General features: G+C 38.1%; 10 protein-coding genes across 14 annotated transcripts; 7 read left to right on the plus strand and 3 right to left on the minus strand.

Moving 5' to 3' along the window:
- Nucleotides 1–2129: 2129 nt before the first annotated feature.
- On the plus strand, nucleotides 2130–6097 carry ndr2 (nodal-related 2). The gene is made up of 3 exons (XM_015003523.2): nucleotides 2130–2414; nucleotides 4200–4918; nucleotides 5610–6097. The coding sequence occupies exons 1-3, from the start codon at nucleotides 2156–2158 to the stop codon at nucleotides 5760–5762; spliced, it is 1131 nt and encodes a 376-aa protein (XP_014859009.2). The 5' UTR covers nucleotides 2130–2155; the 3' UTR covers nucleotides 5763–6097.
- Nucleotides 6098–7251: 1154 nt separating this feature from the next.
- lrrc20 (leucine rich repeat containing 20) lies at nucleotides 7252–10258 on the plus strand. The gene is made up of 5 exons (XM_015003540.2): nucleotides 7252–7525; nucleotides 8157–8238; nucleotides 8481–8630; nucleotides 8798–8965; nucleotides 9070–10258. Exons 2-5 carry the CDS (start codon nucleotides 8169–8171, stop codon nucleotides 9201–9203), a joined length of 522 nt encoding a protein of 173 aa, XP_014859026.1. The 5' UTR covers nucleotides 7252–7525; nucleotides 8157–8168; the 3' UTR covers nucleotides 9204–10258.
- Nucleotides 10259–10393: 135 nt separating this feature from the next.
- On the plus strand, nucleotides 10394–14954 carry ppa1a (inorganic pyrophosphatase 1a). Its single transcript, XM_088016593.1, has 10 exons — nucleotides 10394–11682; nucleotides 11840–11919; nucleotides 12008–12025; nucleotides 12252–12305; nucleotides 13049–13168; nucleotides 13244–13330; nucleotides 13409–13535; nucleotides 13631–13758; nucleotides 13902–13987; nucleotides 14663–14954. The coding sequence occupies exons 1-10, from the start codon at nucleotides 11622–11624 to the stop codon at nucleotides 14790–14792; spliced, it is 891 nt and encodes a 296-aa protein (XP_087872719.1). The 5' UTR covers nucleotides 10394–11621; the 3' UTR covers nucleotides 14793–14954.
- A 2023-nt stretch (nucleotides 14955–16977) lies between these two features.
- On the plus strand, nucleotides 16978–22712 carry sar1aa (secretion associated, Ras related GTPase 1Aa). 3 transcript variants are annotated; one of them, XM_015003527.2, is made up of 7 exons: nucleotides 16978–17049; nucleotides 17477–17545; nucleotides 18010–18129; nucleotides 18616–18681; nucleotides 19612–19715; nucleotides 19803–19934; nucleotides 20008–22712. In XM_015003527.2, the coding sequence occupies exons 2-7, from the start codon at nucleotides 17488–17490 to the stop codon at nucleotides 20122–20124; spliced, it is 597 nt and encodes a 198-aa protein (XP_014859013.1). In that variant the 5' UTR covers nucleotides 16978–17049; nucleotides 17477–17487; the 3' UTR covers nucleotides 20125–22712. The 3 variants fall into 3 exon arrangements, with proteins under 3 accessions (XP_014859013.1, XP_087872619.1, XP_087872620.1); XM_088016493.1 differs by having other exon boundaries at nucleotides 19803–20120; XM_088016494.1 differs by lacking the exon at nucleotides 16978–17049 and having other exon boundaries at nucleotides 17300–17545; nucleotides 19803–20120.
- A 158-nt stretch (nucleotides 22713–22870) lies between these two features.
- LOC106927756 (SPARC (osteonectin), cwcv and kazal like domains proteoglycan 2) lies at nucleotides 22871–64581 on the minus strand. Its single transcript, XM_015003525.2, has 10 exons — nucleotides 64290–64581; nucleotides 40757–40802; nucleotides 34175–34289; nucleotides 31093–31201; nucleotides 30201–30309; nucleotides 29007–29126; nucleotides 28698–28916; nucleotides 27167–27229; nucleotides 26146–26280; nucleotides 22871–25412 (listed from the first exon to the last, which is right to left on the minus strand). The coding sequence occupies exons 1-10, from the start codon at nucleotides 64467–64469 to the stop codon at nucleotides 25267–25269; spliced, it is 1242 nt and encodes a 413-aa protein (XP_014859011.2). The 5' UTR covers nucleotides 64470–64581; the 3' UTR covers nucleotides 22871–25266.
- Nucleotides 64582–68963: 4382 nt separating this feature from the next.
- On the minus strand, nucleotides 68964–80784 carry ascc1 (activating signal cointegrator 1 complex subunit 1). 2 transcript variants are annotated; one of them, XM_015003528.2, is made up of 11 exons: nucleotides 80413–80784; nucleotides 80219–80345; nucleotides 79736–79838; nucleotides 79518–79615; nucleotides 79255–79433; nucleotides 79020–79153; nucleotides 78172–78291; nucleotides 77956–78080; nucleotides 76105–76178; nucleotides 75137–75284; nucleotides 68964–69475 (listed from the first exon to the last, which is right to left on the minus strand). In XM_015003528.2, exons 2-10 carry the CDS (start codon nucleotides 80328–80330, stop codon nucleotides 75168–75170), a joined length of 1062 nt encoding a protein of 353 aa, XP_014859014.2. In that variant the 5' UTR covers nucleotides 80331–80345; nucleotides 80413–80784; the 3' UTR covers nucleotides 68964–69475; nucleotides 75137–75167. The 2 variants fall into 2 exon arrangements, with proteins under 2 accessions (XP_014859014.2, XP_014859017.2); XM_015003531.2 differs by lacking the exons at nucleotides 68964–69475; nucleotides 76105–76178 and having other exon boundaries at nucleotides 75141–75284; nucleotides 80219–80784.
- A 4953-nt stretch (nucleotides 80785–85737) lies between these two features.
- On the plus strand, nucleotides 85738–88490 carry anapc16 (anaphase promoting complex subunit 16). The gene is made up of 4 exons (XM_015003533.2): nucleotides 85738–85899; nucleotides 86235–86388; nucleotides 87623–87697; nucleotides 88044–88490. Exons 2-4 carry the CDS (start codon nucleotides 86247–86249, stop codon nucleotides 88151–88153), a joined length of 327 nt encoding a protein of 108 aa, XP_014859019.1. The 5' UTR covers nucleotides 85738–85899; nucleotides 86235–86246; the 3' UTR covers nucleotides 88154–88490.
- A 2251-nt stretch (nucleotides 88491–90741) lies between these two features.
- ddit4 (DNA-damage-inducible transcript 4) lies at nucleotides 90742–92455 on the plus strand. The gene is made up of 3 exons (XM_014976878.2): nucleotides 90742–90888; nucleotides 91114–91336; nucleotides 91427–92455. The coding sequence occupies exons 2-3, from the start codon at nucleotides 91159–91161 to the stop codon at nucleotides 91924–91926; spliced, it is 678 nt and encodes a 225-aa protein (XP_014832364.1). The 5' UTR covers nucleotides 90742–90888; nucleotides 91114–91158; the 3' UTR covers nucleotides 91927–92455.
- A 3517-nt stretch (nucleotides 92456–95972) lies between these two features.
- On the minus strand, nucleotides 95973–101235 carry dnajb12b (DnaJ heat shock protein family (Hsp40) member B12b). Of its 2 annotated transcripts, XM_014976880.2 has the most exons (8): nucleotides 101074–101235; nucleotides 98962–99139; nucleotides 98728–98873; nucleotides 98476–98649; nucleotides 98319–98389; nucleotides 97480–97589; nucleotides 96611–96783; nucleotides 95973–96496 (listed from the first exon to the last, which is right to left on the minus strand). In XM_014976880.2, the coding sequence occupies exons 1-8, from the start codon at nucleotides 101204–101206 to the stop codon at nucleotides 96378–96380; spliced, it is 1104 nt and encodes a 367-aa protein (XP_014832366.2). In that variant the 5' UTR covers nucleotides 101207–101235; the 3' UTR covers nucleotides 95973–96377. The 2 variants fall into 2 exon arrangements, with proteins under 2 accessions (XP_014832366.2, XP_087857112.1); XM_088000986.1 differs by having other exon boundaries at nucleotides 98476–98873.
- A 5253-nt stretch (nucleotides 101236–106488) lies between these two features.
- Nucleotides 106489–113129, plus strand: scd (stearoyl-CoA desaturase (delta-9-desaturase)). The gene is made up of 6 exons (XM_014976877.2): nucleotides 106489–106621; nucleotides 106877–107134; nucleotides 108565–108695; nucleotides 108784–108989; nucleotides 109603–109835; nucleotides 110770–113129. The coding sequence occupies exons 2-6, from the start codon at nucleotides 106900–106902 to the stop codon at nucleotides 110967–110969; spliced, it is 1005 nt and encodes a 334-aa protein (XP_014832363.2). The 5' UTR covers nucleotides 106489–106621; nucleotides 106877–106899; the 3' UTR covers nucleotides 110970–113129.
- Nucleotides 113130–116793: the final 3664 nt, after the last annotated feature.

Consider the following 116793-nt stretch of genomic DNA (forward strand, 5'->3'; position numbering starts at 1 on the left):
TCATTGGATTGAGATTTGGTTACTTTGGAGGCTCTAGGCAACAGTTAACTCATTGTCATGTTCATTTTGAGATGTTTTGAGCTCTGTGACAACACTCATTATCCTGCTTGAAGTGGTAATGAGAACACATCCTGTGATGGGTATGGTCACCAACTATACTCAGGCAGCCTGTGGTGTTAAACAAACTCAGCTGGTACTAAGAGGAACCTTTTCAGTGACTCCTCAATGTAAACACCAGAACATGACTCCCATAATTTCAGGGTGAGCCAAGGAAATAAGCAAATTGTGCACAGCCAATCAGGGCTCTTCATTGGTCAGGAGTCTCCAAAACAACCTAGACTTAACACAACACATCGGCAAATATGGGGTCACGGGTATAAACCTGAAAACATCTAATGTTACTTTAAAAGATTCCTAACTTGAAAGATAATGTATTACTTTCTGCTGTTGAGACCAGAAAATATCTTCAACTCATAATTTATGTAAAGAACAAGTTGGAAATAAACGGCAACTCTCCCTGGTCGTTCCCACCCTGCATTGGCTTCTGAGCTCAAGAAAGTTTTGTTGAAATCTAAATTAAATAAAAATGTTTGAAATTAGCATTTTTATAAATCTAATGAATTTAATAAATAGTGTGAAGTGACTGATATTGTAGTCAGGCCAAACATACAATTGTAACATGCAGTTTATTGCAGTATTGTACTAGTGAACTATAAAATAAGTTGTGCTTTGCAAGATTCAAAGCTGATAAAGATAAGGTAGGTCAGTGGTACAAGTGGCTGCTAGGCTAAACAGGAAGTGTGTCCCCAGACCAGCTTCTGTGTAATGTGTATTCCAGTTAGTCAGGGGAGCTAGAAAAATAATTCAAACGTCCCTATCAAATAAATGTTTTTAAATTAATATGCTACAGCTCCAAGGAAGACACTCTCTTTTTTTACATAGGCTTTTTACTGCAAAATGACATAAATATAAACTGATTAGATTAGTCTTTTGACAGTTCTGACCAGATTTCCCCATAGCATGATTCAACCACTGCTATGTCACACTGTGGGGAGGTTGTTTGCAGTAATGTCCATGCAAGCCAAATGTTCTGGTTTGGTCTCATGTGACCTAATCACCTACAACCAGGTGTGTAGCTGTGTGATATTCTTAGGGTTTCTAGATGTTGGATTGAAAATTCTAATAGATTATCAGTTATATTGTATTACTGTATTGTAATATTCTACCTAACTTTATTTTTAGTAGGACTGATTTCACATCTTATAAATGTATATACCCCTGCATAATAAAACTGAGACCGTAATGAATCGTTTTAAAACTTTTTCCACCTTGAATGTGACATATCTTCAGTGTTATTTGTTCAAAAATAGAACTAGAAAGTCTCAAAACTATGGTTGCATTATTGTGGGCAACTTTGTGAAGGCAATGTTCTGAAATGATCTAGCATAGCAGTTTCAAAAGGGTTCTTGAACCTTGAATCCTCTGTAAGTATTAATAAAAAATAAATAAATAAATAAATAAATAAATAAATAAATGTTAGCTATTAAGTGAGTCATTTTAATATACACGGTGACCTGATTGTTCAAAGATGCTATTTAATAGACTGTAGCATCATGGGGAAAGCTAAGCTTAGCTGAACACAAATAATTGAAACAAACAATTCATGAATGGGGAGTTGGGTAATGTAAATCTACACCCTAGTTTCAAATATTTTCGCAGCCTTTAAGTGTTTTTTCTTTTTTTCACGATTACCACCTACATTTAAAAAATAAAAAATAAAAATCTCATATTTTCTTATCCTTGAACCTGCTGAAGAAAGACATCTCTCCACCATGATCCATCTATCACCATTACCATTCAGGGAGATGTGCAAAGTCAGCTTTCCACAACAAACAGCCAAAAGAATTAGTCCTAGGATGGGGAGTCAGGCCGCTGACAAAACCGATGCGCATCGCGTCAACTGCGCAACCCAAGCCGCCTCATTACCAACTGAATGGCTGATGAGCTGTCAGGGAACAAGTCTTGAGGACGCATGTCAAGTTCCTTTAATGTTCTCGGCAACTTGTTAAACATGAAAGTGGGTGGGAGACCGTATATAAGACACCCCTAATCTGCTCGGTGGAGGAATCTCTCTTGTCTCAGACTGACCGACATCATGCGCTCATTGGAAGCTCTGGGCGTCGCGCTGCACGCATCGCTTCTAGTGTTGCTGGCGCACGGTAAATCCAGAGACGGACTCATTATGAGGTCTCTACAGAGGTACTCTCTGACCGAAAGATCCACGGGACACCACCTGCCAACCTATATGATGCATCTGTACAGGAATTTCAGGTCGAACTTCTCTGGGCCTTTGGATAACTTGGAGCAGGACGCGGCGAAGCGAGCGGACACAGTGAAGAGCCTGATATCGAAAAGTAAGATCTGGTTTATCTGGTTTAGATTAAATTAGACCAGTTTGAGCTGGGGGATTTATACTATGATAAACAAATGGGTGAAAATGTCTGCATGCATTTAATTTGTCTACCCCGTGGCACTTAAAGACCCTCTGAGATGTTAGGGTTTTTTTTTTCTTTCTTCTTCTTCTTCTTCTTGCCAGACGACTTCAGAGGCTTCAATACACATTCCCGCTCAGGGGGTGAATAAGCAAGCAAGGATAAGCGTGTGAAAAGACCGGTTTTCTTCTTAATTCTCAAAGCAAACCTATTTTTTTCTTCTTCTTTAAATAGGTGATGTTGATTTGTGGTACCTCGCCAGACATCCCCCTATACAAATCTCTTGTTAAGGTCAAATCAACAACTTCCCTTAGTTCTTTTTTCACACTTGGCCTGATTAGATTAGAACTCAGGATTTAATGGTGTGGCACCAGAAGCCCAGCTGCTGAATCCAATTTCACAGCTCTACTATATTTGCTTGACTGAGGATATGCAAGGAGCCACAGGACGAGCACAGACGTGCTAAATGATTGGTGGCTGCTCGTTTGGTTTGAGTGGATTAATAACAAGCATGGATTGGATTTTTGATCAATGGAGAACAGTGCAAATAACAATGCAAAGGTTAAGGATTTTTTTTTTTGAAGGCCTTAATCTTACAATCAGAGGTGTTCATTGAATCATAATGACTCTCATTAGCAGGGTACACTTTAATGAAAAGTATATATTATGTAACATAACATTATATGACAAATATTTCAGAATGAAATTCAATTTATTCAAATCGGTTTATTACAATTTAATTATAAGTCAACTAGCTGACAACTGTAAAATACTGTGATAAACAGAAACAAACTCTAGGAAGGGATCAAAGTTTTTGATTTAGAATACAAAATATTATACTTTTAAAATGCCATTTTGTTTTTGTTGAAAAATTAGGCAATGGTAAATCATTTTAAAACTTATTCCACTTGAATTGCCACTTAGTACAATTCAAGTCAAAAGGGGAAGAATATAGGAAGAAGGCAGGAAAGCAATAAATAGCAGAACAAGGTGCATCGGTGCAGTGTGCATAGTCTTAAACTGATTGGTATTGTGGCACTGTGTTAATATATGTTTTTTCTTACTTGAATTGCATAATATATGTTGTATTATATGTTAAATTCGCTTCAAATTGATTTATTATGGTCAGTCCAGTCTTCTTTTTGAAGCCAAAAAAATGAATTAAATTAAATTTAAATTATGTTTGCTTTCCTTGACATATTTTCAAAAAATAAAACTTTAGGAAACTACACAGAAAGGCAGTTTTGTCTTGTACACCTCAACATGTGTTTTTCAAACATCAACAATTCCTACTGGGAAATTTAAAGGTTTTCTCACCAATCGTAACCTCAAAATAAAAAAGGGCTGCTGAATTTTTTCAATGTGGCAAGAAAAAAAATTATTTGCATTTTTAATGGAATGTGTCTCATTAAATCAGCCATACAAGTAGCAATGCACAAAACAAACCATGTTGATGAATGTGTTTGAATTAATAAAATGTGATCAAATAGACTGGTTTTTAAAGCTAGTAGTAGCCAGCTATAAAATGGCATAGTTGTTCTGTTTGTTTGTTTTTTTCTTATTTGTTGAATTTTGTACATTTTCAAAAATACAGCGTTTTATCTCCTGGTGATGCTAACTGACACATCTCATATTACATAAATGATTTTTTATTCTGATTCTGCCCTATGTTATCAATTGGAAAACTTATGCTTTGTTGTTTTTCAGGTCTGACTTACAGACATGGACGTTGGGTGGCAACCTTTGACCTTCAAGTGTTACGGGCCGACAAGCACATCCAGGCTGCAGAACTGAGAATCCGACTTCCTCCACCACAAAATTCTCCCAACGTCTCTGTGGAAGTGTATCACCTGCATCATAAGCCAGTGGGACAGCTCAATGAATCATCACTGGTCACTTCGTCACACAGCTGGAAGGTGTACAACATGACAACCCCACTGTTGGGCTGGCTCAGGCAGAAAGCGGCTGCAAAAAGCCGAAGCAAAAGAATATCAAGGCGTATGAAACCCTTAGAGAAGAAGAGAGGTCTCCCTCTTCAGCCTGTTTTCGAGATGAGTGGTCAGGCCTTGCTGGTCGTCTTCTCCCACACGGGGTTTGATGAAAGCTCGAGGGCTAAAGCCAGTCTGTTGCATACAGCTGAGCAATCCAAGTTCTTGTCCCCTGCTGAAATCAAAAGGGTCCTCTGGCCGAAGAGGCGTAGGAGCAAACGGGGCCAGAGAGAACAAACAGCGAGAAGCCCGCAGGTGTTCATAAGAGGGGGCGAAAAATCCCTCTGCCACAGAGTGGACCTGCACATTGACTTCAATCAAATCGGCTGGGGTTCCTGGATCGTCTTTCCCAAAAGATACAATGCCTACCGATGTGAAGGTTCCTGTCCTAGTCCTTTGGGAGAGAGCCTGAATCCAACAAATCATGCTTACATGCAGGTAAGTGGCGCCACAAGTTTTTTTTGTGTGTAATCTACCACTGTTTGTTTTCTGCATTAAGACATTTTAAAAAGGTTGGATTTGCTTGCTGAGCTACACAAATCAATACAAACTTAATCAGTTTACCCAAAGCTAATCAATCTATTAGTCGAAGTACATTCACAGTAAATTTCTTCTTTTGTTGACCTGGTTTCATGAAAAGGAGATTACAATTAATCACTGACACATTGTAGCTATTGATAGGCACAGGCCCCTGTAACCTTACTTGGATAAGGGGACAGTGGATGGATTGAAGGAGAGTAGTTCCAATTCTCTTAAATGTTGCATTAAATGTAAACCTGAGAAAATGTGAACATAGAATAACTTCTTTGTAACTTTTTTTTCTTTTTTTTTTACAATTTGCCATGTTAAAGCCAAAAAAATATTTATTGAAATTTATTGGGACTTTATGATATAGAGTAGTACAGAAAAGCTCAAAAATGCAAATGTGACAAACTAGTAAACAGTTCAAAGGTTGAATATTGTTTGCATATTGTGTTTTGGACTTCTGATCAAGTGCCAGAGAGAAAATCTATCTTGAATAGGTTGTTTTCAAAAATGTGTAAAAAAAAAAAAAAAAAAAAAAACATGAAGAAATTGTGGTTATGGAAAATCGAAAATCATCTCCAAAATTTTAACTTGAACTCCCTAGAGTCTCCTGGAACATTACCATCCAGAACGAGTGGTGCTACCGTGTTGCGCACCAACCAAAATGAGCCCGCTGAGCATGCTGTACTACGAGAACAGAGAGATGCTCCTTAGACACCATGAAGATATGATTGTGGATGAGTGCGGCTGCCAGTGAACACCACAACCAAGGACTCAATTGGTTTGCAGAGTGGCAGGAAGGCAGACATGTTGTAAAAACACAAAGTGATTTCTGGAAAACAGAAAAGAAAACACTTAGCCTTTGGGGTGGAAAAAGCTCTTCAATATTTGTGACTGTGCACTGTTAAGACTGCATCCTATCCATCTTTGTAATTGTGACCTAAATTTATGATGTGGGTGCCAGTTTTTAAGGAGGACACTGTTTTTTTAAGAAGTACCGAATGCATACTCTAAATGTTGTTTGTTATTACCTCGCAACCTATCAGTAATGTAAATATGAAATTGAATTATTAAATATTCCTGCACTGCTTGTACTGTTCTTTGCTGTTACTGTAAATTAATGTATATTTATTGTAAATATTAAAAATGTATTTATGTTGATTTTGTATTTTGAATAGGTTTTGTATCGCTTATTAATATTGGGCATATCTTTACAATCTCATGATATAACATGTTTCTGTGTAATTGAGTTTGATGCTTCTTTCTTTTTTTTCTGAAAGTCAGCTTTTCTTTTTACTTACAAATACTTTTATTGTAGAAAGCCTTTAAAACATGATGATATTCAGTGTTTTAGATGCACCTGTACATCATGCTCATATCAGTATTTTATTTGGAGTGAATGTGCAAGCCACAGAAAGAGCTGACTCTCCAAACTGGAGGCCTCTAGTTTTAGAGAGCTTCAGCCATCCACTGACTCACACTGAGTACATTCCAGCACTATGCAAAATGAACCATTGTGTATTTGTGTGCATGAAACGAGTATCCAGCAATCCTGTAAAGTAGCTGCAAATGATGCCAAACTAGAAATCTATTCTTTTACAGCCAGGGAACTCATTGTTTTCAAATCCTTTGAAAAGTAAACAAAGTGACAGGAAACTTGCTGGAATGATGATCATGGTAAACTGGCAGTAGTTGGCCTGGACTCAGAGGTAAGTCAACATTTCGCTTTTTGATATCACACAAAATGTGAAGAAAACAATCCAGAGTTTTGCATTTGTGATTTTCAGTAGTAAGCGTTAATTTTTTTTTAAGTTAAATTGGTAACTTTTAAACTTTAAAGAATAAAAATGAACATAAGTTTTCATATACTATACGGATTAAGGTTATCAGATTAAGGATAGCATAGTACCCTAAAATATTGACATGTGGTGAGGGGATGTAAGAAACAAGACTACTACTGCTTTAAAATAAACTTAAAAAAAAAACATCTGTTTTGTAAATCCCAAATATCTTTTTTTTGATATTCTCATCTGTGACTGAGGAAGCTTATATCCCAGTAAGCTTCCCCATATCGCCTGCATATCAATATTATTATTGTTTAAATTAAATTAATGATATTTAATAAAATTTGGCGAATACAAAATTACAGGTTACAAAATACAGGCGAATAATATTCATAATATTTTAAAACAATTTTAAAAATTAAGTTTCACTGACTTGACTTTGTGCAGTTGCGTAAAAGTGCAGCGCAATATCGACTCTCGTGAACATCCTGGTTAATTAGCTGTTAGCTCCTGGCTTTAGCTCACAACTAAAACAGCTTCCGTTTATCTGCTTATATCACCTACTGAGAAAATTACTAACGCTCTAAGATCTTTGTAATAGTTTTTTATAATAAACAGTCCTTCATTCATGCCAACTAGCTTCTTCCATTGAGCTAAAAATATAACCGGCCGTAGCTAATGTTAGCCACCAGTGACAGCTGACAGTTTCTGTTACACATACTGCCTGGTTGATTGAGTGAGTAGCTTCCTATTTGTATTTTAGTCCTGAAATAATCTCTTTCAGTATATTGAATGCAGGTCTATCTAAAACAGCAGAATTGTGGTTGACATAAAGTGTTTGGATTATTAAACAAAGAAGAGAATTTAGTCTCTAGTGTGGCGAATGTGCTGTATTTTGTGTGTCATAGAGATTATGCAGTCACTGGTTGAAATTTTATGACCAGAAGTGCGAAGCAAACACTATGACAACACTGCTCAGGTGACTTTACGGTGTTTGTTGAGTTAGTTTTTTATTTGAAAGGAACAAGCAGTGCAGAATAACAGGAATTGTTGCCTAAAAACCTAAAAGCAAAATAACACACAAATCATTTTCAGAATTATTACAAATACAAATACTTGGTTGCACTGAAATTATCTGCTGTATATGAGGTAACTGAGGTTTACTGTGTGTGATCTCACTTCTTGTGGTCAGATAAATCTGTGACATAAGAAATTTGATATAGGTTTCTTCTGTTTGAGTACAATATAATATACTGTACGATATATTGTAGAGAGTACTTTAAGAAGCCTCAGAATATTTCTTTAGGTCTGATCATTGTGTGCATTTTCATGATCATCAATAATAATGATATTGCTTTTGTCTTAAGTTTGAATTGAAAATGGCAGAGGCAGTCGCAAATGTGGCCCGGAGGATTAATGCAACAGTAGAGGAAGGCAAAGACAGTCTGGGTAAGGTAAACCTTATGAATTCTCTGTCTCTTCTTTATTCTTCTCAACTTTTCGATTTGAAAACATGTTAGTGAATAAAGATTTGTTCTTGAAGCTATTTTTAGTCTTACCAGTAGATGGAGGCAGAAGCTTGAGCTTAGTGTTCCTTAGATTGCATAGTGTCTTTACTGTTAGATATACAGTGTGTTTTTTTTATCTCTTAGTCCTTAATAATCTTATGCTTATGTTCTTCTTCACTGCAGACCTATCAAACTGCCAGCTCATTTCCTTCCCAGATGGTGTGTTCAAGGTCCTCAGGACTGTCTCAGAAAACATCCGCATTGTCACGTTGGCTGATAATAAAATGAAGGCCATTTCAAGCAAATTCTTTTCAACTTTTACCCAGCTCAGAGGTAGAGACAAACAAACATCACTCTGCTCTTTCAGTCATTTATACAATATCAAAAATGAGGCTGTTTTTACGTTGTTTGCTCCACAAATGTCCACTGAAGGTTTTTACACTTTGACAGAAATACAGACAACATCTCTCCATTTATTCGTATTTTGAAATGCCTTGTAGAACTTGACCTGCAGGGCAACATTTTCACCAAGCTGCCAGATGAGGTTGGAGAAGTGGAACATTTGACCAGCATCAATTTAGCTAATAACAGCTTTTCCATCTTCCCTGAGAAGCTCACTGAAATAGCCACACTGGAGAGGATTGACCTTGAGGGAAACAGCATCACTGGTAATAACATGCTTAAGCATGTTGTGAGGAAAAATTGACTGTTCTTTTGCGGTATTGTTCATTTTAAACCTATTCTTTTTTCTCTCTAAAACTTTCCTCAACAGAATTACCTTTGGAAAAGTTGTCTGCCATGCCAGCTCTCAAGTGGCTGAACATAAAGTCCAATCCTTTGAGCTCCAGCACTCAGTCTGCTCTCCGATCTCCTTACAATTTTGAGATTTTATTAACAACAGAATAATGGAATATGTCAGATATATTCTTACAGACTGTTTTGTGTGTGCCTTTAACTAATAAGGTTGAATGCATTTGAGAACCTTAAAGGGGCAGTATTATGTAAAATCAACGCTTTTGAGTTGTACATTATTTTATTCCCTCGTCAAAAACATAACTGGAATGTTACTTTAATTCTTTCATGCATGTTGAAGAAATTGTTTCATCTCCCATGGCAGCCATTATGGATGCAGAAACATTTGGTCTCACCAAGCTTCCTTTTCCATGGATCTCCTTCTCAGAGCAGTGGTTTCCAAGTCTGGCTTCCACCTCACAGAGCGCCACCACTCAGCTCCTTCAAACTAGTGGCAGCAGAAATTAGCAAATCCTTGTTGGAACTGCGCATCTGCTGAGCTTATCATACAAGCTACTTCTCAGTGAAATGCTGGTAAAAGCCTTCTTAAAGACTTAACGGAGGAATGTTGTGATGGCAGAAAGAGCAGGAGCTTCTTAAAGAGACAGAGACCAATTTCAAGGTGTTAAATTACAAAGTCAAATTTCTAAGTCGTGTTTGATTATAACAACTGAAGATAACACAATTATTTGATTGTACTATAAATTAGCACTCTGTCTCTGGAAAATAGGTAATACTGCCCCTTTAAAAAGGTTTCAAGATAGAATTGTGTTTCACAAGAAAAAGAGACACATCTATAAAGACGAGTTTTCAACCCTGCAACCTCTGCTTTTGGAGAGTGTAGTGTCTGATCATACAGGAGGACTTTTTGGGAACTGTTCAAGAGGAACAATCGGGACAAAAGACATTGAGTTTGCAAAACAAGTATAATCTATGAACTCCAGATGCATTAGCAGACACACTGCCGCCAAGACCTAAGCATGCCTATATCTGGAACATAGATATGTGATAATGTTTACTTTGGGGAGTATGTATTGGCCCAGGCCCTATAAAAGGGGTGCTGTCCAGCAATCGGGGGGACTTCACCATGATTGGGCCAAGAATTCATCGTGATTCAATGGTGCTGACTTGGGCTGCAGTTTGTAATAAAACTTTGCTGTTCAACCAAAGTCCAGCCTGCAGAGTCTTATTCCGGAAGCATCACCACACCATCATCTTGTATGCCACAAGCTCTTGGTATACAGGTGAACTCTTAAATTTGTAAAAACGTGGTTTTTGCTTATTTGCTACATTTTTAATCTAAAATAAAACTTTTTGAAATAGTTATTTTTTCTCATATGTGTGAATGTCACCTTTCCGCTCTGATTGCACAAATGATTTTCGTGGCACCAGCCAATGAGGAGACATGACAATCCCAGGAGAAAACCTGCTAAATGTGGCAAACTACTTGGGACTGGGATAGAGGTTTAGTTGTCCATCAGGAAAGCCTTGGAGACTTTAAAGTTACTGGAGTTTACTTATTAAAATTTAGAGATTTGGCATGTAATTTTCTTTAATTTCTCTAATTGTCCAGTGAGTAGCTGCTTGGTAATTTGTTGCAAATTATTCAGAGGCTTTTTACAATTATCAATGTAAAAAGCTAGATTCAGGCTTGATGTCAATGCTATTAAATAATGCAACTGCATGGATGTCTGTTAAACATGCTAAGTCTAAATGCGCTTCATCGTTGTTTGGTATTTACTTTTGTAATTTATAAAAGGAATATCCCATAATAAAGCATTGACAGCAGCAATTTCATAAACTGTATTGCAAAATGAATGCCGAAGAACAAGTACATCTCTGCATTGCAGAGAAGTAGAATAGTGTCTATATTACTGTATGCATGTAATGTTTACATATGTAATAAATTAGATGCATTTTAAGCAGAAAAACCTTTTGCGTAAGTGACTTACCTGGTAAAAAAAAAAAAAAACTACTAGTAATTATACAGTGCTTATTTTAAGAAAGATTTGCTTTGTCCCCCATGAAGGTGTTTCACTAAAACTAAAAAGCTAAGAAGTCGCCGTGGTAACAGCACCTATTCCTGTCTTGCTAATCGGTTTATAGCTTACGCCAGTCGGCTCCGTCTGTGTCTTTCTGTAAATAGTTATTAAGAGTCACAGCTTGAAAGAATGAAATGCACGGCAAGCAGATTTCTGGCAAAGAAAGTTTGAATCTTTGCTGCAATGTCTCAGAATGCACACGTCAGCCGTAGAGGCGGATTAACTCCTCATTATTATTCACAACTCTGACTCTCACAGTTAGATGGGTGCTGCACAATGAGAGGTTTAAAAGCAGGACCATACAAAAAAAATTCAGCTTATTGTAGCTTTGATATTTGGCTTTTGAACCTTTGATACAGGAACCCTCTTGCAGGTAGCTGTGGGTGTTACTAATCATTGCGCATGTCCACTCTCCTGTCCCTGTGAATCTGAAGCTGCTTAATCTTGCTGAACAAGTGAACAGAGCACAGAGGGAGAGATTTAAACCAACATGAGCTTTACCATCGAAGAGAGGGGGAGGCCGAACACCCAGGACTACAGAGTCTTTTTCAGTAAGCTTAGCGTTTTTGGTTTAATCTATTTCAACCTATAGATCAAACCAAACCCGTTTTTTAACTTGAGCTTTATCTTTTAAGAGCTGTGGAAAGATCCCTTTGTGTTTTGTTTCTCACAAATATAAGAGATACATTTTTATTGCTCATTTTATAGAAAACGCAGACGGCAAATACATCTCTCCCTTTCATGACGTGCCCATCTATGCAAATGAAGCAGACGTGAGTATCGTGTTGGTTTAAAACCACCAAGTATTTTACTAACTTAAAGGGTCAACTAAAATCGTAACAATAACTCAAGTTTTTTAGGGAGAAGAGGTACAAGACAAAACAGCTCAAGAGGGTTTAATAACATGTAAAACATTTCTTTAAACTGAAAATTGCTTATATATGCAGTTTATTTCACTTTCCAAGTGATACTTTTGCTCAAATAAACCCCAGTAGAACTTCATATATTTTAGATGCACATTTTTTTAAGGAAATGTTGTGTAGATTTACAATTATAAATGTCCCAATTAAAATGAGAGATTTCATCTAGTTAACAAAATTGTTCTCATATTCTTTTACAGAACATTTTTCATGCCATTGTGGAAGTTCCAAGATGGACAAATGCAAAGATGGAGGTATATACTGCTTCATTTTTGTATAGTTTTTCCACTTTAGTTAACTTATTTATGTTTCTCCAGTTAACTGCTATCCCAAGTCTGTCCAATTCAGTTAAAATTAATCTAATTTAAATGAGCAATTGAGCTAAACAATTGCATATAGTTCAGCTCAATCCAAATTATAAATACTATATGCAATATAAAATAAATTCTTAGCATGCCTGTAATGCCAGCGACTGGGAGAGAGGACATGAAGGAAACAGAAAATAAAATAGCACTGGTCCACAATGGCTAATGACTTCGTCTAGACAATACTAAATATAAACGCTCTAATCCAGGAGAGCCCTCTGTGAGAAAGGTAAATAATAAAAGCATGCACGTTATTAGCATCAACCAAGAAAGACACACAATTGAACAAAGAATCACTAGGCAAGAAATGCCTTCCATGGGAAAGAAAAATAAGATTACACAGAATTAATGGCAGGAATAGATCTGTAAGTACCTGAATTCAGGTGAGAGATATAGCTAAATACAGAAGCTCTGAACCAAGGGGAAAGAAAAAAACTGCATGCACAAAGTCAATGGCAACATAATCTCCATTCATGACTCTGTCAAGGAAAGAGGTACAGCAAAACACCAGGCCAGACAGAAAGAAGGAACAAAAACAAAAGTAATTAAATTTTTTTTAATTAATGCAGTCATTTACTCTAAGTTTTTTTTTTTTTTTTTTTTTTTTTGCGCTTTGTGCTTATATTTTTCAGATAGCCACAAAGGATCCTCTTAATCCACTAAAGCAGGATGTGAAGAAGGGGAACCTTCGTTATGTAGCCAATGTGTTTCCCCACAAAGGTTATATCTGGAATTACGGGGCTATTCCACAGGCAAGTCTTTATCTACCTTCACGTATTTAAACAACAGAAAATCTGTTTCAATTTCTCGCGTCTTTCTTTTATCAGACATGGGAGGATCCTGGCCACAAGGACAGCGACACAGGATGCTGTGGGGACAACGATCCGATTGACATCTGTGACATTGGAAACAAGGTAGTGAAAGCTGCTGGAGAGGTTCGTATAGATCCAATAGTTAGCAGCCTGTTTTAGAAATGTGACTGGCACTTTCAGGTGTGCTCTCGGGGAGAAGTAATCAAAGTGAAGGTGCTGGGAACCCTGGCTTTGATCGATGAGGGTGAAACCGACTGGAAGGTCATTGTGATCAATACTGAGGACCCAGAAGCCGGCGACTTTAACAGTAGGAGTAACCTGCTTTAGATGTTTACTGGAATATGCTACATACTGCATGTTTATGCTTTTTTTTTTTTTTTTTTTTTTTTTGATGGGTTGCAGATATTGATGACGTGAAGCGGCTTAAGCCAGGTTACCTGGAAGCTACCGTTGATTGGTTCAGACGATACAAGGTTCCCGATGGCAAACCTGAAAATCAGTTTGCTTTCAATGGCGACTTCAAAGACAGGGTACGCAGCTTAGCTTTTTGTGGCTCACTCTGTTTGAAGGTCGCAGACAAGTAATATGGAATTCTATGTTATGCTATGTTTGTATTTTTGACTATTTGGCTGTCAATTTCTTGTAAGGCTTATAGAAGTGTCTTGTTTTTTAGGACTTTGCGATACAAACTGTGAAGAGCACACATGAGTTTTGGAAAGCACTGATATCTAAGAAGAGCAACGCTGGCGAGTTAAACTGGTAAATGCTTGTACTGTCATTTCATTTGTGTTCCTTAATGCAAACAGTAAATAATGTATTTTCTGTTATTACATATACTGATAGTGATTTGATTTAGTGCTTTTAAAGGGGAACATGACCTCACGGGCACAACTGATATTCAATTAATATGCCTGTAAGGACTTGTTGAGGAATTCAGTCTCAGAGATGTGAGCCTATGGGAAGATTTCAGCAACAGAATGACAAAAAAAAATTAAACATTATAAAGATTTTTTTGTTGTTTTTTTGTTTGTTTTTAAATACTTCCCTCCTTACATTCAAATCTGTAAGAGATTTGCATGAAAGAACAAAAGATTTACAAAGATAAAAGAGTCTGAGCTTTTGTCTGATATGATTTAGTAATTTACATAGACATAGCAATTTATTCTATACTTATTTTCTTTTTACGTTGTGAGAAGTACAGAATATGATTTGTTAAAAAAAGTTTGCACATCATTTATCTCCCTAGATTTTGAGGCTCTGCATAGTTTTTTGTGTTTTTATTTATCACTATCATTATTTATTCCTGTCTGAAATGAATAGATTAAAGAGATCAGCCTTCATAATGCATTATTAAGGCTAAGGCAGAGAGATATATGTGTAAAATGCTGTAATCATAAATCAGTGTGAAAAATTCTTTCCTCTGTGTTTACGCAGCATGAACACCAGTGTTTCTGACAGTCCCTTCTGCTGCTCTGCTGCAGATGCTGAAGCTGTTGTTAAGTCTGTAAGTTCATCTAACTTTCCAATGTCCCAGCTTAAAGAGTTATTATCATTCCTTCCTTAAGCCTAGCAAAGACGACAAAAAGGCAGCACATAGGTCAGAGTGCAAAATCAGAGGCTTATTATAAATCGCCAAAGAAAAAGAAATATGACTGAAGAAGCTTACCTTTTACTGCTTTGGGAGTAGAAGAGTGCCTCTTTTTTTTTCAGATGTAGCATTTATAATCCTTTCCAAACTTTTATGAAATAAAAAAAAATCAATTCCCCGTCTTTGTATAATAGACATGAAACATTTGAAGTTCCTTTAAAGGTATCCAGGGAACATAGATGTTTTCAGCTTCTTGAAAATGTCCTAGTAGTTGTCAGTGCCCTGGTCAGATAAAACTAGATCAACACTAAGCATTAAGGTCTATATATGAAGTGTTATGTCGTGTAAAAAACTAATGACGCACAGTACCACACACACCCCAGTGCCAGGAGTAAAACATGGTGGTGGCAGCATCATGCTGTGGGAATGTTTTTGTCATTCACTATGGACTGAGAAGCTTGTGAGAGTTGATGTGAAGATGGATGGAGCTAAATCTAATTTGAATTGATTGAGGCGTGTGGTAGAGGTTTTAACTGGAGAGTAGCATGGAAAAGTTTGAGATTTTTCGAGTATGTATACTTTTTAAGAAAACTGTATGCTAAAAAAATCTCAGTTGAAAATTCTAATTTTTTTAAAATAACTTTCACAGGGATGTGCTTTTGGAACTGAAGAACCCATTCCAAACTCAGGTAGATGTTTTTCTTTTTTTGGGGGGGGGGTTGCAACAAGACTGTGTTATCGCCAATTTAAAATTCTCAGAGATTGTACTAATGGTGATTATGTTTTTTGCTTTTTCAGTTGATAAATGGTTCTACTATGAAAAGTGAGAACTTGAACCCACACCAGGAACTTGAAGAGAATCCTTCTTCCTCCATAAATTCATGATCAAGTTTGGAAGATTAAATCTAAACCAACTTTGAACCTCTTTGTTCCACTGTGTTTTGTGAATGTTATTGCCAGCTGAGTAAAATTATATTCTTGTAAAAACACCCTCATACTTCTTTCATTCTTTTGTGAACAACAGCCCTTGAAACAGACATGACAAATTCCCTAATAAACAACAGTATCTCTTTGTATATGTATTTATTTATATACCATGCTTATTTTGTAAGGTTATTGCATTCTTGATGTGTTCTAATTCACTGAACATGGATCTAATGCCATAATTTTATAATGAAATTATAAAATTATGGGAAATATTTGGAAAAGATACGCGTCTATTCATTCAAAGGCTTTATCCAATTTATTTATTTTTTTGCCAGATTATAATAACGCTGTTGCATCTTTGAAGTTCTTATAAATTATTTTATTGTTGTCGTTCCATTTCTATTAAATATGAAGGTTATATGGTGTGGCTGTAAAGGAGAAGACCCTGTGGAATGTGTTGTGGACTAGTTTAAAGCACGGTTAGCTTGTAAAACAATTTCCCCGATATTAAGGGGAAACTGTTCAATCCATTACTATTCAGCAATTGCAAATCTATCAAGACTCTACTGATGGGATAAGCCAGTAGAAATTTTATGAGCCAAAAGTGAACTGTCTGATCTACATACAAAACTTTCGGCAGATAACTAACTCTGCCCTTCACAATGAACACCTAATTTCGTCAATGAAACATGGTGGTGAAATAATCATGGTGTGGGGATTCTTTTCTTCAGTAGAGAGTATAAGAAACATCATGAGAGTTAATGGGAAGATGGTTGTAAATGCTGGGTAATTCTGGAAGAAAGCGTTTCAGGAGTAATGTATCCCTTTCCTTTCACTTCACAGTCATTCCCTGATTTCTGTTTTCTGCCAACTAAACTTCCAAAAAATGTTCTTATGGTTTATGATTGTAACATAAATCATATGTTACAATCCACATTGTAACATATACACCACAAACCATATATCTATGGTTTATGTATTTTATTATATATTGTATATTATTACACAAAACAACTTAAATAATTTACTTGTACAATTTTCCCAATAACCCAATAAACATTTCTACTTCATCCTAAGTAAAATATTTATTTACTTTCCATATTATGTAGGACTACGTATTCTAAAAATGAACTCTTTGAGTTTGTTTTTTCCCATTGAACAAAAGGGGGCGCTGTGACAAATGTAGCGGGAAACCCTGTTACCGTTCTTAAAACACGAATAAGAAAAGGAGCCTCTCTGATTGACTGTTTCCAAGGAGACCGCTGACACCGCCGAGAACTGGGATAAGGCTCGGTACTCTAGGACGGTACGTTTATTATATTTATGTCGTTTAGTGTGTTGAATTGTGCTAATGCTGACAAGTAGTTCGCTCATTTGTCAGTGTGTCGTTACCAGGCTACCATGTTAACGCTAACCTGCATAAATTCAGCTTTTCAAGTACAAACAGAATATGTAAAGACCTATTCTTTGTAGTTAATTAATTTCGTTTGATATTTTAACAAGTTAGAGATTAGCCGCTGTTAACCTCCCACTACACGTACATGTGGACAGTGGTTTTTTGTCAAAGCCATACCTTGAGATAAACACATCTATGTTATTTTACTGTTTGCATCAATTTGATAGAGCTCTTAATATCAATACAGGCCTCAAGACATATTCTGTGATCAACGTCATGCATTTTGAACCAAAAACGTATTACTTGCGGTGCAAATAAGGTGTTCTCATTTAAACAGACACCATCAGAATGTCGTTTTTGTTTGACTGGATCTACAGAGGGATTAGCAGTGTTTTACAGTTTTTAGGTGAGTACCTTTCCTTTTTATCCAACTTCTGAGAACACAGCAACTGAATTACAGAGAAACAAACCATTCATCGCCCAGTCATTAATGATTGGATGATTTTATGATGATGGTTTTTGCAGTTTATTTTATTTAAGGGTATAAGAGTAAACAGGACTGAACACAAATCTACACCAGACTGAGTTCTTCAAATTTAAAACCATAATGTTTCTTCCATTTTTATGCCTGTCACATCAAATCCTGATAAATCCAATGTGTGGGTTTAACAGGATAAATTGTGGTACTGGATGCTCATACTTGTTCAAAGCTTTTTGCTCAAATTGTAACATAGATGGTATTAGGCCCGAATATATTTACAGTTCTTATGCATCATCGATTTGTGAGCACAATGCAAACTGCAGTAACATAAGTTCCTTTTATGAAGCATAAAGTTAATAACAAACCTTTCTTTTGTGGCCCCATTACAGGTTTGTACAGAAAGACAGGGAAGCTGGTATTCTTGGGTCTAGATAATGCTGGTAAAACAACACTCCTGCACATGTTGAAAGATGACAGACTTGGACAGCACGTACCAACACTTCATCCAAGTAAGCACATGGTGTGAAGGCAGTGTGCCATGTAAAGCTGGCCTGATCCTTCTTTTTTTCCTATTTTGCTTGTTTGGTCTTTTGTGTCTATAATCTATTAATATGGTAAAATTATTAAACACGGTCATACATAAGTGTTCCTTTTTGAAATACAAATTGTGGTCACTGTCAAGGAGGAGGAACATCATACCACTGAATAAATTGGTATTTTTATTAATAGGTTATCAAAATAGAAGCAATTTGAATAGTTAGTTGACATATTTCATTGCTGTTTTAAAATCCAATAATGGCCATTTCTCTACTTTGCATATTTTGCCAAAAAGGAAAAACTTAATCTTTGCTTAGAACAAACACCTTATTATTTTGTAACTTATAATTTTACTGTGGCTGTAGGATTTTTTTTTTTCTCATGTTCTCTATCGTTATGTGAGTCATGGTCTTTTATTTCCTTTTTAATTTGATATGTGTTGCATTGTCTTCAAACAGCCTCGGAGGAGCTGACAATCGGTGGGATGACATTTACGACATTTGATTTGGGAGGACACGTACAAGGTGAGCTCTAAGCCAAAACTCTCATTTTTCCGTTCTGCAGTTCAGGACATTATAGATCAGTATTGTAATTTCTATTTCCCAAAGACATGTATGGCTGTTCGTCGTCATTATGTTAGACAGCGTCAAAGTGCATTACTGAAGGAAAAGCAAGTTTACCGGATCGTCAGTGGAAATGTAGCTGTCAGTTTCTCATCAGGTATAGAAAGCTACTCACTTAGTGTTTTCACTACACAAATCAAAGCAATATTTTTTTCATGTTCAAAAAGGTTTCTCAAAAGGCTTGACAGTTTTTGCAGTACTTATTGCCACCACTTGGTGTCACTGCATGCCCCAAAGTCCTCTATTTTTATTAAGTAGCATCTCCAGTACAGTCGGCTAATGTTTGTGCTTTGATTAGACCTTTACGATAAACAACAAACATTTTTTTTTGTATTTTTCTTTTGAGAAAAAAAAAACTACTAGTCATTTTAAATCCCAGCAAGTGTCCAATCAGTTTAGTCAAGTTTATTAGTATAGCACATTTCAGCAACAAGGCAGTTTAAAGTGCTTTACATCATAAAACATCAGACAGTGAGGCATAATTAGCCAGATCAACTGGCTAATTATGCTTAACTGCTATGTGTGGAGGTAAGACTATGGCGGTTCCTGCATCATGTCCACCTCCCAGTAGGAAAGCAACTTTAAATATACAGCCGGAACTACAAAGGCTTAAATAAAAATATATTTTTCATAAAGAGCTATTTATTTTGATGAATACTTTTCAGATCGCCCACTTTAGAGTGGCAATCATGAGAGCGCCACTCTAAAGACTGAGGATTATTTTTTCAGAAGTGTTCAAAGATAAAATCTCTTTGTGACAGATAATTTCACTCTTGAGTTGAACTGCTGCAGCCATGGTCAAATTAAAAGGAATTTCTTCTTCATTTGCAGCTCGCAGAGTTTGGAAGAACTACCTGCCAGCTGTGAATGGCATTGTCTTTCTTGTCGACGCTGCTGATCATGAAAGACTTGCAGAATCAAAGACTGAGCTTGATGTAAGTTCAAACACGGCGGCTCTAGGATGTTTCTGTCATTTTGGATTAAAACTAATAGCCACGCTGCTGATGGTTGTGGTCCTCTAGGCTCTGCTTTCAGATGAAACCATAGCCAGCGTCCCGGTGTTGGTGCTGGGAAATAAAATCGACCGTCCCGAGGCCATCAGCGAAGGAGCGCTGAGAGGAGCTTTTTGTGTCGATGGTCAGGTCACAGGAAAGGTAGGCGTGTGCCCAGAGTCTCGTCTTCCACCCTTTGAATCATCACATCCGTTTATCCTAATTCTGACCACAGGGAAACATTTCTGTGAAAGAGCAGGACGTTCGCCCGCTGGAGATTTTCATGTGCAGCGTTTTGAAGAAACAAGGCTACGGGGAAGGCTTTAGATGGTTGTCGCAGTACATCGACTGACACAAAGGAAAAATCAGGCACGTTCACATGAAACTCGACTGAGACTATCAAGAAGCGACAGTTGTAATCATATTTTAATCATATTTTCACATTTTAAATCACTATCTTTCATCATTTAAATTTCTCTATGCAAACAAAGAACTGGTTTATTAATGTGAGAAAGCATGTTTAGTACCTAATTATAATATATGAAGAACCGGATGATCTGCAGGAGTGTAGATTTGTGTTCCGCAGTCCTGAATTATTTATTGTTTAAACCATCAGGTACTTGATTTTATATTTATTAGTAGGTGTATGATGAAGCATAAAGCCTCGCTTATATTGCACTGAGTGGCTTAAAGCCTGTCTGACTTCTAACAGAGATGGCAGGGATTTAGATTAGATTAGATTAGATGTTTGGAACAGTTCCATGAACAAATACAGAAATAAAGAGGATTAATTTTGATCTGAATTAATCTGATGATACGCAACCTCTACCTCCAAAGCACAAAGCCAAATATGTATGGCAATTTCCTGGGGATTAACAAGGAGATAGATTGGGGTTCAACAAAAATATCATCTTTGCTGAGCACTAAACCAGAATGACACCAAATCCCCTTAACAAACCAAAAAGGAAGGGTACGTCTGATAGATTCAAGTTAAATGTCTCATTAGTGGCAGTCGTTTGAATTTCTTCTGCCATTTATTGAGGCTTTATTTGTCCGATATGTTGCTCAGAGACAACAGCATAGGTACAAGATCTGTTCTAAGAGTATCAGTTGCACTTTTTGGTTGCAGAAGTCTTTAAATGGGTTTTAAACGTTCCCACAGAGATTAGCCAGAATAGCTTCCTTTATGTAAAAACACATCAGTGATATTTTCTCCTTAGCCTTAATAAGGACGAACACAGCAGGTTATGAAGTGTTGCAAAATGACGCATTCTGATCAGTGAATGTGATATAAATGTAAATCGCAGCGACGCGCAAAATCGAAAGAGCAAAGTTCAAAGGAAGCATCTCTGCTTTTATTAAATGTTGCCTGACCAAATTTTCATTTTCAATTTTCATGGCAGTAATAATATAATGGCTTTCTTTTAACATGTGCAAAAGCAATAAAGCACAATAATAAAAAAAAGACAGATGCATTAAAACATGTTTACTGCTGAATGCTGAATATGTGCCCTATCATCCAGACAAATATTTGTAGGAAGATCGTCTTTTAACACGGTCCCCCACTTGGGTAGAAGTACCAACATTATTTTAAATTTGTCAATGAGTTTCAGAAAAAACAAACAAAACAACATAAAGTTTTCTTTACACAAAGAACTAGCTTTAAGCCAAATAGTGACACCTGTAGCAGCAAAAGACAATTTGAAGCTCACCATCTGTTTGTCTCGGAGTAGATCCAAATAAAAATCCAACATAAAGGTGAACTTTAGCTGTAGACATCGTCTTCCCAATGTTATTAACTAATATGGAAAATGAAATGGGGCCTAAACCTGAACCCTGGAGTTCCCCTTTCAGAAAACTGGGCTTAAGTTCATCTCTTATACCTGAAAGGTAACTTCTAATCCCCATCATTCAAACCAGTATTAGTGTCATGGGTAATGAGCACAGTACCATTGATGAGTAGCTTGCAATTAATGTCTCGAAGAAATTATTTATTTATTTACATACTGAGAATGAATGAATGATGGCAGTAATAATGACTTCCTCTAAAAATGTAAGAAAGCAACAAAGAAAGAAGAACAGCCAGCGGCAACGTAGCATGCAGACGAGTGTTCTCCTCTGGATGTGAAAATCAAAGACTGTAATTAGTTCTCCGCCTGTTCGTCTTTTCAATTTGTTAGTATTAAGTGCGGCATTAAATGCAGCCTCCCCATTCTGCCACTTCCTGTTAGTTATGGTCTTTCTTTAATTAAGCTCTGCTTTAAGTCCAATTTAAAAGTGGCGAAAATTTAAACAAGAGCTGGAAATGAATGGCTAGTAATATTTTGATGTCTAATTAGCATTTAGCTTTAAGTGCTTCTAATGTACTTTTTGATTATCTGAAAAGATATGAGAGTGCACTTTGGGAGACGAATAAAAACGGTCCGTTTCGAAAAGGATCATTTTGTCTGTGTTCTCCATGGATAAGAAGGTTTCAGTTTTTGTCTTTAAAAACCAAAAGGACGAATATTATGCGGCATTTGAACATTACAGATTTCTGCATCTTTTATTAACGAGGTAAACTTTTTTTTTTTTTGTTTAAATTGGTGTAATAATGATGCAAATAAGAAATGAGTCATTTATTCATATTTTCTACAGGTTACAAGTGTTAAAAATGTGTTTGCTTCCATCTCTTTTGTTTTATTATTTCAAAAACTTACACTACCAGTTGCTGAACTTCCATAAATTATGTATAACACAGATATAAATTCTTGTACAGTTGCCACCTTTGAGCAGGCACTACAAAGGAAGAATGTTGTTTGTATTATAACGAATATTTTTGGGAGAAACAAGAAAAAGTTCAGTGAATTTAAACAAGAAGTTGCATCCAGCAGAATAAGATAGAAATCTAGTTCATGTAAGTAAATGAAATTATAATAAAATCAGATTTTTATATCAAAAGAGTTTGTTGCTTGTGATTTTATGTTCTGTCTTGTTGAAAGTTACTCCTTGTTGCGTGAGGTTATGATACATTTTGTTGTTTTCGTTACAAAGTTCTTACTCCAGTGTTTGTTTCTTGGTCTTAAACAGCGATAAAGGACTTGACACCACGACGCAGCTTGGCCCCAGTGCCTTTATTTGTAAAGTGCTCAGCATAGAAGTACATTCTTACTAACATGCAATACTAAAAACAAACATCTGCCCTGTTGATAGCATGAACAAAGACATGGCAACAATATCCTCATAGAAAACAAAACCAGTGTGAATTCAAGTAGACACACAGAACTTCAAGTAATGCACTTTTTTTCTTCTTTTTTTTTTTTTTTTTTTTTTTTTTTACAAACACAAAATCCAGTATTTCAAGTCGCAAACCCGGAAAAATAGCAGTTGTGGCACATTCTCTTCGACGTGGTTTCAGCAGCTTCTTCTATTGTGTTTGCAGTTTGATTCCCCAAACTGGACATGTACAGTAGGCCATGTAAAGCTGTGTGCATCCATTTTAATTCAGAAAACATAGACTTAGAACTGCGTTGGTTTGTGGTGCATCTCAGTCATTGAAGGTGGCTTAAAGTCAAAGCAACCTGAAATACTCTAAAGTTGTACACTGGTTGTATATACATGTTGATTTTTAAAGTACATAACAACTGAATATCTTTAAAGAAACAGTTTGACAATTTAGTAAATATGATTATTTGCTCAATAATCAGGGAGTGATAAACCACTGATTGCTTCTTTTGAACATCAATTTGGTGGTGAAAACAAGGTTCACAAGCACCAATTGAAGGACGTATAGTGACATTGCTTCATTTTCTGTTTTTGTCCTTGTAGATTTAAACATTTTTATTTGTCATATTGTTTTTTTTCTTTTTAGATATTTTGAAGTATAAATCCAATGTTTTGGGGATTATATAAAAGCTGCTGGGTTCTGAGACTGTATTTTTGCTTCCTTGTGTATTATCAGGTGTAGACTGTGTGCCGTTTTTTAAGATCCATACACAAAATGACAACTTTTCCGAAGGGAAATAACTTCGGGCATCCAATGCTTCAGTAGCGGAGAGGCACAGTCATAGCTTTTTGCAGCCGAGTCATCCGGCAAACACTGGGGGGGACGGTGGGGGGGGGGGGGGGGGATTTCAGGGACTGCCGGATGAATCTGTGTGCTGGTTGCTAATCTTGAATGACAAAAGTCACTGAGCACACTTGAAAAATATCTTTAAAAAAATTGTGTTAAAATGCTGATTTTTTATCTTCCAGTTTCAACTTTGCTGTGCTGCACCACTAAAATTCAGCTCTGTCTGTTAGTAGCTACCTTTGCACACTCAAACAGCGCTGAAGCTCACAAGATTTTAGTTTGCGTCTCTGCTTGTTAAAAAAAAAAAAAAAAAAAAAAAATTCGTTGCTGGTATCATGAAGTTTCTGTCCGGAACATGGGGGTCTTAAACCCAGAAATGTTTCAAATGTCCTAAAAAAAAAAGTTTCTACAACACCACAGTGATTTTTTCCCCCCTAGAGATCAGCTATGAAGCTATATAGTTAGATGATATATGAATATACTCACTGTATTTGTTGATGTAACTGGCTCTGTATGTACTTTATCAATAATAACTGTTAATATTTGTCCAACACAAATATGAAAATTGGGGTGTGCATTTATGTTTAACCCTGTTTACTCTGGTACCACTAAATCAAATCCAGTGCAATCAATTACTAGAGAATAGGGGATAATCAGTGTTATTCACATGCTGCAGTTGTTGTGCTGAATTGGTTTGACCTATTATTTAAGGAAAATTCATTTTACTTACTTTCTGCTCTTTAAAAGCCTAGTAAATGCTGTGTAAAGAAAAACCCTCAGATTTTGATAAGTTATGTTTGCTAGAACATTTTCAATTTTGGTGTTGTAACTTTCTGCAAAGTCTGGCATATAGTGCTTTAAAATGTAATTTTGCACTAAAACTACAGATGTTTATGTGTACTTTTTTTTTTTTTTTAGACAAATCTATAGTCTTTAAACTCTCATCTCTCATTTGTCCAAGAGTGGTACCCGATCATCTCATCTAACTATTTTAAACAAAACAAATAAGCTTATCTCCTGAAGTGTCAAACTGTTTGTTTCATGCCCGGTCTCTAATAGTTCCAGTGAGATGGCAACTTTAATACTTAAGCAACTGTTTACACAATACAAAATGACTTGTAATCTCTCTATGCATAGATGGTGATGGTACAAGATACAACTTTACTTACCAATGGCGCGACAGTCAGTGGCTACCCCTTTTTCAGGACAGAAAAACACAAAGCTCTGTTGCTCAAAAACAGAGTAAAGGTTGAAGCAATTACACGTATCTAAGAAAGAAAAATAACTGGTCATCGTCTTGTTATTGAACCTGTCTGGCACCTCAAGATCAATAATAACTCCATTCCTCTCCAGTTCTTTTCCAAAATCCACTCTTTAAGGTGAGAGCCATGCCTGTTGACTTTTAGGTCAGCTGCTGCGCTCTCTGTTCAGGGTCAGACACTTCTACCAGATGTACCCTCCATCATCTGCCTCGCCCTCCTCCTCTTCCTCCTCCTCTGCTTCCTCCCCGTTATCCTCTGCCTCCTTCTCCTCTTCATCTTCCCATCCGACTCCACTACCAAAGTCTCCAGAATATCCAGTTACTTCATCTGGAAGAGGTTAAATAAATATATTTGCGTTACATTTTCCTAAAAGCAAGTTTTTTTGTATTTCAAATGTTGCTTAAAGGAAAGGACTGCTGGTTATCCAAGTGACACTTCAACTATATGAAGCTGATGCCCAACCACCAAAACATACAGAACAGGCGACAAACTGTTTCTGCACCCTGATTCTGTAAAACGGAGAACTGAAATAGAGTTCATATCTGAATCCAGACAAGTTACAGAGGGAAGGCAGAATAATGGATGAGGGAGAAACTGGAATGGAAAACTTAAATACAAACCAGCAGAAAGAACTGAGGCAGGGAAACCAATTTACAGAAAAGAAGGTGAACTAAGGCTTAAAAAGGAACTACAAACCGAACAGAAAAGACTAACACAGATCTAAGAGAAATGAATTTCATTGCACAAACTTGAAAACTCAATACAAATGACTGAATAAATATGGATAGACGCTAGTATTACGAAAATGAAATGTCAAGAAACACAAGAGAAAACCAGAAGACACAAAGATCATGACATCTTAGAAATACTGAAAGAAAAAAATGGACACATTTCATTACAGACATGAACTGTAAGGTTTGCAATTCACTGAACTGAAGACATGAAGAGCACAAATGATCTGGCAATAAATTATAACATTGATTAAAAAAATAATAATTTAGGGTTTGGAGTAACACATAAAAATAAAAGAAGTAAACCTTCCAAGTCGTCATAGCCTTACCACAGTCTGGGTTTCCATGAACTCTGGAGCCCATCATCTCTCCATGCAGGTCGACACACCAGCATTCCCCTCGGCTCTGATCACACTGCACTTTCCTGTAGTAGCCGTCCTCATCACAACTGGGAATATAGGTGCCTAAAAACATTATTACATTATGATAATAATAATTATTATTATTACCAGGTTCAAGATAAATCATGAAAAGCATGCTGTTGATCTCCACCGTAGCTGATTAAAGGTTCAGACATTTCCAGTGTACTTCGGTGACGCAGGCTAAAAAACTTTTTTTTTTTTGCATAAAGTAACACAGTGGGAGCGAAAGCTTTCTGTTTATTTTGCCCGTGCATGGACGTGCTGTCGGACGTCATCTCACACTGTACGTCTGTATGGTTTGTGTTTCCTTATGCTGTGAGAGTGGCACGTTAAAACATAGTGACAGCCTCTGTGACAGAGCTCCGCTTCTTCAGCCTCCCCCAGGACAACCTTGTCAAACACAGAGCAAAGTTTTCTGAGCAGCACCGATCCTCCTTGACCCACACCAGCAAAAAATAAAAATAAAAAAACAAGCGAAAACAGACACAGGATAAGTTGCCTGAGTTTTGAGTTGAAAACAAAAGCTCCTGCAGTGTTATTTGCCGCAAATGCTGCAGTGTGGGGTTTCTGCCGGAGTCAAGTGTCTACATTAACCTTGGTCTTTCCCAAAGCCAGCACTGCCCTCTAATCCCCTCCAGCCTGATTAGGACCTAATCCTTGTTGTGTGCTTGTGATCTCTTTAATTAGCCCCCTGCAGCTTGTTGTCTGTGTCTTTAGCCTCTTTATTTCACATTTTTACCTGGAAACCTGCAGAGAGTGTGATGGCAAACGCAGCTGAATGGTGTGACTTCAACACGTTTGCATAGCGGTGGCATGCCCTAGAAGGGATTTCATATGACTACCCCAATGAGCTTATGTCCAAAATGTAAGCTTAGGATTTAACACACATCTCAAACTTCACGGCGTCATGCAGAAATAATGCATTTACCGGGTTTCTTCTTGGCCGCCTGCTGCACTTGGATCCTCTCCAGCTCGGCAAGGCACGGCGGCTCTGCGAGAATCGAGACGAAAAGTGATGACGGACAGAAACCCGAAAGTGCTCTCCTCAAACTTTATCTCAATCAATGCTCTTCATAATTACACGTTTTGCCCGTATCGATTTGCTTAAGAAGTCTTGTATTTCAATCCCCGAGTGTGATTGATCGAGGAGGGTTCAGCTGAAAGAACATATGGATGCGGGCAGAGACGTGGGACAAGGAAGCAAGGCGCACTTTTAGATAAAAGTAGAAGCAAAGAGGACACTTTGTGTGGAAAAACCACCAAGGCAGCAAATCCTTGCAAGCATTTATGGAAGTTTACAGGAAGAGAAAGAGTTTAATCCTGCTTAACTGCAGAGCTAATGTAAAGCTTGTCACACACACGGTGATAAGACTGTAAACCAGAGATTTTGTCTTGCTGTTTTCTTGAAAATTACTGTCCACGAAAGATTTCACAATACTGTCACAAAGGGCACTTCAGCATTTTGAGATTTTCAAGTAGAAGCAAATACTGAGGCACAGTCAGGCATTAATAAATAAGGTATGCTATACTTCTTTTCAAATTGGTTTTAAATTATAGAGAGCTCTGCTTCACTGTCTGCAGGATTTTACTGTAGTAGTAAATTGAATTTAGGTGTGCAGAGAAAGGCAACCTTTCTGCTTCTAAAATATAATTGTTATATCATAACACACAGTTACATTTTCTGTTTCTTCAGAAATTAGAAATACTTTTGCTGTTTGTTCCTTTTAAAGATTCATCTCAATCAATAGAAATGGAATCTCAAGGTCAAAGAGTTGCAAAATTTGATGATCAGAAATCAGGCAAAATAAAAATCCTTAATTGGAGCATCTCTAAACAGAACTTTCTATACGTTTTCATCCAAGTTAATAATGCTCTTAAGCTTGCAACCTCGTGCTACATTCCAATCCAAAAGGGTTTGATTTGTTCAGTCCAAGGTTCTGATGCAAGGGAAAGTTGAAGGAAGAAGGTGAAGAAGAAAGCCCTCGGGGACTTGTTAGTGGAGAAAATCAATGAGGAGAGCTGTTGTTTGGATTTCAACCTCTAATCACGCAGAGTTCGTTTGTCAGACTTGGAGGAGAATGAATTAATAGAGAGATGACGCAAATCAGCAAACTCCTAGAATGACTGTGGGTTAGGCTAACAGACAGGGGAATTCACCCGCTTAGTTCCACTCACAAATTGAAAACCTATTCATACTAAAATATGTTTGTGACAAAATAGGAAAAACTCAAACGACGTGAACACTTTTTCAAAGATCTGTAACTCAAACTTTCTTTAAAGCATGTTTTCTTAACCCTGTCCAGTCCGTGGTCATATTTTAATGCTTACAGTGGATTTACAATCAGTTTTCGTTCATTTGTTTCACCCACTTTACAGCCACGCTGCCTTTCTTGCTCTGCAACTCGGAGGGAGATGAAGACGCCTACTCTCAGCTCCCTTCTTGCAAAGTTTTGACTCACTTTCTCTCCAGAAGCAGAGGCACCACTCTGCCGTGGAGACCTTCCCATCCTTGTAGCTGTCACAGGAGTTGAAGAAGGGCCGGATGCAGATCTCATACTTGTCCAGGTTAATGGCGGCCAGCTCAGTCTGGTCCAGATACAGGTCGGCGTTGGTGTCCAGCTTGGAGAACATCCAGCCGATGGAGTCCTTGCAGCTGGCTACCAGGCTTTTTTCCAGCACTGTTTAGAAGGAAAAAGTGCACAGCGACGGTTTGTTTCGGGTTTTCGTGGCAGAGTTAAGCAAAGTTGCAAGCTTGGAGCTTCTCTAACCCGAGGTGGCACCAGCTCCTGGCTTGCCAGAGTTGTTCTGCTTCGCATTTCCATGAAGGAGCTGGAACCAGTCCCTGAGGCGGTCGCCCAAGTCAGCCAGATCCTGGCCGGTGCAGCTCTCTGGGGGGAGAACAAATACGGAAATCCCAAGAATCAAAAGTCTGGCACGTTCTCCACAGCAAAATGATTTAGCTACGTCCCTTAAAGGCAGACAGGAACTCTGTGTGAAAGACACCGATTTTATTACACAGAAAAGCTTTCTATCTGCACTGTTAGGTCTTTGATTGATTCAAACCCCTGATTCTGCCAATCAGACAAGACGTTATTTTTACAACTAACTCTGAGATAGGAAATCACTTTTACCCAATCGAAATGCACTTTCACTTTCAAGACACGCTTCTTCCAGGCTGCAGATCAAGTAACATTTCATATGTTTGGCCAATTGGCATTTTTACATGCCCCTGAGCCTCGGCAAATCAATGGTGTTTGGGTCCTTTGATAGATTGTGTACACTCTAAATAATTAATTACTACCTGATTGAAAGAGCAGGAATCCACCAGAGGAATTTTTGTCTAACGATAATCCCTAAGTATTGGTGAGTATTGATCCCACATTGGGACCGAGAGTTGAGTGGATTTGTCTAGTGAGAAAAGGAGATGAAATATATTTCTCTTTTTTTCCCCTTCACTGCCTAAAAAAGTAGAGAATTTGATCAGGCTTCTGAAGTAGATCTATGTATCAAAAATATTTTCATTCTCGTTAAATAAATAGATTTTTGTTAATTGTTGATGAAACTGAAGATTTTCTTCTTAACTATGGAGTTCTGGGGGTTCAGTGGTAAAGCTGGCACATCATACATAGAATGGATGTAATAATCGCAGCAGCAGAATGAGATCATTTCACTTCAACAAAGATTTTTTTTGTTTAAATCCATCTAAATGAGCAGTTTCTAATGACAGATTGAGAGTCATAAGTATTATCTTAATATCTCAGGGAAGATTTTCTGCAGAATAAAAAATTATTTCAGCTCAATCTAATGTCACAGCATTTTGGTGTCCTGCAAAAACCTTGGTCAGAGTGTAAAATGCGTGCAGATGTGTGCAAAGAGACACATTTTCAAGGGTAGATATTGCTTCAAAAGTCTCCCCAAACCGAGATGCATGAAAATGCAGCAGGTGAAAGAAAGGTACTTGCCACGTCTCGTGTCAGCGTTCGCAGCAGGAGCGGTGGCGCAGGGGCAAAATCCAGAACACATGATTCTCAGGTCTTTACCTGTGAGGCAAGCCTGCTGCTCCAACTTGCACTGCGAGAGAGGGAGGGCGAGAAAGGCACGAACGGAGATAAAATATTTATGAGGCTGACCGCAGGAAAGCGAGATTGTTCATTCAGACGAGCCACTGCACTTAAAGGGAAGGCAGCGGGAGTGAGCTGTCATTTTCTGCTGTCTTTCTCATGCAAGGTCAAAATTAAAAAGTGCACAGTAAATCGATAGAGTCCTGCTGGCGGACGGTCCACGGCGACGCCGTTCTAAAACAACGCCTGGCCATTAATCACAAGGCCTCGCTCAGCCCGCTTCACACGTCTTCCCGTGAGCAGTGATGAACTGCCGCCTTGGTGCGCGCCCACGTACGTGTCAGCGTGGCAGGAAACTGCACTTGACTGGTCCTCATGTCATTATTTAAGGAGTTGACACAGCCGCCATCCCTTTTATCTTATATATATATATATATATATATATATATATATATATATATATATATACTTATGACTCTATATATATATATATATATATATATATATATATATATATATATATATATACATATATATATATATATATACACATATATACGCATATATATATATATATATATATATATATATATATATATATATATATATATATATATATATATATATATATATATATATACATATATATATATATATATACACATATATACGCATATATATATATATATATATATATATATATATATATATATATATATATATATATATATATATATATATATATATATATATATATATATATGCGTATATATGTGTGTGTGTGTTTTCTTACCTCTGAAGCATAGTTGTGTCCGTCGGTGCCACATACTGGTGAAGATGCGGCAACAGGGCAAGGCTTGCAGCTGCTTTCACGTAGCTCTTGCTGTCCTGACTGTTTAACTCTGAGGATGAGAGAGAAAAAAGAAAAGATACTCTTTCTAGCATTCACATCTGCAAAATACAGTCCAGGTCAAAAGGTTGTAAACACTCAAAGCTGACTAGAATATCCACTGTTTGGGCTTTAAAGTATTTATTTTTGGCCTTTCTTCTTCTGGTGTGGAGACTGTTTCTAATAGTTACATTTGTAAATTTTCTCCTATCGACGCAGGATGACGAGTGTGCAATATATTCAATAAATAAATTTAACAATACTTGGTTAAACATCCCTAAGACAGTTGTGGAGAAACTGCACACATTGTGGTCATCAACAAGCTTTAGGTAAAAAAAACTTTTAATACATTTCACACCAGTTTTCTCAACAGAAACCGCAAAGCTCATTTAAATTTGCTCCTTATTGTTCTCCACTATTCATTCATTTTGTGCAGTGCACCATTACTGCTGTCAGTGAAATGAACCTCAGCACGATGCTGCCAAACACCATGTTTGGTGGTGTAACGTTCTCAGTTTTCATAGGAAGCGCGTCGGTTTTGGTTTATGCCTTCACACACTCTGCTAATCTTAAACTCTCTTCACAGTTGCTCCAGAATGTCCCAGTTTATGGTAAGCCTGAGGCTTAGTGGTTTTCGGGTTGTACTCTACCAATTCTAGGAAGAATTGTCAAATATTTAATCAGAATTCATTTTAAAAATCCTACTCTAATCAGATTTTTTATAATTGGAAGTAGCTGGATTTTATACATTCAAAAAAAAAAAGTAATTTTAACACAGGTGTGCAGACTTTTTACATCACTAACATTCAAAGCAAAAATCATCAATGGTGCTTTTTTTAATGATATGTAGTGGGATGACAGGTGTGAGCGTCCTGATGTACAAACTGGTTCCATAAAACCAACCGGCTTCATGCAAAGTCAAAACACGACAGCCTGATTACACAACACTGCTTCATGATGCTATCCTATCAAGTCATTGACAACAGAACTATTTAGACTGCAGTTGTTGGTTTGATTGTTCCCCTGACTGCGACCGAATCCAGCCACTCTTTTTGTGTTTATTTTGTTTCCTCAACTGTTTTTGTCAGCGAGATAAAATTCCATTCCACAAACCTCCAAGGCAGATATATTTCCTAGGAGTGTGAAATTTAAATCAGACATAAGCGAGAAAATATTTTTGTAATTTCTTTGAACAGATCCAATATTTAACAGCTTGTCCTTTTTCTGGTTTTTATAGCAGCCAACAAACCGAGAGTCCTCGTGTTCAGCAGGTAACAGCATCAGGCTCGGCTGCTAGCGTCGTTATTTACTGGTGCTGGGATGATTTGGTGCAGATACATTCTCACTCATTACCCACCGTTCGACACACATAACACACACACACACACACACACACCCACGCACACACACCCCCACACACACACACACACACACACACACACACACACACACACACACACACACACACACCCCTAACCTCTGCTCAGCAGCGAGTCTGTACATGATGCACTTTATTGAAAAAGATAAACGCCTGTCGCTGCAGATAGACTTCTCAGGTAGTAATAATTCACTCCATTAATTCGTTTCAGGCGGCAACACTGCTCATTTGCTTTTCAATCAAAGTGGAACAAATGAACTCAGGGGAAGATAAATGCTTTTAAAAAGATGTCTACAACTGAACAGGAAAGATTCTTTGTGAAGAGAGGAACCTACATGCAGGCGCCGCAGTGCCGCACAAAGGTTTACATACAATCATCTTTAGCTTAAACTTCCCATTGTCAATTTTGATGGGATTAATTGTGGGCTTTTATGATTTTTTTCAAGGGGTGCATGGTAGAGCAGTTGGTTAAAAATCTAAATCACCCTTAGGTGTGAGTGTGTGTGTGCATGGTTGCTTTTCCTGTGGCAGGACTAATGACCTGTCCAATGGCTGCTGGAGAAAGGCACCAGCTCCCCAGCAACACTAGAGTATAGATAATAGATGGATGTTATATTTTCAAGGTGGAACCACTGATTTTTATAAATAAAAATGTATTTTGTATTTTAGTACGCGAGTCTGGAATGTGTTGTGGATTTTTCTCTAAATCAAACTGTTTCAAATTTATATATAAAGCCTGATATATCTGGATAAAATGTCCCTTAACTAGCTGCAGAAAATCCAAACGCTTCTTTTAAAAACATTAAGAAGCTGCTGGAATAATTCTGACTTAAATATTTGGCTGCTCTTCTTGCAGGGCTCATTTAAATATGTTCATGCCTCGGCGTGACTCAGCTTTCAAGCAACGTTTATGAATTTTTAATGGGGTTGAGGTCATTACCATTTATGAAACTTAATATTAGCGTGCATATGGATTGTAAAAGACCATTTTTCTGGGAGTTTGGGATCAGTGTTCTTTTGAGTTGTGGCATTTGGTAAGTTTTGATTGTTCAAGCTCAATTTGTAGTTAACGTGACTACAAGTTGTAACATTACCTCATGTGATGTCATGCATATCTTCAAATATTCTTTAATCTAAGAATATAAAGCTTCACAAACACAAGAACCAAAACAAAACTCAGTGCTTTGTTCTTTTTTTTTTTCCCCAGCACTGCATCTGCTTTGGCAATAGTTCTAAGAATAAATGATTCAGTGTGGGGTTGGTGTATCGTGATTTTAAAATATCACAGTTTCAGAAGCTTTACTTTTTCCCCCTCACAGTGTTTCTGCAGTTTCAGCCTCTTTTAAACAGACACCAGAGGCATTCTGCAGTTTTCTTAAGCTGTCCACCAAAAAAACAGCAGTATATGTACATTGTACAACAGAATGGTTTATATACATTGTTTTGGTCTGTCACATAAAATCCCAAGAAAACACACTGACATTTATAGCTGTTACAAAAGGGCATTAATACTTTGGCAATGCACTGCTTGTCCACTCAGATTGCACATCATCTTTTGCAGACATAAACCGAGGCCCATTCTTATTCAAGGATTGAAACCTTTCCTACCTCTGCTCCAGTTTCTTGCGATTGATGCATGTGGCCCTCTGGTAGCCCTGAGCAACGCACACCTTATGCCGACTGCACTTCACATTCTGGCAGGGGTCCTTAGTGGTGTCGACAGCTGTGAATGCATAACGAAAATCAACATTGTAGATGCAGAGTTGTCAGTCACAGCTAAAAAGTTTGAAATCTCCGTGTTTTTTCATCTTCTGAAAAAGAGAGGCATGTCGTTGCTGTTTGTTCCTTTTGACAAGCAGCAAGTGTTCGGGGGAATGATCGAGAATGCCCAAAACAGGGAGAGCTGCCATTTCTTTGTGCGGCATTATCGATTTCTGTTGATTCAATACGCCGCCTGAAATTCTCGCAAAACTATGTTTCGTACGAGCAAGCGAGCGCAATGGAAATCAGGAAGTGCGCGGTGGAAAAATAATTCCAGCAGTGCTTCACAAATGAGCCAATTGTCTGCACTGCCAAAAACATAGACGCCCGGTTGTCATTAGTGAGGCGGCACATCATCTGTAGCATCGCCTGCCGTCTCAGGCAGTTGTCTCTGACTGCAAGGGAACCTGACAGCACTGATTGAGCATCTTCTCCTCTCGGCTTGCCACATCTCACTTCCCCCACGTCAACTCGTCACTGTCTTTCCCCATCTTGCCTCCTCTCTCTCACACACACACAGAAACAAACACTCCCAAGTCTCATGCGTTCCCTTTTTTCTTCCCTACAGACCCCCACCCTCTCTTCTCCACATCTTTCTTTCCCCCCCTAACCCCCCCCCTCCATCTTTTCAGAGAGTCAAGCGGTTCAATGCCAGCCTCTTTTCCACTGATAGACCGAGACGGAAATAGCACAGCATCCTCCACCTGCCTCAGCCAACGGTCAATGCCACTGGAAAGTGGATGTCGCACCTTCGCAGTCCATTTGTCGCCTCAGAAAACTCAGAGGCTCTACATCGAATTAAAAGTGACTGGCAGGAGGGGGAAGGAGGGGGGGGCAGTCGCTCAGAGAAATTTAAGCAGTGAAATCCTGAGTCAGCTTCAAGCAGCTGTTTCAGTCAACTTGGACATTAAACAAGCGGCGGAAAGCCAGACTTCTGCAGATCCGGTGTCTAGGTGCCACCTTAAGGAGCTGGGTGGAATGAAACTGAAGACTTTCTAAAGAACCCATGCATAATTTGAGACAATAAGAAAACATAAATTGTTCATAGTGTTTTTGCATGACTACCCTTTCATCGTGCCGTTGCTTAACAATGAGCGTTTGTTCGTCTTGCGCTTCACTACCTGGTGCATTTTAACAGTGATAATTATTGCATCAGTTCAAAGCAAACTTCAAGACAAAATTATGTAGATGCATTCAGAGAAAATGCTTTTGATTCATCCTCTGTTAAACAAATGTGCAAAAATGTTCAGCCTAATTAGGAACTGTGGTCGTTTTTGAAAAACCCTTCGAGGAATACTTTTCATTCCAGTTATCAATTTTTTTCACTAATACTTCCAGACCACCTTTAATAGATGAATATAAGCTACATTTAGGTCATTAGTAGCCTTTTTAAATGCTTTAATTAGAGATTTTTTTTTGTTCATCATGCAAGTCTTAACCCAGAGTCGGATTGCAAGTGTAGTAAAAATAATAATTGTAATGCTTTGGGGGATGGCAGCTGATGAAATCCTTGTGTAATATACAGAGAAATAAGGTCTCAACTCGAGCTGAGCTCCAGAAAACTTGCTGTTGCTGAGTTCTTCCAACATTAAACGTATGTTAGGAGAGGAAAAAAAAAAACATACTGTGAGCATGTTAGTATGACAGTACTGTGGGGGAGCATGCCATCCTCAGTTGTTTTTATATAAGCCCATTCTGCAACATGGCAACAGTCTTCTGTGTGGAAGTTGTTACTGTGGGAACTGTTTATTTTGCCTGGAAGACGGGATTTAAGCAAAAACAGCAGGTTGAAGGCATTCATTCGTTAGTTCTATTTCTCATGTAAAACATTAGATTATAAATTGTTGGCAATCTTTTGGAAATTTGAAAGATAAGTAACGACATTCTCCATGGCATACACACTTGATCTCCTATCTAATCTTATCGCTACTTCACAGTTCCACTAAATTTATAAACTATCTTACGTAAAACTTTTTTTTTTTTTTTACCTTGCAATGTTGGACAAAAGTGAGTAATTTATCTTTGAACTGATATTATGATATGGTGCAAATCCACATATTCAGTTCTCCCAAGAGAAGACCGTAGTTTGTTTGGTTCTGTAACTTTGGGATTTTTCAAGAAAAAACATTGTTTCATTTTGCTGTCTTGTTCATTTTTCTTAAACAGAAATAAAAATAAAACAAATAAATGAATAAAAACAGACGCAGGTTAGAACATCAGCAACTGAAGCAACACTAGAAACGGGTATTTGCTCTAGATTCGTCTAGTTGCCAGATAATATTATGCAAGAGGCTACAAAGACTCACTAGTTTTCTTATTAGTCGTGTAGAGCTCATAGCTCATAAAATTTGAAAAAAAAAAAAACAAAAAAAAAAAACATTTCATATAAAAGACTTTGTGACCACTACACTTTGATTTGTCCCAGCAGAGGAACAATAAACAAACTTCATTGCACATATGAGCAAATTTGGCCTATGCACCATCTGAATTAAGGTGCTGGCAGTCTTAAATGAAAACTCCATCTAACCTTACTCAAACCCCTGCAACATAAAATACTCCCAAATAAAACAGACCTATAAAAACATTAAAAGGGGCTTTTTGTTAATCATTCGTTATATGAGTGGGTCTATCCGGTCTTGTCATATGCTTATTACAGGCAGACATCTAAACATAGCTGACTGCTGAGTCATATCTTTAAGATGGATTGCTACACATTGTTCATGTAAAAATTCATGACTTTTTGAGGCTTCGCAGTCCATTATTTTCTCTTTAAATTAAAAAAACACAAAAGCTCATTATGAATTCATGATATTATCCATAGAGCACAAGCTTTAAAAAATGGAATCTTCAAAATGAACAGGAAGGACAAAAAACAAAAACTGGATGCAGGTATTTCTGAGCTTTACGAGAAAAACAACCATAAATCCTAATATTTTCAGTTTTAACTGAAGTGGACCGGGCTCGTGTGGTAGCACAGTCATATATGTAGACTTGTGTATCATCAGAACATGTGTTGTAAAAGACTTTGTAGTATTTCATAATCTGAGAATAAAATTGACCAAATAATAAAACCGTGAGGAACATCATGTGATATCTCGTTATTCCGGTTTATAACTACCCAATGACACAAAATATTTCCAGAAAGATTTGAACCAGCCGTTAATTATGCTGTCTATTTTTCTTTTCCGTCTTTTAGTGTCAATTGATATGATTTCATGTGTGTCGAATGCAGCACTAAGATGCTATAATGAAGAGTCAGATATTTTAGATGCATCGTGCTGTTTAAAATTTTACCTCCTGCTATTATGTGGTGGAAAACATGAGTCAGAAGCTTTAAAGAGGTAAATTTTTTAATTTGCAGTTACACTGCAGGTTATTTATGTTTTTAACTGTGCAGAAAATTGCATTTAAATGACAATAAATAAGTATGAAATACACTTTTTGCCCATGATAATCCTAAATCCATTATTATTTTTGTTCACTTGATTGCAACTTAATGCTTTCTCCTAACAGGCATATATGATGAACTTTGACTTCACTTTTTTTTTGTTGTTGTCATAATTCCTCACAATATTGCAGATTGTTCTTGTGAAAAAAGTTGAATGGTTTTTATTATTATTATTATTATTATTATTATAGACTCCAACAACAATGTGTAGCTTCACATTATAAACATAATTTATGTATTCTGAAACTCAAAGACAAACATATTTGATCTAATCTCACAAACTGCTTCATTAAGAAATCCTTACGAAGCTGCTCCACTGTTTGGCTTGCAAACTTGTAAAATCAAGAATTCACTGAAACAAACAGGCACCAGCCTGGCAAATGACTGATTTCAAAGTGTGTTTGATGATCTGAAACACTTAAGTGACAAAAAAAGATATTAAATCTACAAGGGAGTCAATACTTTTTCATAGTACTGGAACACTGCGCCCATTTTCTCTCGTTATAATCACGCCTCTGCAGAAATCCATCTGCTTTTGCATTCCATATTTCTGACATGTTTTCCCATCAGAATCCCCACATATCAACATGGCACCTGAGATCATCAGCGGACCCATTCGACATCCATTTGTTTTCCATTTACTGAAGCACAGTGGGCTAAAATAAAGCCTACATTGGAAAGACTTTTGGTCACTCACTGTGCTTCTAAAATATTAAAGTCTAAGGAAGTCAGGCCCATTAGACTGTCAGCTCATGAGATATGTTCTGCGATTTGTGAAAGTTATAGAAGCTGGAACGGAATATTTTTATTAAAATATTCAAAAAGAAAAAAAAAAGTTAAATTGGTTCACACAAAAGATGTCAGGGTCAAGAACGGCAGCTCCTCTGTTAAGTCAGAGCATCAGGCTTTTAGAGCATTCCTTAAATGCAATCTGTTGAGCTGATGTCTCAATCAGCTCACTTGAAAGGCAGTCAGAGGCTGAATTTTTCTGATGTGTCTTTTGTTGCAGGTCTGCTGCTGCACCTTCCAGGAGTCTTTCCTGTCTTGGGAAATTTGCAAAGAAGACGTCTTTGATCAATTAGATCTGCAGAATTAGTCCCAGAGGGAGCTGTGATGGGGTATGAAATCAATTGTATTCAAATGAACGCCACCCACACTCCAGCAAGCAAAGCATTTTTTTTTTCTTTTACAGGATTACACAAGTTATTCCTCTTGTTGTTTTCAGAGATGAGTGGGGAAAAATTCCAGCTTAAGGCAGCACGGCTGGGGTGTTAAGTCCGACACCCCCCTCTTCAGTACTCCCCATTCACCAGGGTCTTAATGAAAAGGGTCTGCTAATTAGCTGCAATGTGCACATATAGGTGTGTGCGCGTGCGTGCGTGCGTGCGTGCGTGTGCGTGTGTGTGTGTGTGTGTGTGTGTGTGCGTGTGTGTGTGTGTGTGAAATGATTGATGACACAGTTTATTATTCTGACCTTTCAAAGAGTGAGCCCAAAGCTGGATGGAGAGTAAAACTGAACAGTTGCATAAGCAAAGTCACCACCCAACATCTCAGCTGAAGCTAAACTGGAAACACAGCAGCTGAAACGTAGATGCATGTGTGAAAGTGTCTTTTTTTTTTTCAGACTGCATAACATGGAATTTGAACATGATCATCTCTTTGTGATGTCTTCTTTTAGGAATCACTGATTCATCATGGCACCTGATGAAGTCTCCAGTGTGACCTACTGAACTACAGCATAAATTACAAACTGTTAATGGCAGGCATTTTGGCAAAAACACGGCAATCTTCTGCTTGGGAAAGTCTGAACCATTAGACCCGGCAGAGCATGAATATTCCTGGGTGGCAGTGGATCAGAAATCTGTTTAAAACAGCTTATATAACACACTATAGCTGCTGATTTGACATCAAAGGTCCACAGATTTATCTAACCCCTATGCACCCATCGGGCATTTTTAAATTTTTTCAAACTCTTCCTTTTTTATTATTATTATTTGGTGATTATTTTGGCTGTGTAACAACTTTTTACATTACATGTTGTCTGAAATCTTCCTTTTAGCAACGTCATTGAAATCCATCAGTCTTGCATAATATTTATATTATGTATTTTGTGATTAAATTCTTGCACCTCAATACTGATGTTTTTTACAGAAATGTCGTAAGTAACTTCAGATTTGCTGAAAACTTCCAAAAATGTAACCATTTGTTGTATTGCTCCCTTTTACAATAACAATTTAATTATTTGAAATCTCTATTATGTATCAGGAAAAAAAAAAAGGAAAGTTAACGAGGTTTGGAGGTGATTGAAATGCCATTCACCTGGAGAATAAATACTTTTTTCTGCATATGGAGATCCTTCAGTGATTTTAAAGAACTGTTTGCGAAAGTAGGAAATCTGTGAAAGCACTTTCTCCTTGAGTAAATTTTCTAAATGCCCAAGGTAAATAATATTTCTCTGGTAGCTAAAGTTCGCATTCACATGTTCTCTGTTCCTCCTCCGCAGCTGAATTTCGAAAGGTGAGATTTTCTTTTTCTCAGCAAGGAACCGACCCCTGTGGATGAAAATGAAGCCTGGTGGGAGTTCTGACTTGAGCTCTCGGCAACAAAAGCAATTATAGCTGGCTTTTTTCTAACTAATGGATCCAACTGAAGGCACAACCTCTACTTTTCTGAATCACAGCTGTGTTCTCACCCTCAGCAAAGCTCAGGTACCATAGCCAAGTGCTCCAATCCAGCTGTCTGACCTCAGCAAGTACTAAAAGAAGTCAATGCTTTCACAATAGGTGCCAGGCCATTTTATTGCCTAGAAATGATGCATAATGGCAAGCGATATTTTCCTTTTGTTTTGTTTTTTTTATAACATGATTGTCTTGATAATAGTGTATATTATTGTAAAATAACACTTTAAATCAAAGCTTAGACTTATTTGCTCTTTCTGGACAAAAAAAAAAAAAAAAAAAACTTTCATTTTTGCCACTCACTTTCGTCAGAGCCGGTGGTCTCCTCAGCATTTCTGATGTAGTCGTCCTGTAGAACAAAAATATTTGCATTATTCGATTTAATTATCTATGCCAGAAAGAAACAACAGGGAAGCTCAAGTCATGAGATAATGGAAATCCAGATAAGCATACATAATTAAAGAATATATAAGAAGTGAGCCATATGCTATAAATGACATTCAGAACTGATTTCATTTGCTGAGGTTATTATGCAGAAGGGAGTTTGCATGTTTCCTACTGAATGTGTAGGTTTTTTCCAAGGTACTAGCGTGGATGGATGTTTAAAACACTGTATGTGGCTGAAAACCAACACCTTACATATGCAATCCTCACCGTGAAGGATGATGGTATCATACTGCAAAGGTTTACCTTACAACAGCATGGTAGACCCTAAATGACTGTGGTGAAGTTACAAGGGATCATGTCATATTCAGGCATTAGAATGGCCTATTCAAAGTCCAGATCTAAATTAAACAGAATTTGTAGAGAAACGTGAGATTTCCAGCTCTTCTAAAATGGGTTTGTGCTATTTTTTTATCTTACAAAGTAATGACTTTGGGGTGGAGTTGAACATAAACGCCAGCTCTCCTTGTGAGATTTCTTTTTGAAGAAGTCTTGAAAACCATATGTCTTCGAGGAAGGCGGGGGTATGGACGCAAGGAAAGAAAACTAATGAAACCTTGCCTGTTATTGTCCATAACAATATAAAAACAGGAGCTGCAGCTGGAGCAACAAACCTAAGCAAACGTCCTAAGCTGAATTCCCTCCAGGTGTTTTAGTATCGACATGACATGAAGCTACAACTAATCGTACCCCAGTGTGCAGTGGAGTAGGTATAGCTGGTCTTATATGCAAACAAGCAGCGATTAACAGACACAGCATGTTGTTTTCTTCCAAACTACATCCAGCTATCGCACAACTGCCTTGAATTTCAATGGGAAAGAAGATTATCTATAATATAATATTAACTCAGGAGGACAAATGTCATACTTTACAGATTGAACTTGCAAAAAAATGGACAATCATTTGTCATTTCCTACTATTTTTCTGCTACGTCTACAGAGTAAGACTCAAATAAAACAAAAGGCTCAGTTGTTACACACCTTTGCAAGCATGTATTGTGTTGACTAACAGTCCCTCCTTGACTCGTTGACTTGGCGACACGTCAGAGAACAAGCTCACATCAAAAATAATTTTACACTTCTGCAGTTCTGGGAAAACTGAGCAAGCACCAGGGATCCTGAGGATCTTTAGCAAGAGGTCTGTTTACATTCCCCGGTAAAGAGTGAAGATCTACACACATTCTGAATCATGCAGACATAGTTTCTAAAATAAAGCAATCTTCACAAAGCCAGGCTCTGAACTTTAAATACATCACCGCTCCTGCGCTGTGAACGGGGAATATTTACAAACGAACACTTCTTTTTGTAAGTTGTCCCTGAAGCCGTTGTGCTGGAATGATAAATTCTGTTTCGCCCGTTTTCATCCACTCTGACCCATTTCTCCTTCTGCCAGGACAGCGAGGATCAACTGCTTGCTATTTGGCACAAGTCCTAGCAAGGACCCCGAGGATCAGGTCTGATCATTTTAGCTCAGACTTATTCTGGTGAGGGGATACGGAGACTGAGCTCTCAAGTCAAGCTGAACAAGAACACCCAAAAGGCAGCTCCAAATACTGTGAACAGAGTGAGAGATAAAAAGAATACGCTTTGAGTTTTTACCTTTTTTTTCTTCTTTTATTTCCATCCCTGATATTACAGTTTCCATCTCAGACAGAATACATTCTTATTCATGAGTTGCGTTTCGTATTATTTCATCATTAGTGAAGCATCTGTGAGTTTGACTTTGGCTGTAAGTTTTTTAGCTGTTTGTGTTTTGCATGTTAATGCGCCTAACTCTGAATGTGTTTGTGTTGCGGCTGAATTGGAGTCAAAGGCTGCACTCCACTGCGGCAGAAATATGTGCTGTATTATATTGATTTGGGTGTGTGTTTGTGCTTTAAAAAGAATTATCTCTCACCCATCAGGCAGCCTGCGAGACGCGACTGAACAAACACATACTACCGTGCCCTGCAATCGTATTTATCTTTGAACTTTTTTTTTTTTTTATTGCATTTGTTGTGGTATAATCACAAACGTCAGCGGTTTTTATTGGATTTTGTGTGATAGACCAACACAAAGCAATGAATAATTGTGGAGATGAAGGAAAGCGATGCAGGATTTTTATGAATTATGAAAATCTGAAAACTGCTTGACTACTTCATGTGCAATTCCAGCAGCTGGGATATGTTTCTACCAGCTTTGCTTTTCATCATTCATCTTTACGAAACAGCTCAACCTCAGTCAGATGGGATGTAGAGCATCTGTGAACATGAATTTTAAAACACAGATTCTCAGCTACGTTTTTGGTCTGGACTTTACCAATGCCACTCTACGGACTCTTATCTTTTACCTAAATCAGTTTATTGCAGCTTTGGTTGAGTAGGGTCTCGAATGTCCTGGATATTATTTAGTGGCATTAAAGTAAAGACGGCTATTTGCACACATTTGTAAAAGTGTAAAATCCATGTCAGCACTTTCTTTCCACTTCGCAGTTATTCCCTTTGGTGGTAGTTTGTCACTTTAAACTGGAAAAGAAAAAAACACGTTGACGTTTACGGTTTTAAGGTGAGGAGGAGAAAAAGTTCTAGGCATATTGATACTTTTGCAAGGCACAGAACAGCACAACACAAAACAAAGGACAAGGAGAGACTAACCTCAACTTCCTGTGGCAGAAACCAGCAGCGTGGAGGGAATGGAGAAAGAAAAGAATATATATATCGTGTTAAAATTTATAACAGATTTCTTGTTACCAGTGTTTAGCATGTAGAGAGCCATTTGGCCATAGCAGGAGTTAGGCTGTCAGACCATAACACACTGAATGCAAATACATGCAGTCTCCAGGGATCGCATAAGACGATCACAGGGGATTATTTGAACCTATTAACTGAAAATGATCAGCTGCCACTTCTATTCGCTGGCAGAGGTCCTGAGCGTAAGGGGTGGGCTCCATTCGCTGTCTGTGATTGCATCCCAGAAAGCAACAGTCTCTCTCTTCCAGCTCAGAAGTTGTGTTTTTAGCTGTAAGTACTGTAAGCTTTGTGAGGACACGTCTTTAAATTCAACGGGAAGCTGGGACGTTTTTCTATCGTAGCGGCAAGAACAAACTAAACAAAGAGCTGACGACAGAGAGATGTAGCTTCTTTAAAGGATAACCTTGAGTCAACATATCAGTGACGGTTTCCCTTTTATCCCATTTCACCTCCCTGGTTTCAGTCCAAGGGCATTGCACATCAATACCCACCTCAGCCTCCCCCTGTGTGTTTTATCCTCCAGAAAAGCAGTGTGTTTAAGAGAAACACAACATTGTACGGTTTGCTTCATTAAACTACCGTATAAAACAGCACATTCTTTTAACATATATGCACCAGTACATGGTGAAAGTGTAAGTCATAAGAGACTAAATCTCTGGTTTTTCAATAAGTGACTTGTATTCTAACAATTACCCTTTGCAAAAGAAACTGATCACTTTTGAAAGAGTTAGCTCAGCGTCACTCAAACACAGAATAACATTGTCCACATAGAGGGTAACTTCATGCTCCACTCTGTTAAAATCTGGAGATTTAGAATTGTGTGGCTCTGTAAATGGCATGAATATGAGTAGAGAACAAATGCAACTTTGCCTCAAGCCACAAAATAAAGAGCTTGGGTATGTCATTGATTCTGATTCCACATAAGGAGTTATTGTAAACTTTGAGGTCTGCTGCTCTCCAGAGACCAAACCTACAACTAGCTGTGAAAAATTATTTCTGATTTAACAAGTCAGAAGAGTTTTTTTTGTTTGTTTGTTTTGAATCAATACTTGACATTTTGTTTCCAAAGTTTCTTTATTTGGTAGTAATTTTGCAGTCTGCTCTGTTTTTTTGTTGTTTTTTTTAGCTGTTTTTCACTGCTTTATCTGTTTTACTTTATCTGGATTCACAAACACAATGGAAACACATTCATCAAGTCAAGCATGTGGGAGCAATTTATTCTGTTTTTTTTTTACATCAGCTTGTAAAAAATACAGCAGTTGCAGTGAAGTGACCAAAAATGTAGAAAAAATATACACATATTATGTATTTGTATATTATAGATATATACATACAGTTAGCTGTCATTTTTATAGCCTTGTGCTTTCTACATTGAATCTGACATAATGTTTCCTGGAAAAGAATCTATTTATAATTGGTAAAAGCCAAAATATCATACAGAAAAGCTGTTGTAACAGTAACACCTACAACATCATAGAAAGCAACCTTTCATTGTCAGATTTGCATCTTGACACTGAAATTAATAGTAAAAGGTCAAAAGCTGAAATTTCCCATAAACATATCATTACAGATCACTAGCCACAAGGCAGAGAATCAGACTACATCAAAGATGCTCAACCCTTACATCACATGTACTTAGTTAATTAGCTGCAAGGATTTTGCAGTTGCCTGGACTGACATAAGACCAAGAAAGGGTTTAAACGCAGAGGTCCTTTTCTTTTGTCAGCAGCAGTGTGACAACAAGGACAGCAACTGTGTTTAGTCCTTCACCAAGGTTGAGAGCTAATGCTGTCCCCATGAATCCTAGGGAGGCAGCTGCAAGAGTTCCTCGACAACAGCTAAGGAGGGAGGGGAAAGATCAGGGAGCAACGGCGGGGGAATGATATTCATGCTGGAGGTCCCCCGAGCTGATTCATATCACACACACCACCTCTCCTGCCATTTGTCAACAAGGCTGTAACGCAAGCCGGTGTAAAACAGAGCCAGGAGCCTAATGGAGCTTGACTATCCAGATGCTGCGACTGCTCCTCCTGGACTGCTTGCCGGCATTAGGCTGACAACGTTTGGCCGCAAGCCTGACTGCACTCCTCTGAGTTAACGTCTAGCTCACCTTGCCAGGGCCTTGTCTGCTGGAGACATAAATACCACTAAAAACCCCTCAACCTGCCAGCCGCAAACCTCAGCCAGTGCTGCAGCACAGAAAAAAAAACAAAAAAAAACATTTGAATCACGAGCACTGACATCAAAAATGTTTATGCACATTGGATTCCAGCTCAGCATGACTGCAGCAGGGCTGCTCCTAAACCGTTTAACTGCATGTCTGTCTCATTGAAAGATATGAAGTTCAATGCCGTTTGTAATGGGATTTGGCTCGCACTGCTCCAGTTACTCACTGTGACACACTGGATTTGGTGCCATATAATAATGTCTAAAATAATGACATCTATTTTACAAGTTCTTTAAGCCGACAGGACGTTTCTGCAAGCCCGGAGATTAGCTCTGGACCATTTGACAGTATAATAAACAACTGAACAAATAGAATCTGTCATAAATTGCCAAAAAGCATCAGAGAATAGCATCAGGCCATATAGACCAATATTTTTAAAGGCAAAATAAAGAAAGACATAAACTTCAAAGCTCAAAATAAACAAAAAAGTAATAGCATAGTGGAAAATAGACAACGTTGTGTTTTGGAGTGATATAATTCTTCCAGAACTCAATGAAATGCAGAAAAGAAAAGCTAAACAGCTTTGATAGACATTTCACGTTTCTTTATAAACATATAATTATTTTATACAAAAGTGGATATGACTTGTTTTTGCGAGGCTCAATAACATTTTTAAATAAAGCGTCAGATTCAGCAAAAAAAGATTAAAACCAAAAATTACCCAGAATTCCACGTGGCTGCATCTTCTGGTCATTTTCTTTTCATTTAAACTTCAAATCTAACATAACTACTGGCACCAGGAACTACGGGAGCCTGGATGGGAATGTAGGCTGTAAGTGTCTGAAATCACGATGCTGATTCTTTGGTATATTTCCTGCAACTGTCTCATGAACCAATTCAATCAGCTACACAAAGGTAGGGAAACTTTTCAGAAGAAATCCCCCACTCTCTGTGCAATAACAGCTTGCCTCATCCTCTGCAGTATTCCTTATTGATTTTCTGAGGCCAATATTTGCCGAGAGAACATCTCTTAAGCTGCCGGATATGAGATGGAGGTTAAATGATGATCTGGACGTTTTGCATCCCCCACTAGTTGTCATTTATCCAGCTTCTTGAAGTCATTTAGTCTGCCGGTGACTGGATAAACACAGGCTGATGGATGGACCAGTGTTCTGGGTCATGTCTGTAATGAAAGAACAGAACCAGCAGAGGCTTTTTCTCCGCTGATTGCTCCACTCTGTGCTCGGGTTGTGTCATACGAGTGGATCACTGATGTGCATCAGACTGTTTGACTGGCAGAACAATGTCAGCTCATCATTTCGCTCCGCCGTGATTTGCACGGTAATGTGTTTTGCCTGATTAATGCAGCTGAATTAGTTGCGTACCCCCAGCCTGTACTTTAAATTGCTGCAAAGGGCACACTGTTCGGATGCTGTCTTAAATCCATCCTTTCCGGAGCAGCGGGAGTGCATCTTCGCTTCGCCGTGTCATTATGTCTCTGCGATTCAGCATGCTGGGGTCTGAGTGGTGGAGGTAATATCTGGTTCTGTTTGTGGCCTGCAGTCTCAGAAAATCGCAGAGAACTTGGCAAACAGAGGAAGGCACAGACCAACCACAGATTCAAACAATCGTAAATGAACTGTAGAGTTTTTGAAATGACGCTGCTCACTGTTTTAATCTGAACCATTACATTTTCACATTCCGCAGCCCAAAAGCATTTATTCGGTGTTGTACAAAATTGCGAAGTGGGAAAAATAGCGTGTGGTTTGTGAATGTTTCTGCAAATAAAAATTTAAATAACCTCCCACTACAATTAAAGCGGTGGGTTTGAGTTAGGTTTGATGAATGAGACTGTGTTTGTTGCCACTTTTGTTTGCAAAAATGGTCAATCCAAGTCTGACTCAATGGAGTCAAGTCATGCCATAAACGATTTAGATGAGAAATTCTACTATGTGAAAATGCTTTGATCCAAATCACTCAAATGCACCTCTGGCTGTATGTTTATAGTCGTTCTGCTGGTGGATCCTGAACCTACGCCCCGGTTTCAAGTCATTAACAGCTTTTCTTCAAGGGCTGCTGTCTTCACATCAACTCTGACCTGCTTCCCTGTCCCTGCTGAGCGAAAGTATATCCACAGCATAATGCTGCAGCCACAATGCATCATCATGGACACACAAAGTGTTTTGCATTTTGGAGATACAGTTCAGGTTTGTTCTCATCTGACCAGAGCCAAAAAGTGGACACTTATTATAATTTTTTATTATTATTTCACAGAACAGCTTTATTTATACTGATATAACTTCTAAAGGCAACTTGTTGCAGTCGATGGTTATCAAATGGATCCAAATGAACACTTCAAAATATCATGCGTTAAAAAAATAACATTTTCCTGTCACTTTGCAGATATATGATACTATGTATTTGTCAGTCACATAGTTTGAGTAAAATATGGAAGTTTGTGGTTGCAATGATTATGATATTTTTGCAAGAGACTGGTATAAAAAAAAAAGCAATTGTGTTTTCACTTATAAAAGAAACAGAAACCACAGCAACAACTTTAGATGTGCTTGCAAATCATAGCTTTTGCACTACAGATAATGTGACAGATGTAAACAATTCTGCTGCAGCAGAGGCAGACTGTGGTTGCATTGTGTTGTTCTTAAGATAACTGTGTACCACAGGATATGAAGTCAGAGATTTTCCCATCACATTTCAAAGACAACAGAAGAAACCTACAGAGAAATATGGCATAGTCTCAGTTGCAACAAATACCCGAGTATTATAGGATTAAGTTGCTGCTGAGCAACACAGAGCTGGATAAAATTGATCATCTGTGCTGGACCGCTCGGGGGGTTTTGCAGGCAAAGGACACATGTTGTTTCACAAGGTAAGACGCCTGCCTGCAATGCAGTGCAGTGCAAGCACAATCAGCAGCCATATCTGCACAGTGAAGGGCATGTCTCTTTAGTTGAGCAACAAAGTGGCCAGCTGCGAAAGCGTGCGTCCATCCAAAACATTTGCACACTGCTAAAATGCAGAAAACACTAAGGCTGGCTGAGTTTCTGCAAACAAATGCAGCTAGGTAAACTAAATTCATGGTGAAAGCACAAGATGCTTCATGCCCAGGCTACATAAAAAAAAAAACTGGAAACAACAATGCTTTCTTCATAAAAGGAGATTCCATCAGCTAATACCAGCAGATTTCAAGATGTTGCGTCACAACAAAAATATATCATAACGTGCTCTTCTCAGGAATCCTTCAGCTGCAGTCTCACATCACAGATGAAGTGATCAAACGGCGGCCCAGTTCACTTTGCTGCTGCAGGCTTCACAGTCAAATTGAAGCGCTGGATACTCAGCGAGATGCAGTAATTGGAGAATATAGCGGCGCAGAAAAAATAAATAAATAAATGGATTCGGTCGGATCACACTGCTGAGCAAAGCAGAACCCTGGAACAACAGAGTCTCTGCAGCATCTTATCGCTTCCACCCCCCACAATCCGTTTGCAAAACAAGGAGGCAGAAAGAGAGGAGGCGAGACTCCAGGTTGAGCTCCACACAGATGCCCCAGGGACCTCGGAGCTTATGCTCAATTGTCTTCAATGTGTCGAACCTCGGTGCTTCTGCATACAATGTTAGAAGCAGAGCTTCCAAGAAGACTAACGCAAAATCTGGCAAGTGGGCTATTTTCGCTTTGTAGAAACTCGACTCATCAGTATTGATTTGCAAACACACACACACACACAAAAAAAGTTCTCAGCATACACAAACAGTTGAATGAACTTAAATCATGTTTGGTCTTGGCACACTGACCTCACTCAGAGGACTTTCAATCAATATTGAATGTGGCAACAAGAGGCTGGGAAAATAAAATCTGCTTCAATAAATTTGAACAAACAGACTTTTTAGCCTGGCGGAAGAAAAACAAACTTCGTATGTTTCACATTTTAAACTGAACACTGTATTCAGAAACTTATCTGTCAACCTTTGAAAGCCAGCACAGCCGTCTTTCTGTGCACTGAATGCAACAGGATTTATTGAATACGGTGAGCACTATTCAAAAAATGACAGAACAGAAGCTACTGCACAATGTGAATATTTTAAGAATATCTTTGAGTTTTAATGAAACTTATTTTATTGTTAAAATTACTGATCATTTAAGTAGAAATATGGCCATTTTTTATATACAACCCCTGGCAAAAAGTATGGAATCACCAGTCTTGGATGAGCAGTCATTCAGACATTTCATGCTGTAAAACAAACTCGGATCAAAAACATGACACAATATTAAGGTCATTCCAAAGTGCAACTTGTTGGCTTTCAGGAACACTCAAAGAAATGAAGAGAAAACATTGTGGAAGTGAGTGAATGATACTTTTATTGACCAAACACAGGGAAATAAATATGGAATCACTCAATTCTGAGGAAAAAAGTATGGAATCATGAAAAACACAAACAAAAGACCATTCAAAATACATCACTAGTATTTAGTTGCACCATCTTTGGCTTTTATAACAGCTTTTAGTCTCTGAGGCATGGACTTGATGAGGGACAAACAGTATTTGGTGCCTACTCTCTTTGATAGCAGTTGCCAGATCAGCTTTGCAGGTTGGAGCCTTCTTGTGGAACATTTTTTTCAATCTCCACCACAGGTTTTCTATTGGGTTGAGATCTGGACTATTTGCAGGCCATGACATCGACTGAATGTGTCTTTCTTCAAGGAATGCCTTCACTGTTTTTGCCCTATGGCACGATGCATTGTCATCTTGGAAAATCATTTCATCATCTCCAAACATCTGTTCAATTGAAGGGATGAGAAAACTGTCCAAAATGTCAATGTAAACTTGTGCATTGATAGAAGAATTAACCACAGTCATCTCCCCAGTGCCTTTGCCTGACATGCAGCCCCATATCATCAAGGACTGTGGAAATTTGGTTGTTTTCTTCAGGCAGGCCTCTTCATAAATCTCACTGGAACGGCACCAAACAAAAGTTCCAGCATCATCACCTTGTCCATTGCAGATTCTTGACTCATCACTGAAGACAACTTTCATCCAGTCATCCACAGTCCATGATTGCCTCTCCTTAGCCCATCGGAATCTTGTTCTTTTATGGTTAGGTGTCAATGCTGGTTTTCATTTAGCTTTCCTGTATTGAAATCCCACCTCCTTTAGGCGATTTCTTACGGTTCGGTCACATACATTGACTCCAACTTCCTCCCATTTATGCTTCATCTGTTTAGTTGTACTTTTTTGGTTTTCAAGACAAATGACCTTTAGTTGTTTGTCTTGACGCTTTAATGTCTTTCTTGGTCTACCAGTGTCCAAATGGTTGGACCATTAAAATGGTTTAATGGTTGTTAAAGCTTGGCTTTAACAACCATTCCATGCTGTTTGTGTTTGGACCATATCTTGGATACAGCTGACTGTGAACAGCCCACATCTTTAGCAACCATGCGTGAAGGGTTACCTTCTTCAAGAAGTTTCACAATCCTCTCTTTTGTTTCAAGGGACATTTCTCTTGTTGGAGTCATGGTTCTCGCCACTCCACTTCGTCCAGCAGCCCTCCAAGGTGTCATGACTGCAGGTGTTTTGAACTGCACACTAACGGGCACATCTAATCTGGGGCAGGTGTCCATTTAGGGAAAGGAAATAGACTGGGTGTGTCCTTTTTTCTACCTCCAATTTGAGTGATTCCATACTTTTTTCCTCAGAATTGAGTGATTCCATATTTATTTCCCTGTGTTTGGTCAATAAAAGTATCATTCACTCACTTCCACAATGTTTTCTCTTCATTTCTTTGAGTGTTCCTGAAAGCCAACAAGTTGCACTTTGGAATGACCTTAATATTGTGTCATGTTTTTGATCCGAGTTTGTTTTACAGCATGAAATGTCTGAATGACTGCTCATCCAACACTGGTGATTCCATACTTTTTGCCAGGGGTTGTATATATATCTATATTTAACCTCTTTGGATCGAACATCTACGGAAATAAACCAATCACAGTCAGCCATCCAGGATAAGTTCAGTGTGAACCACTTAAGTATTATCAGATCAATACCATGCATATTTTCACTAACTGAATATTGTCTTGTTCTTTTGTAAAAAAAAAAAAAGTCCTTTATATATTCAAATTTACAAGAAAAAGATGTATTTGTTTTATTTTGTTTTTCCTTTTTACATATATTTATATATTAAATCTGTACTTACATTTACATTTATTGAGCGCAAAGAATAACCGGAGCACAAACTTGGCCAATAAAGCTAATTCTAAATGTCTGATTCTGACATATAAGAACATCTGCCTATAAAGTCATTGTGAACTTTTGCATTAACCTTTTAAACTTGGTTGAAAAATACTAACAATAATCCAACTGTGCAGTCATAATCACTGCACTCATTAGTATTGTCAACACGCATGTTATGAAACACTACAGCCATTTATCAATCCTTGTAATCACGGGTTTAGCTGTTCGGAGGCCTATTTGAACAAATGTGCAAGCTGTTTAAACATGTCCGCTGACTGACAGGTCCACTGAAGCCCCTTTCAAACTGTCAGACAGAAGTTTAAACACCAGCAGCTCAGTTAAAAAGAACATTTTCATGAGAAGCGGACCATTCGACTCGGCACCGGGTTCTGAATAAGGGTCCTCACAGGGCCATCTAAGTTAAATATGCTAGCCGGCTGATTACATTTAATTCTGCGCGCCTGCCATAGCAATGAGGACAAATTGGGTTGTTGTGGCTGCTGATAATGCTAATCTCCTGCAGCGGCGGGGGGAAATTACAGTAAAACACGGATGCACACTGAGATGCCACATTATGGCTCCAGGAAAGGCTCCATCATGGAGAAATGAGATTCTTTCAACTGAGGGGAAAAAACCCCCAAACTATTAACACTTTAGCTCTGCTCACCATAAAATTGTCATGATTAAGGTCATTCTGATCTCCCTTTGTAGTCTGTATCCACTACCCTATCAGCTCAGCAAACTACAAGTTTCTCTGACACAAACAAATACATCCTCCAAACGCCTAACATACTTGTACGCTGACAGGATCAGAGTCCTTTCTATGTGTGTCCTTGACACCTCCTTGCATTGCACAGTTAATACAAAGACGAGGCTCAGTTCTCTCACACGCAGCTCTGGGGCAGACAAGCCCCTCTTGTCCGGAGTGAGCACACAGAAGATGGCGAGCGCGCCCGTTTCTCCCCAGGCAAGAGCATGTCCTCGGCTTTTGTAGCTGCCTGGCCTAATTGTAAGGTACCTGTCATCCTGTTTCAACAGTGAGTGATTTGTGGCCTAGAGCAAAGAATGTATCAATGCCAGGTTGAACCCAAGCACCTTATATTATTGTGTCTATTTTTACCCAAGAACAAGTCATAAAGGCTGCGCCGCTTAGATTAGCCGTTCACTTAGTGCAGCTCCACCCCTGACAGTTGGTGGCAATAATGGCGACAGCAAAAAGACATACATCAGAAATACTACACCACCCAAGGCAAACATGATTATATTTAGGACAACCTTGCTCTGCAGACTCAATACGAATCCACCTGGCTAATGTATAAACAGCTATGTTTGCAGGCTGTTTTCCAGGTTTAATCATCTCCACTGAGATAATCGCTCCCATTCACTAACTCTCTCCGTGCAGAGCATTCGTAGCATGCAAAGCTGCCGCTGTAGTGTTTGCCTACTGATGTGAAAACTGCATCTTTGCTTTCTGTTTGTGACTGATGACAAAAAAGGTCACTGCAGTCATCTGATCATAATTTCATTGTCCTTCGGAGACACATATATGTCGGGGGGGAACAAAAATATGGCTTCTTATCTTTATGTTTCTTTTGTCTGAACAGATCGGTGCTTTATTTTATGTTAACTAGCTCATAAAACATAATGCTGTAGGAGCACAAATTGTGACTGTATTTACTGGAACAGCTTTAAAGCAATTTCTGGACAAAGCAATTTTGAGTGGAAGGAAAATGGCTGGTGGTTTTCAAAACAAGATTTGAAAATGTCCAACAATTTTCTTCAGCGTCCATAGATTAATAAATAAAATCTCATGCAACCAGTTGCCTTCAGAAGTTTAATTAGTTAATAACTCCATCTCTGCATAATAAGGTCTCAGTATAAATTCACATGTTCTGTATAGGTTAGAAAACAATATCCAAAGCTTTGAACATCTCACAGAGCGCTCATCTAATCCCATCATTTGAAAATAAAATGGTTTGGCCCCTTCACTATGGCTCTTTCAAAAGCAAAGTAGAAATGTTTTTAAACATAAATGCATTAAGAAAGAGCAGTTTCAAAAGTTCTTATCAATGTTTTAAGAAGAAATGTCAAATTGTGCAAAATGTGACTGTGTCTGTGCATTTAAAACCCAGCAGACTATTTACCAGAAGTGAAAATGAAACTGTGCAAACAACAGAGATGTGCAAATAACGGCAGAAATGTTATTTGAAATTAGGAAAACTGTGCAAATAACAAGAGAAATCGAAAAACCTACTGAGATGGTTGGAAGCAGCGATGGCTATAAACTGTTGCTGGGAGGAATTATTACTGAAACAGAAGGGCTCCAATGGCACAAGGCCTTTAGGAGCAGTTTAATGGGGTTTTTTTCTCTCTTTTTGCTCAAATTATGTCCTTTTTATTTCTAAGTGGGCTATCTCTCTTTCTTTATTTTCCATATTTATGGAAAAGGCTCACCAACCTGGCCTTCCTATAAACTTTGTAAAAATTAGACAATGTATGTTGTTCTAAATTCTGAAAACTAAACTATTTTTTTTATTTAATTACATTTTAATTAAATTACAGTTTTAATTTTAACTAAACAAATGAAAATTACACTTTTTCAAGTAGAATTTCAGCTTTGCAAAAATATTTACATTTTTTGCAAAGCTGGTAAGGGACACATGGCCAAAGGATTGGAAGCAGCTTTAATCTAAAAATAAATAGATATAGTTTAAAAAGTTATTCATTTTCCTTCAGTTTTACAGCTATACTGCTTAGGTTTGGTCTGTCAGATACAATCCTAAAATGTCGAATCGAAGTTTGTGGTTGTGGTATGACAAAATCTGGATAAGTTGAACGGCGTTTGAATACTTTCACAAAGCACCGAGTGGGTCAGACGACACTTTATGAGACGTGCACAAATTCCACAAAGTTACCAGAGTTTACTGCTCAAAAGCTTCAAAAAGTTGCGAGCCATCTCTACCTGCCTTTATATTTCACTTTCCATTAGAGCAGTGTTGAGCAACATTTCTTTTGGCTCTCTGAAGGACCTTCTCTTCATTAATCTACACTTTAACTGCTTCTTCACAGATTTTTGACTCAGTTCCCGAACCTTTTCTAAATTAAATTGAATCTTGGCTGCATCCCTACATCTGCAACAGAACAAAGGATCAATTTTAAATCGCATCTTTAGACAAACTGTTGCTTTCAGCCTGTGGTAAAGACCCAATTTGTTCCTATTTTCTTTCAATGAAATCTATGAGAAACACTAAAGATAACGCAGCCTGACAGACAGAAAATTGTATTTAGCAGCAACAAGATGAATTCTAAACAGCTGTAAGCTAAAAACTTGGCATACGCTACAGAAAACGCTCAGCCCTCTAGTCCCGTGTCTGTTATCTTAATTGGATCTCTGTCTGCTTTTTGAAATACTTCACTTATAGATGCTGCTCATCTAATGGTTTGACATTGTTGCACTGCACTGAAGCTGCAATTAAACACTTCTAACAACCTAAAATACAAAGCTGAATATTTTACAGTTTGATTTCAAATCTTCACTGTATTACACAGCAATCTTGGTACGGTCGACAATTAACAGCATTTTGCTATGAGTGTTGCCTTTACTCTGCCTTGATTGCTTGATTCAGCAGCTGAATATTTCTGCTTTCTCCTGCTGGTAATGCTTGTTCCAGGGTCCAACTGTGACACAACTTTTTGCCGTCCTAAACGCGCTTCATTTCACACCTAGAGCCTTTCTGCAGCTGCATATTGTCAGCCAGACAAACACTGCAAGCCAAATTAAGCTGACCAGACCACATATTTCTGTCACAATCGCTCAGATTATGAGGAAATTGCTTTTGTTGTTTAATTGTTTGTACATGGTTTAAATGTTTTGACACCAGATTTCTGATTCTGCAATTTTATGACTGAGACACTTATTAAGTTATTAGTGTTAGTACGTATATATATATATATATATATATTTATATATATATATATATATATATATATATATATATATATATATATATATATATATATATATATATATATATATATATATATATTCATTTATTCTGTTTTACATCATCATACCAACAGTTTTCAAATCATTAAACATATTTGACAAACAGAAAAAGATAATCTGATTAAGTAAGAGAATCTGTTTCAAATGATGATTTAGTTTATTAACAGAAACAAGCAGTCTAAGTCAATCTGTCCTTATGTAAAGAAGTTAAATCCTCCAAAAGCTAATTACAGGCTGTACCTCCCCTGGCAGCAACAACTGCTATCAAGCATTTGCATAGATTGGCAATGATTTATGGGTAGCTGCGGATGAATTATGGCCCAGTCTTCTTTGAAGATTTGTTTTAAATCAGGCACAGAGGAGGCCTGCTTAAGGTCGCACCAGAGAATCTGCATCAGAATGGAGTAGAGATATAATAATTTGTGCATGCTCAGGCAAATAAAATCTAAATGTGATGTTCCTCTGTGTCGTTACATTAAAGCCACACGCATGTGGACTGCACCCAGACGTAACAGTTACACAGACCACAATTCCCACAAATCTCCTCCTTCCAATGAGGTACAACTGTGCTGCTCTAAATTACAGTCACCCAAGGGGAATTCATCAGAACATAGATATGTGCAGGGCACCTTCAAATCAGAAAGCTAATAATAAAAACACCTGAAATCCAGGGAACTGCATACCGGAGGACTGCACTGACCTTTAATAACAATCATCCACGTTCACCTGAGGATAAACTGTGAGGCCTTTTATGCAAATCTGTGTTCTTCATTTTATCTCATTCTTATGAGGCATTGGGGTCATATTAAAGGCTCTAAAATTATGTATCATGTCAAAGAATATTATTTCAGATTACATTTACATCCCATGCAGCCAATATTGCTTTATTAACAAGATTTTTTTATTTTATTTTTTGCTTCCTAATGTATGATGGATGATTCTTATGTGTATGAAAAATAATAAACATCTTTATCAAGAAGAAACTTGCTCAACTGGTCAAGCTGACTGAAAGTGGATGAATGAAATATTTTGCTCTCATTCGCTGTATTTGAGAGACTCTTATTATTTTTCTATTACATTTAGTTAGAGACAAGTAAGAACAATACATGAAAAGAGTAAATGTCGTTTTAAGCTCACTTTATTTTCAGCTCTGCACTGATTTCCAATGCTAAGCATTTAACTGACTGGTCCTCAGAAAGCCCTGCAAAGTTCCTGAAAAAGGCTGGAAAACAATCGATTGTTTCATCACCAGCTTGTGAGAAAGCAATAAAACAGTTCTGTTTGTTTGTCAAAATTCTGGATCATCTATCGGATCTTGGGTGTGCCATCATGCCAGCTATAAGTGAAGACAGATTCACAGAGAGGCAGTATTTATCACTCTGCCTGCAGCAAGGCGTAGAGGGGAGCTTCACGAGTACAGAGACAACTCAGGCAGATGCCACTATAAATAATGCATGAACAATGGAGCCAGAAGAAGAGCCTTGGAACAGCTAATTATTCAGCCCGACATTTTCAGAAACTCACATCGAAGTTAGCAGCTGAAAAAGATGGAACTCAGGCCGTCACTGCTGCCGCTGATAATTCTGCTGCTGATTTGTGTGCCTCCACACTAATGTCAGCACGGGTAGGCTCAATTAGGAAATGTATTAATCTACAAAGATGTTTTCCTATTACAACAAACAATTTTCTCACAATTGGCTGAATACATAAATTGAAATTTGTTATGTGACAAAAATCGAAAAAGTTTAAGGAGTATGGATACTTTTACAAGTTTTTTTTGTTTTTTTTGAGCAACATAAATTGCTATCAGGAGGCGGGGGGGACTTCTCTACAGGAGCAACACAAAGCATTGTTTACACTCAATTAAGAGCCACCCACACTTGTGGTGGAAAGACAGCAGTATCTCCTTCTCTCTCCCTCTCCTTTGCTTGTGAAAACTGAACATCTGACGGGTCGATCTTCAGATAGCTATCCGCTTATTTAAGTGTCACGGTTTTCTCCTCAAACATAATTTCCACCCGGCGATGCGGCACTCTATCAAAACTGGAAAGAGGCCTCATAATATTCACATAATCGCATACATCCTCCGTGCTCTAACTTTTCATATCTGTAATTACAGTGGCCATTAGCACTGAAGCATAAATCCTGCGGGAAGCTAATAAATGGTGGAGGATGATTACGGGAGCTGAAACCCCTCTACTGACAGCGGCTCTTTGAGCTGAACGAGCTCACTGTCAAGATGCAGCAACATTTTATTTGCTGGAAAATAGAGCCGTCCCTGGTCCTCCATTTATCAAGACTTCAATCAGGAGCGACCTGTTGAAGGGTCAGTGAACGAGCCGCTGATGATGTCTCGTTTATAGGAGCGTGCCATAAATAATGCGTATGAAGCAGGTTGGTTATGGGAGTTTAATTGGGAGTTAATTAGTGACTTTCACAGGACATGAGAGAATTCAGTGGAATAATGTTTGGCACAACACTTTGGCCTTGAAGCGGCTTTTCACTGGAATGCATTAATGAATATAATAACGAGTAATTTCTGTTTCCTAAGAAGTTTAAATATCAGAGTTAGTGAATCAAGCCTTTTTTTAATTAAAAAAACAATATTAACGCGTCATTTATATTTCAGAGTATATTTATTTTCTAAACAATATAATAAAATTGGACAACCTTATGATTTTATTAATCTGGAGATGGAGGCACCAATGAAAACCCAAAGCCAAATTGTTCTCGACCTTAAAATGACAACAAGGGCAAAAGTAAATAAAATTATCCCGTTGGACTCGGCCAGGCAATCTATATAATTGAGGTTATTAATGCTGTCTAACTGTTGCAAAAGTTCAAAATCCCTACAGTTTTTATATCATTATGAAATAATTGAGTGACTAAGCAGTAAACCATGTGCAAACATATGCAAATTAAGATTGAACACACATAACGAAATGAGACAAAATAACGTGACTAAACTTCAGATACTGGCTTTCCATAATTTGAGTGGAATAGAAGTGAGATAATTTATGGTAATAATTTAATTAGATGTTGGTAGGAAATGTGTTTCAGAAGAAATAACACTTCTTCAGGAGCTTGAGAAAGGCTCAGCCACAGCCTTGGAAAAGAACTGGAACTGTTTTGTTGAAAAAAATAACCATCTGTTTCGTCTAGTAAATCATTGACTTTAGAACCCAGAAACCATGCCAAGTCTTTGCTGATCCAGAAGAAATAACAGTTGGCATGGAGAAAGGCTCGAAAAACAACTCAATGTTACAAAATGAGTCAGTTTATCAGCTCTGGTCTAGCGCCTAAACTGCTGTAGACAGTTAGACAGGACAAGAGAAACTGAACTGGTTGATGCATCTTCCAAACATCTCAACATGTAGCTGAGATATATGAAAACCTTTATACTTTGAATTGTTTTAATCCAAAATCAATGCACTATTATTATTCTCCATATACGGCTGGAACAAGTGACAATACAGAGATAATATGTCATGCCACAGTATTTGCTTTGCCAAGAGGCAGACGAAACCACCAGAGTAAAGTTAATAAAACTACAAATCAAGTTATTTCCGTGCACCAATAACAGAAAAATAACATCAGTAATTAATTTTAATACCTAAAAGAAAACGGTAGCCAGCTGAAAAAAAAACATCTTCTACATTTCCACCAGTAAAACCACGGCTGGCACAGACCAGGACTCAGCTCTGGCAGGTGGAAATCTTAAACAGTGCTCTTTAGTGGGCTAAGAGTCTGCAGAGCTTCTTAATGAGGTCCCTATCTGCAATGCTCAGAGAGATGGGCGAATCTGGCTGAAAAAAAAAAAGTACACAGCAATTCATTTGAGCAATGGTGTGAGAGCTTCTTAGCAGATTCACTCAGATATACTATACAAAGCAGACAAATGTCAAATAGTTACATATATACATACAGCATTTAAAATGAATGAGACTGCATTCATTTTTAAGACCCTATAAATGCCACTGAGTGAAGAGTTGTTGTAGATAGAGGCAAAGCAGCTCTACTTTTGGACAGACGGACGGATGGATGTGCTGTGTTTATCATGTCATGTCAACAAGGACTTTTTTTTAATCCTGTCTTTATTTCATGTAGGTACAAATCCATCTGTTTTTCACACCTCATATTTATCGAGAAGGTAAACAAATGCAACCTTCACATTTCAGACGGAGTATTTCAATGCCCTGGACAGCAGATTACAGTCCTGTCTGAGCGCAAGCTAGCACACCCATCTGTTCACAGCATCACATCTCCACATATGCTGCAGCCAACCCTTCTCTTTTTTCTTCCTTTCCGTTTTGTTTGATAACGAAGACGGATTTTTTTTTTTTTACTTTTCTTGACTGAAATGCCACCATTTCCTGAACAAGAGGTCATGATGCTACAGTGCAGCATTTTACCAAACTCGCTGACATTCAAAAACCTACCGCATCCATGACTTTTCAAAGGAAATTCACAGTAGATTAATAAAACTTCAATTAAACTAATCAATAGAGGGGTTTTGTTTAATTATTATTTGACATTTAGGAGAGTGTGTTGGATTCCAGATGTACTAAAGTCAATTTAATCTGACAACCTCTTAAAAAATCATTAAGATTTTCTGTAATTGCCATAGAGCACATAAAATTATCCAGCAAGATACTCGAAAATCATGAGGTTAAAGCAGAATTTTCATGGTCTTAAGTGTTATATTCATTTATTTAACATTTTAGTTGGATGAATTTCACACCTATTTAAAATCTTTCTCATTTTTTTAAAACACTGCAAAGTAAATTGTAAGTTAAATAACTACCAGACATTGTATATAAGGAATATCTTGACCAGTGTATCTGATATTTGCTAACTAGTTCCTGATTCAAAAACAAAGGAGCTTCTCAATAAACTAAAATATAATCAGAGATTTGATATTTATTCATTTCAGTGACAAAATTCAAAACGGAAAACTCATACCTTCACTTTGTTCCAGTTAATTTCAATGATTATGGCTAATAAAAATTCAAAATTCGACTCATTACCAAATTTTAATGTTAAATGAAATACTTGAAATATAGGCCTAAGTGTATACAATAGATGAGTTTCACTTTTTCTGAGCTCAATTACTAAAAGACATTAACTTTTTATTGATATTGTATTTTGTTGAGATACAGCTGTACAAGCACTCCCTCTTAAACCTCCGATATTCATTAAGGACAATAAATGCAATAAATGGTCTGACCCACTCAGCCTCGGTCAAAATGTTCCAAAAGAAAATCCTGTTTGCCTTTTCTAATTTGAAGTGGACTGGAGGTAAATTTTACAGCCAAGAACAAATGTACTCAGGATATTGCAGGTGGGCAACCTGCCAGAAACCCCCACCATGAGGCCTCATCCCAAATCTGTTCAACCCTTCAGTTCGCCAAACACTCATCCAAACAGACAGGTGAGGCACGCCGCTTCAAGCACCTAGAGGGGTGATATGCAAATTTGCTTGGTGGCTGAGATTTGCGATTCAATTACAAACTCTCTTGAGACCCAGTTGTGCGGACATCGCGAGCACCCTCACGTAGCACCGAAGGCGGTAGAAGACGCTGGAAATTTTCTCTGGCCGACACTGATAAGACTATCTGCCTGAGCTGATATTTCCCAGCAGTGAGATCAAACAGCTGCTGGGTGTTAAGGTGGAGGCTTGCACGGATTTGAGACTGCTCACCGGCTTCTCCAAAGAGATCTTAAGCATGAAGTTTATGCCGCAGATTCGTCGGTCTTTTGTCACACTGAGGTCACCTTACATCAGACTGCATACCCTGAAATACTGAGTTGGGTTTATGGTTCCTAAGAAGAAAAAAAAAAAGCTCCTCTCAAAACACTTAAACACAGTAACATACAAGTCAGACAAGTCATTACATTAGAAGATTTCAGGTAAAAATAACTTAACCTGGCATAAATTCACTTTTCAACATTTAATAGACATTCTTTCTACCTTTTGATTGTTTTTTATATGATTTTCTTAAATGCTCTGTGTCCAGACAGCCATATTCAATAAATTAAAAATGTTAAGAAGTTTATTTACTTCAGTAGCTCAATTAAATAAGTGAAACACACTATATATGTTAACAACATCCAGAATGATATTTCCAAGCCTTAATTTATATTATTATGATGATTTTTCACTTATGAAAACAAAACATTTAAGGTTACAATAGATCCACTGTTCAGGTAGAAGAATTTACCGACAGGACAACAAATATGGCTCTTATGGAAAAATAGCAAGAAGACAGCCATTGATCAACGAAGCCAAAAAAAGTATTTTGAGTATTTTCATACCATAGAGACAAAGTGAGCTATAGTGAAACATGGCGGTGGGAGCATCATTGTTTGAAGATGTTCTACTTCAGCAAGGACAGGTAAATGATTCAGAATTGATAAGACATAATGCAGGGCAATACTGGAAGAAACACGTGTGGCTGCAAAATGACCCAAGAATGTGGAGCAGGTTCACCTTCTAGCAGGAGAACAGCCCTAAACATACAGCCAGCCTCCTTAGATTCTCCCCAGAACTGTTGTTCTTGTCCTGGTTCTCGTGTGCTTCCTTATGATGTTTATGTCCTGTTTGTTTATTTGGGTTCACATCTTCAACACCAACACATATCAGTGTTGGAAAAGCCTGGAGCTAAGTCCAATTGGGAATTCAATTGGGATTCAGGTGTATCTGGAAAGACCTGATAAGTGCTTTTTAAAGACACTGATCTTCCAATCGGATTTTACAAAGAATGAACAAAACATCAGTCGTATATGGCCTTAACTGGCAGACATACCTCAATACTTTCTCTCTTGCTCTCGATGAAGGCGGACGCTTTTTTCCTCTGCTCCCTCCCTGCCCTTGTCTGCCCTGCTTGCTCTGTTTTTGTCCTGTCTTTTTCTATATTTTTGGAGCCTTTCTTTGCACACCATGCAATTGATCAAATTTTCGACGATAAGTCTGGGCACAGGAGAGCCCTCTTGTCATGCGGGGACACACCCGCGGGATTCACCCTGGATTTATTCATGATAACAGGATTTCTGCTGTTTGGAGCTTGTGGATTCTTGGATTAGCGACAAATTTGTGACGGACTTGGCCAAACTAGCGATCACTAAGACTGTTGGTGTGGACAGAGACGAAGACTCTAAAACTCACTAACCAGATGCAATTGGTCTTGGAGAAGTTGTTAGTTTTGGCTCAGTGGAACGGCCAAACTAATTTGAATGATTGGGAACTGAGATGTATTGGAGAGACTTTAGAGAAGATTGAAATTCATAATCTTCCCGACCTAAGACATTCTGTTTATGAATTGGCTTTCCCCGTGTGGCCTTGGAAGGGCTGCATATTTCTAATCTCCTTGAAGATATGTAAACACAACGCTCTTCCCACCTCACCCCCTCCTGTTTCCATGGAGCTGTGGAGCTGAGTACTCCTAAGGACATCATTCCTCGATAACAAACACCTCTATCGGACTATGCCAGGGGCTTATTGCATGACTTGCAACCTTTGACGTCACCGCCTTCACTCATGTCTCTGTTTTGCCCCTTTGTTTTGTCTGAATGTTGCCATCTGCCCTAATGTGTCCTTTCCTCTTTTCCTTTGGTTTGCCATTTTGTTTGTATTTCCTTTTAACTCATGTAAAGCACCTTGAATTGCCTTGTTGCTGAAAATGTGCTATATAAATAAAATTACCTTACCTTACCTTCAAAAGTCTGGCAGCTTTACAACTTAGGACTAAAGGTGGTTCTAGAAAATCTAGGCTCAAAGGGGGAGAATGCATCTTCTGACATCAAAAACGAGTGAAAGACATGATGTCTCCAGTTTACATTTATGTCACACTTTGTGCCAGTCTATATATATATATAGACTGGCATATATATATATATATATATATATATATATATATATATATATATATATATATATATATATATATATATATATATAGTATCTTTTATATATGTAAAAAGGGTAAAAGTGCGTAAAATCATCACATTCATTAGTTTGGAGGGGCGCGGACATGAGAGCGCGCGCTTATTAGGACTTGGAGTCTTGTCTAAAAAGATGAAAATTATAATCTCTAAACATTTCTTTCGTAGCGACTAATTCGGATTAAAACGCAGTGTTGTGTATGTAGTTTGGGGGCGAGAGTTAACTTTGCGGCTTTACCCCACCAGGTGCATCCAAAGCGCCAGTGCGGAGGTATAAAGGCAGAAGAAAATACGGCACTCACGTCTCTGAAGCGATTCCAGTGTTTGGTCTTATGGCTGTACTGAGAGATGGTTGACAGCCATTGCTCATCTTCCATGAAATTCCCGACTCTCGCCGTCTCCTTCCCACTTTTCGCGTCCACCTGGAGTGAGACGCCCACCAGCAGGTACAGGCAAGCCACGGTTCTCACAGCCTCCATCATGTTAGTCAGGTCAGCTCGGTTGGGGATGTATCCTGCTCCTTCTGCTGCTGCTGCTGTCCTCCAGCCACTGAACCACACGCAGGATTCCTGCTGCTGCCTCAACGCATTGACTGGAGAGGAGAGAGAGGAGAAGGAGAGGCGGGGAGGGAGGAGAGTAACGAGGAGTTCCAATACTGATTCCTTATTTTAGCTAGTTTCCTTATTTCAAATGTTTATTTTTTAAGAGCGGAACCTTCAGCTGCATATGAAGCACACAAGCGGATCTTGAACCATTTGAATACCATCAGGTGATTTTCTTTTCCAGTTCAATGTATGTGTATATATATATATATATATATATATATATATATATATATATATATATATATATATATATATATATATATATATATATATATATATATATAAAGTCCGATCTTGTACAAGACAGTGAAAAAAAGTATTTGCCCTGTTAAAAAAAATTGTTTCTACTTTTTTGTAGCATTGCACACTTTCCTAGTAAATACAAGAAGTAGTTTTCAACTGATGACTTAATATACTAAGGGGAAAAAACTATCAAAATATGCAAAAAAGCAATTGCTCCCCTAAACCTTTTGCAGCTACTATCAAGCATTTCTGTGAGCAATGCGTCTCTTAAATCTGTGTGGAGAAACATGTGTGAAAGAACTTTGGTTCACTCTTCCTTGCACAATTGTTTTAAATCAACTCAATTGGATGTCACACTACATTAACTCAGTCGTACTTTAATCCAGATTAAATCACTCTAAAAACACCCAGAGGTAGACTTGCTGATGGGGTCTGGATTATCATCTTGCTGCATAATCCTAGTGTTCTTGAGTTTAAGTTAAACCGATGGCTGGACGTTCTCTTTCAAAATTTTCTGCTTGGGAACAGAATTTATGATTTCATTAAGCCAAGAGGTAAACTCAGACAGCTGGATCAAGGCATTGACTTTGCAGCAATCCCTCATTTAAAGGTAATATATGATAACAGTGGATGACTAATTGCAATAAGTCATGAACTTTGTGGCGACAGTGGAAAGGAAAACCTCCTATTAACAGGAAAAACCATTAGTGTAAACAGGCACATAATTCATTTGAATGGAGGTTTGAGAATCTCAAAAAACGCAAAGGATGGAGTAGACATTAAAAAGAAGCCATGTGACTGTTCATTAACATGGAACAGTTATGTTGTGTTGGAATATTCAATAAAAATCCTTATGCAGGTGAATTGATTTCCACAGCTCAGCCAAAGAGCAGAGAAAATATGAGGAAAGTGAGGAAGTGATGTCCAAACTGGTCTTTCCACACTGCTGAGGGGCGAGACTCCCATGAGGCCAAGAGGCAAATGAGGTTCAATTTAGCTTAAAATGAGCTCAGTTTCATTCTTAATTGTGTTCATTAGCAGCAGAGGAAGCAATATAAGAGCTTCTCTACAGAGGTTTCAAAGTAATCCCTATCATTATTTTTCTGCTAACTGTACTGACAAGCAGGTCTTTAACATGCACTGGGGAAAAAGCTTGTGATATGGCTATTTTGGGAATGGAAATTCAGACCTTATAATTACTATAACATGAATTGACTATCATTTAAAGATTAGTAATTGAGTCAAACATTCAGTGTTGGTATACAATGTTTTATTTGTGGTGTTTCATACTGGCCTTAAAAGGACAAATGAAAACAAAAACACAGTAGGAATGTCTTTTTTGTTTGTTTTCCAGGAAATGGTAGCATGCTGTGTAAAACCTAGCTTTCTGATAGAAATCTAGTAAAGTCCAATTCTAACATTTTGTCTTTTATCCACTTGAGAGCTGTGAGAGCTGTAAATATATGCAGCTTGTCCAAAATGACAATGGGTCCCTTTGGGTGTTTTTCTGGTTAGTGCTTTGTTTGTTCATTCACGTGGCTTTTTAGTCAAAGTTCATGATCAACATAGCTGGCCAAATCTGTTCAATATTCACACTTTGACCATAAAACCGATCAAACACTCAGAACAGACCATGTTCACTGCAATATTTATGCAGTGTTACGTATAAAGCGACAATTTAATTTTTTAAATTTAACAGGTTTTTTTGGGGGGGGGATTTTAAATAAAAGTTTTATTGTGTATATTAGTAAGAGGTAGCAGCTGGCAATAAAAATCAGTGTTTACAAATCAAGCAGCTATATATTAATTTGTAATTTAAGTTCCATTGCATTGTTTATTAATGTCACTTTGGAGTTATAAGCAAAGATGTGCCTACTTGGGCAAAAATATGCATTATGTCATACTGCATTTTAAACCGAGGATGAATTTTGGTATTCAGATTCACCTGTTAATTATTAAAAAGGCTTATAAGACAGTATACGGTTCATTTAAAAAAATAAATAACACTGAATTAAACTTAATTTAACCAACATATTACTTGTTTTCTTATGCAGATTCTATTTTTTTTATTAACCTATGTTTAGGTTCTGTATATTGGGTCAGACCTAGAGCCCAATCTCGTGTAAAATCAGCTCAGGACTGAACCGGTCCACGTTTGACCCAAGCTGGGTCGCTGGTCAGCAGAGTTTAGGATGTACGTTTTCTAAAATGTAACCACATATGAGATTACTTTTGTTGTAAGTGCGGTTCTTTAAATGCAAATTCGGAGGAAGCAACCAACAAGGTAACTAAAAAAATACACCTTACCGAAACTATGCAGAAAGTTAATTTTGAGGGGAATGAAAGTTCATTACATTTACAAACATTGCTGTACGACAGCAATGTTTGATTAGGATTTCACCGCACTGTACCAAATAGTGTGGAGATTTAGAGTACGGAGCCGAGCGAATAAAAAATTTATTACATCCGGTCTTTTTTTTTCCAGAATTTATGACCCACAGAGATTTACTGTACCTGCACATCATTCTGAGTCTCCCCACGTCATTCCCGCTGCTTCTCTTAACTCTGCATGCCCTCTCCTCTCCTCTGCATTTCATCCCCTATGACGATAAACCTAATCCAGCATCCCTCTCTGCTCGGATTCATTTAAGTTTAAGGTTACAGGTATTGGCCAAGGCTGAGTAGCCAGGGGCAGGATCACATTTCTGTCATGCTGCTTAGCTGGCAGAACCAACTCTTGACACTTGCATCAAAGTTGTCGATGTGGCAAATGTGTGCTTCTATTGTACGAGCATGCAGAGCTGCAGAACTGGGAAGCAAGGACAAGAGGAGAAATATCTCCAAGTGTAAAGCAGTGTGTACATGAAAAATATGACGTGACAAGTTAAAAGGGTGCATTAAGCAAAGCATAATGCTAAACGTTGATGATTAACGATCGCACATCTGAATTGGGTCACTTTTTCATGGGCTTTTTTTTTTTACACTTTGCGAATTTAAATGTTAACCGAGAAACCTCTGTTTTGACCGTAGTAATAAATGTTTCCTGAGGGAAATGCTTCAGAGCAGGAAAAGCTGAGAAAACATGTTTATGATAAACTCTAAGCTGTTAAATCATCTTACAAAGCAGGTTTTAGGAATGAGAAGCCACAATATTGCCAGGGGCCCTTACGGGTTTACCGGTTTGGTCCCTACAGCATCTAATGTGGAGACGGGGGAATGTTTTTATTTCTAAGAAAGGCTGTACTCAGACTTATAAGTTCCACTATGATCTGGGTGTCCTAAATCTTTAAAAATATGACAGTGGTGACAAAATGTGGAAAAGCTCAAGGGGTATGATTAATGTTTTCAGATACCAAAAATGAAATCAGCACCATTTGTGTAAAATAGTATTGCAGCTCCTCTTAGATCATTCTGTATGCAACCTCAAAAATCTTTACTTTTTTGCTGTTGATTGCTTAGTTAGCAAATATTGCGAGGAAAGTTGTCACGAGGACTTCAAAATGCAGTAAAGTGATTAACAGGTTGTCACTGCATTAATCAATAAATAGCTTCTGCTGCTCTTGCAAGTTTTACATCAGTTGAGTACAGCAAAAGGAGATTTCGGAAACAGCGCAGTTATTGGACGTTTAATTTCCATTGAACTCTTGAAATCACTACTTCATTATTGAACGCAAGGTAAAGTTTAAAAAATAATTTATAAAAAATACCCACAGGTTTGATTTAGTAACTCGGTTTTGCGCCGTTTTAACACATCGCATTTTTTAGAGGCATATAGACAGTAAGATAAATTTAACAGATCACGATTAAGAACCACATGACTATTAAATTCCATACTTTTCATGTCACCGTCATATATTCAAGTCAAAGTGAATGAACAACTTTGTTGATTTAAAAGCAGCTATCAGGTTTACTCTTTACTAATATGGGAACCAAACTGAGCCATAAGTGTGGACAACATGCAGCCATCGGTTTTTTAACGGTCCAAATTCTGTAATTTTAACCGTTTTTATGTGCATGTGCAACTGAACATCATGTTACCGCCTCAAACTGGCTTGTGATCGTCTTTGGCAAAAACTTTGCTCACATCCATCAAAACAGGAACTGCGGCTGCTTTTTATTTTAGTCATGAAAGCGCCGCATGGTTTACATCTGCAGACCGGAGTCATGTTTGTCAGACTGAGTTCAAGAATAAAGAGATTGACTTGATGCCAGTTCATCTCCCCAAACTGATGCACATTAATAAACCCAGTCCACCCTTCACTAAGCTTATTGAGTTTTCGCAGAAGTAGCAGAAGCTGGGAACTTTTTTTTTATTTTTTTTATTAACATCAGACAAGGCGGTACACAGTGCAGTTTGAAGCCTTTCTTATCTGGAAATATTCCCGTCGTATTACAAATGCAAACAACACATGCGAGTCTAAAGAGTCCTGATGAGCCGCGCAGCTTATCACACCCGCTCGTATTGTCACACAATGAAAGAGCTCTGAGGATTTCTTCAAGAATTCTCGGTAAACAGCAGATGATTACGGAAAGCTGTGAGGGAATGCAATGCGGGGAAGCAAACAGTTTGGCTGCATGCTTCCATTCGTTGCTTGGGTCTGTTGGGGCTTGGTCAGCATCATTTTCTGTCCAGCGAAGACCTGAAACACAAAAAAATCATCAATGTTTGCACTTTAAAGCTCTTGATTTGTACTAATCTACAAGTAATCTCAGTTTTTCATTGTGATTCCTTATGGGTATATCAACTAAAATTCATTAAAGGTTGTTTCATAAATGTTTCATAATGTCATGAAATGAAAGTTGAAGGGGTAGGAATACTTTTGCAGAAAGCAGGATAAAGGAGCATATTCAACTACAACGTACTAAGTCTGAGTGCTCATTTCTCTCTCAGTCTGAGGAAGCTGCATTCTGATAATTGAACCCAAACACTAAAAAAAAAAAAAAAAAGTCTGCATGACAAAAAAGTCAGACTAGCCCGAGATGAAAATCCCCAATCCAAAATCCCATCAGAGGTTATTTCGAATGTAGGGGAAGTGAATAAGCCACATCTGGAGGCATTTAATAAGTAATCTCAAGTGACTTAGAACTGTAAATGAAGCTGCTAGAAATGCATATGGATTCGATTCAATGGGATTCAAACTGGGTCACACAGCTATTAAGACTGCAAAGTTAGTTGAGAGCAGTGTGACAGCAGTTTGCCACTGTTGGCTGAGCACTGAAGCGGCTGTTTTTCGCACTGCAGGCAGCTTACAGCAGCAGATGTGGGAGAAAGTGCAGCACTTTCCCCCAATTAAACGCAGAGTAAACAGAAGCTCGCTTACACTTGAACTGCTAAACATGATCACCTCTGGGAAATGTTCTTTTTGCATTATGTGTGACAAAGCCACGGCACTTTTACTTTGGGATTACAAAGAAACAAAACTGTGCTTCAAGCCTGAGCTTAATTACCCTTATGCAAATGTGTCAACAACAATCAACAACATATTTGGATTGTTTCCCCTTCCTAAAAAAAAAAGTATTGGTTTACTACTTTGCTTGCGAGAGTAAAAACACAACTGCCGATCTTGTGGGAATACCTGCCGGAGCAACATTTTTGTTTTTATTTGATGGTGAACTGCAGAGCCGAGGACACCGCTGAAGCATATTGCCAGGAAGAGTAAAAAGAAAATTCAACTGAAGGATAAAAACGACGATCCTCACGAGGCATCGCTTCTTTTCCAGTAACAGCCCTGTAACTCCTGCACTGAAGTGTTTTTATAGCTTTCCCGTTAGAGGAGAACACTCCCAGCAGTCCGAAACAAGCCCAGAATTGATGAGTGGGCGGTTCTCTGCATCAGCACCAGATACCGGTTAACACCACTGTAATGATGGTGAACGATTTCAGGTGATGTGTGAAACGTTTTCAAGATAAAATACATTTTAAAAAAAAGTATGCAAAAGGAAATCAAATGCGTATAATTTTCCAGGGTCTGATCAGAGAGTTTGCAGCAGGAAATGTAGGTGTCTGTCAGTGTTGTGGTACTCGAAGTTGGTCTTGTCTTGGTCTCGGGTTAGGTGGTCTTGAACACAACACTGGTGCCTGTATTCTCAATCAAAACTGATCCAAAATGCTGATTCATCTTCAGAACTGCGAACATTTCAGAGCATAAACACTTAATCCAGAAGCAACAAACCATGATAGGGACCAGTTTGCCTTCTGCCTTGTCTTCAACACTTATTGTGAAGAATGAATTATAAGAAAGCTGCTGCACTCTGTGTTTAAACACTTTCCAATAAACACGACTGCAGCATAAAACGCATGCGGACAGCTGCAGGAGGCCTCTGCATGAAATTCAGATTCAGCACTCTGAATGATTGGCTGCTGCATGAATCACCTGCCCTCTCACCCCTCTCGCCTTGACTGTCAATCAAGGCTGTAACACCGGTTACTGACACAGCGGTTAGCGTGAATTTCAAACAGTAGAAAAAGATGACGAGAGAATAAAATCTACAAAAGGAAGCTGTTGAAAACGAAGCACCGTTGTATTTTTTTTTTTGTTGCGTCCAAATTGGAAGAACTTTGATTTTGTCGCAATGAATCAGAGAAAGAGATATTTCAGACCAAAGTGAACTTCAGCTTTCTGATCGCATCTAAGTTCATGAACATTTGTGTTTTTGAATTTTAGATTTGCAATCATTTTTTTGCCAGGTTGGGAATTATATAGCACAGATTTTTCCAGTACATTTATAGAGTTTCTTTTCTTTACACACAAGCTGATGAATGTTTAGAGAGGAAATAAAGGTTGGAGGCGGTGTGCCACTAATAATCTTCCTATGTGAAAGATGCCTTAAGAACAGAACACAGTGTTTCCTCTCAAAGTAACTGATATAAAAGCATAGCTATGAAAATAAGCAGAAAAATGTACATAGTTTAAGTAATCCTGTTTTGTTAAATTGCTTTACTTACATTTTTCAAATCATCGTGACTGTGAGAGAAAAAAAATAGAAAAGTTCAAAAGGCATAAGAAGTTTGTACAGTAGCTTTTGCACATATTCCCACACAAACAAATATTTTATTAAAACATACATCTTCCACCTCATTAAAGCTTCAGAAAAAAGGGACGTAGATCAAAAGGAACAAGCACGGTACACAGATCTAATTTATACAGCTTTTTGAAAGCTGCTCAAGCTCGTCCTCAGATTTTGGAGGTCTTAATGGAGCTTCACACCGCAGGAAGAACAAAACTGACTAATTAGGGTGAGACGTGTCAGGGACAGAAACCACGCATCTTGGCTGGTGCGCCAGCAAGCGCAATCACACAGATGCCGGTGACAAGATTTAGTCATTTTTAACAGATTCGCAGATGAGACAAAACATTACAAAAAAACTCACAGATAAAGTGATAATACTGTTCACGTTTGACAGAAATCACATCGAAGGATTAAACATGTTATATATGTAATGGCTGGTTCGGATCAGCGTGCATCATGTATTAAAACATGAAAAGCGTGAAGAACGCGTTACAGTCTGCTGAGTCAGAGCTTTCCAGAAACAGCAAGACTTGTGTAGTCAACACTGGTGAGTGAGTGTCTGCTGTAATAGATCAGACATGAGGCTTAACATAATGCACTGTAATATTCTTGGCACAGCCATCTGCACTGGTGACGAATAAAGGAGTAATGACATGTTAAGGAGGTGCTCGTTATGTCTGAGTGTGTGCTTGTACAAATGTATGCACAGGAATGAGTAGTTTTCACTTGCAATCCTCACAAGGATGAAAACGAGACCTAATTTGGTGCCAAACAATTGCTTGGCCAATACTTCCTGAAAACCCAAAACTGCTTTCATTCCCTTTGGTAACCATCCCACCTAAATAATATCTGCAGTAATGACACAAAACGAACTCACAGATGCCTGAAGAGTTTTGGTGTTCTAAATAAGTTAATAAAGAAGTATCTAGGAATTATATAATGAAAAAAGAAAATCAAATACATGCAAAATTAACTGTAGCCCTAATACGAAAGGGGGTAGTAAGGAAAATATATGTACAAGTTCATGCTAGCACTGCTGCACAGCTAGGTGAGGCAGGAAGTTAGAAAAACTCTGAAGCTTTTGCTCAAAAATAGTAGATTAGGATCCTTACAGTATGACACCATTCAGTGAAAATGTCACGATTAGCACAAAAATCTAAAAGTGTACACAACTTAACTGCTTTTATTTCAATCAAAAGAAAATATTTAACTGCTGCTAACTGTATCAAAATGAATGTTACAGTTATTGTGATTTTGATACATAAGCAAAATCAAAAAGAAGAAAAAAAGAATTACCAGACACTAAATTCTGTTTTGTTTTTCAAATGCTTTTTGTGCAGAACATCATCTATTTTTGTCTTTCTGCATTTCATCAAATAGCACAAGCTTACCAAGCTTCTATTAGCTTGTTAATTAGCTGGGCTATCTGCTCAGGTGGAGAACACAGTGGGCTGTCGATGCCTGCAGTCATCTGCTGCTTGTTGGTTGATAAAAACGTGTTTGTGGTCCTTCAGATTTACACAGCACTCTCTGTATTTCACAAGACTGGAAATCTTTTCAATTCCCCAAATTTGACTTTCTTGCAACTGAAGAAAAAAAACAGAGTTGCTTTCTTCAGGTCAGCTATCCTGCAGTGTGCAGCAATGCTTGGGAAAGTGGCTTCTCTGTCAAACTTTACACTCCAAATAATCAGTGAAAATGCCAGTCATTCCAGACTCCTTTCTTGGAAAAATCATTTAGGATTGGCAGCTCGCTCGTGCCAAGCAACAAAGTAGAAGAAATTAGTCTCACATAAAAATAAGGAAATCATGCCAATTAGACAGACTTTCTGCAAAAAAAAAGATTCCAAAATGTCAGACGAAACTGTATTTGAATGTTATCCTTTTTTCTTTTCTTTTTTTTTCCCCAACAAATAACACAAAATTTGAGATGTTACTTTAAGCAAACACAAATTCGGACCATAACAGATATTTTTAATAAAATGGTAACATCTCCCGCCTCATCAGACAAGCACAACACACTCCCTTAAACCGGCGTTGGTGCAGACATCTGTAGAACTCATCTTTAATCATGTCCCTGCCAAAACAGACGAGAATACACAGTCCTCAAACATTTAATTAAATTGCAAATCATCTGTCGCTCCTCTTTTCCCTTTGTGTACACCTGAGCTCTATTTACTCAGCCCTAGGTGGAAAAACCTTTATGCATGCGTTACCTGGAAGTGGTGCTACACTAGACATGCACTCTTGAACCAGAAACAAGCATCCTGTCTGGAGAGCAAGTGTGCATAATTAGGTCTCTTTGTTGGTCTGAATAAATATGTTTTATTTTACGCCGCTGAGCAAACAGACAAAATGACCATGACTGTGGACAGAAGAACAGAAGAGAAGGTAAACTAGTCGAGCCGCTGCTAAAACGAGCAGCACAGGATGGCATAGTGAACAAAGAGAGCCCTCAGACTTTACTGGTGTAACTTTTGGCCGCTCGGCGATCACGCTCCTGCATGCTAAACAGAGAGAACCACCAGCTGAGAGGAAGGCGAGAGAAAAAAAAAATGGAACGAACAAGAAGCCCTGCTCTTTGTCTGACGTTTGTATTCAGTGACACATTCGACAGAAGGCACAGGGAGCAAAGTTGCAGCAGTTTGTGTGGGTAGGGCTCCTTAAACAGAAAGATGGGGTATAAGATGGGACTGGCTAGTGCAATAAAGTGTAATAAATCATGCATGAAGCATTAACACATTCAGTGAGGTGAAAGGATGTGTGCTACAAGGGGTTATGACATTCAGTGGTGTGAGGATGACATTATACCGTGTCGGGCTGTTTCGACGACTATAAACAGCTTTCTGCCACGACTCAGGACGTTTATTTTTCTTCAAAGTGTTCAGAGTGTCACCTTCATCAACTACAAAATGCTTGAGCATTTATTTTATTCTGTTTAGGCCAATTCATCGCATTGTAAAACAACAAAGATGGGGCCCGTTCAGGATAAAATCACTTTACTGTCAACAACAACCCTACTTCTGCAAAAATTCATCTCTTCCATCTTCAAGATCATAACACAAAATATGATTAATACAAAAGTACATATTTTATGTAGATGCAATGTGTACACACGTTTTCTTCTGATGGACTTTTATTTAAAAATATTGTATTTTACATTTGATAACGTTTGACAAATTCATACCTGAAAAAGCTATGCTCAAAATAAAAGCAAATACATGCTGCCACCTAGAGGTCAGAGCCGCTAACTGCAATTTTCTGCTGCTCCAGATCTACTTTCTCACCCACCTCAGAATATTACGCTCAGCTGGGATAAAGGTCACGAGAAGCTTATGCTGCCAGCAGATGAGTAGTATCCGGTGCAGTCTGTTGAGTACCTCTGTGACAGCTGGACAGTGTTCAGCTCAAACTCTCCAAAACTGTAATTAGCAAATTTCTGAAACACAAGCAAAAAAAAAAAAAACATGTTTTCAGACTTTAAATATCATTTTCAGTTTAAAACAACTATTTTGATAGACTTGTTGGAGGTCAAACAAAAATATTTCTTGCCATCTACGGTGCTTAGCAAAAGTATTCACAGTTCATTGTGTTACAATCTATTTACTTACATTTTATATGACACAAACCTGGTTGACCGTCGCTCTTTTAGACTATTAAAAGCATGAATTATTGTTTTATGATCCAGTCCTGCTTTAAACATTTCCGCCTCTTTATGCCTGACCAGTCTGCCATGTCCTTTAGTCTTCATGATGCCGCTGTTCAGTTATGTTCTAACAAACTTGATTATATTGGACTTTTTTTTCCAGGAGAATCAGAGTAAAAGGGGTCTGTATACCGAAAACGGTACAATAAGGACAAAATGTTGTAATAAATAAACTGAACAGTGTGACCTTTAAAGCGATCAAACATCTGGGAGTATTATTTCACTCAGAGCCTTAAATCTGAGAACATTTTGAAAAAAAGTTGACAGAAGTGAGGCTGGGCAACAAGCTGCTCTGCCAAAACCACAAAACCGGGTTTTACAGAGCTGCTCAAGCTCTTAGGGGCCTCTGAAAGCAGAGAAAATGTCAATCCTATTAATGCAGGTGCACATATGCAGGTGCTGAAAGACAGCATATGTATCTGGTTCATGTCTTTATAGGTTTTCTAAAACAGGAATTTATGTAATCACCCACATGGCTTGGTGTAAATTTAAGAGAATCCAATACCACATTACAAACATTTATGCATTAATCTGGATGGAAAATGGGTCTAACCTTTAATATGTTCCTGGCATCAAAAGCCTCTCTTTCACTTGTGGCTTGTTTTCCTGCTCCACCCCTGTTCTCAACTGGAAAAACACCACAGACCAACAGACAATAAAATGCAAAACACTTTGATAAGTTATCTCAGAAGAGGCAATAAACATGTTTACTTGCAGCTCCGACAGCACCCAGCGAATGTCAAGGTAACTTCGTTTGCTATAAATGGTATTGCGAAACTGAGGACTGGGGGAGAGCGCGGCCGCTGAGGTTTGCACATTGTGGTCGTAAACATGGTCAGCAGTGGCAGACCGCTTTTGCTCTGCGCGGTGTTGTTGTCGGTCAGTCCGGTGCGAATGTGAGAACCGCTGCTGGACGGGATCCATCAGCAAAATGAATGAAGGCATTGTGAGAGTAGCTGGAAAGCAGCACCCTGTTCTGTGCACGTACACAGCTCTGAGGCCAAACAGAGAAGTACCTCCCTGATTCCTCTCTGGGCAATTTAGCTGTTCTATTTGTTTTGAGGCTCAGCTTTGTGGTCACTGCAACTCCGATCTGAGCCAAAAGATAATAAGGGAACATTGGAAAAGTATGTTCCGGAACAAAAAAAAAAAAAAAAAAAGGACAAATATAATGATCCCAGCAGTTCTCCTTTTTTTTTCCTGTTCGTGGTTAGCTGAGGCCTCTTAAGACAAATCACAAATATCCTTTTTATGAATCAAAGGTGGTCATTTTTGGTCACTTTCTCGTGAATGTTCTCACAATTTCATTTGGATATATCTGTAAAAATTGAAAACCTCATGTGTGACCTTAAAATACCACTTTATTTCTACACATCTGAGCTTATTGAAAAGATGCTGTTCTATTCATGACCAGCTGTTGTCAAGTAGAGAAAATGTGATCTACGTCCTGAGGACATCATCTCATGAAACGCTGCTTTTCATAAAGCCTGGGGCAACAAAAATCACACAAAAGTCTTAAAAGCAACTCTTCAACAAACTTTTTTTTTTTAATCACATGTCTTTATGAATTAAGATTCACATCAAGCTAAAATGACAAACCACATGCAGCAGCGTCTGAATAAATTAGATTATCTTTAAAAAAAAAAAGTTAATTTATTTCAGTAATTCAGTTCAACAAGTCGAGCTCATTTATAGATTCATTGCACGTAAATGGATTATTTTAAAATGTTTCTGCTATTTTGGTCATTAATGCTTACACCTAATGAAAACCCCAAATTAAGTTTCTTAGAAAATTTTAATATTACATGAGACTAATGGGGAAAGAATTTTAAATTCAGATGTTGAATGTTATGAACTAGCTATAACTAATTCTGGGAAAAACTTTGTAAAAAAAAAAAAAAAAAGCCTGATGTTCTGAGATTCGTATCCAAGTACATCTCTGGAAAGTTGAGTAGAAGGTCAAAGTGTGGTAACAAAACGTGCACATGCCTGACTACGAACCCATTTAAGAAATTCTTGGGGTACATTCACAAGGTGTGTACTACGGCTGAATTGAGTGTTTAAAATCCACCTCACCCAGATGTATCCAAGGTACATTTACTGACGTCGAGGTAAAAATATAGCGGATGGGAGAAGTTAAAAATGTGGATATAAGAAAGAAAGAAGTCTCCACACTTCCCAGATGCCAACGGATTCTGACAAAACGTTTAACAAGAAACCAAAAAAAATCTCAGCTGAACCACGGCAAATTTCAAACTGGTGGCAAAAGTTATGCACAGGAAGGAGGATGAATTTCAAACATTTTTTGCACATTTTACACGTTCTGGAACCGTTTTGTTAATGGAGAGCAGTGAATGAAAGAGAGAGAATCAAGCTGTCACCAGACGGCGCTCATAGTATTTACCTGTGGTGTCCTTTCTGAACAGCGTGTTCATGACAGTACCATGCAGCTTTACTCTGTCCCACTCCCTGACCATCAGCCCCGCAGAGACAAAATGCTCCACCAGCCGTTCTGCAATCACCTGCAACCTACATAGAATGAAAAAGTTAAGGTAAAACTTAAAATAAAAAAAAAAAATAAAAATAAAAACTGAAACCACTTTTTCTTTGGAATACAAACCTGTCGGATCCATCTTTAACACCGACTTTGGCATACAAGACGTCCACCATGGCTGGATCATCATTCATGTACTCTATACCCGTCACTTCCAACGGCAGAGGCTTTCCTTCAGTGATGTCCCTGATGGAATGCAAAAACAAATTAATAGCGTTTTCAAAATCAACACCTATAAAATGTTTTAAGACATTAGATTCAAAAGAGATTAAATTTTCTGTCAAGCCATTTCACCTCTTTAAAGGCCTTTTAATTAGAGGCCAAAGAACGTGTTGTAGTGACCTAAGTTTTTACTTGTTATAGGCGCCTCCTCCAAAAAAAAGGAATAATATTCTGTGAAGTAAGTAAAAAAAAAACTGAATTTTCTGGGTGTTTATATTATATTTTGCCTAGGTCTATGTATTAAACTCAGAATAACAAAAAAAGAAATGTATGCACAACAAACATAGCTACAATAATCAATATATTGTATGATTTAATTTTAACTTTTGCTTTTCTGGTTACAATAAAGCCAATTAGATCATTATATGCATTTTGGGTTTTACATTTTCTTTGATGTTTTCATACCAAGAGTTCACACCAGCCAATGCCTGTTAGTCCGGTTTTAAGCATTGTTTGGAAAAACACATTTCTACAGCACAAATAAATGACACCATGATTTTCACATGCTATAGTGCAACTTTCATATTTAAGATTAAAGCTGAAGTCATTAGTCTGAGCTTTAAATCAGTGGGAAAAAAATTCAAATTAATCTTTTAAAGAGTAATTTCACTGTTATCTGAAATGTGTTTGTGTTTTCAAATTCATCACAGTGTCAAGCCTGACATGATGAAGTAATTTTTTTAAGCCTCTACCTGATAAAACTTTGGCATTCTTGGAGGCGCTCACATGCTTTTCTCACTTCTGCGTCATTTAACAGAGCCAGGGTGCCAATTGTCAAATGAAGCTTTGCAGGGTTTTGAAAGATGCTTTCCTCCACTCCGTGATCCTGCAAAAGTAGGCGACACATGATTTATTCGTCATCACGCGATGCAATAATTTAAAACTACTTTGACTGGTCCCCATTGTGTTTGCATTTGTCAGGAGCACCTGCGAACACTGTCGCAACACCTCATCTTTAAATGTCTGGAATCCCTCTTGAACTTTGGAGTCATTCAAAGGCAAAGACAGGAAGTGAGTGAAGGGCTGTTTCTTTCGGAAGCTCTCCACAAGGACTTCTACTCGAGTGACCGCAGAGGAAACCGCAGCTTTTTGGGCAGCAGTGATAACTAGAAGCAAAAGAAATGCAAAAGAAGGAGATATTTTGCAGGTAAATTGGTTTCAGAATGACCTGATTTGATATTTATCCTCACCGATTTGTCCTTCTATTCCTTGTTTCGGGATGCTGATTGAGGCTTTGGTGTCAAACTCAAGACGTCTACGAGTTTCTCCTTTTTTCCCAATGATATATCTATATAACAACAAAATGAAAAACATGCTCACCATGCGCACAGTACACCAATGCTTACACAAAAATGTTATTCTTTTCAAGTTTAGGGGGGTTAAAGGGAGCTATTTTTTCACAGCTTACTTGTAAAGAACACTTGGGACATCAATGGCACAGCGGTATCCCTTATCTGTTTGCTCAATGAAGTGGGTGTCACAGGTTTCATCCTCTTCCAGAGCTTCACTCTCTTCAATCATACAAACATGGAGTTGGTTTTTGCAAAACAAACTAGTAGCAACAGTAGACATTTGAAGTTCCTTGCAAAACCATTTATATACACATGGGTAACTTTGTTTTCATATTCGTTCTAGTTAAAATCACTCACGTACTTTCTCGATATTTATGTGGGGACCAACACAAAATACAGTATTCAAGATAATAAAGCTGAGGCATGCATTTATATTTGGTCTTTTTGAGTTGATACTTTGTAGAAGGAACTTGTGCTAAGTACTTGTCTAAAAGTACTTTCTGGTTCTGGTGGTCTATCACATAAAGTCCCAATAAAATACACGTTTGTTTGTGGTTGAAGCGCTACAAAATAATTAAACCTGTCAAATGCTTACTAACCAGATGGTCCCATGTACGAGAAATCTTCTTCTTCATAGTGTTCTTCTTTAACTATGTTTCTTCGATATATTCTGCCGTTTACGTTGATAAGCGATGGGCGCAGAACATCCATTGGTTGCTACCAAACCTAAATTAAAACTGTTAAAATACCAATATAAAGTGACAGAAAACAATTAAAATTTCGTTAAAATTACCTTCAAATTTTTACAACTTCAAAGTAGCAAGTCATACACGTATGCTAGCTAGCCAATCGCTTTACGACACTTTCCTCTAATTTACGGTAACGTGTGTTACAGATCTACATAACATGTAAGCGGAACGAGCTCCCTGGAACGAAAAGATGATTTTGGCTTCGCTTTGGGACAGGCTAACGAAGGTGGATCGCGGAGTTGACAGAGCAGAATTGATACAGAAACAGCTGATCTTGGCGGTTGGCATAAACTGGTTTGTGACTGGACTGCTATGGCGACTCAAGTTGAGGATGAGGGAGACGATGAAATGGATTTTGGTGACTGGACTCCAGTACGTGGTAGTAGAGGATCAGGAAGAGAACGAAGTAGAAAGGAAGAAAGGTTGGTGGAGACACAAAGTAGTAGCAAACGGAGTCTAGAAGAAAATAGTTCAGATGAAAATAATGCAGGTTGCAAGAGGATTGTTGGGCAGGAAACTAAGTTGATCATAAAGTTTAGGAAGGAGGATGAAGGGATACAACTTAGTCCGTTAGCTCTGTCAAGAGAATTAAAAAAGAAGTTTGGAGATCTGACACTTGCTAAGACTCTTAGAGATGGGAATCTGTTGATCACAGTGAGGAATGAAGAACAGAAAAACAAGGTGATGAACGCCCACAGTATTTGTAAAAAACTGATTACTGAGATAAAGATTTTGGGAGAGGGTAAAGTGGTAAGAGGAGTGATCACAGGTATCCCAGTTGGTGAAGATCTAGAAAAACTTAGACACAGTATTAATGGAGGTGAAGTAAGTAAAATCAAAAGATTGATGAGAACAGTGGAAGGTGAAAGGGTGGAAAGTCTCTCAGTAATGTTGGAGTTTCAAACACAAGTTCTTCCTGAAAGGGTAAGAGTCGGGTGTATGTGCTTCCCTGTAAGGCCATATATCCCTCCTCCTCTCAGGTGTTATAAATGTCAGAGATATGGACACATTGCAGCTGCATGTAGGGGAAAACAAAGATGTCCAAAGTGTGGAGGAGAGCATAATTATGATGAATGTAAAAATGGGAAGGATAAGTGTTGTAATTGTGGAGGGCAACATAGGGTGACTTATGGAGGATGTGAAGTCAGAAGGAAAGCAATGGAAATCGAACAAGTCAAAGCTACTAATAATATAAGTTATGCTGAAGCTGTTAAAAGAGTGAAACCTAAGGAAGTTATAAGGAAAGTTCAACCAAACCCAACAACAGAACAGAGACCGAGTGGAACTGAAACTGGGTTAACAGTTGAAAAAATTCTATTGTTCATTGCATATGTAATTAATTGTACAGATCAAGTTAAGCACAAAACAGAAAAAATCAAAATAATTGTGAAAGGGGCAGAGAGGTTTTTTGGTATTAAGGACATATCTTGGGAACACATAAATACGAGGTTAGGGGCAGAAGGAAAGGTCGAAGGACAGGAAGATAAAAACTGATCATCCTACAATGGAACGCTAGAAGCCTTATTGCAAATGGACAGGAATTTAAAGGATTTATTAGAGAGTATAAAGATGATTTAGATATTATATGTATTCAAGAAACATGGCTTAAACCAAATCTTGATTTTGTTATAAAAGGATATGAAAGCATTAGAAGAGACAGAGAGGGGGGATCTGGAGGAGGGTGTATTACATTTATTAAACAAGGAATTCAGTTTAGATTATTAGCTAAAGGAAGAGAGTTAGAATATATCATTACTGAAATTTGGACAGTAAATGGACGATTTAAAATAATCAACTTTTATAATCCATGTAAAAGACTATCATTAGATTTAATGGAGGAAATTGGGGTATTTCTAGAGGGTAAAGTTATTTGGTGTGGGGACTTTAATGGGCATAGCTCTTTGTGGAGTCATCATAATGATCAAAATGGGGATATAATAGAAGAAATAATGGATGTTAAAAATTTGGTCTGTTTAAATGATGGAAGTGGGACTAGAATTAATTTTAGAGATAACACAGAGTCAGCAGTTGACTTAACATTAGTTTCAAATTGTTTAGCAGGGGTTTGTTTATGGCAAGTTTTAAATAAAACAACTATAGGAAGTGACCATTATCCTATTAGGATGGAAGTAAAGCTAAATATAGAGAGGTATTGTATAAAAGGGATAAAGAAGTGGTCTTTTAGGTCTGCGGACTGGGGAAAATTTAGGAAAAGTAGTGAAATAAAAATGTTAAAAGTAGACATGAATAGTAGTATTGATGATTTAAATTCTTTTATAAGTAATGCCATACTTGAAGCAGCTGATCAGGCTATAAGGAAGGAAGGCGGGAGAAGAGACAGAAGGTTGGTGCCCTGGTGGACATCAGAATGTACTAAAGTTATAAAAAAACGAAATAAAGCATTCAAAGTATTAAAAAGAAATCATAATTTTCAGAATCTGAATGAATACAAGAAATTGCAAGCAAATGTAAGAAGGATTATTAAAAATGCAAAAAGAGATTATTGGAGGAGTTTTTGTAATTCAATAGGGAAGGAGACAGATATTTCTAAGGTCTGGGCAATAATTAAAAGGATGAATGGGATTAAGAGAATAAGTGGATATCCAATACTAAATGATGGAGAAATAACAGCAGTTACTGATATAGAAAAAGCAAAAATGTTAGTAAATACTTTTGTTAAAATCCATAGTTCTGAAAATATTAGTGAAGAGGGGAAAAAAGGAAGGCAAAAGACAATATTGGAGAACAAGAATTTATTGCAACAAATGGAAGATACAAATGATCCATTGAATATGTATTTTACAATAAATGAATTAAATATGGCACTCAAAAAATGTAAGCTATCAGCTCCAGGAAAAGATCAAATTTGTTATGTTATGGTTAGTAATTTAAGTGAGTCTTCTAAAAATATTTTATTAGAAATGTACAACAGGATATGGGAGGATGGAGAATTACCAAAAAGTTGGAAGGAAGCAGTGATTATTCCAATTCGAAAACCAGGAAAAGATGAATCCAAACCAGAAAATTATCGGCCAATAGCGTTAACATCCAACTTATGTAAGATAATGGAGAGATTGATAAATGAAAGATTAATATATTATATGGAAAAGAAGGGACTTATATCATCTTATCAGAGTGGTTTCAGAAGAGGGAGAAGTACAATGGATCCAATTTTATGTTTAGAACATGAGATTAGAAAGGCTCAAGTGAATAAAGAGAGTGTTGTGGCAATATTTTTTGATATTGAGCGAGCATATGATATGATGTGGAGGGAAGGGTTATTAATTAAAATGAGAAGAATGGGTATAAATGGTCATATGTTTAGATGGATCAAAAATTTTCTAGAAGGAAGACAAATACAAGTGAGGATAGGGAAGGACTATTCTGAGAGTATGAATATAGAAAATGGGACACCACAGGGTAGTATAGTAAGTCCGTTATTGTTTTCAGTGGTAGTTAATGATATGTTTAAAGAAGTAGAGGGTGGAATGGGATTTTCACTTTTTGCTGATGATGGAGCAATGTGGAAAAGAGGAAGAAATTTAGAATTTATTGTTAAAAAACTTCAGGGAGCAATTTTAGCTGTAGAAAAATGGTCGTATAAATGGGGTTTTAAACTTTCTGTAGAGAAAACTAAAATTATGTTTTTTACAAGGAAAAGAGTTGATGGAAAAATTAAATTAAAATTATATGGACAGGATTTAGAAAGGGTTAAACAATTTAAATTTCTTGGAATGTGGTTTGATGAAAGAATGACATGGGGAGTGCATATTAAGAAAATAGTAGATAAGTGTAGGAAAGTATTAAATATAATGAGATGTTTAGTTGGAACTGAGTGGGGAGCTGATAGAAAATCATTAAAAGCAATTTATACTGGGTTAATTAGGTCAGTCTTGGATTATGGATGTATAAGTTATAATTCAGCAGCAGATTCAAACCTCCATAAGTTAAATATTATTCAACATCAGGCATTAAGATTATGTACCGGTGCTTTTAAAACATCTTCAACAGCAGCATTACAGGTTGAAATGGGAGAAATGCCTCTTAAACTTAGAAGGGATCAATTATCCTTAAATTATTGGTCAAACTTACAGGGACAAAGTCAGGATCATCCAACATTAGAGGTACTTAAACATGGCTGGGAAAATTCAAAGAAACAATTAAAGAGCTTTGGATGGATAATAAACTCTAAAGTTAATGAAATTAATTTAAATCAGTTAGATATATGTCAGGCAGTTCCATTATCTGCAGTTCCACCTTGGTTAATTCATGATACTGAGGTTGATTTTTCCGTCTTAGAAAAGAGCAATAAAGATAAATTTAGCAATATGAATAGTAATATAATACAAGAATACTTAAATGAATATTGTAACTATGTACAAATCTACACAGATGCATCAAAAAATACAGCTAATAAGGTAGGGATAGCATTTATTGTACCACAGTTTCAGATTAAAGTAGGAAAAAGGATCAGTGATGGAGTCTCAGTGTATACAGGAGAAATGCTTGCTTTACTTTTAGCAGTTCAGTGGGTGGAAGAGGTAAGACCATTAAAATCAATTATTTGTTCAGATTCTAGTTCTTCATTATTTAGTTTGCAAAATAATAAATCAGATAGTAGACCAGATATATTAATTGAAATACAACAAACACTTTACAGAATCAATATGATGGGGCTAACAGTAAATTTTGTTTGGGTTCCAGCACATCACGGGATTAAGGGTAATGAAATGGCAGACAGAATGGCCAAAGAGAGTACTAACCGGGTGAAGATAGATATTAATGTTAGTTTTAGTATAACAGAAATAAAGGGTACAATTAAAAAAAAAACAAGAGAGAGGTGGCAAAAGTTATGGGATGAAGAAAAGAAAGGAAGGTGGTTATATAAAATTCAAAAGAATATTGGTCAAATGAGAAGAACAGAAAGAATAAGAAGAGAAGAGATAATTATTTCACGGTTTAGAATCGGACATACTGGACTAAATAGATCATTATTTCTAATAGGGAAACATCAGACAGGGAAATGTGACTGTGGGGAAGATGAGACATTGGAACATGTTATTTTCAGTTGTAGGAATTATTTGATGCAAAGAAATAACTTAATTAGAAACCTTAGTAGCATGAAAATGAAATTTGATATTGTTGATTTATTACAGAAAGATTCAGGAAGTAGAGGATATGAGGCCTTATTTTATTTCTTAAAACAGTGTAAGTTGTTTAATAGGATATAGTAATATTTATTTATTTATTTATTTATTTTTTTTTTTTTTTTTTTTTTTTTTGTCATGTGGTCCACACTCCTTACCAGTTGGTGGCGGTAATGCATACCTAAAGTTTCTTGCCAACCGCCATTAAAATTCAAATAGAAGAAGAAGAAGAAGCTCCCTGGAACACTATAGAAATGAACCATTCAGATTGTTGTGACATCTTTTAAAATGGCAACTCTCTTTTTGACGTACATTACAGACGGCTAAACAAACACCGCGAGCTAAACTGCGTACGAATAAGACCGAACAATCTGGAAAATTACGGTAGGGTTTTACTATTTAGAACATCTGAGCTGATTGTATTGTGTGGAGAAATATCTAGGCCGAGTGGTCATTCGCTCCATTGCTACAGTTAGCTTTCCTACCAGCTGTTCTGATAGCTGAATCGGAATGCATTTTTGAAACTAAAACAAACGATTTTACGTTTTTTTTGTTTGTTTTTTTTTTTTTTTTTGATGTGGTTAGACTCATATACATAATAAAGATGGTTAGACTGATTGTAGCTTGCTTTGTGATTGATTCGTTGTTGCTCTGCAGACACTTTAGGATTAGCCGTGAAGAATAAAGTTCTCGTTGACGTTTTGGTATGTTCTTGGTAGCTTCCTAAGGCCATGGCAGCGTCTTCGTCGTCCTCCTCTGCGGGAGGTGTGAGCGGTAGCTCGGTAACAGGCTCTGGATTCAGCGCTTCAGAGCTCATCCCTCCCAGGAAAGTTCTCTACACTTATCCGAAAGGAGCTGGGGAAATGATGGAAGGTATGTTGTTGTTGTTTTTGTTTTTTAGATGTATGATAGCATGGGCTGATCCTGACGGAAAATAAACACTGTTTTGGGAAAGATATTTTCATATAATCAGCAAGATAGATTCATTCAACTGGGAAAATAATAACAATTCAATGATTCCCTAATGATTATTTGCAGAGGAGAAAGTTACATTCATAAACTGACCCCCATAAACAAGACATGCTAAATTTGCTATCCCTGAAACAACACCACCTTGCACTTTTCCACATTTTAAGTCAAAATGCGGATTTCCTCAACACAAAGTTGTCTATATGTGATAAAATGATACAGGGATTCATTTATTTGCAATTAAAAGAACCCATGCAAATTCTAAGCTTCTCATCCATCAAATGGAAAGGAAAAAAAAGTGTATCAGAGCTGCAAATCTGACTGGATAGGCCACAATAATGTGAGAAACAGCAAGGAGACCCAGAGTAGTGGTAAGAAGTAAGCCACTAGAAGTTTTGTCGAAAGTTTGCCTCAAGTCATGTGGAGGGAACAGCCCCTTGGACAGCTTGATCAAAACTCTAAATAGAACTAAGAATCTGCAGCAAGACTTAAAGATTGATGTTTACAGACACTCTCTGACTGAGCTTCATCTGCAAAGAAGAATTAACCAAATTGACAGTCTACGGGTATGCAAACCTGGTAAAGACGTAGTTTGTAGTTGCAAAGTAATCAAATTTACTTCTAAAGTTTACTCGGCCAAAAAGCTTTACATTAACCCTGTCCAGATAAGCTATCGGTCTCTCTAAGCTTATCTTGGATTGAAAATTGCACAATAAAGACATCTTTGTATCAGATCAACAAACACAGATATTCTTTTGAAGAAATGAACATAGTTTCCTCTGGACCAAATACAAAACAGGCCATCCTGAAACGCATTCAAAAGCAAAGCTCTCAGGGTTTTAGAGTTGCATCAGTGCCCTGGGCAAAGGTTATGTACTGTTTTGTGACGACAGCCCTGATGCTGAAAGTATATCAAGATTTAGAAAATCTATACCGCCTTAAAGATTACAGAGCTTGCAGGGACGACCTTGCATTTTTCAATAATAAACAAGAGTAAAAAAAAATATATATATATATATACATAAACAAGTACAGCTAGTACTGAACTGCCTGCAGTCCAGATTCTCATTTATCACAAAGCCCTGAAAATATCAATTTTGATCATGCTGCACCTTTTTAATGCTATTTCTATTTTCAGATGGCTCTGACAGATTTTTATGCGAGTCTGTGTTCAGCTACCAAGTTGCCTCCACGCTAAAGCAGGTTAAGCAAGGTAAGTCCTGGTTCATACTCCTTAAACTTTTTCATATTTCCGAATTTTGACTTATTAAAACCACAAACATCTGTGTTCCTGTTGGGTTAAGTGTCTGCCTCAAACTAGAGTGCACAATCGTGAAATGGAAGAAACTTACTCTTTTTCTACTTTCTTGTACAAATTGAACTTTGAAAAATGTGACATATATTCAACCAACACGAGTCAATTCAGTAGGCATCAAATTTTCAAGTCTTAACTTTTGGTCTAATGTGGCAACAGCACTATTTTCCACCAATTCTGAGCTCCTTTAGGTTAACCTAATAAAACTTGATATGGTACTAAGGTAACCTGTTTGTTCTTTCAGATCAACAAGCATCTAGAATGGAGAAACTTGCGAGCCTTGTGGAAGAGCTGGAAGCAGACGAATGGCGTTACAAACCAATAGAGCAACTACTGGGATTCACACCGTCCTAGTCAAAGTCATTCAGATGCCTTTTGTGGAATAAATCAGCCAAACAGAATGAAGACAATAGGAAATGTTTTATTCTGTCTCACATGTGATACTTTTTGGATGTAAGAGTTTACACTGTAACATAGAACTAAGTTATTTCAACATGTTGAACGTAAGATTTTTTTTGTTTTATATTTTGCACAATTTTGTGTTTACCTTTTTTAAACCTATTTCCTATCATGTGTACCACCTAAACTAAAATACCTTTCAGCTTAATCTTACAACTACTCAACTTGTAATATTATTTAATAGTCATAAAATGTCTTTCATCTCATTTAGACTAATAAAACGGATTCTTGACATGCTTGGTGTTGTGTAGTTTGTTCTTATTAATCCTTTTTCACTGAGTTTTAAGCTCTCTCTCATCTGGTAACTGATTTCCTTATGATTTCCTGCTTCACGAATGTGCCAAAGTTTGACGCACAGCACCGCTGTTGTTTTCATGCAGCTTTCTGTGTTTACAGCGAGAAAGTACACACGGATCACTCCGAGCGGTTGTTTTCATCCAAATGAAGGCCGGGAATGCACAGAACATACTGTCCTTTGGCCCGGCCCTGGCCAGTGCAGGACACGCCTCCAGCTGGTGGTTAGATTTCATCCACAAGGAGCTTGATCCAGAGGACTCTCGCAGTTGTTGTCTGGATAGTTTTCTTTGTCTTTTTAAAAGTTTTCAAGTATGAAAACTTCACTGTTTGTGTGTGTAAATTTCCGGCTTTATTAGCATAATTCAAAAACATCTACTTCAGAACACCATGTGCCTACATGTGACTTTCACTTCCTCTCTTGCAAAGTACACGTTATTCCACGCCTACGCACGTGAAACAGCATAGCATACGTCTGGCGGTTATCCAGAACTCTATGATCTAACTGTACTGCGTATGTACAGTTTGCTCACCCATGAGTGATACGATTGCGATTATTTTTGCACCAAGGCTACACGGCCTCTTTTTAATGCCTAATTGTTGTTCTGTGTTGCTTGTACGTGTTCATGCACACATTTCTGCACCCATATCCATTTCCCCCACATTTCATCTTTTATGATCTGGTCCTACAGTGTTGTGGGGGTTTCACTCCTCCAGATTTCTTCTGTTTTCGCTTCTTTTGTCACACTTAAATGTTCAGAACTGTCAAGGAACATTTAATATCACAGCTAACCTGAATTAAATGGCAATTTTCTGAGGGGAATGAAGGTATTTGTGACTAAGTAGTTATCCCACGAACCTGGTTGCAACTGAGTTTTAAAAGAGTTTTTTTATACTGTTTTGGAAGAACTTTGGTATAACTCTCTTGACAATATAGTTTTAATTCAAACATTAGGATTTATTTGATCATGAATAACCTGTGCAGAATAGGTTCAGTATCTCCATAAAATTAAGTTTACACATTGACTAGAGCCTACCAAAACTTTAATTTTGAGGTTATTATTTGTGACTCACTCAGAGGTGGGCTTGTACGTTCGATTTTAAGATCACAAACTGATTAATAGAAATTCTCCCTAGGACTTTGTGGTATTTCGGAGTGTCCTGCCTCCATTAGTTATGGCAAACTGTCCAAGGACTGAAGTGACAAAACAGCCCCTAATTGTTCCACTGCCATTTTTGCACAGTTTCTTTTTATTGTTGAATGAGGAATACTTACAAATGAGATTTTCTTTAGATGTTCTGGGTTTTTTGTATCGCCTCCTGAATCAGTCGCTGATGCAAACTGATAGTCTGGTTACCAGCATATCGAGGCATGACATGTTGCTTTTTGAGACCTTTAAACCTACTTCATGTTGTTAGCATCTAAAAGTCATATCTGCGCTGTACAGATCGAATAGCAATCATGCCTTAGTGGTAATCATAGTTAATTTATGACTTCAGAAAGAAAAATAATGGCCTCTTGACGCTGAGCCAGGTTGGATAGTTTTTCCCTTCATAAATAAAGTCAGTTTGAAAACTACCTTTTATACTTGCATTGGTTCCCTTTGTCTCATTGGTTTGTAGATCTGAAACAAATGTGTCAAGATATCATCAACACTTTAGTCTGAGAATAAATATAATGCTTACTGATGAGGTGAATAAATGGTGGCCTCTTTAACATGTTGCTTTTAATTTATGTTCACATTTATATCATGCAGCTTATTGCGTGTTTGCATCGCTGCGGGTCAGATAAAAAATTCTGATGTAATGCTTGAGAGAAAAACAGGTGACGTAATGTACTGTACACTGCAGCCCTGAACCAGCCTTTGGCAGTGTCCGCATGGACTTTATCCTTTGCTTTTACGGCTGCCAATGCACCAAACAACAACAGCAAAAAAGAACATACCTATTGAGGATGCTATACAAAAGAACCACTATATGACGGTTGTATGCCCAGACAAGTCCCTGTACATTTCCACTACAGTGGGGTTGAAGCCACCCCTCCCTCTAAACCTCTTTCTCCTCCTGTTTGTCTTTCTTCTCTGCTGGCATGTTACCAGGCAAGATACAGCTCACAAGCCGTGCCCCTCTTTTTGATTGGCTGGTTGGGGTAAAGTGGGCGTGGCCTAGTTCAGGGCATATATAAGCATTGTTGCAGGGGCAAAGAGACTGCGGAGTTCGACAGCTGCTGAAAGAACGGGAAGGAGGAGTGGACGGTGGAAGTTTCTAGAGAATAACTATCCAATTTTTTCAACAAAAACAACGACTACGCACTTTAACAGCTTTATTTCAAAACTGTAAGTATTAATATTTGTTAGTTTTGCTGAAATTAGAGCTAATTTGACTAGCTTAAGCTGCTTAAGTATTGCTGATGCTAGTTTTAAACGTCTGCATTTCTTTATTGTAATTAAGATGGCATATTTTCTATCTCTTTTACTTATTTTTTAATGTTTTTTTTTTTTTTTGAAAAGTGGTTGAAGTCTTATGTTAATTTGTGGTCTTTGTGTCTCCTCATAAAACAGTTGAAATCTTACACGCATCTGTTGAACACTAAAGAGAAGACCAACATGCCTGAAGTCTTTGCACCAATAGAGGCTGGAAGTATACCTCCGTCCCCAGTGGACAGCAGTCCCAGAAGACTGTCCTGGGGGAAACTGGTCCAAAGACTGGCTGATTTCAGCACAAACGACAGCAGCATTGAATCAGGGTCCAATAATGGCAGCAGGAGTGATCTTTCAGACTCAGGTGAGCGTTTCCTTCCAAATCTGTTGAAATCCTATTGGAGGTTTTTCTTATAACGCTTGAAAGTGCTCACTCCCTGCTTCTCCTCTGCAGGCTCTGATGTCTTCAATGATCTGTGTCCTGCGAATGATGACCTTTTCTTTGACCCAATGGAGGAAGCAATCCTGAAAGAAGTAGTGGACCTCATTGCACGGAGCCTAAGGGAGGCCAAAGACTCAGACTGTGCGTTGAGATGTACCAAGCTGCTCATTCCAGAGAAACTTCTGGAGCACATCGGACAGGAGCTCATCCACCTGGCAGCTAGCGAGCCCTGCGGTTTAAGAGGGGCTCTCATCGACCTCTGCGTGGAGCAAGGGGCCGCCTGCGAGAGCATAGGACAGCTATCCGTGGACCCTTATCTCGTCCCCACATTTCAGCTCACTCTGGTGCTGAGGCTAGAGTCGGGCGGGCTGTGGCCTAAAATCCAGGGACTGTTCAGCTCCAAGTCTCCTTCCACTCCAGCTCCGAGACAAGCTCTAAAACTTAGCACTGGGTTCCGCGTGATTAAAAAGAAACTGTATTCTTCTGAAGGGCTGCTCATAGAGGAATGTTGAATGGACAGGGGGAAAAAAACTCACAGAAAGGCCTTAGAACTTCAAATATGTGATGCCTTTTTGAAGTGTAAGGATTTACTTTGTCATAATGTAGCCTTTTGTTCCTACTGTAAAGGACCTGAAGTTTATGGTACTTGGAACATTTTTTTTCTTTAGCCTAACCATTGTGCTTCATCTTGGTAAACGGGCATTTTGCAAGTATTAAAGTGTGAACCTTAGTTTCTATTGAAACTTTGTTCAGGCAGCTAGCTGTATTCTTTGAATCTCTGTAGATTTATTTTATGTTTTTCCATAAACATGTCAATGAATTGAACTGTAGCCCATCGTGTTAGGGTATCCTTCACACTCCCAGAGTTAAAGCCAGCCAGTGCTTGTGCATTTGCAAGCCACAGCTAAGGTTTCAAACCTCATTCAGTTTTCTGTTGCGTTTGAACCTCATTGCTTTCAACTTTATTTGATATTCAGATTTTCATAATGTTGCACTGTTTTTGTACTTTCATGATCACAAATAAATTATTGTTTTTTTTTTTAATAACAATTCTTTCTCTGTTTTGAAATGTTCTTGTATTTGTGGTTCATTTTAGAGTGGGATTTAGGTGACTCACGGAAATGAGGAGGAGGTGGTCAATTTTAATGTTATAATTGTCATATAAATTATTAGTCTTATAAGGCCTAATATCATAATAATGCGTTTTTTTATTATTAACCGCATAAAAAAACTAATAATTTGGCTGTAAAGCCTTTTGAGCAAACTTGTATTTGGAGATTTAATGTACTCAGTGTTTGTTGACCCATAATCAAACCCTTAAAGCTTATTAGATGTTTCTAAATTTGCGCTAAAAAGAAATGCAGGAAGTTTGGAACTCAACATGGATTTAAACTGTAAATGCTTAAATATCCCCAAAGTATGATACATAGCTTTACAGCAGTAGTGTTACACAATAATGAGGATAATCAACCTTTTTAACGCTGCAGTATTTCTTTACTCAGTGACTATTTACTTTGTGGAAATTGTAATGGAGCAAGGTGTAAATCTAACCTATATAATCTGAAATATATTTATATGAAATTACAGGCAATCACAATGTGCCTCCAATATGTTACAGGTGTTCACAAAAGTTAATCTCAGTAATAAAAAAAAAAAGATGTAAAACTCATATTTTAAAAAGATCTATAATACACAGAGTGACATGTATCTCAATCCTCTACTTCTATTGATTTAGATGCTTAAGGGCTACAACTATTAAACATTTAAATCTAGTTTCTTGAAATGGATTGTTACAAAGGAGGATTTTTAATTCAGACTTACTGAAAGGTATGCTCATGAACTGTTATACGGGATTAACAATAATACCAGAGCTGCACACCAAACGTCATGCGAATAAACTATGTTTTACTACATGCGGTAGCACTTTATTTGACAGGGTGTGCATAAGACTGACATGACACTGTCATAAACATGAAGGAGTCTTTATAAATGTCTATGGCTGCTATTATGAAGTCTCATTCTCTAAATAATGACACTTTTAATCCAAAGTTGCTTTAAAAGTTGCATTAAAAGTCCATTAGAAGTCCTGACTTTGTATTATTTTGTAAATAATGACACTTTAATGCAAAGTTGGCACTTTTAATGGACTTTCAAGGCAACTTTTAAGGAAACTTTGCAGTAAAACTGTCGTTATTTACCAAATAACATTTCATGACAATAGTAACAGACATTCATAAAGACTCCTTCGTGTTCATAACAGGTGTTATGTCATGTTTATGACAGTGTCATGTCAGTATTATGCACACCCCGTCAAGTAAAGTGTTACCCTACTTGCTACACACACAAATACGACACACTTGCAAAAGTGATTAGACGTGGAAAAAGAAGCAAAAATAATGAATCAAGAGTAAAAGTAACAGAGTTTACTACTGAAGTTGTGAGTAGCAGCCATCTTGAAATCCTAACTGGGATTAGTCGGAGTTCTACCACTTTCCAAGCGAGATGTTCGGCTTGGGTTTGGCGTTCCAGTTGATCCCTCCGACTTGGAAGTCGGAATGTCCGAGTTCCGACTAGAAATGGAACGCAGTATTATGGAGTTCGTCAGAGACTCTCAAGTTAGCATTCTTCATCATAATTCTGCATCATATCTATTCTTAATAAGATATCCTTGTATTTCTTAGTTTTATGTAATCTTAAAATCTTATTATTTATATTTTGAACAGAATTACTGAAATAAATTGGCTTTTGGGTGATATCATTCATTCAGATGTAGTGGATATAGTGTTGCTGGGTTCATGCAACAAAATGGATAACATTAGTTGTGTTGAATCAAAACTCAGATGCAACAAAACTCCAAATTACATAATGAGTGTTGACCCAGAACGACAGGGACATTTCTGACTGAAGTTTGTTTTTATGTTAAGTTAAAGTTAACATAAGAGAGAGGAGTACTGACTTCTTCGAACAGATGACCTCACTAAGAACGAAAATGCTTCTCCGTTCTTGACCTCTCAGAAAACGTGTGTACACATCTGCAGTGACACTAGTCTTGAATGTAACAAGCAGTCACACACTCAGTCAGCATAAATCGAGCCACCGTGGTTTTCAAGAGGTTTTCGGGTCAAGGCATCAAATTTTTTTCTCTTAAGTTCCTACCCACAAATTTGTCCGTTTAAACCGGCTGTCATGAGTACGAGCAGAACTTGAAGTTGAAACCAATTCATGACTCAAGCGGAAAAAAAAAAAAAAAAAAAAAAAAAATGTCACTGTGAAAAAGTTGCAACTTCTGCTGAAAACAGCTGAACTTATTTATAGAGAAAAGAATGTGACGCTGCACTCTCTGCTGCTCGGGACAGGCTGCACGTCTCACTCTCAAAAGTGTGAACGTGCGCGCTGCCATGTGTCCACTTCCCAGCCTTAGTCAGCCTCCCAGCACAGTTTGTACTAAATATGCTGACTGAGCTTTTGTTTTGTTTTTTTGTTGTTTTTTTCCCCCCTCTCTCTCTCTCTCTCTTTCTCTCTATCACTCTCTCTCTCTCTCTTCGCCTCCGTGCTTGTTCTGCTCGCAGCAATGAGTCACATTCAACATGTTCAGGCATCCATTTTTATTTTAATCTGGGAGTAGAAACACAGTGGGGGACAAAAAAAAAAAAAAAAAAAAGTGAGACGACGTTCTACTTTTCTCTTAGTTTGGATGATGTATGTAATAAATAAGATACAAAGAATAAATATCGTGTTCCGAACTCATCATTCATGTGACTCTGTAGGAGCTGCATAGATCCATGGCCCCATCAATCCAGAGGTAGAAGAAAAACGAGGTGGTTGGTCAGATGGAACCAAGACTGAACTTTTCGGATTACGTGCGACGTGTGAAGGAAGACGAGTACGAAGCGTTGACCTGAACGCATCATCCCAGCCGTGAGACATGGCACGCTTTTCTTCAGAACAGACAGGGAACGTTGTCAGAACACAATTTTATTTTATTGCAAATCAACGCATGCACTTGTGTTCAGCTAAATACAAAAAATATAAGAAGAAACAGTTGGTGGCCGTAATAAAAGACTTCTGAGGGGCTTTCTGTTGGTCTATCACAATAAATCCCGATTTTATTTCACGTAATGTGAAAAACCTCGAGGGATGTAACTACTTTTTCGACGCCTTGTATCCAAAGTGAAGTGAGGTAACGCCACATGGCCGACCTTCGTTTAATCAAGGGACAAAAAGTGACAGGATTATCTCCTGACTCTTGTCTCTCGAGCACATTAGAACAAAAGACCGTGTCTAACTACGCCCAAACCGTGAGTGCACGTGTTAATCAGAGGCTACACCAATTTCCCTGCATAGTTAGAATGTGCATTTAGAGTCAGTGGAAACAGCTTCTCCTCTGACTTCAGAAAAAAAAAACAAAGAAAAAAAGGAGGAAGCATTCAACATGGTATCTTTTAAACTGCTGTGTAAGTTAACATCCGCATTTCTATTTATAGCTAAACCTTGTGCCTGGTTCGACACTGGCTTCTCAGCCCTACAGAGGTGAAGCAATCTTTTTCATCTTCATGGCTTCTGTTCTTTCGGGCTTCACATCAAATCTACATCTTGTTCCCTTGTCAAGATGTGATAAATGGCTTTGTTTTAATTCATGGCTGTATATATATATATATATATATATATATATATATATACATATATATATATATATACATATATATATATATATATATATATATATATACATACGAAGACTTCTATGTCAATCACGTGAACTTAGAAAAGAGAGTGGAGAGGGAGGAAGTGCTTTACTCGTGTGTCGTTAGCTATGTAAGGCCTTGAGGATGTCGAAGCTTATGTATTTACAGCCTTTGTGTTAGTCATGTTTTGGGATGATTCTAGAAACCTGAAGGCAACAAGAGGAATGATAATCAGAACTAATCCTATTCTGGAGAACTAACGTAAGATTAGCGGCGTTTTAATGCAAGGAGGCCGTGATCTCTGAGAGCTTGGCGCAGCTTGGAGTTCGAGCCCGCTGCGCTCTCTGGTACAGCTCACTGTCTCCAAAATAGCGAGCCCTGTAGAGCATTCCTTCCTCTGCAACAGACCACACAAACAAGTCATGTGAGATATACGAGGAGGGCTGCAAAACCTCTCCGAGCGTTGCAAAAGATTCAGCCTGGCCCGGCCTGATGCAAGACGAAGCCCTACTTTGCTGTTTCTCTTTCCAGCAGTTGTTGCGGAGGTTTGAAATGTAGTCGTCCTCCACGCTCCGCTCCAGATTTTTCAGATTCATGCCAGTGAACTCTTTGGAGAACTGCTCCCCCACGTAATATGGCACCTTCAGGTTCTCAGTCAGCCTCTTCTGCGTGTAGCCAGCTGACCTGACGGGAGATAAGACAAGCATGTGGGAGACATATCATATGACAGCAGGCAGCGCAGGAATGACCCACTGGGCCCTGAATCAACTCGGCTCAGTTCAAAAGGTATTTCAGATTGCAAAAGCAAAAGTTTCCATAAGACAAACGAAACAAAAAAAACTCTAAAACCATCTGTTTCTGAAAATAAAATAAAATTAATAGATTATTTTCATGCAACTTATGACTTTACAATGCCTTGTGAAAATCAAATGTTTTCACATTTAAATCATAAATCCCGATGCATTTTTTGGGTTGTGGAGTATAATTGGGAATAGGAAAGAAAAAAAAAACTAACATATGAACATATGAAAATTGTGTCCGGTTTTCTCTTGCAAAAAAGTCCAGTTTTGGTTAGATTGGATGAAATATTCATTTTATTTCGGGATATCAGAGTAAACAGGTCTGAATACAAATGAGCCTCACACCCGTCAGATTTTTATTTGCAAACCAGTGTCGAGAGTCGCTCTAATAAAGCACACTGAGGTTTGTGGCTGTAATGTGAGAAACAGTTCTAGAGTTCACGGCTAAATTAAGCTGGGTTGGTAATTTTTGCTTAAAGATGATATCTCGTTCAAGTCCTTCTGGGTCAGGCAGATCAACCGTTCGGCTGTGTTATTTAACACTCTTGTGCACCGTTTTAGAACAGGAGGTCAAACTCACGGCCTGAAGCTGAGACTGTAGGAGGGGCTGTTGACCATTATCTGACTGAGAGCCGACACAATCACCAGAATGAGGATGGGCATGACCTGCACAAAGACAGCCAGACCTCCCTGCGGATGTGACACAGAAAAACATCTCTGAAGGGAAGCGTTGTCTCAACCTTGTAAAATGGCGAGCGGCTAAATGCCACCCCCTGCTGGCGATTATGCGACACCACATTATCTGTATGCCGCATTTACTCCGAGAGCTGCAAATATACCATTGCTTGTTCAGAATACCAAAAAGAAAATGCAGAAATTTTAAAGAGTGTTTAAAGTTAAGAATGAGAAACTAAATGAGTTAAAGCATAACTGATGGAATTAAATCGTCAAAATAAAGAAAACAATGTGAAGACATACAAATATAGAAGAAAACTGCTAATTAAAGTAATTAAGTAATGGAGTAAAAATGTAATCAACAACTGATACAGTACTACATAAATAAAGGCAATTTGTAAAAAAAAAAAAAAAAAAACAGCCATAGTAAAACATAATAATGAAAATAGTAATAGTGATAATAGTAATGTAGAGGAAGAAGAACTCATGGTAAGTATGCTACACATAAAATACAAAACTTTGTAAACTATTTTTGTTTAAGCTGCTGTACTGTATGAACAGTAGATATATCAATGGTGAATGATAGTTGTGAAGTAATCAAAGAACAAAACCAGATCTAAAATAAATAAATAAATAAATAAATAAATAAATAAATAAATAAATAAATAAATAAATAAATAAATAAATAAAAATAAAACAATTCATCAGAAGAATGTACAGATAACGTAACAACAATAAACTTACATCTCTTGGTCGCTCTCTTCTCTCCCGCCTCTGGTTACGCATCCGCCCATTAGTGTACACATGACCATTACCTAGAATAGTAAAGAATGGTTTATCAGTTTCATCGTAAGTAGATGGCTGTTGAAAGACAAAGAGATGTAAGAGATGTGACAGTTACTTGATGGATAACCGCCTCCAAAGAACATGTTGAAGAGATCTTCGGGTGAGATGTCTGGCTCGAAATGTCCATTTTCAGGGCCGCTGCTTGACGGATGCCTTCCCTCTTCTCCCCACTGATCGTACTGTCTTCTTTTGTTTGCGTTACTCAGGACGGCGTAGGCATTTCCGATAGCTGCGAGAAATGAACAATTGTGATCCTTTCTACACGTCTGTCTCATGTTTGACTTTTCTGATTTTCTGACCGAATCACCTTTAAATGCTTCTGTGGCGCCCGGCGCTTGATTCTTGTCAGGGTGGAATTTCAGAGCCAGTTTTCTGTACGACCTCTTGAGCTCGTCCTCAGAGAAATCTTTCTGGACTCCGAGGATTTCGTAGAAGTCTTTGCATTGTTTTGTTCTGCGTGCAAAACAGCACGGTTAGGAATATGAAGGGCAGATAAAGAAAAAATGCAACTACGTCAACAGCACCTCCATTTATTCCGTACCTTCTCACGGCCTCCAGCTGCTCTGCCGTGTAAGATCTAGAGGTGTCTGAAGGTTTTTCTTCTGGCTTGGTGTCTTCATGCGGGTCCTGTCGCTGTCGAGGCCCAGAAACGTCGCTGAAGTCTGAGTGGGCGCCATGTCTGGGAGTGAAGCCATTCCTTGCAATTAGGTCCAACAGTGCTGACAATCATACGGTGACAAATGGTTACTACCTGAAGCACTAAGACAGCACTTAAAACCACACAAACCCATGTTTTAGAAATGACATAAGGTCAATTTCTTGAAGCTTTTTCTATAAATACCTGCTACTGTTTGTGCCTAAATTTTTCAGCCAGCTGTTGTTTCAGTTACAGCTGCAAATCTTTAAGGCAATGTCAGCTTTGCAGATTTGGGCAGATTTTGGATGTCAGTTTTGCAGATTTGGGCAGATTTTGGACGATTCTTTGTAAAATACCTTAAGTGTGATCAGATTGGTTGGAGAATGTCCACTTGAATCCACTTTTAAGTCTTCCTCTAGAATTTTCAGTTAGATTAAAGTGTAGTCTTTGACATGAACCGTCATGAATCATCCTGCCACAGCTTTGGCTGTATGTTTAGATTGTTGTCCAGCTGGAAGGTGAACTTCCACACTAATCCCGAGTCGTTTGACACCTCTAAAAGTTTATTTTAATCTAATTTTCAATTATAGTCCATTTGTTTGTCCCCATTAAACTGAAATTACGAATAAAAGAAAATACAAACTGTCAGAAATGCTTGTGAAACAGGGCCCTGGGTGCGCCGACATCACTCTGAACTACGGAAGCCCAAGTAGTTCAGCAGTTAAAAAAAATAAATCCAGATTTTTCAAACAATTTCCTAAATTTAAATTAATTTATTGCAGAGCTCTAAACACAGCTGAAATCCATCTAATTAGAAGTATCAGATCAGAGTGAATGAGGTTGAATACAAACATACATAATACAATAGCAACAACATGACAAAAAGAAAAGATTTTTGTTATGTAAATTATATATATATATATATATATATATATATATATATATATATATATATATATATTCCCTTCTCACCCTCCGCGGGTGGTCTCTTTCATCCTCTGAGCTCGGATCCTCTACCAGAGGCCTGGGAGCTTGAGGGTTCTGCGCAGTATCTTGGCTGTACCTAGAACTGCACATTTCTGGACTGAGATGTCTGATGTTGTTCCTGGGATCTGTTTGAGCCACTGCTCCAGTTTGGGGGTGACTGCCCCGAGGGCCCCGATGACCACAGGCACCACTGTGGTCTTCACCTTCCAGGCCTTCTCCAGTTCCTCTCTGAGGCCCTGGTACTTCTCCAGTTTCTCATGCTCCTTTTTCCTGATGTTGTGGTCACTTGGTATTGCTACATCCACCACAACGGCTTTCCTCTGTTCTTTATCCACCACCACAATGTCCGGTTGGTTCGCCATTACCATCTTGTCTGTCTGGATCTGGAAGTCCCACAGGATCTTAGCTCGGTCATTCTCCACCACCTTTGGGGGTGTTCCCCACTTTGACCTCGGGGCTTCCAGTCCATATTCTGCACAGATGTTCCTGTACATATGTCCTGCACAGATGTCCCATATATATATATATATATATATATATATATATATATATATATATATATATATATATATATATATATATATATATATATATATATAATGCTCCTTACAATTTGTAATTCTGTACTCCCTTGGTTTATCACATATAACATAAAACATGAAGCTTTGTGATTTTACTGTAACAAAATGTGTGAGGAAAAAAAACAGTATGAATAGCGCTATTTAAGGATGCTGGTAATCTAGGTCCCTCCCCTGTCCTGTTGTTGACCGCCGGATCTCTAGGTTTATTTTTCTATTCATATTTCCTGACACATTCAAACCCAAAATAGGAATGAAAGGGAACATCAGCTTTGCGTATTGTCGAGCTTAACATTACAGTGTAATAGTAAAGGAGTCAGCTAGTAATGCTATTACAGGCCCTGACTGTATGCTGTATGCGCAGCTCCTCTGGGATGGAGGTGCTGCTGCAGGTGATGATGCTGCAACTACAGGGTCCTCATCGCGCACCACCATCATAGCTCTTGCTTACCTTGAGCTTTCTCTGTTGGGAAGAGTCTCTGTGCCTTCTCCAAGAACCTCAGCGCCTTTTCAGGCTGGTGAATCTTTAAAGCTGCGGCAGCAATGTCAATGCAGCGCTCCGCCTCGTCCCTGTTTACTTCCATTGCAGCAACAGCGGCGGCAGCAGCAGCAACAACAATGGCTATAAATACAACCGCTACCTAATTAAAATGCGAGTACATTGTAAATAGACTAAAGTCATTCAGTTATGAAAATATTTACTTATTAGCATAGGAGCAAATTTTTACTGCCGGTGCCCAGGCTTGTCCCGTTTGTTTAATAAAAATGATTAAGGTGGCATCATCGGTGCTATACATCAAATCTCCTCTAGATGGCGACAAAGTCGCCAGCTTTCCAAATGTAGGTCAGCCAGCCAGGAAGAAACGCAAAACTGTGATGACCCGGAGTTACATAGAGTCAAGTTTCACTTTTACACTTTTGCGCAACTACACGTTAGCTTACGGTGATTTTGTGATAACCTCATGATGCATTCAAGTACAATACGCACATTTGATAATTTGCACTGAAATGGATCTGACGTGATGTGTTGTTATAGAATAGAATAGAATAGAATAGAATAGAATAGAATAGAATAGAATAGAATAGAATAGAATAGACCTTTTTGATCAAGATTGGGGGAATTTCAGAATTAACAGCAGCAACATAAAATGACATCAGGGCAATTGTATTCACACAAAAATAAAAATATGAAAATAAAGGCATTAAAATATTCAAATGAAAATACATGTGAAATGAACGTGTATACATTGCATTAAAAACAGTAGACAATTCACAATATGAAACTGTGCAAACAAAGCAGTGCAAATACAAGCAGAAATTTTATTTGAAATGAGTAAAACTGTGCAAATAACTATGCAAACACCAGCAGGGATGTAGAAATTTACTCAGCTTGTTGTGGAGCGGTGATGGTTACAGTCTAACAGGATCTGGGAAGAAAGATGTCTGATAACACTATTTTGTGCACTTAAAATGGAGCAGTCTGATATTGAAAGGTCCAGTTCATCAACAGCTTCATGTATGGAGTGGGAGACATTATCCAACAGTGATGTTACTTTAGCTAGAGTTATTCTTATGGTCTATGTCTCCCATAGAAGATACTTGATCGCTTTCACTTGGTTTTACTTTTGTATTTTTCCCTAATAAATTAGTCATTATTTTAAATGCTACAAATGAATAACATCAAACATCAAAGTTTAAACTACCCATAGGCAACAGGACATCCAGGTGGCAGTTTTAAGGGAGACCCCAGGTCTCCCACACTAATTATGCTATACAGTTTAATGGATATTTTTGTGGCAAAGTATGCCTAATTATAACATTTTATTTTTGTTATTTATGTGCTGGTAAGTAATAATTAATATTAAACCAGAAATTGAAGTGGTCACTATTTAATTAAAACTGCTCATCACAGACTCTCTCAGTTAAACATGTGTGGGCTTGAGCTATCTTGCTGGGAAAGGATGGGAAATATGTCTCTATATGTGCAAATCACAAAGAAACATACTCTGAAAGACTTATTGTAGCAAATGGTTATACTACAAACATATTTAAAAGTTATTACAATTAATTATTTTTATAAGAAAAAAATATTTTGTTTTGTGATATTTTCATACATAATTTGGTGTACTGCTTCTTTTAAATGCACCACGGAGTTACGAGGCTGCCGTAAAGTGTAGTAGATGCGCGCGCACGGCAGAGAAACATCTCGAAGGGGAAATTCGATTCGGCACATCCGCTTATATTTTGGTTCACGCGCCATTAAAAGTAGTTAACGGCCGTTAAAGTTCAACGCAGCACATTAATATACAACTAGAAAATTCCGCAGAAATTTTAAGGGGCATGCCAAAGTGTGCCCGTCGGTTTTTAATCAAGCGTTCTAATGCAAAAAATTAGCATTAATGCTAAAGAAAGCTTCAATGTAGTCAATAACCTGTGGTGAGTCAGAAACATGTTGACTAAACTGCACCTGTACCATTCAGTATGTTGAAATTAATGCATAAGCCAAAATGCTAATATTAGCGTGAAGACTAATATTCATGTAGGATGTTAGGATGTGCACTGCCTTGCTGCGCAAGGCAGTGCACTAGTGGGGGCAGTAAAATGCTAAACTTGTGCTAATGTTAATGAACTGCCTTGCTGCGCAAGGCAGTTCACTATCCTGAGGAAAAAAAAATGCGAAAAAAGCTTAATATTATTGCAACGCCTACGGCGTTGCACTAGCATGAGAGGAATATGCAGACTTTTATTTTGAAACTTTCAGTAGGCTTCATTTTAACCACCACACCAATTCAATGTGTAAAAGTAGTTTGTTTAAACATTTCACATAAAGCCCAAAGCTGATGTGAAAAATATCAAGGCTTTTATTTTGAAATTTTCATTAAGCTTCATTTTAATTGACCACAGCAATAAAATGTGTAACAGTGGTTGGGTTAATCCAACTATATAATGCCCAAAACAGCAAGTAGTTCTAAATGCCAGTTCAGCCCTAATCTGTGGTATCTGAAAGTTCCGCCATGTTGTAGTTCTGACCTTCAGTCATTGTAGTTCTAAAGAGCAGCTCAACTATCATGTTAGTGAGACACACAGGGAGAGAGAATTCTAACTGTTTGAAGCAGTTAGTTTTTCTGATCAAAGCGGCTTACTGTTCAGCATCCATAAGAGCAATCCGAAAACTTTTTGAAGCATATAAGAGGGCAATTTCTTGTCTCCGATGGAAACACGATTTAAATCTGTAGTTGTCTCTGCACTAACCTGAGAGAAAAACATAATAAAGGCCCAAGAGGAATATTCAGGCTTTTATTTTGAAATTTTCAGTAAGCTTCATTTTAAATGGCCACACTAATCCAATATCTAACAGTGGTTGGGTTAAACCAGTTTATATATAATGCCCAGAACATTCTGCCCTGTCTGTAGTTATAACATTCTGCTCACCTTCTTTCTGTAATAAGTCAGAGTTCCACCATTATTTACTTCTTAACTGCCAGCTCAGCCCTCCTTTGTAATGATTGAGGGTTCCACCATGTTGACCTTCCGACCTTCTGCTCAGGCCTCTGTAGTAAAGTGTTCCATCGTGTTTAGAACTACAAAGATGGTGTTTTTGTAGTCCTAAGGAGCAGTTTGGCTTTTGTCTGTGTTCTGTTGCTATAGTGACCAAGCCTCCCCCTGTGTTTCTCCAGACAGGGGGAGAAACAATTCTATCTGTTTGAGCCAGCCAGTTTCACTCCAAAAAGCTGTTCGAACAACTCCTTTCCATTCGGGAACCGTGATACGTATTCGAAAACCGTTTGAAGCGTATGAGAGGGCTATTTGTCGTCTCATTTAGTACCGCGATTCATATCTGTAGCTCATTCACAGTAATTGCAGTGATGAGAGAAAAATGGTGTGCGCTGAGCTCAGAACTTTTTGCAGAAATGTATGTAAAAAGAGCAATTACATGATGTAAAAATTGTCAAGGCTTTTATTTTGAAAAATTTCAATAAGCTTCATTTGAAATTGCCACACTAATTTCATGTGTAATAGTGATCAGGTTAAATCAGTTATATAATGCTCAAAGCACAAGTTGTTTATAATACCAGCCAACTCCTCCTCTGTAATAACTGAGTGTTCCGCCATGTTGTAGTTCTGACATGCTGGTCAGGCCTCTATTTTAACTGAGTCTTGGCCATAGATAGAACTACAGTTATGGCAGTTATGGCTGCTGGTTTGTAGTCCAAACCAGCAGCCTTTCTCTGGATTCTGTTGCTCTAGCGATTGGCCCTCAGCCAACTGCTGTGTGTGTGAGACAGAAAGCTGGGGAAGGATTTCAATCTTTAAGACAACCATGAAATGCTAATGTTAATGAAATGCCTTGCTGCGCAAGGCAGTTCACTATCCTGAGAAAAAAAACATAAAAAAAAGATTTTCATTTTTGCATCGCCTACGGCGATGCACTTTTGTCAGTGCAATTTTCAGAGTTTTATTTTGAAACTTTCAGTAAACTTAATTTTCATAACCACACTAATCCAATGTGTAACAGTGGTTTGGTTAATCCACCTGTATAATGCCCAAAACAGGAAGTAGTTCTAACTGCCAGCTCAGGCCTCCTCTGTAATAATTGAGTGTTCCGCCATGTTGTAGTTCTGACCTTCTGCTCTGCCCTCTGCATTAAAGTGTTCCGCCATATTTAGAACTACAGAGTCTTTGTAGTCCAAACCCCAGCAGTTCTCCCTCTCTGCATTCTGTTGCTATAGTGATGAAAGTGCCCTGTGTGTGTCAGACTTATCTATCTTTATGAGACACCCAGTCAGTTTTAATGGAAAAAGCAGTCCGAACGACTGCTTCCCGTTCGGGTTCCGTAAGTCCGATCCAAAAACCGTTTGAAGCATATGAGAGGGCTATTTCTCATCTCATCTATTACCGCGATTCATATCTGTAGCTCAATCACAGTAATTGCAGTGATGAGAGAAAAATGGTGTGCGCTGAGCTCAGAGATTTTTCAGAAATGTATGTAAAACACTGGAGAGGAGCGTCAGTTATCCTGTCCCAAAACTTTGCTCTGAAGCACCTGGACCGAAAACCATAAGCCCTAGGGAAATTTTGAAAACATTTTACCGGAGCAGGCATTCGTATCAATGTCATGACCGACTTTCATACCAATAGAGCAATTTTTGCACCCATGAGAGCGATTTCAAAATTATTTTGGGGTCAAAATTCCACTCTTTTTCTCACTCTAAAAAGCGGCAGTTGGTTTCAGTTACACTCTAAGGTTTCGGCAGTTGGAAATTTCGCTCGTTTTTCGCTTTTTACGTCGCCGTCGTAACTCCGATCCCCAATAAAAGTAATAGCTCCAATGCCGGGATCGAGACACACGTTTTGATACCACTTTTGTGGGTGGGCACGCAGCGGTACGAGCCGCATTAACGGTAATGGAAGAAGTTGTTATAATAATAATAATATCCAGGCGTTCTATTGGGTGTAGAACAATAGGTGCCTGCCATGCAATGCATGGAGGCAGTGACTGACCTGCGAAGCAGGTCAGTCACTGCTCTCCTTATGCATTGCTAATGGCATGCCCCAACTAGTCTTTTACGTAGTTTTATTTATATATATAAAACCAGTATTTAAAACCAACTTATCAAAAACAGTCGCAGGTTTTATCCGTAACCCGTTTTATAATGCGGGTAGTGGCAATACGATTGCACTTTAATTCAATACAAGTCTAGACAGCAGCGGAAAGGAACCACAGCAGCTGCTCTATGGTGGGAGGTTAAAACATACATCTGGCTGGTCATCGAATGAATAAAAGGTGAACAGCAGATAAAGAGACAGCCAATCAGAATCAAATGTGAGGCGGCATCAGAGCTGTGATTGGTCGAGCTCATCGGAGGCTGAGTCTCTCATTGATGCTCGCCGCAGCGCTGACTACCACTCTCTTTCTGGGTTACTGTAATTTTAGGTCAGACACCGATTTTGACTCCTTCCTTAGCCCCAGAAATATTCATTTTACCTTTCTTTACTTGGTGAGTTGTGAGTTATGTTTTTTATTTATTATTATTGTAAAATTTTAAGCCAGTGTTACGCAACGTTGTCATTGCCCGCATCTTCGTTACATGACCACTCGTTTTTTTTTCCTCACCAGCGCCAACTAGCAACTTGCCAGTCTTGTTAGCTAAAACAGTAATTAGCATGTTCTCAGTGAGCAGCATTTTTTTTAAGCCTTCTGTGTCGCTGCTTCGTTTCTTATGTACAGATGTGTATTTATTTTTTTCCTTTAGAGCATCACTCATCCGAAGCCGACATGACGGGGTCTGAGCCGTTTGAAAAGCAGCAACAGCACACGTCGGTCAACGGGGACGTTTGCTCAGAGGCAGCCGGAGAAGATGCGTTTGATCACACCTACAAGGAGAAGGAAGGCCCGAAACCTTCTAAGATCCTAGTCTGGAGAAACATCATCCTCATGACTCTGTTGCATTTAGGAGCAGTTTACGGCTTATTCCTCATCCCTTCTGCATCTCCCTCTACGTTGCTTTGGTGTAAGTAAAATCAAACCAAAGGAGCTCGTGAGAAAAGCTACATGTCAGAGCTTGTTTGCACATAGTTTATGTTTTTGTTTTTATTGAGGATCATATTTCATCAAATGATCAGCTGTCAAAGCAACAGGGCTCAGTTGCTTACAGAGAATGTTCTCGTTATGCTTTTACAACGCTTTGGAAAAGTATTTTACAGCCACAACACTCATTATATTTGATGTAATATGCCAACATAAATTAGTGGACACCTGTGAAGTGGAAGGAAACGGATAAATGGCTTTTGACATTTTTTACACCTAAAATCTTGAATGTGGAAGAATGTGCTCTGGTCAGTTAGGACTAATATACAATAATATCATGTGCATGTAAAGCACTATGTTTTATGGAAAAATGACTCTGCGCATCACCCTGAATGCAACATCCTTACAGGGAAGCATGGTGGCAACTTTGGGGGTGTTTTTCTTTAGCAGATAGAGATGCGGATACTTTACAGGGTTGAATAAAAGATGGATGGAGCACAGGATCTGGGGCTGAGGTTGAAGTTGATCTCTAGCAGGGCTGGCACTCTTAAATGTAAAGCCAACATTACAACAGCATAGTTTATATTAAACTTATTCATGTGAGAATGGCCCAGTCAAACTTCACAATTAGTTGCTGCCTTGTATTGGCCTATAGTACAAAATCCCTGTGAAATATGTTGAAGTTTCCAGTCATAAAATAAAATGTAGAAAAGTTCATGGGGTATGAATGCTTCTTCAAGGCTGTGTATGTTTATAGCCAAGATGCACGAGTGCCAGGAAAGTAAGTAAATACTCTTTAACATTAGATTCACAGTGTTAGATCTTTAATCAAGTAACAAAATAACGTGAAAGCAAATAAATGTAGGCTAGTTGGAAAAATGATTACCTTTATATTCACATTAAATAATTAAATCCCTCTTCCATTATCAGTAATGAAGGGGTGAGTTCAGTCACAAGGTTATGTAATTTTTGGTGTCACAAAGAAACAAAAGTAGCCCCGCTGCATTTCAATGATTCAAATGGTGCGCTTTTGTGCAACTAAAACAACAGTGCAGATGTTTATACAAAAACATCTTGTGTTTGTGGCCTTCTAAATATGCATTTGGTTTATTGGTTACCTTGCACGTCGCAGTGGTGCTTGAGGAACGGGAAGTAGTTTCAGACAAACAATTGCTATTTAGGTGAAAGTTTGATTGCGTTAAGGGCGGATGACTCATGTATTCCAACTTCCGGCACCAGCTTGTCTTGTTTTGTTTACAATCTCAAACTCAAGGTTTATGTGCAAGTAAGTAACCCTGGGTTGTTTTCTGATAAGTCTATAATCAAGTCTTGCCTTAATAAACAGAAAACAAGACCTTGTCATATTTTAGCTTTATCTTTATTCCTCTGTATGTTTGTTTTGTCTCTCCACAGCTATGACCTGCTTTCTGATAAGTGCTTTAGGAATTACTGCAGGGGCTCACCGCTTGTGGAGCCACAGGACCTACAAAGCTTCATTACCTCTGAGGATCTTCCTCGCTGTTGGTAATTCCATGGCTTTTCAGGTGTGTATATATATAAAAAAAAAAAAGAGTAACACACTGTGGTTAATATCTCAGTTGGTGCAAACGTTGTTTGAACTCAAAACTCTAGAACGATATATTCGAATGGGCTCGAGACCACCGGGTTCATCACAAATACTCGGAGACGGACGCAGACCCCCACAACGCCAGAAGGGGCTTCTTCTTCTCCCACATCGGCTGGCTGCTGGTGCGCAAACATCCCGACGTCATCGAGAAGGGAGGCAAGCTGGAGCTGAGCGACCTGCTAAGCGACAAAGTTGTAATGTTTCAGAGGAGGTAAGCTAATTTACATAAATATGCTTGTGTTGAGTCTTAAAGAATGAGGTCAAATATGATCTCTGTTGATAGTATTCGTGCTCACATTTGGTCACGGCACAGCTATAAACCTGAATGCATTATGTCTGAATTTTGTGTGTTAGCTCAACATAACAGCAGGAACATCCAGATCCTCCTGCAGCTTGTTTTCTTTCTTTAAAAAAATATCCATATACCTGTAAGGCTTTCATACAGACAACAAATTAGACACAAATTGATTCCGACTAGTTGCTCAAGGTTGAATTAAGGGGCATCAGAGAAAAACGGATGAGTGCATACCCCCTTTCTCAGATTTTTATTTGCAAAATCTTGTATCCTTTTTTCCTTGCACTTACAATCACAATATGCTGATCTATCAAATAAAGTCCAATTAATATACATAGAACATTTTCCATGAAAAATTGCAACAATAAAAAGAAGGGTTATGAATATTTTGTAGAGGTGCTGTAGAGAACAAAATATTAAGACCTGCAGAGAAACTTAAAGCTCAACTAAAAGTGTCTCGAAGAGAATAGAGTTCGTATTTGTATTTCTTAATTTGGTGTCTTCTGCCTCCTGTCTGCCTCTCCCACAGGCACTACAAGCTCTCTGTGCTGCTGATGTGCTTCTTTATCCCGATGTTCGTGCCTTGGTACTTCTGGGGCGAGTCCCTGTGGGTGGCGTACTTCGTCCCGGCTCTGCTGAGGTACACCTTGGTGCTGAACGCCACCTGGCTGGTGAACAGCGCGGCGCACATGTGGGGAAACCGGCCGTACGACCAGAACATCAACCCGAGGGAGAACAGATTTGTCACTTTCAGCGCCATAGGTAGATAAAAACACCCCTAACACTTATTTTAACTTTAATTTATACATAATTCAAGTTGCACCTTGAATAGACTAAGTCAGGGATTAGTTTAATCCTGTTTTCAGTGTTGAATAAAAGTTATTGAACCTAAGTATTAGAAAAATTGATGCTAGCAGAAGAATAAACAGCCTAAGCCTGTTTACCTTCGGAGAGACAGTCCTTAAAGACTTTCAGCTGTAGTTGCATCAAAAGAAGCTTCTGCAACACTGAAGCACAATAGCAGGCCACACTTTTCAGATACTTTATGTGTAAAACACATTTTGCAATGGATTATATTCCATCCACTTCGAGAGGCATTGTATTTTTGACATCCTAGGATGTTTTAAGAATGCCATACATCTGAACCTGTAAGCATATATGATCTATTTTGTATTTCAAGTTTTCATGCTGTTCACCTACTCTCCTCACATAGGCATGCACATGTGACTGCATTTGTTGTTGCAAAGCGAAAAAAAAATCGGAGGCAGCCATCTTCTTTTTCTCCCCCCTGCTGTCGTATCGTGCGACAAACGCGAAGAGGTCGAAAGTGACGCCCAGTTTCGACTTCCTGTTTGGGGGGGGTTGCATAAAACTCGGCACAAACATGGCACGGGGGCCGGTTAATGATCCGGATTCAAGTAAGTGAAGAGCAGAAAGGTGATAAGGCGTAAAAATCTGACAAGACGGGCGTGGCCGAGTCTGGAATGACAAGAGGAAGTCAAGCAGGCCTAAAGGAACCTGACAAAATTCCCTGATAAAATCCCTTCCAGGTTAAACTGTCAAAATAAAAACAATATCTGAAAGCATTTTTCAGTTTACATAAGTGCCAACACTTTAAAGATTTTTTATTGAAATTGCGACAGTGAAATGCAAATGTTGTAATTCCTTCTTTTCAAACTCTTGTTTTAAAATCCAGGCGAGGGATTTCACAACTACCACCACACGTTCCCTTACGACTACGCCACCAGCGAGTACGGCTGCAAGCTGAACCTCACCACCTGCTTCATCGACTTCATGTGCTTCCTGGGCCTGGCCAAGGACCGCAAGAGGGTGTCCCGCGAGGTGGTCCTGTCTCGGATACAGCGCACCGGAGAGGGGAGCCACCGCAGTGGCTAAAAAAAAAAAATGGATAAGACACAGAACTGACAATGTCCATTTGAAGAGAAGATGACTAACAGCGCTCTGACGGTTGCTTATTTGCTCATCTTCTGAGGTTTAAATTCAGCGTCACGAGGGCCTTTACCACAATTTGCTTGATTTGGTGGGTTTTTTTTTGTAGCTGTAGCCATACAAAATGTTCAAGTTTCAAAAGAATGCTTTACAATTTTGAGATTTGCGATGTAGATTCAGACCCAGTGCTCAGTTGTTTCAGCTTTTTCATTGTTGAGTTTTAAAATGGGCTATCCTTCACTGTTGTTCAGTCTTCATCAGCATTCAACAATGTAGCTGATTATTTTTATGTATTACATTGATGTTAATTTAACGCTGGTTGGAAACTTCACTTTATTTCCGTGTATAGCACTTTCTAAAACGAGTGCTGTTCTAAAGATTAACTTTATGACTTTTTGAGATTTAAAAATAAATAAATAAATAAATCTTGTTAGTTGACACTCGTTGGCTGTTTTGAAATTTGAAAACCGAGTCAGCTTGTGTTGACGTTTATTTCCATTGCCTTGTGCAGAGAAACTAAAACCAAATTTAAAGCAAAACTTGAAGTTCTCGATAAAATGTTCAGTTTTGCTGCATTTATTCATTAATATAACTAGTGACAGTGATAATATGTTTTCGATAAAGTTCAAAAATACTTCCTGTTCGGTTTTGCATAATTTCGCTGAAAGTGTTCCAATCAGCCTCTTCTATGGTAAAATCTATAGTTTCTTTCTCGCATCACATAGTTGTGAAGGCCAGGCTCTCATTGGTCGGTGCAGCAGCCAGTCACATGACAAATCTATTAGAAAAATAAAACATGCCACTCCTTTTGCATGGCCATATGCTGTAGTAGGTGTTGTGCTGAGGTGATGTGTCAGTGACTGTCATGGCAGAACTGCATTTTGTCGCTGTTGTATCATCCGGACTGTTGTCATGGCGATTCTCTGAGACGGTCTGAAAAAAGGGACTGCCATTTTCAATATGTAGGTGCTTTAATGTTAGTGTTTATCTGCTATTATGGTCTATGGAATGCTTTTATTATTTATGTATGAAAATTTTTTCTCCCTTTTTTGACTTGAAATTTTCTGAACTTTAACTTGATAGTTTTTGCACTCCTTGATTTGGCCGAGTCTTGTGTTGTATATGTGAAATATTATCAAACTGCAGCACCTGCTTTTCTTCTTCGCCAGCAGTCAGACTACAGTACCGTGCAAAAATATTCACACCTTTCTTTTGCTATTTTGTGACGTTACAGCCACAAACGTTTGTGAATCTTATTGGGATTAAACCAGCACAAAGCTTTGCATAATTTCAAAGTAGAAGGAACCTGATACTTTGTGGCAATAATAACTGCCATTAATCAGTGGTCCTCTGCCAGTTATTTTAATTTTTTTGTTTTATTTAGAAACCAGCTCAAGTGAAGTCAAATTGGGATGCAGGCACACGTTTTGATTTGATCTAAATCCTTCTGGATTTCTGCTGTTCCTCCAGAGCGTAGAGGCAAGCCACACTTTTGAGATTGTGTTCTAGTTTACTTTAACTTCAAAATGATATTTTGGAGAAATCAACATCCAAAATAGTAATAAAATAATTTTAAAAAATAAGGAGTTCAGGGCTGAAACGTGACAAATTGTGAAATTTCTTGGCATATTAATATTTTTCAAGGTACTGTGCCTCCTAATGCCTTATGACATGAATCCATTTCTTCACATTCCAGCAGCTCCAAGGTTCAAATACTAAAAGAAAATAGTTTGCAGGTTGAAATACAAGGTGCGACAGTTCTAGTTCTGTTTGACAAATCTTGGGATGACAACTGTGGAAAGTGAAGGGTAGCTTTTTACGTTGGGGGGGAGAAAAAAAACCTTTCACTGGTGCAAATGTTCATTTGGGAGTTTTAACTTGTAGAATAAGGGTCCTGGTAGAGGACAGGAACAGAGATGCCGTGATGTCTTGAGAAATGTCACCACAAGCCGATAGTGTCACTCAGCCGTGCAGTTCCCCAAAAGTACAAAAGTAAGCATTTTCATAACTTCAGGAGGGATTGAAAAGGTTTCCAGTTTGTCAGATTTCAACTGTTTCCTATTCTGAAATAAAAATCACAATATTTTCAATACACTTGGAATCTAATATGTTGGTTGTTGCTTCTTTTTGTGTGCGCGCGCTATCATATTATAGACACTTGACTGCAGATTTGCCTCCTCTGTCTTCACCTTGTTCATTCAGAATACTTTTAGTTTACATTGAGGAAGCGGTATGAATGTCAAAAATAAAACAATGTGTTTTCGCCCTGCAAGGACAACAGTAGTCATCCGATACTTTAACATAAAAGTGTGATAAATGAATATTAAAAACATGGGTACACCTGACTGTGTGAAGGCTGCAGGATCAATAATTTAGAATAATGGACTCAAAGTGATCATTCTCTGTTATATTTTTTTTCCTGAACAGCAGCATCCAAAGGTTTGCAAACACCCGATAAAAACACTAATGAAAATGAATATGAAAAGGCCACATATTACAATACAAAATCAAAGCAATTAGTTTTAGTTAGGGCTGCACAGTGGCACAGTAGAGCTGTTGCCTTGCAGCAAGAAGGTTCTGGGTTCGATTCTCTGCCCCGGTCTTTCTGCATGGAGTTTGCATGTTCTCCCTGTGCATGTGTGGGTTTTCTCCGGGTACTCCGGTTTCCTCCCACACTCCAAAAACATGTCAGGTTAATTGGCCTCTACAAATTGGCTCTAGGTGTGAGTGTGTGTATGCATGGTTGTTTGTCTCTGTGTTGCCCTGCGACAGACTGGCGACCTGTCCAGGGTGTACCCCGCCTCTCGCCCGGAACGATAGCTGGAGATAGGCACCAGCAACCCTCCCGACCCCACTGAGGGACAAGGGTGTAAAGAAAATGGATGGATGGCTTCTCACCTGCAATACATTCATCTGTACATAACCTTGAACATAAGTCCACATCATGAGTAATCTGCCACTGTGGTCAAGAACAACCAATGTCTTCTTTTATTCAGCTCTACTGGTCTGATCAGACACCCAGAAGGTAACGACTAACACAGAGGACTGCGGTACTGTGGAGCAGAAAAATACAAAACTTCTATCAGCCTCTTAAACACATAAATAAAATCCAGGAAAGATCATTTTTAGTTGCGATACACACACATTTTGCCTTTATTGAAAATTGCCAAGAAAGAAAGTTTTAGAAAGTGCCACCAGAAGACACGAGGGGGACCTTCGTGAAAGACTGCAGAAAACCAGGCAAGAGTAGTAAGGGAATCTAAGACGTTTCGTGGTGAAGAATTCGCCCAGTGATTCAGAGGACAAACAGCAGGGTTTTATTTCAAGTCCCTGTGAAATAAAACCCTGCTGTTTAACAAATGACTGGCTGGCTTCACACAGGACGGAGAGGAATGTAAGACCAGCTTGCTGACCTGAGACCAGTTGACATCAGGCTGCCAGGCCAGGACTACTTTGGTTTCCCATCTAAAAAGTTCCATCATTTATTTTTAGCTGTTATAACTTCACGTAAAGAAGATTTATTGCTTTATTTGCTATGTGCATTACATTTTTGCAATGTTAAGCACTTTGAACTGCTGAACTGTGCTACGCAAATAAACTTGATTTGACTAAATTTATGCTAGAGATGTGATTTGCATTTTTTTCTAGAGCTTTTTGTATTTTTTCCCCCCCATCATTATATTGTAAGAATATCGTAACTGACAGGTGCAGCCATCAGGTTTATTATAACTCTCCTTCCAAAACCTTTTTCAAAACTGTAATTTGATATAGATATTGAAGTCACAATATTGACTATGAGCAAAGCTGAGAAGTAACAAGTTACATTTACTCAGTTACTTTACTTAAGGAACTTTTCTGAAATGTACTCCCACTAGTATTTTTACTACGCTGTACTGTTTACTTTTACTTCAGTTATTTTTTTTTATGAAGTATCGCTACTCTTACTTGAGTAAAATTTCTGGATTCTCTGCCCACTGAGTGACTTCAATGAATCCGAAACAAACATGTTTTAACTAAAAATTCACCAAAGACACACAACTGCAGTTTTGGTTAACGGTTCACGAGTTTTATATTGAAACAAACTGTTTTATAAATAAATTATTTTGCTTGACTTTTTTATTTTTTTTTTGTTACTCATATGAATTATTGTCATTTTGGTTCTTAAAAAAATATGTCCACTTAACTTTTTATTTTGGTCCATCTGATGATGGAATTTTTAGATATTAAGATTTGATCAATCAATCAATCAATCAATCAATCAATCAATCAATCAATCAATCAATCAATCAATCAATCAATCAATCAATCAGTCAACCAATCAATCAATCAATCAATCAATCAATCAAATTTTATTTGTATAGCAGCAAAGCATTTCAAGGTGCTTTACATAATTAAAAAAACAAAATAAAAAGCATGTGACATTGAATAAACAGTAAAAAAGAGAAAGAGATTTTGAAAACAAAGGTTTTAAAAAAAGATAAAAACATACTGTTTTTATCTGATCAGTTACTCTTTAAAAATGAAGATGGATATTTATTTATTTATTTAACTTAATTGTATTATCTGAATATGCAAATATATAAAATATCTTTCTATGAGTAAAGGTGCGCTGCATGTCCACAGTGGTGATTTCGCAGGACCATGACTCCACAAACCTACCAGGACTGCAGTGATATATTCAGACAGTCCCGTCAGCACATTTCTCCCACATGATAAACCGAGTCGCCCCAGATGCCTGATTGGCACGATCCGGAACGCGTCCGTGGTGTGATGTGTGTGGAGATGTTTCATCAGCTTTCTATGGGCCTCTAAAGAGGCGACAAAGTTCACTAAAGTTCAACCTCACCCCCCACCCCACCAAAAAAACCATCACGTGTTCATAATCGCATCACCCAGCTCGCGGCGTGCGACTGAAAGCGGCCAATCAGGAGTCGGGTTTTCACTTCTGATTCCCCTGGACCAATCGAAGCAGAGCGCGAGAAACAGCTGGAACGACTTTATATTTATTAGGAGCTTTAGTGGCCCACGGGGCGAGTGATTAATTACTTTAACACTTAACATGAGGCGGAGGAAGGGTCCTGAATTAGTCTGGTGCATTCATGTGCCCTGACTCAGGGTAGGAACTGAAATGAGCGGTTGCTGTGTGACAGACCTCCATTGAAAGCATACAGAGAGAATGCCTGTCCAAGTTTGTTGAAAACTTGATGTGATGTGCTTACACGAAATCATGTCTGCTAATCGCAATGTGCTGAAACGTTTCCAAAAAGGTCTAGTTCAACATAGAGAGCTGATATTTTTACATTTAAAGATTCTTTAAAAGGTACTAAACAGGTACAGAAAGACTGGCGCTTGTTTTGTTAACAGCTGGTCTTAATAAAGGGATGGTCCGTCATTTTTCCAAGAGTGATTCTAGCTGTTACAAGGTTATACATAGTGAATATCTAACCTGCAGTATGTGACTCTCTTGGCTACTTAGTGAAAATCCAGGTTATTAGCTCCTATGCTAAAGGTGGTGTCCAAACAAGGCCAAAATAAAGTGGACTTCCATTGAATTAAAACAAATCCAGTCCAAAAAATGATGACTTATGCAAATGTGATTTCATGAGCCTTTAAACCAGCATCACATTTGCTTTTGATGCTTATTTATACAGGTTACCATGCAAAATATATGCTAAGAAATGATGTGTATGTGGTCGGAGTAACTGTCTGATAGAAAAGTCACTGGGGGAAAAAAAAACAAAACACAACTGTTATAGAATTTTTGCTATTC

This window comes from Poecilia mexicana, unplaced genomic scaffold (genome assembly GCF_051168715.1).
Source record: "Poecilia mexicana isolate PSO_F unplaced genomic scaffold, ASM5116871v1 scaffold_19, whole genome shotgun sequence".
Lineage (NCBI taxonomy): Eukaryota > Metazoa > Chordata > Actinopteri > Cyprinodontiformes > Poeciliidae > Poecilia > Poecilia mexicana.

What these genes read in the sequence shown, in the direction of transcription:
- ndr2 (XM_015003523.2), top strand. Translation starts at nt 2,156, where the DNA reads ATGCGCTCATTGGAAGCTCTGGGCGTCGCGCTGCACGCATCGCTTCTA. An exon ending in GAAGAGCCTGATATCGAAAA is followed by an intron (nt 2,415 to 4,199) that starts GTAAGATCTGGT and finishes GTTGTTTTTCAG; the next exon opens with GTCTGACTTACAGACATGGA. An exon ending in CAAATCATGCTTACATGCAG is followed by an intron (nt 4,919 to 5,609) that starts GTAAGTGGCGCC and finishes TGAACTCCCTAG; the next exon opens with AGTCTCCTGGAACATTACCA.
- lrrc20 (XM_015003540.2), top strand. Translation starts at nt 8,169, where the DNA reads ATGGCAGAGGCAGTCGCAAATGTGGCCCGGAGGATTAATGCAACAGTA. An exon ending in AACTTTTACCCAGCTCAGAG is followed by an intron (nt 8,631 to 8,797) that starts GTAGAGACAAAC and finishes AATGCCTTGTAG; the next exon opens with AACTTGACCTGCAGGGCAAC. An exon ending in TGAGGGAAACAGCATCACTG is followed by an intron (nt 8,966 to 9,069) that starts GTAATAACATGC and finishes TTTCCTCAACAG; the next exon opens with AATTACCTTTGGAAAAGTTG.
- ppa1a (XM_088016593.1), top strand. Translation starts at nt 11,622, where the DNA reads ATGAGCTTTACCATCGAAGAGAGGGGGAGGCCGAACACCCAGGACTAC. An exon ending in GGACTACAGAGTCTTTTTCA is followed by an intron (nt 11,683 to 11,839) that starts GTAAGCTTAGCG and finishes CTCATTTTATAG; the next exon opens with AAAACGCAGACGGCAAATAC. An exon ending in TCTGTGACATTGGAAACAAG is followed by an intron (nt 13,331 to 13,408) that starts GTAGTGAAAGCT and finishes TGGCACTTTCAG; the next exon opens with GTGTGCTCTCGGGGAGAAGT.
- sar1aa (XM_088016493.1), top strand. Translation starts at nt 17,488, where the DNA reads ATGTCGTTTTTGTTTGACTGGATCTACAGAGGGATTAGCAGTGTTTTA. An exon ending in CAGTGTTTTACAGTTTTTAG is followed by an intron (nt 17,546 to 18,009) that starts GTGAGTACCTTT and finishes GCCCCATTACAG; the next exon opens with GTTTGTACAGAAAGACAGGG. An exon ending in CGTACCAACACTTCATCCAA is followed by an intron (nt 18,130 to 18,615) that starts GTAAGCACATGG and finishes GTCTTCAAACAG; the next exon opens with CCTCGGAGGAGCTGACAATC.
- LOC106927756 (XM_015003525.2), bottom strand. Translation starts at nt 64,469, where the DNA reads ATGATGGAGGCTGTGAGAACCGTGGCTTGCCTGTACCTGCTGGTGGGC. An exon ending in GACCACCGGCTCTGACGAAA is followed by an intron (nt 34,290 to 40,756) that starts GTGAGTGGCAAA and finishes ATGCATTCACAG; the next exon opens with CTGTCGACACCACTAAGGAC. An exon ending in CGCAAGAAACTGGAGCAGAG is followed by an intron (nt 31,202 to 34,174) that starts GTAGGAAAGGTT and finishes TCTCATCCTCAG; the next exon opens with AGTTAAACAGTCAGGACAGC.
- ascc1 (XM_015003528.2), bottom strand. Translation starts at nt 80,330, where the DNA reads ATGGATGTTCTGCGCCCATCGCTTATCAACGTAAACGGCAGAATATAT. An exon ending in CTCGTACATGGGACCATCTG is followed by an intron (nt 79,839 to 80,218) that starts GTTAGTAAGCAT and finishes GTATGATTGAAG; the next exon opens with AGAGTGAAGCTCTGGAAGAG. An exon ending in ATGCCAGGAACATATTAAAG is followed by an intron (nt 75,285 to 76,104) that starts GTTAGACCCATT and finishes CTTGTGTTTCAG; the next exon opens with AAATTTGCTAATTACAGTTT.
- anapc16 (XM_015003533.2), top strand. Translation starts at nt 86,247, where the DNA reads ATGGCAGCGTCTTCGTCGTCCTCCTCTGCGGGAGGTGTGAGCGGTAGC. An exon ending in AGCTGGGGAAATGATGGAAG is followed by an intron (nt 86,389 to 87,622) that starts GTATGTTGTTGT and finishes TTCTATTTTCAG; the next exon opens with ATGGCTCTGACAGATTTTTA. An exon ending in GCTAAAGCAGGTTAAGCAAG is followed by an intron (nt 87,698 to 88,043) that starts GTAAGTCCTGGT and finishes TTGTTCTTTCAG; the next exon opens with ATCAACAAGCATCTAGAATG.
- ddit4 (XM_014976878.2), top strand. Translation starts at nt 91,159, where the DNA reads ATGCCTGAAGTCTTTGCACCAATAGAGGCTGGAAGTATACCTCCGTCC. An exon ending in GAGTGATCTTTCAGACTCAG is followed by an intron (nt 91,337 to 91,426) that starts GTGAGCGTTTCC and finishes TCTCCTCTGCAG; the next exon opens with GCTCTGATGTCTTCAATGAT.
- dnajb12b (XM_088000986.1), bottom strand. Translation starts at nt 101,206, where the DNA reads ATGGAAGTAAACAGGGACGAGGCGGAGCGCTGCATTGACATTGCTGCC. An exon ending in CAGCTGGAGGCCGTGAGAAG is followed by an intron (nt 98,874 to 98,961) that starts GTACGGAATAAA and finishes TTTTGCACGCAG; the next exon opens with AACAAAACAATGCAAAGACT. An exon ending in CTGGAAAGAGAAACAGCAAA is followed by an intron (nt 96,497 to 96,610) that starts GTAGGGCTTCGT and finishes GGTCTGTTGCAG; the next exon opens with AGGAAGGAATGCTCTACAGG.
- scd (XM_014976877.2), top strand. Translation starts at nt 106,900, where the DNA reads ATGACGGGGTCTGAGCCGTTTGAAAAGCAGCAACAGCACACGTCGGTC. An exon ending in TCCCTCTACGTTGCTTTGGT is followed by an intron (nt 107,135 to 108,564) that starts GTAAGTAAAATC and finishes GTCTCTCCACAG; the next exon opens with CTATGACCTGCTTTCTGATA. An exon ending in GTAATTCCATGGCTTTTCAG is followed by an intron (nt 108,696 to 108,783) that starts GTGTGTATATAT and finishes TCAAAACTCTAG; the next exon opens with AACGATATATTCGAATGGGC.